The sequence below is a fragment of the Paramormyrops kingsleyae genome, chromosome 18 (assembly GCF_048594095.1).
Source record: "Paramormyrops kingsleyae isolate MSU_618 chromosome 18, PKINGS_0.4, whole genome shotgun sequence".
Lineage (NCBI taxonomy): Eukaryota > Metazoa > Chordata > Actinopteri > Osteoglossiformes > Mormyridae > Paramormyrops > Paramormyrops kingsleyae.
In genome coordinates this window covers 1,426,261-1,546,120 of record NC_132814.1, presented here as the reverse complement: position 1 = coordinate 1,546,120, position 119,860 = coordinate 1,426,261, and the positions used below count along the sequence as shown (strand labels likewise).

General features: G+C 43.4%; 1 protein-coding gene and 1 long non-coding RNA gene across 2 annotated transcripts; both read right to left on the bottom strand.

Moving 5' to 3' along the window:
• Positions 1-11,801: 11,801 nt before the first annotated feature.
• On the bottom strand, positions 11,802-100,289 carry LOC111845456 (uncharacterized). The gene is made up of 22 exons (XM_072702208.1): positions 100,030-100,289; positions 99,487-99,831; positions 80,810-81,160; positions 79,870-79,971; positions 79,524-79,619; positions 76,390-76,482; positions 67,805-67,876; positions 59,771-59,884; positions 58,786-58,905; positions 35,357-35,464; positions 34,583-34,675; positions 33,872-33,952; positions 24,287-24,391; positions 22,075-22,167; positions 21,583-21,672; positions 18,753-18,845; positions 18,474-18,569; positions 18,102-18,120; positions 16,487-16,541; positions 14,848-14,916; positions 14,435-14,503; positions 11,802-12,631 (listed from the first exon to the last, which is right to left on the bottom strand). Exons 1-22 carry the CDS (start codon positions 100,088-100,090, stop codon positions 12,539-12,541), a joined length of 2,418 nt encoding a protein of 805 aa, XP_072558309.1. The 5' UTR covers positions 100,091-100,289; the 3' UTR covers positions 11,802-12,538.
• Positions 40,038-41,281, bottom strand: LOC140579750 (uncharacterized). The gene is made up of 3 exons (XR_011983622.1): positions 40,570-41,281; positions 40,281-40,396; positions 40,038-40,127 (listed from the first exon to the last, which is right to left on the bottom strand). It is a non-coding gene; the product is annotated as an uncharacterized lncRNA (long non-coding RNA).
• Positions 100,290-119,860: the final 19,571 nt, after the last annotated feature.

Genomic DNA, 119,860 nt, shown 5'->3' with positions numbered 1-119,860 from the left:
TCATTTGCGAGTCTAAAAAGAAAGACTAGAGAAGCGAAACAAAATGAGCTAGAAGAAAAAATAAGGCAGCTAGAACACCAACATAAAAAATCACCTAACTCCAAGGCCGCCAAGGCTCTTGTACAAGCTCGTAGAGATCTAAATACCTTACTCAGTGAAAAGACAGAGGGCAATTTGCGGTTTGCCAAACAAAAATATTACAAAAATGGTCAAGGGGCTAGTAGATTGCTGGCATTAAGGCTAAAAAAACAGCAAGCGTCTAATATAATTCAGAAATTAAAGGTTGATAACTCAACAGTCACAAAACCTGATGAAATCTCAGAATTGTTTGCAAAATTTTATGAGTCCCTATACAGAAACATGGATGCCTGTACCGATGACAACGCATTGGCTCACTTCTTGAAAGATATCAAAGTAACAGAACTTACTGAAACTATGGCGAATGAGTTGGATGAGCCAAATAAAGTACAGGAAATACAAGATGCTATCTCCAATCTAAAAAATAATAAAAGTCCCAGACCGGATGGTTACATTAATGAATTTTATAAAACGCTTAAGGAAATTATCTCGCCCCTGCTTCTAGAAGCGTACCATCATGCGTTACAATATGGAGTTATGGCTCCCTCCTGGAATGATGCAACAATTGTAGTAATACCTAAAGATGGTAGGGACCCTACTAAATGCCAGTCATATAGACCCATATCATTGCTGAATACAGATCTTCGCATATTAACAGCCATTTTAGCGAAGCGTGTTAGTAAAATTGTGCCAAAAATTATTCATCCTGATCAGACAGGGTTTATAGTAGGAAGGTACTCTGGAGACAATATTAGGAGATTACTAAATCTAATGACACACCCAAAGGCTAGGGAGGAAACAGCAATGATTCTGTCCCTTGATGCTGAGAAAGCATTCGATTGTGTATCCTGGCAATACCTATTTCAAGCACTGAAACGATTCCGATTTGGCCCTAACTTTCTAAAGTGGATACAGACATTGTACTCTACACCGCAGGCTAGGGTCAAAGTAAATGGACACACCTCTACTCGATTTGCATTAGGTCGTGGATGTAGGCAAGGGTTGCCCCTTATCGCCACTGCTATTTGATATCAGCATTGAGCCTCTTGCACAATTAATCAGAGATGACAATAATGTGAAAGGCTTGTCAATAAATAAAAAACAACACAAGTTATCACTATATGCAGATGATGTGCTCTTACATACAGTATAGCGGACCCAGAGAACTCAATTCCGGTTTTAAAGAGCCTCATCTCTACCTATGGCTACTTCTCTGGCTATAAGGTAAATATTGACAAAACCATGGCTATGGACATAGCTGGCAACATTCCACAAAGGTTCAAACTCCAGAGTGGGTTTAAATGGCTAAAGGAAGGTATTAAATACCTGGGTATTTACATTCCCCCATCACTAAAAAGCTTGTATGATGTTAATTACAAACATACTATTAAAAAAATTAATAAAGACTTGGATCGATGGTCAGCCCTCCCCCTATCTTTATTAGGCCGAATCGAGAGTATACGTATGAATGTATTACCTACAGTAAGCTCCTATACCCATTCCAGATGCTACCCATTGAAATACCAAAATCTGTATTTGATAACTTAGATAGGGCAATCTCAAAATTTATATGGCAAGGAAAACGCCCAAGAGTCAGACTAAAGACACTACAGCTGTCTAAATTACGTGGTGGGCTCAAACTTCCAAATTTAAAATACTACTTTTGGGCTGCACAGTTAAAACCTTTGACAATATGGGTACAGGATCTCACAGACACACGTTGGCTAAATATTGAAAAAAGCTTATCCCCAACTCCTTTACAGACCATACCATTTCTCGAAACTCCCCTTCAAAAAACTCCAATGAGTGAATGGACTCGTGTTACGCTAAAAGTGTGGCGGAAAGTAAAATCATCATTTGGTCTGCCCAGGGCATTTTCTGCACTAAGCAATATAGGATATCTGAAAGGCTTCGTGCCGCCTCACACAGACGCAGGTTTTAGAAAGTGGTCAGCTAATGGGCTCACTAATTTATATCATCTCCATAAGGATGGATGTCTTAAATCGTTTGACCAACTAAAGGGGGAATTCAAAATTCAAAGCACAGACTTTTTTAGATATCTACAATTGAGGGACTTCCTAACTAAACATGATGAATGGTATAAAGTTCTGAATCCTACCCCGGTCGAGGAGTTCTTAATAAAACTGCAAACAAGGAATGTGACTAATAAAGTTATGTCGTATGTACAAAATATTTTCGGATATGAGTCAGACCAACACAAAGGTAAAAGAGAAATGGGAATCTGAAATGAATACATATATACCTCAGGACATGTGGGAAGAAATATGTACTGAGGCACATCTACTGTAGTTACTAACTCGAATATATGGAGAGAGTATAAGTGGAAGATAATCATGAGATTATTTTATACTCTGGAAATAATGACTAAGATGCGCCTAATAAATTCCAATAAATGTTGGAGACACTGTGGCACGTAAATGGCACACCATACCCATGTGTTTTGGACTTGCCCTAAAGTACAGAAGTTCTGGGATGAAGTGTTTGAGACCCTCAGAAAGATAATTTGTAGAAATATTATGAGAGACCCAAAGATGGCAATATTGGGAGTAATGCCGAGTTGCGTTGAGGGAAGATCTGATAAATACCTACTAGAAATACTACTAACGGCGGCAACTAAATGTATCACATTAAAGTGGTTACAATCTGACCCCCCAACACATAGTTTATGGGTTGAGAAGGTATGGGAAATCTATCAGATGGAATCAATAACATATTCCCTGAGGCTTCAAAAGGATGTTTTTGTTAAAAGGTGGAGTCCTGCTACTGCCATACTAAAACAACATGGTATCTAATTACTAATAAATTAATTTATTCATTAATTATTTTATCTATTTATTTATTTTATGTATATGTATGTGGATGTGTACACTCGCCTAAAGGATTATTAGGAATACCTGTTCAATTTCTCATTAATGCAATTATCTAATCAACCAATCACATGGCAGTTGCTTCAATGCATTTAGGGGTGTGGTCCTGGTCAAGACAATCTCCTGAACTCCAAACTGAATGTCAGAATGGGAAAGAAAGGTGATTTAAGCAATTTTGAGCGTGGCATGGTTGTTGGTGCCAGACGGGCCGGTCTGAGTATTTCACAATCTGCTCAGTTACTGGGATTTTCACGCACAACCATTTCTAGGTTTTACAAAGAATGGTGTGCAAAGGGAAAAACATCCAGTATGCGGCAGTCCTGTGGGCGAAAATGCCTTGTTGATGCTAGAGGTCAGAGGAGAATGGGCCGACTGATTCAAGCTGATAGAAGAGCAACTTTGACTGAAATAACCACTCGTTACAACCGAGGTATGCAGCAAAGCATTTGTGAAGCCACAACACGCACAACCTTGAGGCGGATGGGCTACAACAGCAGAAGACCCCACCGGGTACCACTCATCTCCACTACAAATAGGAAAAAGAGGCTACAATTTGCACGAGCTCACCAAAATTGGACAGTTGAAGACGGGAAAAATGTTGCCTGGTCTGATGAGTCTCGATTTCTGTTGAGACATTCAAATGGTAGAGTCAGAATTTGGCGTAAACAGAATGAGAACATGGATCCATCATGCCTTGTTACCACTGTGCAGGCTGGTGGTGGTGGTGTAATGGTGTGGGAGATGTTGTCTTGGCACACTTTAGGCCCCTTAGTGCCAATTGGGCATCGTTTAAATGCCACGGCCTACCTGAGCATTGTTTCTGACCATGTCCATCCCTTTATGACCACCATGTACCCATCCTCTGATGGCTACTTCCAGCAGGATAATGCACCATGTCACAAAGCTCGAATCATTTCAAATTGGTTTCTTGAACATGACAATGAGTTCACTGTACTAAAATGGCCCCCACAGTCACCAGATCTCAACCCAATAGAGCATCTTTGGGATGTGGTGGAATGGGAGCTTCGTGCCCTGGATGTGCATCCCACAAATCTCCATCAACTGCAAGATGCTATCCTATCAATATGGGCCAACATTTCTAAAGAATGCTTTCAGCAACTTGTTGAATCAATGCCACATAGAATTAAGGCAGTTCTGAAGGCGGAAGGGGGTCAAACACCGTATTAGTATGGTGTTCCTAATAATCCTTTAGGTGAGTGTATATACTGTATATATATATATATATATATTAGGGGTGGAGCCGAACCCGAATACGGTATTCGGAAAGGCACAAATAATGTGTTTTTTACGAATACTTATTTCGAACAAATACTTAAAAAAATATTTGTATTCGGGAACAAGAAAAACTTTATATCAAAAAGCTGCGTTTCCTCTTGAGACCGCAGTGCATGCCCGGATGAGTGAGTGAGTTCAGGAGTCGGGGGGGTGGTTGTAAAAGAGGTGACTGACACAGGCTGCTCCACACAGTAACAGAGAAGGCTCGGCTGAGCGAAAAAAGACTTAACTGTATCACTATTTTTGTTGAATAGATTTTTGTACCTTAACTGGGTTCCGGAGGCAGTTTATAACTTTCGGGAAGCAGAGTTTGATCGGGAGATTATTCCATTACGCTGCATTATTGACGTCTGCAATCAGGTGCTCTCATGTTCGCTCTGTTTACGTAGCTCTGTTAGCTCGGTAATTTAGACAATAGGCTGTTGACAGAGTAACGTTAACGTTTGGTTAAAAAGGTTAAAACAATGCTTGTGTAGTTGTGTCGAATTGTATGCACTTGTAGGAGTTATATGGTACGTTTAAGTTACTCTGTCTACTGCATATCCATAATTATTATAATGGATATAATTAAAGAATACTTAGACTATAGCGTAAATTAGAAGTGCAACGCAAAAAAACTGGATTTTTACGCCTATTTTGAATTTTACTCGAATACGAATACAAATACAAATACTTTTCCCCCCTCAACAAATACAAATACAGATACAAATACCGGCTGCTTTGCAGACCCCTAATATATATATATATATATATATATATACATACATACATATATATATATATATATATTTTTTTATTATTATTTTTTTCTCTCTAACATTTATGTCTGTTTACCATTGTCATTATTATTCCCTGTATGTGTAGATAATCTTCTCAGGTTATACTTTAGAATTGGAAATGGTGAAGAATTCATTTGAAAATGTTATTTGTATAACCTGTTAAAACTGCAATAAAAACTAAGTTCTAAAAAAAAAATAAAAAAAATGGGGCAGATGTTTGGAGGTGGAGACTCATTGACTTACCTTATGGGGTAAATTAAACACTATTAGAGTTAATAAAGATTAATACTTTAACTCAATTGTTCAAGTTGCTGACAAAGCAAAACATCTGTGTACAACCACTGTACACTATTGAATTAAGTAAATCCAACATGTTCTTTTTTTCAGTGTATATGGAGCCCATCAAGGGTCCATCATTAGCCCATGTGGGCTAACCCATGTGGGGCCACTATGGAAACTGTGGACAAAATTGACTAGGCCCCACTTGGGTTTCCCATGTCAGCCCAAGTGCATCCCATGCGGGCCCCACATGGATGTGTTGGCTGGGCAGTTGGATAAATGCATGTTTATGGGCCCTTGAGTCATGAAAAATAATGAATGTAGTGAATGACTATATTCTCTAATTACTTTTTGTAACATCATTTATTAAACAAACAAATCTGAATTGGCAGAATGAAAAATTAAAAATGAAAATAAACTATTATTTAAGAAATATCCCTTGGAACAACAACCTGTGGAAAACTGTGAATTTACAATATTTTCCTTGAGACTTGAAGGAAGAGTCCGTAAACGGAAAATGTGCCGGTAATTTTCTGCCAGTACATTTTCTGTTTTTTGACTGATTTTTTTTTTTACAGTGTATACCTTTGCCAGAAGTGGGCCGGAGCCACAAGCCATATAACAATTTTTTAATAAAGTATTTAACATGTGGTCCATCTCTGTTTTCTGACATTTGGGCCACATTTGTCTAATTACAAGTGGGCCACTTTTAAGATACATCCGTTTGCCGGTGCCGGAACCGGGCCAGCAGTGCCACACATTTGCCCGAAGTGGCCCACATCCGCAGGCTATCTGGGAAAGGTGGACATAATGCCTGAAGCCTGTGAAATGGCAAGTCTTGTTGGCTCTGGGTTTGTTTCTAAAATGTATTCAGAAGACATCCTACCTTAAGCATGCTGCACAAGTGGTGCTGAGGACAAGGACAAGGTTCCACTGCGTTTTTTTCCAGGTCTGTGGAGTCTGGCGAATCCTCTTCTCATTCTGTTTCATAATTGCTCTCCTCACTCTCTCAACACTGAAGTCTTCATCAGTGCTGTCAGTTTATTCCAAATCAATTCTGCTCAATCCCTCAGCCACCTGTTGTGCAGCTGCCATCTGGTTTGACACTAATTCCTGCATATGACCCTCCCATGTGTCTTTTGATCTTTGCTTTGCAATGTCAACAATGTCTGGGGTCTCTGGAGTTGCAGGAGTTGAAGGTAATTAACATGGGCTATGTTATAATAACAAAAGTCTGCTGATCTCAAGCCCACAGCCAGATCTAGAAGTGGGCGGGGGGGCAATGCACACACAAATTTCTACTCTGCCCACCCAATTCGTCAACTTCATCACCTGAATCTGCCAATTATGTTCATTTCATTCGTCCCATCAGATATTCTTCTGCGGAGTGTTTGTAGTCGCCTGTGAAAGTGGAGGAGGAATGTTACCTTATGCTTATTAAAACTCCTTTTTAAAATGAATCTTTTGTTGCTGTAGTTTGCTGTAATGTTGTGTTGAATAATGATCTTTGCTAGTAGGGGTTTAGTTAACTCTTAGATAGTTAGCTAGCTAACATTATTGTTGGCTAGGAAGCTCGCTAGAACAGTACAGTGGAACCCCCATATCTGCTGATTTGGTAACCGCGGTCTCAGTGTAATTTTTAAATGAAATCATTGGTACGCAAGACCTTAAAATTAATAGTGTTCACTGCTATCCAGGGTTTCGGATCCACGCGGATACGAGTGCACTACTGTATTTAACATGACGGTTTGCTAACATTGATATCTGCGCTGGGTTGCCAACGTTGGTCAGCTGCCTGGAGTGAGATTTTCAGTTCGAGACAAGTCTGCACGCACATGCACACGCATTTACATGTATTTAACAGTTTTATTACCTTAATAAATAATAATAATAATAATAATAATAATAAACTACCTTAAAGCTTTTGATGTGACAAATTTTAGGTTTATAATGGAATAATATGATTTGTTGTAAGACTTCTTGTATAAGAACCTGAAAGTGTGAGTGTCACGCCAGATGTGTGAGAGTTGGCAGCCCTGCCAGAGCTCAGTATAAACAAAGTTACCTGGTTAGATAGATTACGTGCTATAATTCACAACCATAAACAACATGCAACAATTTTGGGTCCCAAATCTAACCTTGCTACCAACAGTACAGTTACAGCTGCTCTTAGCTTGAATAACCAAGCTTGGGGACCAGTGCCATTGAACCAAGTGGGCTGCTACTGCAGACAGTTTAGGCAGTAATGTTACACCTTCCTTAGCCACTTGGCACCAGCGCAGTGCAGGTCGCTTCCAGCTTTGTTTGCAAAGTCAGTTTGTTCATGGTTTGGAAATGATCTTTTAATGCCTTTTCTCTTAAGGATCCTCCTTCCACTATATTACTATTCATGGTACATGTTCTGCTCTGTTCTTATACCAGTTCATGAGTTTGAGTTCCAACTTTGCCTGTAATATGCCAGTAGATAAGCTTATGTTTATGTTAAGTTTATGCTTGGTTAGCAGACACTTCAATGCAAAGCACCTTACAGAAATCAATAATAATAATAATAATAATTTGACTTTCCTGATTAGTGGGATGACCATGAGAGCATAATATACAGTGATACCTCAGAACTCTGTTCAGAACTCCGGATCGAATCCTAAAAAGTTCGAGTTCTGATTGAATTTTCCTCATAAGAAATAATGGAAGACCAATTAATTCCAGGCCCCAAAAAATGACACCTAAATATGTGTTTTTTTAGCATTTAAACACAAAATGAACCGGACAAAACAAAAGCATATACTGTACTAAACACATCTAAGCAGATTCATCAAAACAGTAATTTGTCCAATTTATCCAAACAATGTGTAAAGTTAAAAAAAACAAAGTGTCCTGCCCCGATCGTCCGCTCCTTCCGTGTGCCACACCCCCTTGTTAACCCGTGTGGAATCCTTGTGTGATCAGCTGTTTCTGGTTGTTGTCATTAGTCCTCTGTATTTCGTCTGCATTTCAGTTTGTTTCCCCAGTCCGGTCATTGTATTGTCCGTCTGCGTTTTGCCTGCTTTACCTGTAATTAAACCCCGTATTCCCCGATACCTTGACATCTGCACCTTTGTCTCCGTTCCGTCCCCGCTGGGCACGACAATATATCATTATAATTAAATGTATTAATGGTTTATTATTGATATTAAAATAATTAATAAGAAATCTTTATTTTTAAATGTATTTTGGCCTTTGATACAGCATGACATGTTGACATTTTTTATTTGTTTTTAATTAGTTTTTTATTTTATTTATTTTAATTTTAATGTATTTTAGATCTGATTTTTAGTTTATTTTTGGCTTTTATTCTTATTCTGATGCACTTGTAGCACTTTGGTCAACTTCGTTGTGTGAAAAGTGTGTTATAAATAAAGTTGCCATTGCCATTTTATTATATAATAATTATTACTGTTACTGTCTATCATTGTCTAATGTATTTTTTACTGTCTAAATACATGTATTCAGCTAGTGTAAACATGCAGGATGCTAGCACAGGGAATGCGAGGCTGAGATTGAAGCGATACCCTTTGTTTGTTCCGCGTGACTCAATTCCCCGAGCGTACTGTACAAGTCATCTTAGGTTGGCGTTCACGGTTTGACTCCTGAGATTCAGATCGAGTCCTAGGTAATTGTTTTTCGAACTGGTTCGTTCGACTTTTAAGAAATTCAAGTTCTAATGAGTTCGAGAACTGAGGTACCACTGTATTTAAATATATTTTATAAATGTAAAATATGAAAATGTCCATGTAACCCCCCCCCCCCCCAATTTCTTTGGTCACAAGCCCCTACTGCACTGTAGTATAGTCCATTGCTGCCCACCCAAATTTTCTAATTGCCCCCACAACCTGAGCAGTCCATATCCAGGTCTGCTGAAGACCATACACAGATCTATAGCAACAGATATTTTAGAGATGGGCAAAGATCCAAAGGGTAGAAATGGTAGTATTTTGTTTTAAGTTTTATGGAAATATGTCAGGTTTATTGATTTTTTTTAAATTCCTTGCTTTTTTATAAATTTGGGCCTCTATAGGATAGGCCATCACAGTTTAGTGATGGACAGATGATATTTGGTGTGTTTTTGTCAAAATTGGCCCAGAGGGTAAAACCGGAGAAGAATTCATCCATCCATCCATCCATCTCCTACCACTTCTCCAGGTTGGGTTGCGGGGGCAGCAGTCTAAGCAGGGAAACCCAGACTTCCCTCTCCCCGGCCACTTCGTACAGCTCCTCTGGGGGAATTCCGAGGCGTCCCAAGGCTAGCCGAGAGACATAGTCCCTCCAGCGTGTCCTGGGTCTTCCCCGGGGCCTCCTCCCAGTGGGACATTCCCGGAACACCTCACCAGGGAGGCATCCAGGAGGCATCCTGACCAGATGCCTGAGCCACCTCATCTGGCTCCTCTCAATGCGGAGGAGCAGCGGCTCTACTCTGAGTACCTCCCGAATGACTGAGCTCCTCACTCTAAGGGAGAGTCCAGTCACCCTGCACAGGAAACTCATTTCGGCCACTTGTATTCGCAACCTTGTTCTTTCGGTCACTACCCACAGCTCATGACCATAGATGACAGTAGGAACGTAGATCAACTGGTAAATTGAGAGCTTTGCCTTTTGGCTCAGCTCCTTCTTCATCATGACAGACCGATGCAGCGCCCACATCACTGCTGACGCTGCACTCATCCACCTGTCAATCTCCCGCTCCATCCTTCTCTCACTTGTTGGTAAGGGAGTCTCCCATTCCACCCCAGACATCTGAGCCCTGGCAAATAATCATGAGAAAAATTGGAGTTATAGTGAGGTGATGCAAAAATATAAATATCTCTAGTAATTAATAATGCTTTGTTTTTTCATTTTATAAAGTCACCCTTCATTTTATAGTTACTCACCAATGTAGATTAAAGATGCGGGGATGTGGATGTCTGCTGAGGATGTTCTGGTCACTTGTGCCTTATTTCCAGTCTTTAAGTAAGATTTGAATTTTTGTTCTTTCTGGCAGTAAATCAAACCCAGAGCCTGATGCCCAACCCCAGTAATAATCCTATCTGTGACAAAGCTGGCTTTTTTGTAATTTCCCCCTCATGACACTTTCCATGACATTTTCTTTCCTGCTCCTGTTAACTTTTCTTCCCTCCCTATTCCTTCTTGCCATCCCCTGTCATGTGGTTTTGCTCTGCATCCCAATCAGACTGTCTAAACCCAGGAACAGACCCACACCAGAGAGGCCATGGAGGCTCCCTGCTGCTCCGTCAGCTTGCCGCCCTGCAGGTCAGCCAGCAGCAGGCTCTTCGAACCAGGCAATCTCAGCAACAGGACACTCTGCACAGGCCTGCATGTCCCAGGCTGAAGATGGAGCCGCTGTCCAGAAACTACCTGCCTGCTCCCTACGCGGCTCTTCCCTCAAACCCACATTGCCCCACCGAGCACCACAGAGGCACCAGAGCAGGAGGGTGGGAATATGACATTCCAGAAGAAGTGTCAAATCAGGGATGGCGATGTCACCACTAGGACCTCTGCATCTCCACCACCTGCAGCTCTTCCCCTCTCCAGCCTGGACCTACTAGATACCGGTGAGTGATCAAGGACTGTAGTTCAGGCTGTCTTGGACTCGGGATGTGGACAGGGTCTGACTGGAGACAGGACAGGGGACACCATATATCTCTCAGGTACAGTGTGAGCAGGGGGATATGCTACCTGTCCATCTGCTCTCACAAACACAGCCTTGATAACACAGCTGTGAGTGTTGAGGAGCAACTGGGACGTGTTATTCCAGGTGAGTCACTCTAACCTGATGGCAGGACACCTTGGGGGAACCCGAGCACTGAGAAGGATAATAGTCTGATTCTAGTAGCCGGGCATTCATACAGATACATGTAAATGTTAATGGTGAAACAGACTGAAATCATGCATTCAGCATTTCGTGTTGCGGTGGAACCAACCCTCTGCCATGGCATTCAGCCATGTACAGTTCTCATAATGTAACTAATGTTACAAAACGCAGTTTTCTAAACACAGTTAACTCTATAACACATGTGAATCACAAAATTATTATACTATTGCAATTATGGACAATCTGTATATACTGTAAGTTTTACACATTAAACCTATTCTATTTTTGTCCAACTGGGTGTGTCACATGACTATTTTGGTCCAATCATGATTGAGTGATCACACCTGCAGTAAAAGCTAGGCTACGTTCATTAGTTTACGATGGATAATAACCCTGAGACTGCATTTAAGTCAGTGGTGTCGGAACATTTTGGGTATACAGTGGAGTACAGGGATGACAGTCATGTCATACACAAAAACATAAAAATATATATAAAAAAAAACTCACAAAATCACATAATCCGAACCCAATCTGACCCAAACTGTGGATTTGGAGAATCATTACACCCCTAGAGAATGACAGGCTGCCATTTCTATGGTTACACAAGGCAAAGTCAGGTGATAAACATCCAGTCACTTTGCTGGTACCTTAGTGTCAAGTTTTATTTTTCTTCAATTCAGGAAAAATGCCCAGTGGGCATTCCAAAGCTCACTGGGGTAATTACAGTGACAGGCAGTCAAGCTTAAACATAACATGTCAAAATTAACATGATGGAGCTGAAGACAGCTCGGATTTATTCAGAATGTTGGTAATGACACTGTACATTTCAACACTGCAAACAACACTGCAAAGGTAAGATAATCATATAATGTACAAATATTTACGCAGGAAGGTTTCTGTCCTGAAACCAGTTTGCTTATGACTTGTAACTTTCCAAATACATTGTTTCACTAAACAGTGTCTCTTCACGTGAAGTCATCAAGCTTTTTTGTTAAGCAGATATTCTGAGACACATAAAATGTTGAAAAGTTCCATGTAACAACAACATAATATACAAAGTTCAGTTTGGAAGAAATTGGTTGACATGAAGGAGGACCCTGTATTGATCTTCACAGGTGACTGACTATAGATACAGCACAATGGTCCTTCTCAGGGTGCTGCTCTTTAGATTAACATCTGCTTATATGCATGTGCAGTTTGTCTTAGAAATGTTTATCTGGTACCCAGCAAAGTCCCCCAAGTCTTCAGATGGTTAACAATAAAAGATCATCAATTATCTGATGACTGCTAACACGAGTAGCTTGTTGATCCAACAGGACCTGGTAAACTTGGGACTGCAGGCAAAACACATAAAATTAAACACTATAGATCCTTCAGACTTCTGTGTTCTTCTCCCCCAGTAATACCTCCTTTGTGTCTGGTTCATTGTGATCAGCAGGTGACGATGCCTGATTGCCATGTGATCCCTGCAAAAGTGTGTTAGTTGATACATTTTATATGTTTTTTTCATCAAACAAGTAATGTGGCCAACACGTAATTTTGTTTACTATAGTCAGGGAAAAAATTATTTGAACCCCTGCTGATTTTGTAAGTTTGCCCACTAACAAAGAAATGATCAGTCTATAATTTCAATGGTAGGTTTATTTGAACAGAGACAGAACAATAACAAAAAATCCAGAAAAATGCATTTAAAAAAAGTTATAAATTAATTTGCATTTTCATGAATGAAATAAGTATTTGAAAACGTGCTTTAGTACTTCATGGCAAAATCTTTGTTGGCAATCACAGAGGTCAGACGTGTCTTGTAGTTGGCCACAAGTTTTGCACACATCTCAGAGGGGATTTTGTCCCACTCCTCCTTGCAGATCCTCTCCAAGTCATTAAAGTTTCATGGCTGATGTTTGGCAACTCGAACCTTCAGCTCCCTCCACAGATTTTCTATGGGATTAAGGTCTGGAGACTGACTAGGCCACTCCAAGACCTTAATATGCTTCTTCTTGAGCCAATCCTTTGTTGCCTTGGCCATGTGTTTTGGATCATTGTCATGCTGGAATATCCACCCACCACCCATTTTCAATGTCCTGGCTGAGGGCAGGAGGTTCTCACCCAAGATTTTACGGTACATGGCCCCATCCATCCTCCCTTTGATGCAGTGCAGTTGTCCTGTCCCCTTGGCAGAAAACATCCCAAAAGCATAATGTTTCCACCTCCATGTTTGACGGTGATGACGGTCGTCTTGGAGTCATAGGCAGTATTCCTCCTCCTCCAAACACGGCGAGTTGAGTTGATGGCAAAGAGCTCGACTTTGGTCACATCTGACCAACACTTTCACTCAGTCCTCCTCTGAATCATTTAGATGTTTAGTGGCAAACTTCAAACAGGCCTGTTCATGTGCTTTCTCAAGCAGGGGGACCTGGTGGGCACTGCAGGATCTCAGTCCTTCACGGCATAGTGTGTTACCAACTGTTCTCTTGGTGACTTTGGTCCCAGCTGCCTTGAGATCATTGAAAAGTTCCTTCCAAGTAGTTCTGGGCTGGTTCCACACCGTTCTCATTATCACTGAAACTCCATGAGGTGAGATCTTGCGTGGAGCTCCAGACCAAGGGAGATTGGCAGTTATTTTATGGTTCTTCCATTTGCGAATAATCGCACCAACTGTTGTCACCTTCTGACCCACCTGCTTGGCAATGGTCTTGTAGCCCATTCCAGCCTTGTGTAGGTCTACAATCTTGTCTTTGACATCCTTGGAAAGCTCTTTGGTCTTGGCCATGGTGCAGAGTTTGGAATCTGGTTAGATTGATTGCTTCTATGGACAGGTGTCTTTTATACAGGTAATACACCTGGGAGCCAGAAATCTTGCTGATTGATAGGGGATCAAATACTTATTTCATTCATTCAAATGCGAATTAATTTATAACTTTTTTGAAATGCATTTTTAAATTATTGTTCTGTCTCTCATTATAGACTGGTCATTTCTTTGTTATTAGGCAAACTTACAAAATCAGCAGGGGTGTAAAAAATTTTTTCCCTGACTGTACCTACCAGGTTATGGGACTTATTTTATTGGGACCAAATATTTAATATCTCAAAAATTATAGTATGAATAAAATGCTCAAACTATGATGCATACAGACTTTCATTAAGAAGCTAACTTCCTTATTCTTTTGAAATACACTGTAAAAAACTGACAAGTAACTGTGTCCTTAGATCCAGAGTGGAGTAAATGACAGGAACTCTGAGAATCACAAAGTTCTTGTTCCTCTGTTTACCTCCTCTGTGTTTGGTCCATTGGGATCAGGGGGGGACAATGCTTCAGTCTCCTCATTGTCATGTGATCCCTACAGAAGTGACAATATTAACTTAAATGTTTCATATTACTGAGTTTCACCAAACACAGTACAATAACCATGAAGTGATATTTACCTTTCAGTTTACATTATTTTAGTTTTCATGTAACCAAACATTAATGAAATGTTGGAATTACCAGCAACCTACAACCCAACATCTACAGCAGCTATTTAGGAATTCAAACTTTTAAAATATTCACAATGCTTTTGCATGGAGACTGTTGGTAAGAAGCCAACTTCCTATTTCCGAATCACACCGCAGCTAAATCTGCAGCTAATGACCCAGGGAGCCTCCATTACGTTATCCCTGAGAACCACAAAGTCCTTTGCTTCACCTCCTCTGCCTTCAGTTCTTTGGGATCAGTGGATGATGACGCCTCAGTCTTGTGACTGTCATGTGATCTCTGCAAAAATAAAAGTGTCCGCTGATAAAAAATAATATTTTCAGGTTCCACTAAACAACAAGTAGTGACCATGAAATGGTTTTACTTTTCATATTACAGCAAAAACTGGAGGTCACCATGATAAGGTTTAGGTAACGTTTGCTTTTTATGATCTCATAAAACTGATGATGTCAGAGATATATGAAATGGTACAATAACACTCGGCACTCATAGTCGATATTTTCAATACAGAATAAATGGGCTGGGATAAAGGTGTAAAGTGACACTGATATGGGCCAATGCCTGACAGAGCATATACAGTACAGTAGCACAGTGGAGGGCAGAACAGGCATCTCATCAGCAGGGGTTACTGTATGTTTTTACAGTCACCAAAACAGCGTTCATGCTCTCTATGCTGTGCATTCTGGGCTTGGGCCTGTAAACCTCAGCTGTGTTTCTTCATCGTAATCAGACTGGTTTCTGTGTGGCTGGAAAAGCTCAATATCTGAAGCAAGACTCAAAGCCTTTTCCCTCAAGTCCCCATCTGAACATGGTCTGGTACAGAGAGACCTGCCAAGGACCAGCTCATCAGGGTTCTCTCCCATAAGCAGCTGGTCCATGTTCAGCTGGAGCAGCTGTGCCCCCTGCATGCGAGTTGCCCCCACCCCTAGAGGGGACACACCTGCTACACAGGCGGCATGTGGTGACAGCTCAGAGCTGGCAAGGCCTGCATGGGTGACCAAAGTGGCTGAGCTGTTTTGGCCTGCAGGGCTCCAGGCAATACACTCCCAGCCCCTGTTGGGGCTCCAAATTCTGCTGGGGGTGTGGGGCTGCTTTGCCTGTTTTGAAAGGCTGTTTATTTATTAAAATGTGTATGTATATATACAGTGCTTGAAGTGGGAATAAACAGTGCCAGTACTCTCCTTCACATTGGTGCGTTTATTGGCTGGTATCAACAAATAATTAAGTACAGTATTACATTCTGAATCATATATGTATCATTTCTATTACCACCTTGAACATGCAATATTAAAATAGGATCTCTGAAAGATGAAATTATTGTAAGACTTCATGACAGTGTGTGAAACTGGTTCTCTCATCGACTGGATAAAGGTCATATTCATCTTTTTCCAAAGCAAACTGCCAATCACGAAATTCAAAGTGACCAATTAATGAAGTGATGAAATCAGCCACTGTTCCCAGCTCCAGTTTCAAAACTCTGTCTGTCGAGCGAGTGAGTGTTGTGCAGACACAAGCGCTTAGAGAGGATGGGCTTTCTCCTCGGGGACGCATATGTGTGCATGGTTTTTATGTACTCAAGTTTTGAGACTAATTAAACGCCATAGCCTTCCCTACCATGTTTAACAGGGGACCATGAACTTGGAGAATGTACTGACATGTTCTGTGTGCTGGAGTCATAATAAGGGCTCTTCCTCTACCTCAACAGACTCCATACTTACAGGCAAGGAGGAAGAGCACAAGGGCCACAGATTTGCTACAAATAATAATCTGAGGGAAGATGGTCAGACTGACATAGAGAAACAGGTCCCAGGACACCAAGCAGAGAGGCTGATGTATCTCGGACACATACCTGGTCCATCTCGGTATCTTGGAGTCTCTGAATCAAGCCCATCTCTTCTTTTATTCTAAGGAAATTATAATACAGTAATTACAATGGAGCTTTGTAATATCACATTTTAAGTTCAATTTTATGATTATTTTGTGAATTCCCATTAACACCTTAAATTTAGATAATTCTGGGAGTTATTCGATTTTCAACTAAGCGTTTGGTTCCTATATAAGAGCTGGATTATGGAGCAGAATCTACATTTTAACAGTTTAACACATGGTGTCCCTCACTTGTAACATTGCTGCATGGTGACTCAGTGGGTGACACTGGCACCTCACACCTCCCGGCTTGGGCTCTGTGTAGTTTGCGTGGCGACTCAGCGGGTGACACTGGCACCTCACACCTCCCGGCTTGGGCTCTGTGTAGTTTGCGTGGCGACTCAGCGGGTGACACTGGCACCTCACACCTCCCGGCTTGGGCTCTGTGTAGTTTGCGTGGCGACTCAGCGGGTGACACTGGCACCTCACACCTCCCGGCTTGGGCTCTGTGTAGTTTGCGTGGCGACACAGCGGGTGACACTGGCACCTCACACCTCCCGGCTTGGGCTCTGTGTAGTTTGCGTGGCGACTCAGCGGGTGACACTGGCACCTCACACCTCCCGGCTTGGGCTCTGTGTAGTTTGCGTGGCGACTCAGCGGGTGACACTGGCACCTCACACCTCCCGGCTTGGGCTCTGTGTAGTTTGCGTGGCGACTCAGCGGGTGACACTGGCACCTCACACCTCCCGGCTTGGGCTCTGTGTAGTTTGCGTGGCGACTCAGCGGGTGACACTGGCACCTCACACCTCCCGGCTTGGGCTCTGTGTAGTTTGCGTGGCGACTCAGCGGGTGACACTGGCACCTCACACCTCCCGGCTTGGGCTCTGTGTAGTTGGCGTGGTGACTCAGCGGGTGACACTGGCACCTCACACCTCCCGGCTTGGGCTCTGTGTAGTTGGCGTGGTGACTCAGCGGGTGACACTGGCACCTCACACCTCCCGGCTTGGGCTCTGTGTAGTTGGCGTGGTGACTCAGCGGGTGACACTGGCACCTCACACCTCCCGGCTTGGGCTCTGTGTAGTTTGCGTGGTGACACAGCGGGTGACACTGGCACCTCACACCTCCCGGCTTGGGCTCTGTGTAGTTTGCGTGGTGACACAGCGGGTGACACTGGCACCTCACACCTCCCGGCTTGGGCTCTGTGTAGTTTGCGTGGTGACTCAGCGGGTGACACTGGCACCTCACACCTCCCGGCTTGGGCTCTGTGTAGTTTGCGTGGTGACTCAGCGGGTGACACTGGCACCTCACACCTCCCGGCTTGGGCTCTGTGTAGTTTACATTCTCTCTCCATGTTTACCCAGATACTCCCCAGTTTCCTCACAGTCCCAAAACATGAGGTTTAAATATCCCATCGCATGTGACTGTGTGTTTGTTCTGTGATGGACCAGCATCCTGCCCAGGGTGTCCCCTGCCTTGTGCCCTGTGCTTCCTATCACAGGTGCCAGACTCCCCACAAGGGATGGATGATTTTTTTTGCACGTTGATACCACTTTATGAAATAAATGGCTTGTACATGTACTGCGTAGATGTCTACTTACTTTTCTTTTTTATCCAACCCTGTAATTAAAAATAGATACAATATGTTGGAGCTCAAAATACTAAGACCTCAATAGGATTTTGTAGTTTATTGTAGCTGCCAGGTTATAAGTAATTAATAATGATAACGTGTAAGCATCATAGCATCAGCATCATAAAGGAAAACCAGGAAACCCAAATGAATTAAAGCAGCATTGTTATGAAATGTTACATCCTGAACCTTATCGCATAGTGAATAAATAACAATGTGGTTATAAATGTAATATTCATCCAGCTTTAGTGCTGAGCAGAAAGCTGCTAACATGCTGGAAAATTCCCAGTACACATATTCAACCTTTATGGTAAGTTATACATCATATACCTGTTATACTTACAGTATGCAGACATCTGTATAACAAACCAGCAGAAGAGGAAGACAGACCCAGAAATCAGGACAATCAGCTGCAGATCCAATGGCTGTTTTCCTGTGTCTGAAATGACATGAGCACAAAAATCACTGAGGACTGAGGTCAATAAATGAGCAGTAAGTGACATATTAAACCACAGGAATACATATATGTCCTAAACAGTTTGTACAATTTAGTTGTGTGGTTAAGTTTACATGCTAAAAGTAAAATTGCAGGAGAAACATCTCAAATCTATAGTATATTTACCTGCTTTGAGTTTTAATGCTACAGCCAGGGCAACAGAATTCAGGAGGGGGAGAAAAAAAGCCCCTGAGAAATATACATATTTACGGGGTTTGGCTGAAAGATACAGAGAAAAGCATTAGTCATACAGCTACATACAGGGCTGTAATGAAGTACATTTTTGCTCATCCATAGCAATTAAATGTGTTGCATAACCAAACAAATTTAGTATAATACAAAGAACATTCTAAGTGCACAACAAGGCTTTTAAATAATTATTTGATTCACTGAAGGAAAGGGAAAAACAATAAAAATTAAAAAAACAAACAAATATTCACCAACACCCATATCACCCATGTGACAAAGTAATTTCCCCCCTTTTGCATCGCTGTGCAGAATTTTTCACCCACTCTTCTCTGTAGAATTGTTTTAATTCAGCCTCATTGGAGGGTTTTTTAAATCTAAACTGCCCATTTAAGGTCATGAGGTTAAACTTGACCACTTTGACTAGGCCACTGTCACTACCGAAAATGTTACACCTACCGAAAATGCAACTTGCGCTACTACGCATGCGCATGCTTGCGACTTCTGGAAGGAGGCGTACTATTTTTACGGCATTGCGTCACATTTCATCATCTGTAGATTTTTGATGAGAATGTCGACAGCGAGAGGAAAGAGAAGATTTAACCGGATAATGATGGAGTCCTTCGACTTTAAAAGATTTTATGCCCAATGTGCTTCAGAAGGAGCAATGTAAAATACAGGGTATGGCCATCAATTTTACAAAGGTGACATTACTTTAATGTTACCATTATGTATTACTCCCAGTTCGATGTGCTGTGAAGTTACTTAAACTAAGCCTGCTTTTTTCTCCTTAGTCATTTCTTTTCTTATTTGTATCAGTGTAATTACCACACACTCGTGTCAGTTATGGCAGCTGTGTCTTGTGGTGCTAAATTAATCAAATTATATTTGTTTCTGACAGACGACCGATTGTTTTATCTTGGGTCAAAGTTCTTAACTATTATTATGCTGTGTTTTTTTTTTTTTTTTTTAGAAAATGCTGTACATATATCACAGCCCTTTGATAAGCAATATGGGTACACAAGATTGATATACACCCCAATTTTATTTTTTCTAAAGAAAAAGCATCTATTCAGCAATACCATTGGGAAAAACCTTATGCAAGATTACTGTCAGGCACTAAAAGCAACGCGCACACAGATGCAAATATTACAATCGGCAAAGCAATATGGTTTAAATACCACAATAAAGTGATGGCTGAACTACAAATATAAACATCAATGACCCATCTCACAATACGTGACCAATGAATGATGATACACGACGTCCATGCCCTGAATCACGCAATCACGGTCTGCCGCAAAATGTGAATACATGCGCAGTATTGGGCCTGTGGAAGTGTACATTATGCATGCGTAATAAAGAAGTGCCGGAAATTTCGTGGATGCTTGCGTGATGAATGTGCGCATGCGTAGTAGCGGAAGTTACATTTTCGGTAGGTGTAACATTTTCGGTATTTCAGCCACTCCAAAACCTTAATTTTGTTCTTTTTTCTTTTCCGCCATTCAGAGATGGACTTGCTCTTGTGGTTCAGATCATTGTCCTGCTGCATAACTTAATTGTGTTCGAGCTTCAGATCACAGACTGATGACTGAACCTTCTCCTTCAGTACTTTCTGGCAGACAGCTGAATTCACGCGTCCCTCAATTACAGCAGTGCAGCAGCAAAGCATCCCCACAGCATCACACTGCCTCCACCATGTCTGACTGTGGCCATGATGTTCTTTGTGTGGAAGCTGTGTTAGCTTTACGCGAGATGTAGCAGGACCCATGCCTTCCAAATAGCTCCACTTTTGACTCATCAGCCCACAGAACATCCTCTCAAAAGTGCTGGAGATAATCAAGGTGCTTTTTGATGAATGTTTGACGAGCCTTCATGTTCTTCTCATTTAGCTGTGGTTTCTGCCTTGTAACTCTCCCACTGTCCCATGTTTGCCCAGTGTCTTTCTAATCATGGAATCATGAATGCAGACATTAACTGATCTGACAGAGGGGTCTGCTGCAGCTTTCCTGATGAGGTTTCTATTCACTCCTTGAGTAATTCTGCTATCCCGGCCACTCCTGGGCAGATTTGCCATTTTTCCAAGTTTTTTCATCTGAAGATGATGGTTCTCACAGGAACTTCTGATTAAGGTATGGTGTCATGCTTCTTGAGACCCCTTATCCAGCTCCACATTGCTGCAATGGTTCTATTTAAGTGATGTCAAGTCAAGTCAAGTGGTTTTTATTGTCATTTCAATGATACACAGTGATACAGTACATAGTGAAATGAGAGAACGTTCCTTCAGGACCATGGTGCTACATACTGTATAACACTACATCAACACAGGACTACATAAAGTGCAAGTGTGCAAATAGTGCAAACATTGCAAATACAGTGCAACACAATAGAAGAGATAATGTGTAAGAGAAGCTAAGTGTAAAGTGCAACAGTGCAATGGGTTGTGCAAAAAGTTATGATATGTAAATTCATCAGGGCTGGCAACAATCAAGCCTGGGTGTGTCTAGTTTAATTTAACCAATTACCATTTAGATTTTGTTAATTAGTTGATTGAGCGACCAATTACTTTGTCAAAGCACTGTATATACAATAAAACAGCCATTGGGTATTTTCCTTAATTAAATAAAAAATAATGCTGTGTTTACAAATTAAAAAAAGAAATCATAATATTTTAGTTAAAATATAAAAAAATAATTATAAAACAATATTTAAACACCTCATCAATGAAAATGTTTTTTAAAAATGATTTTATAGTAAAACAAATACAAACCAATTAAATGTCCCCGCTCCCAGAATACAAAGAGTGTTGTGACACTCAGAATGTAGACAAACACAAACTCGCAGATCTTTACAGGTTGTCCTGTGGTCAGAAATAGTTGCAGTTAATTTCTGTTAAATACAACAAGGGATATTCATGAAATGAACAACTTCCTGTTCCTATAAAATCAGTAAATTCATCTCTGAAGACACACAGAACAAATTAAACTAAACTGCTCCACCGTTGGAAGTATCCTTTTTACAGTTTACACAGAATGTATTACTGACTGTTTTATATTGATTACATCACAGTCTATGCCTTTATTAGTAAGGTGTAATTCATTAATGACTTAATAAAAATAGTTACAGTGCATTACTGTTAACTGCATCCCAAAAATAATTTCAGGCTTATCAACATTTTACAAACATCATTTACCAAAAGTTGCTGACAATTAAAGCTCTATTACAATCAAATGGTTTCCTTACAGTTAAAGGTTTTCCTTACCTTTGTCATTTTCTAGAATCGCACTTAGATATAGGAAACTTATTATTAGATGAAGCATGAAGAAAATCCCCAAAAGGATTTTCTGAACAAAATCTGAAAAGTAATAAAACATGTAAAATAGACAAAACAAACATAAAACAGCCCCCCATTAAACATTATCTCTGTTTACTTTTGGCTGTTATATCTTTGAGGGGTGGACAAAATAGTGGAAACATCAGTATATTTATTTCAAGGACCTAATAAGTTCGGCCCCTTCTAGCTTCAATAATTCAGGAATCTGGTTCAGATCTTCCTACAGTGTGGTTATGGAATCCTGATGTGTGCATGGGACATTGGACTGATCTTCAGAATGAAAAGCCTCCAGTTCTTTGCAAGATGAATAAGGTGGAAATCGACTTCACACACTGTGCTCCAGAACCTCCCATAAAGCTTTAATGGTGTTTAGATCTGGTGGCTGGGAGGCCAAGGAAGGCATCTGACTTCATCCTGGTACTCAAGAAACCTCTCCTGAATTTGTTTAGCAGGGTGTATGGGGGCATTATCATCATGGAATAAGGGAACATCATGAGGGAACGTTGTATGAGCCACAGGGAACAGCTGGTCTTGTAAAAAGCCCTCATGTTCCTTGGCTGTTATAGGACAATGCAGAGAATCATCAGACCTAATGACTCCCACGAGATGGCTGCCCACACCAACAGGCACTGTGGGCCAATGGCGTCCTTTGGCTTTTTCCAAATGTAACCCCATCCAGACGCTCTGCAATACTGCACTACTGAGTGCACTGCAATACTGCCCTGCTGAGCAAACTCTGCATCTGTATCACTATACTTAGCACAAGTAATTTTACTGTTGCAAAGGCCCTGCTAGAGCTGGGCGATATGTCCTATTTTTTACAATAAATTTGATATTCAATTTTAATAGATTTTCATCTACTCAAAATCAAACTACAGATGGCAAATAAATGTTTCAAAACAAGTTTTAACTTCACTTCACTTTATTTTTTTACTTAGAGTTAAAGTGCAATCTGACAAGCCAAAAAAGATGCTTGTAAGTGAGATGGCAGACCACGCCATTGTAAACACTTTTAGAAACTTGTAAAAACTTTTAGCACGTTAATGAATCCAGGCTTTTCCACAGTATGTATGGGCACTATGTCTTTTGCAACATACATCACGACAGCGTTTGTTAGCGCCTTCTACCGTGCCCCATTCTTATCATATGGCACACAGTTCGAAAACCTGTCAGGGACGGTTGCTTGCTTAACTTTGGATGTTGTGCTGGTGCTGCGGCTATTTTCATTTCGCTGGGAGCTGCACTTCTTTCACTCCGCTGTGTGCCTCTGCTTTAGATGCTGGAATAAATTTGTTGTGCTGCTTCCTTTGGTTGCAACAGACTTTGCAACGAGGACTTGTTTGGTCTGTGTCCAATGGCGCGAAACCGAACCATTGCTGTGTTGTTTCTGAATCTGCTAGAATGTTTGGCTGTGCCGCGCTAATTTACCCGTGAAGAACAGTGCGTCGCATTAGTTCCGCTTTTGGCGCTCACGTGTAAAATGAGTAATAAAATCGATTTTCATAAAAACACATTGTCCTGAACTGTAAATTCAAGAGAGAGGCGACACTTAGGAGAGGTTGCAGTCTCAGTCGCATGAGGAACATCTTGCTGAATAAATAAAGGGCGTATTATGCTTCATCATGGAGTCTCCAAATAACCAGGACTTACCAGCAAAATACCAAGAAAACATTCTTGATGATAAACTGTAAAAATGTATCGGCCTCAGGTTCATTTTCAAGGGTGTGAAGTGTTTTATGCACCATGTAGGTCAATTTGTATACTTTTGAGAATGAGGAAAAGGGAATAGGGAAAGAACAAGGACGTACCAGTAAAATACCAGGAAAACATTAATGATGATAGACTTTTATAATATATCAACATGGTCATAGATAAGACTTCAGGTTCTTCAAGGGTGTGAAGTGTTTTAGAAAATAGGGAAACTAATTACATTTTGCTCAAAAATAATTGTCAATTGAGTATATAATAAGCATTATTATGCAAAGCATTATTTTAAACTACATATAAACAGGGGAGAGTTTAATTTTGAGAACTACATGGATTTTAATTGCACTCTGATGACTCAATTTAAAGACTGACTCATATAAATTACCAGTGACAAACAGACTGAATATGGTTCAGAACAAAATTTCATACTTACAGTAAAATCCCTCCAAGCGCTTTTCTTCATGATACAATAAATAATCCTTGATAATGATGCAGGCACATATTGCCAAAGCAGCCACTGTAATTGGAATTGTATATTCTGAAAACAGAGAGATTACATTAGTGTGTGGTTGTCACGGACTCGAGGGTTTCTCTCATGAGGGCGGGGCATTGTTAAGGCAGGGAAGAAGATGGAAAATCCACTGGCGGCTCACAGGAACATGGGGGTTTATTAATAGAACAGAAAACACAGGGAACACTACAAAACAAAACGGACCATGAGGGGTCAAAAGCAAAATGGGAAAAATCCAAGACTAACTACAAAAGGTCAAGGGAACAGGGCAATAAGGAGCTGGCAGGGACACAAACATGGCAAACAGAAGAATCAGGAAAACCATAATCAACAGAACCATCAGCAACAGCAACAACGACTCCAAAAAGAACAGAACAGGATCAGGAACTTAAATACAAAATGCTAGCAAATGTAATGCCGGACAGGTGAAAAAAATTAACAAGAGCTGGTAAAACGGGCAACAGCTGAAACTAAAACTAACATCATGAAACTCAAACTAGGAAACAGAATCTAACACCAGGGGAATAACAGACAGGTAAAACACAACCACGGGCACAAAGCCAAAAACCGAAACCAAATACAAATCACAAAACACAGGAACTAGAAAACTGATACAAATGAAACACTAGGGGACAAAATCTACAAAAATACAAAGACAAAGCAGACAAAGGTGGCCAACTAGAGAGCAGGGGAAACACACTAAAGACTGACAATGGCGACACCTGCTGGCCAAACGGGGAAGAAGACACGAAAGACTCAGACAGACAGGTGCTGACCCTGACAGTGGTGTATAATTATCCTCACTAGTGCCTTATCCTATCATTATTATGGATATAAAATGTAACAGTAGTCTGAGGTGTATACCTATCCACACTAGTGTCCTATCCTATCATTATTATGAATATAAAGTGTAACATCACTGTCTATGTTTAATAAATAAAAGGTTTTCCTCATCTAAACAATCACTGTCTTTACTTCAGCTCCCTTTACAAAGTTACAATTCTCATATTCCCAGTCACATGACACCAGGGTTGGGTTGTACTAGAATACAGGTACCTGCGTTACATATTCAAAATACAAAAATGCATACAGACGATCCTCTACTTACAAATGAGATATGTTCCAAATGCAGTGTTGTGCCTGAACGAGTTCATTGAACGGTCGTTCATGAACTCGTTCATATTCTGGGTGAACGTGAACTGAACGTGCTGTATATCTGCCTGATGAACGTGAACGTGAACGCGCTCATTCTGGCGTTTATGAACGTCGTTCTCTCGTAGTTCAATTTTGTTCTAGAGAGTGCCAGATTTCCATGGAGCCAGGCAAAATCCCGGCTATAACCACTGACTGTACAATATCTAGGCTACAACCGCTACAACACAATCTAAAACAGGCTTTATTATATAGGGGGAAAGACCAGATCTGGCAACACCAGCCACCACAGAGTCGCACCGCGCATGCGTCATTAAATTGCGAAGGATGAATGGAGGCAAAATCCGATGAAGGCAGCGGCACTACTTCTGTCTCAATGATGAATGAAACTTAATATGTCCACCTAAAAGAATTTTTTGAAAAGGTCAGTGATGATCCAGGTGGGAAAAATCTTACCTTTTTGTGTAAACTGTGCCTGCCGGGTCTCAAGAAGCAACTCCGCACATCAACAACGTCAACAGCAAACTTGAAACGGCATATTGAAATAAAGCACCCGTCTAACCTTTTAAGGTATGTGCAGGTCACAAAAAAATCAAAAGACACGGCAACGGTGTGCCAAAACAGATTCTGTTCTACCACCCAAAAGCCTTTGAGGAAAGTGGAAAACCCAGCTTTCATAAACTTAATAAAGGGGTTGCAGCCATCCAAAAAGGTGACATCAAGAAAAAAAGTACAAACACTGCTGAACAAGTAATTTGAAGAAAACATATGTGAACTTAAAACTAAACTCTCTGCGATTGATGCTGTGTGCACAACAGCAGATTGCTGGTCAGCTGTGAACAAAGCATTTATGGGCATCACTATCCACTGGCTGAACAAAAATGATGTTTCTAAGAGACATTCTGCAGTCCTGGCATGTCGGCGTATTAAAGGAGCACATACACATGATGTGTTGGCAAAATTATTGTCAGATGTCAACAAAGAATTCAAAATCCACAACAAGGTTGTGCGTACAGTTACAGACAACGCTTCAAATTTTGTCAAGGCGTTCAATTGTTTTGGGATGGATGTTGCTATTGATACTGAAGAGCCAGAGACAGTGGTCCACTTTGATGAAACTAAAAGTGAAGATGACAATGAACCAGAGTCAGCCTTTGCTGCTGCCAGTGAGAACTCAGATGAAGATGACCAGATGGAGCCTCATTCTCTCTCAGGTCTGGATCATCCCTCTCTCCCCCCTCATAGAAGGTGCATACTGTAGCTCACACCTTGAATCTAGTGGCCAAAGATACAGAAAAAGTAACTGAACCACGTTACAAAACAATGTCGAGAGCTGTTTTTGCAAAAGCTTCTGCTTTGTGGAACCGAGTTAAGCGAAGTCCAAAGGCTTCTGATACTGTGGAGGAAAAGCTTGGGATTAGCTTTATTGTGCCAAATGACACAAGATGGAACTCTGTATTTCTTGCCATGGAGAGACTGTCTCACATAGCAACATTAACTACCAGGGCAGAAATAAATGTGGCTGAGGTCCCCCCTGCAAATGATGCCACTCCCCTACATGACGAGCTGATTCTGCACACTGTGAGTGATGAGTTTGGCTTTCGCCGATTCTCTCCACATGAAGTCAACTTCATTCACAAATTTGTGGACGTGATGAGGCCTTTAGCACTTGCATTAAACATCCTCCAAGCAGAGAAAAACATCTTTCTTGGCTACCTGGCTCCAACCATCGTGCAACTGCAATGTCTTATGAATGACCTGTTGGATGAGAGCATGAAGCCCACTGCTGCAGAGGGTCTCATTACATGCCGTCCCCTTATAGAGAGCATCTTGCAGTCACTGAGTACAAGGTTGGCAGATCTTCTGGAGAAGAGGGAGCACATACTCTCCGCTATGCTGATGCCAAGATTCAAGCTAGACTGGGTCCAAGATGAGGAAAAATGTGTGCTGTACAGATTGATGCTGAAAAGAGAATTTCAAACCCTCAGCTCTGATGACTCAGCTGCAAGAGACTTAGGTCAACCCCAGTCCAGTGGTAAAATGGAGAAGAAAGATTCTGCAGCTTCATTCTTCAGATTTAACAGAAAAACTCCGGTTTCTCAAAAAACTGAAGTGGACACCTATTTGGATGCTCCAACCACATATGGGTTTTATGAATACATGCAGTTTTCAAAGCTCAAAAGGCTTTGAAAACACAACACTGCACTGCACTGCCCTCAAGCTCTCCAGTAGAGAGGCTCTTCAGCATCGGTGGTCTAATATTCAGGTATGGACAAACTGTGATTATATTCCATAATTAATATGCTTTGGTCATAAGTACAGTAAATATCTACCCTCTATCATGTCTTGGTGATAATATTTTAATGCTGCTCATGTAGCTAATAGTAATTGTGGTTTTCAATATAAAATTTGGTCAAATTATTTCAGTGATTGCCTCAGTACACAATTCCTTTTAATACAGATTACTGTTACCATTTTTTGCACAATAATCATGATGTTAAAATTTCTTGTTTCGTCTCATTCAGGCCCAGGAGAAACCGACTGGGAGATGCCAACTTTGAGAAGCAGCTGATCTTGAATGCCAACAAAAAGATCTGAAGGTATCTTAAATATTGTTCTGACCTATTTATTGGGCTATAGAAGCACAATGGAGATGAGTGTGTGGGTGTGCAGAGGTGAGCTGCATAAAAATAACAGAGCATATCTTGTTTTTACAGGAAGCAAGACACAGCAGATCTAGCAGGGAGAGACCACTGGGACCAGTGACAGAGGATCTTCATTCATATAAGGGGTTTTCAAGCTGGATAGAAAGTAACACTGTCCTTGGTCCAGCACGTGTTGGACTTTTTTTTTCCCCATTGATGATTATTATTATTATTTGAATTATTTATGTCCATGGCCTTGGACTCTGATTGACTCTTTTTAAGTTATTGAGGGTTTTTTTTGTTTAGTTTTTTCTCATTCATTTGGACTAAATATTTCACTTTTATTACCCAAGTTCTAGATCTGTTCTTTTTGTTTGGGCAAACAACTCAGAAAAAAATACATTCACAAAAAATTGAAAAGTGACTTACTGAGAAGAAAATCAATGTTTAAATGTTTTGCGCTTTGAGGTACATCCTTGTTTCCTACCTCAGCCTGGTTCCTACCTCAGATTGTTTCTTAATTCCTCATTAAAAAAACCATTCAAGCAGCACGTTCTTCCTCATGTTTCTGAGAATATACTGTAGGGTGAAAGCTGCAGCTGGATACGAGTGTGGACTGAATGGGGGGCAACAACTGGAAAATGCCAGTATTCTTAGGGTAACTGTCACGCCCACAGGGGCAGGGCGACACAATGGTAGACAATCGCCGCTTAATCAGCAGGACGATCCGTTACCTACTTAAGCCAATCGCAACTTCCCGGAAGTTGCGAGGTATTGTTGCCATTTTTTGAATGTGCCTTACTACTGTAAGCGTTTTGACCGTCTCTTGTTTCCCCTGTTCATCCTGCCTGCTGTGTTCTGCCCTGCTGTTTCATCTAACCTGCCTGCTTCTCGTCCCTCTTCGACCTGCCCGATCCCGTCCGACCTGCCCTTCTGCCCTGACGATTCAACCCCGCTTCCTTCATCATTTCCCCGTCCCATCTCTCCGTGTAGGACTGACTCTCCCGGTTATCGACATCTGCCCGTTTTACGACTACCCGTTTGGATTCTCCCTTTGGCTCTGATTGTACCCGGCTTTCCAAATAAACCTGTCTCCTGCATTACGGGGTTCGCCTGTTCCTTGGCTGCACAGCGTAACAGTAACAGCTTGCAGCAACATACTGGAAAAAATAAAAGAACTATGAACTAGTTCATTTTGGAACCTGCGAACTTAGTTAAAAAAATTTGAATTATGAACTATGAACTGAACTAGTTCATTTTAAAATGTGTGAACTGAACTTTGAACTAGTTCATGTAGAAAATGAACTTTCCCAACACTGTCCAAATGGCCATTCGTAACTTGAAATGTTCATAAGTCATTGTTCAACATCATTTTAAGGGTATACACAAGTACAAAGAACTAGGATGCTGGGAGTACACATGCTACGCTGCTGTGCGGCAGGAGTAATGGCCAGGAGTTTGTACTACCCAGAATTGGCGCACAGAAAAAAATTTGATGTTGTGGACAGGAAACAGTAACCCAGTAAACACCATTTGGACTTACAGTCCTCTTCGTACGTGTGTCTGAAAGTTCGTGAGTAGAGCAACGTCTGTATTCTGTATTCAGCTCACTTTCTATTTATGAAATAGTATTTGAGAATACAGACACTTTATGAAATTTCTATCAATCCATCCATTAGCTTCCACTTGTCCGGGGTTCGGGTCGCAGGGGTAGCAGCTTCAGGAGAGATACCCAGACCTCCCTCTCCCCAGCTACCTCTACCAGCTCTTCGGGGGGGATGCCGAGGAGTTCCCAGGCGAACCGAGAGATATAATCCCACCAGCACATCCTGGGTCTGCCGTAGGGCCTCATCCCTGTAGAACATGCACGGAAAACCTCTCTGGGTAGTCACCCAGGAGGCATCCGCACCAGATGTCCAAACCACCTCAACTGGCTCCTCTCGACGTAGAGAAGCAGCAGTTCTACTCTGAGACTGCTCCAACTACTCACCCTATCTCTAAGGGAGAGCCCAGACAAACCTCATTTCATGATCTCATTCTTTCGGTCATTACCCATAGCTCATGATCATAGGTGAGGGTAGGGACAAAGATGGACCAATAGATCGAGAGCTTTGCTTTCCAGCTCAGTTCTTTCTTAGCCACGACAAACCAGTTAAGCGCCTGCAAAACTGCAGATGCCGTTCCGATCTGTCTGTCCAGCTCTCGATCTCGCCTACTATCACTCGTGAACGAGTCCCCGAGATACTTGAGTCCTCCAGTTGAGGCAGTATCTTCTCACTGACCCGAAGAGGGCGATCCACACGTTTCCGGCTGAAAACCATTGTCTCGAACTTGGAGGTGCTAATCCTCATCCCCACCACTTCACACTCGGTTGTGAACCGCCCCAGAGCAGGCTGGAGATCCCCAGCAGATGAAGCCAACAGGACGACATCATCCGCAAAAAGCAGCGACGCAATCCTGAGGCCACCAAACTAGACACCCTCAACACCCTGGCTGCGCCTAGAAATCCTGTCCATAAGTATTATAAACAGGACCGATGACAAAGGGCAGCCCTGGTGGACCCCAACCCACACTGGGAATACGTCTGACTTATTACCGGCAATGTGGACCAAGCTTCTGCTCCGTTCATACAAGGACCGAATTGCCCACAGTAGTTGGCCATGAACCCCATCTCCCAAAGCACCCCCCACAGAGCACCTCGGGGAACCCGGTCGTAAGCCTTTTCCAAATCCACAAAACACATGTAGACTGGATAGGCAAACTCCCAGGCCCCCTCCAGTACCCTCACAAGGGTATAAAGCTGGTCCAGTGTTCCACACCCAGGACGAAAACTTCATTGTTCCTCCTGATTCCGAGATTCTACTATCAATCTCACCCTCCTCTCCAGTACCCCAAAATAGACTTTCACAGGAAAGCTGAGAAGTGTGATCCGGTCCCCTTTCTTAAATAAGGGGACCACTACCCCGGTCTGCCAATCCAGCAGCACTGTCTCTGACCTCCACACGCTGTTGAGAAGGCATGTCAGCCATGACAGGCCCACAACATCCAGAGCCTTTAGGTACTCCGGGCAAATCTCGTCCACACCCATGGGCCGGTCACCATGTAGCCCTTTAACCAACCAGGCCACCTCAGCCCCAGTGATGGGCAAGTCCACTCCAGCCCCCTTGAGGTCTCTGTGCCCTCAGATGTCTTAAAGGCAGTGCGCGTAGATGTATCTGAGACAGGGTTGAGGAGGTCTTCAAAGTATTCCTTCCACCTCCGAGTGATGTCTCCAGGTGAGGTTAACAGCCCCCCCCCCCCCCCCCCCCCACTATAAATAGTAGGAACCAGGAGCTGCTTCCCCCTCATGATATTCCAGATGGTTTTCCAGAACCTGTTTGAGGCTGACGGAAAGTCACTTTCCATGGCCTCATCAAACTCCTCCCACACCCGGGTTTTTGCTTCTGCAACTGCCCGAGCTGCATTCCGCCTGGCCTGCCGGTGCCTGTCAGCTGCCTTCGGAGACCCCCAGGCTAATAATTCCCAGTAGGCCTCCTTCTTCAGCTTCACAGCCCCCCTCAACTCCGGTGTCCACCATCAAGTACAAGGGATTCTGCCACGACTGGCACCTACCACCCTGGAGCCACAGCTCTGTACGGCCACTTCCACAATGGAGGTCTGGAACAATGTCCATTCAGACTCAATGTCCCCAATCTCCCCCCAGTATGCAGTTGGAGTTCTGTCGGAGGTGCGAGTTAAAGGTCTGGCGAACAGGAGCCTCTGGCAGACGTTCCCAGCAGACTCTCACCATGCGCTTGGGCCTATCAGGTCCAACCAGCTTCCTCCCCTGCCACCTGAGCCAACTCACCACCAGGTCAGGTGACAACTCTGCTCCTCTCTTCACCCAAGTGTCCAAGACAGAAGGCCGCAGATGATACGATTATGATACCAATCATCGACCTGTAGCCCAGGGCATATTCATACTATGTCCACTTATGGACACCCTTATGTTCGAACATGGTGTTCTTTATTGACAAACCATGCATTGCAAAGAAGTCCAATAACAGAACACCACTTGAGTCTCTTCCTCCCAATCACCCCCCTCCAGGCCACACTGTCGTTACCCACGTGGAATGGAAGGAGCTGCCACCAGTGAGGAGAGGTGGCAGGTGGTGTCCCCAGGGCCCTGCAAGTGGTTCTGCTCAGAATGGGCAGGTCACTCACCCAGTTCCAGCAGCTCCCAGTGGGGTCATAATGGATAGAGCAGCGGTGGGTGTTTTATTTTCTGACAGGGGTAACAGGCATATGTTCACAGGGATGGATTACTTCACCCGGTGGCCAGAAACCTACACCACCCCTCACCAGGAGGGGGAGACAGTTGCATATGCCCTAGTGGAGGGCGTTTTTAGCCGGTTCGGGGATCAAGAGACCCTGCACGGAGACCTGGGGAGGAACTCTGAGTCTACTGTATTCGACTCCCTGTGCAGCTGGCTGTGCACAAGATCCACACCACCCCCCTGTGGGCTTAGAGTGACGGCCTGGTGGAGAGGTTTCACCGCACCCTGGAACAGCTGACCTGGATGTAAAGCGTTCTGGTAGTGGTTTGGGGATGTCAATGCTCACATTCTCCAAAAGTTTGTGCGCAGATTATTTTGGCTGTTCATTACCACACACACAATTACCACACAATTACTAGTTTAATGGACCTTGCTGGCATTACAATATATTATACAGTGTCTAAGGGTATTCTAAATAAGGTACATTTTGAGTTTCCTACCAGCATACAATAGAGAATACATTCAGGACTGTGTATTCAGCATTCAGACTCTACGTGCTTACTCATAGTATTCTGCCCAAACCTGTGTGACCCTCAACCCTCACACTTAAACAGACGAGTAACAATAAAAGAGACAGTGTCATAAACTCACTTTTCACTGTGAGCACAGACATGTTTTTATCCTGCTGTTCATACCCACACATAACTCAGAATTAATGGGTTTAGACCAGGGCTAGTCAAATCACGGTCTAAGGCTGAGCACTGCTGTTTTTCCAGATTTCCTTTACCTGAGAACCAGTTGTGAAGTCTCTGGCCAATTAGAGCCAGAAATTATTAACCTAACTACCTGGGAGACTTGAAAACAAGGCCTGGATTTGGAATTGAGGGCCAGATTTGAATAGGGGGGGTTTATACCAATCAGGGCTCAGACCCACACACACAGACCCAGGGATCGAACCCTCAGTGTGAAGCTACAGTACTGCCCACTGTGTCACAACACCTCTGAGAACCAGCAGAGGGCGCTCACAGTCTCTCCTCCCTGCACCAATTAGAGCTCGCCAGACCAGTTCCACCGGTTCCTATCAGGGCACCAGCCTCTAGTTCCCTCCTTTCCCCTCTGCCTGTTTAAGCCTCAGCTCCCCAACAGTCCTCATCTGGACCTTGAACCCCTGGCCTGTGTTTCCCTACCTGTGCTAGTCCTTACTCTCTCTGTTTGCACCTGGTTCTGCTGTGTCCCAGTTGCCCTATCCCTGCTGTTTTTGTCCCATACCCTGATTTCACCCTTATTAAACCCTGTTCTCATCTTTCCTTACCTCAGGATTTCTGCCTCCTTTTCTGCCACCCCTTACACCCGGTCGTGACACACTGAGCCTCCACACAGAAGTTATTAAATGTATTAGAAACACCCACTTCCATTTACACACATAATAAGTATGAAAATGCAGGGAGACTCACCTAATTTAAATGTGTTGTTAATCCAGGCAAAGAGTTGGGAATGAATAACAAGGAACAGCATGTTAAACAGCACGGGATCATCTGTAAGGGCAAACAGATCAAATCAGACATCCTCATTCTCTTATTAGTCTATACAGATATAACGTGATATTAAATAAAGCGTCCTTGGGCTTTTCTTCCCCTGAGATTAATCCTGCCGTTTCCAGGGCCCGACTGCACTGTGAGGTCATGCACAGTAAGGCCCATGATCCGAGGGCAGTGGGGGTCAAAATACAGGCCAAGGAGTTTAATCCCCCGACAAGTCAGAGGGTCCCTTGGAACCCAGTGGCGTGATGTTGGTGGGGACCAGCAAGTGTCACCAGGGGTGGATTCCGGATCATCCCACGTGGCAGCCAGGTGCCCCCCCCCCAGCCCGTACACCCTACATGTCACCTTACATCAGGTCCACACAGTAACATTCTACTAGGTAAAATGTCAGGTGCCCAGGGTACAAGTGTAATCTGTCAAAAACCATAACCTGCAAACTCCAGAGCAGAGGTGGGACTTGAACCCCCAGCCCTGGAGTTACAGTAAGCAGCAGCAGTGCTGCCCATTGGGCCTGTGTGCAACAGAATATGAAATAGCTCTAAATCTCACTCTGGTCAGAATTCTTATTATGCTAATGGACACAAATGTTAATATGAACAAATAAACCCACATAAATATACTTACACAGGAAATAACCCATGATTACAAAAATGTCTCTAAATCGTACTGTTCTTCCCATCCTTTGGGAGCGTATTATTCGAAACAGACCGAGGCCAACTGAAAAAAGGGAAGATAAGTTTCAGTCACCAGACACAAAGCAATAAAATAGATGTGTTCAGTGGTCCTGTGTTTAAAACCCGGCAGAGCACTTGTCACCTAGGGGTTCTGAGTTTGTATCCAATATTGGACGCTAAAACTGCACAGCAGATTTAAATGGATTATGAAAAGGTGTTTCAGTTGGTTATTGTATCATAACACCCTAATTGTGTAGATTTTAATTACGGAAAGCACACTTTTAAATATCAACATCATTTCAATGCTGCAGTTTAACGTTTGTGTATCTAATTCACTACAATGTATCAAATAAATGTCATGCCCTGCTCGTCCGATCCTCCTGTGTGCCACCCCCCTTGTTAACCTTGTGTGGAATCCCTGTGTGTGGATCAGCTGTTTCAAGTTGATTAATCCTGTGTATTTCAGTCCATGTTCGAATATGTTTCCCTTGTTCTGTCATTGATGTTACAGCCTGCTTTTCCCTCGTGCTCAGTGTTATTTTCCTAATAAATCCCTCATTCCCTGATCCTGCAACTCCTGCTCCTGTTTCCCCGTTCCGTGCCTCCCCAAAGCGTGACAATAAATACCTCTATACCAAGTTCTGCCTCAATGTTCCTGATGTTCCAAGGTCTAAAACAAATTTTAATTAAATACATACTTTACAAAACCTGAAAACATACTTACCTGGGAATAAAACCATGATGACTGGCAACATTAATAAAGTGGAAAATGTTGCAAGTTGTTCTTTCCAAGCTAGAGCTGAGTATTTTGCCAGATAAACACTGACAGCAACTAAAATAAAGTAATAATAGAGTCAGTCACCATGAAATGTATGTCAGACAGAGTACAAACACAGATGTGTCCACTGGTCCTGCACAGGCCACCTAGGGGTTCTGGGTTTGAATCCCTTATTGAACATTGTGATTTGAAAAACACATCCCAGAGTGTTTGAATTGGTCATTTGATCACACATCCCTAAATGTACATAATAATAGTGAAAAAATAATTTAACAATCCATGTTGTACATTTCTGAAATCCCAGCAGCCATAAGAATCTAAATTAACATACATTATCCATCCATTCATCCATAAGCATTTCTCAAGTACAGTTCCAAGGTGAGACTATCCCTAAAAAGCCCAGAGCAGGGTACACCCTGGTGGGGTGCCAGTCCATCACAGGGCACATCCACTCACACACAATGGGCCATTTTAGACCCCATTTTACGTAAATGCCTGTTTTGTGTGTGTTTGTAGTGGGGGGGGGACCAGAGCACCTGCAGGCAGAGGCGTCATGCTGATAGAGACTGACGGGCCTCGAGGCCCCTCGGAGTTTTAGGTTTAGGTTCTAGAACAGGAGTCTCAAACTCCAGTCCTGAAGGGCCGGAGCCCTGTGTAGCTTAGCTCTTTCCCTGTTCCACCACAAATGATTGAGTTGAAGAGCTGTGTGGTAATTAGCACAAGGAGTTGAATCAGGTGTGTTAAATGAGGGTGAACCAAAAACTGTGTAGGGCTCCGGCCCCCCAGGACTGGAGTTTGAGACCCCCGTTCTAGAATGTATAGCCTGTTTCACACTATTTCTCGAGTGACACTGCATACTGTATAACTATCATTTAATTATCATTGCTAGTCATAGATTTTTTTCTGTATTTACGGTGTTTAAGTTTATCAACAAAGAGGTTGATCTAGTGATTCCGAGAGAGAGACTGGAGACAGTTACATTAGGAGAGGCCCTATTCAAGTGGAAGTAGGATGCTCTGCCAAAACACTCTTTGGAGGCAAACAAAAAAGCTGCATGTGGTAGGACGATGCTTGCCTAAGCCTGAGAGCTAATAGTTTACTAGGTCTGACACCAGATACATAATAACGAGACCTGGTGTGATGAACCACAAATTTGGCGAAGCGTGACAGAAGAGCATTCAGCTCAGCCCTTGTGTTAGAAATACAGATCTCATGGTTCTGATCCGCCAGAGGAAAGCACACACTTTCTAATTGAAGATCAGAAATCTTCTGATGACATTCATGAGCCAGGCTGCTAGTGAAAGCAGTCTTGGCATCACAAAACAAGCCCTTATCAGCCATCCCGCAGTAGGCTGAGTCATCAGTTGAGCCTGCGTTAATAGAGATAAATTGTTCAAGTCTATGGATTATATAAATTTGAAGTTTTGAAGCAGAAAAGTATTAAATCTCCATTGTTAGGCACAAGGAGGTACAGAGGGCACAGCCAACTGGAGGAAAGCACACTTCTGATCAGATAAAGAAGAAGAAAGAAGAGGAAAGTAGAGAAGCATTAGAAATGGCAGGTACGAGAGAGCGAGAAACAAAGATGTAATCTATGTGAGACTGGGACTTGAAGCGAGGAGAGAATAAACAGCATTCTCTGGTGGTTTATTAGACGGAATGAGACGACCAAATTGAGGTCCTCCACAAATTTACACAGGAAACAAATGAAGGGGGGGCACCCAGCTACCCAACAGAGAGGGACATTTATCCGGGACAGGGTTGTGGATGGCAGTTCTAATAACAAGCTCATATTCCTGGAATTTGAGGATAAGGTTAGACAGATCCAGAAAGAATAAGCCACGAGGGGGGGTGGGAGCACAAGCAGCAAAAAACAGATCTTCCTGCCCCCCAGGTCAGAAAGAATACAACAGAACCTGCCATGAGCATCTCCTCCTGAATCGATAACCCAACCCTGTAGAACCTGGAGGCTCAGAATGCATCCCGCCGCAGTAAATGGGTCTTTAGTAAGAAGGCAAGATCAACACGCTGCCTTTTCAAATATTCAGGCATACTGGACCTTTTTCTGGGGTATTCGGGGCTCTGACATTCCAAGAGGCTATATTTACATTAGTCATGATCTAAACATAATGTACAGCAAGGTACAAAGGAAAAAAAAAAACATGTAAACAAAATCTCAAAATGGCACGCACACACTAGAAGCGGAATGTGCCACTTGATTGACCGTGACTTTAAGCCAGGGGTGTCCAAACTTTTTGCAAGGAGTGTCAAATTTGATAAAGTGAAGATGTCCGGGGGCCACTAGTTCCTTCTGACATTTTTTTAACCACAAAAGTTACATGAAAATACACACTGTTATAAAACAATTCTCATTGTCACGATTACCTTTATTTTTTAAATGGCAATGTAACCAAACATAACATCAACAGTTATAACCAAATCTTATTAGAGTTTAATAAAATAAGTGACATAAGTCTAAGTTTATTATTGTGCTTTAGGCTTTTCATTGTTAATAGTGACAGATGTTACCGTTCAAAAAACACTCAATTTCAGATTGAACAAGGAACAGATAACTTGCTGATACTAATGAGAAGGGTGATACTGAGATCTAGATTTCAGTAAAGAGACCAGGTCTGGCTTGAGGGCAGTGGTTGAGATGCGTAAAATGTCACGTAAGTGGGAGTCAGTCATCCTTGACCTCAATCGGTTCTTGTGCAGATTCATGACTGAGAATGTTTGCTCACACAAATATGTGGAGCCGAATATGCTGAGCATTTTCTTAGCGAGTGACCGCATTTTTCAGTCCCGCTCCCACAAGATTCTGTCCCGCTGTCAGGGTCAGCCCCTGCTGTGGTCCTTCCGTGTCCCTTCCCTGTTTGACCAGCAGGTGCTGCTGGTCATCCCGTTATTTGTGTTAGTCTTTGTTCTCCCCTGTTAACTGTCTAGCCACATGGCTCAACGTGTTGAGCATGTGATTGTCTGAGTACCCTTTTGTCCTGTGTTCGAATCTCGGCACCTCCTGTTTTTGTATTTTGGTTTTGTTCCTTGTGCCCTTGCCTGTGTTTTTACCTGTTTAATTCCCTAGTGTTTTTTGGTATAAGTTTTTCTAGTTCCTGTGATTTGTATTTGGTTCAGTTCTATGTGCCCCTGCTTGTGTTTCTACCTGTCTGTTATTCCCCTAGTGTAGATGCTGTTTCCTTCTTTGTCAGTCTTAGTTTTCCCATCCCAGTTCCCTGAGTTAATTAGTTCCACCTGTTTCCTGTTCTTGTGCCTGCCCTTGTGTGTTTTCCTGATTGCTCGTTGTCCTGCACCTTCCCCAATTGGTTAATTGCTTGTCTCACTCCTGCTGCCTCGTTACTCTGTTCAGCGTTCCTATTTAAGTTCCTGCCTGTGTTTAGTTCACTAGTGGTTCATTGTCTATGTCTATGATTGTCGTTGGTTTTGATATTTTCAGTGTTCTGCGTGTATTCGGTTTTTGTTATTTAGTCTTGTTTAATCCCCTTTCTGTTTTTGACCCCTTGTGGTCTTTTTGGTTTAGTTGTGTTTATAGTGTTTTCAGTTTTGTTTAATAAACCCCGTTTTTGTGTTCCTGGAGCTGCCAGTGGGTTGTCCACCCTTTTTTGTGCCTGTACCATGCCACGCTCCCGTTCCCGAGATGCCCACATTCATGACACCCGCTCCCGCAAAAAATATATATTATTGGTTTCCCCCTCCCAGTCCACAAATATGCTGAGGTTAATTGGAGTTGCCAAATTGAATGGTCTGTGAATGGTGTTTGAGTGTGCCCTGCAATGGGTTGGCGTCCCATCCTGGGTTGTTCCCCGCCTTGCACCCATATCCTCCAGAATCGGCTTTGGACCCCCTGCAACCCTGAATAAGATAAAGTTACAAAAATGGATGGATGGAAAATAATAGACTGGCCTTTTTCTAACACTACAAAATAAATACAAACTTAAATGAGGAAAAATGGTTGAATGGCAAACACACTGAATAATCTCAATAAAGTTGCCGATTCATCAGTAAACCAGTGGTTATATCTCATTAGGAGGAGTCTCTCACATCGTTTGTCAGACAGTCTATTTCTCCTTGGAGTTAACACTGGAGTTAACAAACTGAGAAGCCTCTCCATTGGTGCACTAGATGGTGTTGCTGTGAATGGTACAGGACCTCCATCTCTGACCCCTACTTCAAATATTCAATAACTTCAGCATCATAATTAAAACAGTCTGTTTCATCATCAAAAGCAAAGAATTCATTTTCAATGGAACTGATACTGGATGCAGGTTAAGTTTTGCACCGAGCTCATCGTAAGGAAAAGCAGGACATTCGGCAGTCAGCATTGTCCTCAGGGCTGCTCTCCTGTCCTCTTCATGTACCGCTTCAGGCGGTACCCGCAGTATTCAAGTTTTGTCCCGCTCCCGCCCACAAAATCCCGCAGGTAAACATATAAGTAGTTTTATTTTTACTGCTTCTTCCTGCTACTCTGTTATTTGTTTCACTTGCTTCCCTTTTGAGTATATATAAAAAAGAAACAGAAAATAAACAAATGTGTTTCATTTTAAGTTTAATTAAATGGAATGATGAACATGGACATGAACGAGTAGCTTTTCAGAACATGCCATCCCGTCTAAGAACCAGGCTGATACCTTCTTGGGGTGTCCGGTTACGTCCCCCGGCACTCAGAGCGCGGCAATTGTAGTTTCTGTAGACGATTCGCCTGTAAATTGTTATTATTTTAATTTAGTCATTCTTGTTGCTTTTGTGCAGTAGATAAATAATAGACTATTTCTTTTTAATAAATTAATTTTAAGATAATTCCATTTTGTGGGAGACCCGCGATTAATTCTATTCTCCTGCAACCCGCACGTACATGAGGACCTTACCGCCCGCACCCGCATCCACCCATCAATTCTTGTCCCGCGCTGCACTCGGTGCGTTGGGTCCCACGGTACTCCCGCGGGAGTGCAGGTCTCTACTCTGGAGCACCTGTCGTACATGAAACACATGTTGAGGAAGGGTAGGTGAGTAAATTAGGATGTCGTCAATGTAAACTACAACAAACCGATTAATCATTCCATGGAAGACGGTATACATAAAGGCCTGGTAAATGGAGGGGCTATTAGCCAAACCATAAGGCATCACGCAATACTCGAACTTGCCAGTAGAAGTAGCGAAAGAGGTCTTCCATTCGTCCCCTTGGTGAATTTGGATAAGGTTGTAGGCGCTTCTCAGGTCCAGCTTGGTGAAGAAGGCAGCTCTCCGGAGCTGTTCTAGTGCAGATGGGATTAAGGGTAAAGGCTCTCTCCGTTTAACGGTAATAGTGTTGAGGGCCCAATAATCAAGGCATGGATGGAGGCTGCCGTCTTTTTTCTTGACAAAGAAAAACCCAGTGGATATTGGGGATGTGGATGGACGAATAATACCTTGTTGAAGTCCTTCCTGGACGTACATCTCCATGGCTTCCTCTTCCGCAATGGAGAAGGGGGTAAAGGTGACCCTTGGGGAGAGGTGCCCCCTCGACAAGATCAATGGCGCAGTCACAATCCCTGTGAGGTGGCAACTTAAAGGAAAGCGTCTTACTAAAGACATCCATGTAATCAGAATAGTCCTTGGGGATATGGGACAGGTCCTCTGGCTCAGGGCTCTCTATGGATGATGCACAGCAAGGGGCGGTTAAGCATTCTCCCAGACAGCGTTTTGACCAGGTGGTGAGCTCACCCGTCTCCTAATCTATGTTGGGGTTATGCCTCCTCAACAATGGGTGACCGAGGATGATGGGGTCCTTGGCCTCAGGAAGTCCAGGGTCTCCTGGTGCAATAAACTATGTTGATGGTAACTGGCCCAGTGCAGCGATTTACTTGTCCTCCTGGAAGGGGCGCTCCACTAACCCCTAGTACAGTGACGGGGTTGGAAAGGACCTGCAGGGGAATTCCAATCTCGAGCGCCAATGAAAGGCACATAAAGTTCCCCGCAGCCCCAGATCACCAGTTCTCTAACATGGTGCCCTCCCATGGGGCTTTTAATCATAACTGGGACAGCAACTGAAACTAAGGAAACCCCGAGAAATGTGGTTATGCCTACCTTGGTGTGGGGAGTAGGACATGAAGGTCGAATGGGGCAGACTCTCCACAATACAGGCACAACCCTTGGGAGGTGCGTTTGTGTCTTTCATTAGAGGAGAGAGGGTCGCGTCCAAGTTGCATGGGTTCCGTTGGCTCCTCGGAGGTGGTGGACAAGGTTGCTGACAGGTGTGGGCATCGGCGATGTCTCTCACAGATGCTGTTATCTATAGTCACCACGAGTCCAATGAAGTCCTCAAAGGAGAGAGTAGATCCCCGTGACGTCACCTAATCTTGCACTTCTGATTAAGTGCACAACAAAATAAAATCCTCAACACCTCCTCCGGCCAGCGAAGTTCAGCCGCGGCCGTACGGAATTCTAGGGCAAATTCAGCCACTGTGCAAGTTCCCTGTCGCAGGGGCAAATAACCTCTCCCACAGACTGCGACCGACGGTGAGGTGATCGAATATCTCTTTAAATGCACGTTGGAAATTGCGTGCAGAATCCAGTAGAGGGCTGACGTCCCGCCACAGCACGCTGGCCCACTCACGCACCTGTCCAGTGAGAAGGAATATGACAAATCGCACTCGTACTGTATCCTCATGAAAGCATTCCGGGTGCTCCTCCACATACAATCCGCACTGTATTAGAAATGCCTGGCACTGATCTGGGTTGCCGTCATACTTTTCTGTTAATGCAATGGGCACAGACGTGGAAGATCTGGGCAGTGAGTCGAGTAAGGCAATCGGAACGGCGTGAGCCTCCAGGAGCTGCGTTACCAGGCTTGTCAGGTGATCGACCTGCTGTTGTAGCCTCTGATTCTCCGCGGGGTCCAGGGTAAGGCAAAGTATTCTGTAACAGAATGCAATCAGAGAAGAGGCAGACCCCGGAATGCAGGAGAATGGATTATTTAATATAAAGCTGGGTGCGTCAAAAGCCAAAGGGATGGGACAAGTGGATAGTTGGAGCGATCGCAGGAGGTCAGAAGCTGGGTTAGTCAATCCTACAAATACAGACGAGATGGAGAGATTATGGGGCAGACAGGAGAACAAAGGCAGACCAGGGCGATGAAGCAGGGCAGGCAGGATCGGGCAGGCAGGCCGGGACGACCAGGGAAGCAGGGCAGGCAGGACGGCAGGATATGAGAAGGCAGGAGGGCAAGAGACAAGACAGAGAAATGCTCAGTAAGTAGCACTAGCATGGCAACAACAACTTGCAAGTTCTGGGTGCTTGCGTTTGGGTTTAGTAGCTCGTCTTGATTGCAGTTGCTGTGCATCCCCCACTGGAGGCGTGACACTGGGGTATATGAAGAGGGCCTTTCTCCCCTCCTTGCACTTTTTCTTGAGGAGATTAAATACTTTGTGTGCAAATAAGTGAACTCACTAAAGAGCAACAGAAATCGGCACTTTGAGCCGACCTGAACATGCTGAAGATGGATTTTAAGTCAGTCCAAAAAAAAGTCACCTCAGTGAAGTTGGTGACCGATCGGCACTCCAGGAAGCTGGCTGATATCGAAATGGGTCTGCTTTCTCTAGTCAGTAAAATTACTGAGATTGAGGACCAAAGCCGTCGCCTTAACCTCAATCAATCGGGGTTAAATTTGGTTGTGAAGGGAGTGATTTGAGGTCGTTTTTTAGCCAACTCTGTTCAGCTGTTTTCCCTCATATCCCTAACTTTTACCCAGTCATTGACTGTGCTCACAGGCTCATGATTGGCAGACAGTCACACGTGAAGCCCTCAAAATCCAAGAAGTCAGCTTCGAAGGGGGAAGAATTTTTTTTTATCAAAAGGAAAGCGTGGAGCATCCCGATCAGGAGGGCAAAAAGGGAGTTGGGGCTCTCTCCTTTTCTGATCTTTCCTGCACACCTCATGAAGCTTTGGAAGTCAGCATGTTTTGTGTTCAACTCCAGAGGATGCGAATGCTGTCATGGACCATTTCCAGTCTATTGATTCCTTCTCCACCGAGTTTGCCGTACATTTCTTGCAGGTCACTGTACTTGTCTTGGGTTCTCTGTATAGCACCCCTCTTCCACACCGTGTGGGCTAGGCTACACACAAACCTCAAAAGGGGTGCCCCCTGAGTTCTTTTACCTAAATATACTACCCAAATTTACTAACTATAGTCGTCGGGGATTATATGTATACCCATACATATATTACAAACGAAGGCACTCAGAACAAACCGACACGTCACAAGAGCGTATAATAAATTCAACCACTCTTTACTTAAACAAATGTTACTAACTGGAAATAAAAAGAAAGTTAAAGAAAATACCCTGGACTTCTTCGCATTTGCCCGTTAACTTAAAATTAAGTACCTAGCTTTTACACATATTTAAACCAAATTACCAAAATGGATTTTACAGCATTGCACATTCACCATAAATGTGATATTGAGTTCGAACCAGTAACCAGAGTTCTACGTTGCAGGCCTGTTCGTTGCTTGTGATTGTAGAGGCCACAAATTAACACAGCCGCTTCGCTCGATTGAGCCCACAAAAGAATAAAGACTCCAATACCTCGTCGCGTTAGGAGGAAAGCGAGGGGCGGGCGGTGTCCGGCAGCGTGTTGCGCCAACGCAGATTCTTTCCCCTCAGTTTCAGGAGTCGTCGATCCCAACAGAGCTTTCCACGTCCCCCTTCGTCAGGTGAATGATGGTTCTCCTACGTCGAGTAAAGTAGCACAGCAATGTCCTCACCGTAGCCCGTAGCTAACTGCAGGACGTTAGTGGTGGCTTGATGGTTAGGGAAGCGCACTTATAATCGAAAGATTGCAGGTTCGAATCCCCCACCAGCCAGTCACCACTAAGGTACCCTGAGCAAGGTACCGTCCCCAAGCACTGCTCCCCGGGCGCTGAATTAGCTGCCCCCTGCTATGTCACGAAAGTCACATATGGGTCAAATGCAGAGGACACATTTCGTTGTTGCGCACTGTGTGCTGTGCTGTGGTGTGTTAACAATGACCACTGATCACCTAATAAAATAATTAAGCTCGGCCGACTACTTTCTGTCTAGCACGACCTCACCACTATTGACTGCCCCTTTACTTTTGCTCGAGTCTAATACTCTAACTATCTATTGCCTTAGGCTGGGGATAGATGCACAATAAATTCTTTTACGGGTGTTCCGAAAAAGCACGACTCTCCGTCACTCTTCTTTTTTTTTCCCCCCCAAAAGAGCGCGCACCTCTCCTGGAAGTTTCATCCAATCATAATAAATCAAAGGTTACCAGCCCAATCAAGCCAGCCAATTACCTAACAGTCTCCAGGTAAACCACTTTCCACTGAGTCCCCTTCAACCCAATATACATTATAGTGAATGGCATTATAGAAACCCGGTATAACCCTTATATATTAGAAATAAACTAAATATTTTAACCTTGCTACACCTGCATTATACTGCCCTGATGTCTGATGCTTCTGACTGTTTAATTCACCCTTCACATCTGTTTTTGTTAATTTAGTACTTGGGTGTTTGCTGGATTATCACTACTGTCTGGTTAGCTGATGGTACTCTTCCTTGATAGAATGCGGTGGCTATCCAGAGCATGGGGTTGGGGGTTTTTTGGTTTCGTTCCGGGGGTGGGGGGGGTTTCCCTGAGATATATTGCTTAAAGCAGGGGTGTCCAAAGTCCGGCCCGCGGGCCAATCACGGCTCTCGGCCAGATTTCATACGGCCCGCGGCTTCGGTCTCATAATGTGTTATTTATGGCCCGCTAGCTCTGTCAGAATAAATAAATACTTTAAAAATTTTATTCCTCCTTTCACCACACGGTTCCGATGCTATCTGGCTCTGCATTAGAGACCTGCACTCCCGCGGGATCCAACACACCGAGTGCGGCGCGAGACAAGATTTGATGGGTGAATGCGGGTGCGGGCGGTAAGGTCCTCCTGTATGTGCGGGTTGCGGGAGAATAGAATTAATCGCGGGACTCCCGCAAAATGGAATTATCTTAAAATTAATTTATTAAAAACAAATACTCTATTATTTATCTACTGCACAAAAGCAAAAAGAACGACTAAATTAAAATAATAATTTACAGGCACAAGGTCGGAAGCTAATTCATGGTTTGTGGTTCATGCGTGGAACTATAGGCTATATCTATATCCTCATTCGTGTCCATGTTCATCATTCCATTTAATTAAACTCAAATAAAACGAAACATATTTGTTTGTTTTCTGTTTCTTTTTTATATATACTCAAAAGGGAAGCAAGTGAAACAAATAACAGAGTAGCGGGAAGAAGCGGTAAAAATAAAACTACTTATATGTTTACCTGCGGGATTTTGCGGGCGGGAGCGGGACAAAACTTGAATACTGCGGGTACCGCCTGAAGCGGTACATGAAGAGGACAGGAGAGCAGCCCTGAGGACAATGCTGACTGCCGAATGTCCTGCTTTTCCTTACGATGAGCTCGGTGCAAAACTTAACCTGCATCCAGTATCAGTTCCATTGAAAATGAATTCTTTGCTTTTGATGATGAAACAGACTGTTTTAATTATGATGCTGAAGTTATTGAATATTTGAAGTAGGGGTCAGAGATGGAGGTCCTGTACCATTCACAGCAACACCATCTAGTGCACCAATGGAGAGGCTTCTCAGTTTGTTAACTCCAGTGTTAACTCCAAGGAGAAATAGACTGTCTGACAAACGATGTGAGAGACTCCTCCTAATGAGATATAACCACTGGTTTACTGATGAATCGGCAACTTTATTGAGATTATTCAGTGTGTTTGCCATTCAAACATTTTTCCTCATTTAAGTTTGTATTTATTTTGTAGTGTTAGAAAAAGGCCAGTCTATTATTTTCCATCCATCCATTTTTGTAACTTTATCTTATTCAGGGTTGCAGGGGGTCCAAAGCCGATTCTGGAGGATATGGGTGCAAGGCGGGGAACAACCCAGGATGGGACGCCAACCCATTGCAGGGCACACTCAAACACCATTCACAGACCATTCAATTTGGCAACTCCAATTAACCTCAGCATATTTGTGGACTGGGAGGGGGAAACCCCACAATGACACGGGAGAACATGCAAACTCCACACACATGGAGCCATGGCGGAGACTCAAACCCTGGTGTCACGCCCACCTTGTGGAGGTGGCAACCACAGCTAGGGATAATCAGTAGAACTCCCTACTTACAGTATGTCTCGCACCGGCAGCAGTACGGTGTGAGGTATTGTTGGCATACCACTATTGAGTGATCTAACCATTTGTTCTTCCCATAGTTGCGTTCTGTCTGTCTGGCCCTTCCTGAACTACCCGTGCCTCCTACCTGCCCTCCGTCCTTTCCGCCCTCCCTGTGATGCCCCTTGTGGATTCTCCATCTCTGTGAAACATACACATGAAACATACAGTTGAACCTTGTTCTGTGCTCTTTTGACTGGTGTTCATCCCCTCTGAAACCGTTCTGTTGCCTTTCTTTACGTTATTAAAGAACATAAAATAAAGAATTTCTAAATGTCATCCTTATTAAAACTGGGAAGCTGATAAGTGGGTATATATAAGGTTTAATGATATAGGTAATTAGTAACTGGCAAAATAAAACAGTGTATCACTGCAAAGTAATGCAAAAGTAATGTAACCAGTAGTGTACCTAATTACTTAATTACTCCCCATGGAAAGTAAAGTAATCCATTATTTTTTCAAAAAGTAATGAGTAATACGTAATACATTACTTTTTTGAGTGCTGACCCCAACACTGGTGATAAATGAGGTCAAGATTCAGATTTTTATTTGTCACATGCATGATTGTCCTGCTACACCAGCAATGAGATGAAATTACTGCTACTCAGACTGTGTATCAAACAAGGTAGAAGGATATTAGTGAGGAAGTGAACAAAGCCAAGTATCTGTCTGTGTGCCCTGAGGCCTAGTTCATACTCCACTTATCCTTGTGCCATTATGGTCCACGTATGGGTATGTACATGCTACATTTGTCTGTGGATGCAGACTGTCAGGGTCGGCACATACATACAACAATGATACTCCTCCAGGCCAGTAAAGGGCAGATGTATTGCAAGTAACAGAAATACAAACAGTGTAGTGAAATGGGTAAACTTCTATGCACAGTTTTAAAGTTACCAGGCGTAGCTGGAATTATGGCAATACAGTATACCAGGGAATTTTGAAATTAGCCGGGACCCCCTCCCCCGCAATGAATTTTATCGCCAAGATCTCGAAATTCCAGAACAGCAATACTTTTAAAAATATTGTATACTACAGTATATTGTCTGGAGGTTTGAAAAATTAAATATACTCCAAGCTTACTTTTTAGTTAAACTTTAATTTGACTAAATGAATAATAAACTTCATAACAAACACACAAATGCACAAAAATACTAAAGTGCACTATACACTCACCTAAAGGATTATTAGGAACACCATACTAATACGGTGTTTGACCCCCTTTCGCCTTCAGAACTGCCTTAATTCTACATGGTGTAGGATCACACATGCACATATCACAGGGCCTAAATTCCAGGTGGCCTGAGACAAGGCCGAGCCTGGTACGAGAGGCACCAAAGGGGGGTTACACACATAAACACACACACACAGATAACAAGGGAGGCCAGCACTCCAACTTTTATTGCCCAAAGATTTAGGGACCTACAGACAAGCAGAGTGGACTTCACGGACAGGGGTCCCTCGACTTGGCACACAACCCCCTCCCCATACATTCTGCCTTACATATCACTCACCCAACAGATGAACACCCTAAAGGAAATTTCATTTAAGTTTGGCTTTTGTATACCCTGTATATTGATCTACTCACGACTACTAGTCTCAATATACAGATAGGTTATGTTTGTATGTGTCCTTAGACAATCTTAGTGTTTTGTGTGCCACCCTTATAACCATGTTCACGGAGTATCACCTATTTTACCCCTTTGCACTTGAACACATATAAATTTAATTAAATAGATAGGTATAGCTACCGTTGTATATATGTTCTCATGGTATACCAGAAGAATCTGGAAAGTGAGTGTAACCAATGTGTCCTATCTTTTAGAGAGTCTTCTTTGTTAACAACCCCCCTTCTCTTCCAACATTCCTTTGTGGTCCTTATCTGATCTTGGTGGACCGTTACCAAGTTTCTGTGTTCTAACATACTGTCACAATCGTCGGGCAGGCGAGCCGGAAAGCAGGCAAACGGAGCCGTTAAGACGGACAGACGGGGTTTATTCAAGTAATAGGACTTGCAGACGAGGAACAACACATGACAATACAATGACAAGTCTGGGGAAGACTGACTCAGACGAGGACTAAATACAAAAGACAAGCTAGACATAACAGGACTCAGGTGATCACAATCAGGGCTGAACACGAGGTAATGAGGTGGGCGTGGCACACATCGGGATCGAACGGAGCGGATTGTGACATATACTATATTAAAAAGAACTGAATTAAGGTGTACATTATCCATTTTGGAGAAGATCAATTAGAATAAGCCACACCAACCAAGATATGTTGTGTCCAGATGTGCAACTTATATTGATATTACCACAAACTAATGGCCACGTCTATCTATGGATAAGATGTGTTGTTTGTAATATGAATATTTGATGTAATGTCTGCACAAAGTGTAACATCTGTTGAGGTGCAACCCAAAACACCTGTATCCTATACTGATGTGAATCAGTCACATAGATAAAATAATTAATTGTTTAATCAATTAATACAGATGGTATGAGGTATGTACCTGTGAAGCTGGTATGGCATGTTTGGTGTCAAACTGATTGTTAATCACCCCTGATTCCAAATCTGGTCAGTGATTACCATAAAAGTGGATGTATCAAAAGTTATAACAGCTTAATGAAAATCGTCAGTAAAGGGTGAATCAGTCGGGCCCAAAAGGACTGATACAGACCCCCTTCCGAAAGCCCGCCAAATGGATGGCCAGCCATTGGGCCAGGAATCGAATTCCTGGTCATCCCTATTCATGAACTTTAGACCATAAAAATCTAGCACCTCAGAACAAAGGTGCGCAGAGAATAACCGCCAGCCCGAAGGAAAACAACATCAGCTGGGGCAAACAGATCATCAAGGGCAGAGAACAACCATCAGCCCGAGGAAAGACCATCAGCCCGGGAGAAGAGAAGCCCACAAGAAGCCCTCCGGTGAAGGCCCAGCTGAACAGAGAACAGCACCCAAGACAAAGCTTCACCAGGAGAGAGAATCTAAAGGGACTCCACTCCACTGCTCCAAACGCCACGCCTTCTTGAGTGCCATCAGCTCAGCAGCTCTGTCATCAACTGCCAAGACCCCCCCCCCCACTCTTCAACCAAGTAAACCAACTTCCTTTCATTCTAACAACTTAAGCTGTTCTGTTTAACCTGCTATAAGACTTTAGGGTCGTGTTTCCACAAACTGTGCTTGCTTTGCAGAACAGTATTTCCCATTTAAGGTTACTCATTTAAAATCCGGTCATTGCATTTTCATAAATACATCGTTTGTTTTATTCCGTTATTTCATGTTTGTTGTTTGTGTTAGGTGTAATGTCTGTCTTATGTTAGTTGTAGTGTTAGCTAGGAATAAATGCATGTCTTTTACACAACTTCAGCCTCCGTCATTGAGTACTGACACTAATTCCTGCCTCTGTGCAATCTTGCTACACGCTCTGAACCTCAAACTCGCCTGAAACATCGCGAGACTCTCTCTCTCATCGGCCGTGAGGGGAGCTTCGCTACCAATCGTTTACATTATCTGGTGATGCAGCTTGCTGGACGAGCCTTCTAACCCAGGTTACTAAGCGATACTGGTAATTAGTGAATCCCATTTAAGTCTCACATTAACAGACTCACAGGGATACCGCAATTGAGTTTGGAGGAGCCGACCATTCGGCATAACGATTGGTTAATAATCAGCATTAAATAATAATTAATTAAACTTTAATTAATTTCAAACATATTGGTGGAGAGGTGCTGAAAGCATTCTTTAGAAATGTTGGCCCATATTGATAGGATTTGTGGGATGCACATCCAGGGCACGAAGCTCCCGTTCCACCACATCCAAAAGATGCTCTATTGGGTTGAGAGCTGCTGACTGTGGGGGCCATTTTAGTACAGTGAACTCATTGTCATGTTCAAGAAACCAATTTGAAATGATTTGAGCTTTGTGACATGGTGCATTATCCTGCTGGAAGTAGCCATCAGAGGATGGGTACATGGTGGTCATAAAGGGATGGACATGGTCAGAAACAATGCTCAGGTAGGCCGTGGCATTTAAACGATGCCCAATTGGCACTAAGGGGCCTAAAGTGTGCCAAGAAAACATCCCCCACACCATTACACCACCACCACCAGCCTGCACAGTGGTAACAAGGCATGATGGATCCATGTTCTCATTCTGTTTACGCCAAATTCTGACTCTACCATTTGAATGTCTCAACAGAAATCGAGACTCATCAGACCAGGCAACATTTTTCCAGTCTTCAACTGTCCAATTTTGGTGAGCTCGTGCAAATTGTAGCCTCTTTTTCCTATTTGTAGTGGAGATAAGTGGTACCCGGTGGGGTCTTCTGCTGTTGTAGCCCATCCGCCTCAAGGTTGTGCGTGTTGTGGCTTCACAAATGCTTTGCTGCATACCTCGGTTGTAACGAGTGGTTATTTCAGTCAAAGTTGCTCTTCTATCAGCTTGAATCAGTCGGCCCATTCTCCTCTGACCTCTAGCATCAACAAGGCATTTTCGCCCACAGGACTGCCGCATACTGGATGTTTTTCCATTTGTACACCATTCTTTGTAAACCCTAGAAATGGTTGTGCGTGAAAATCCCAGTAACTGAGCAGATTGTGAGATACTCAGACCGGCCCGTCTGGCACCAACAACCATGCCACGCTCAAAATTGCTTAAATCACCTTTCTTTCCCATTCTGACATTCAGTTTGGAGTTCAGGAGATTGTCTTGACCAGGACCACACCCCTAAATGCATTGAAGCAACTGCCATGTGATTGGTTGATTAGATAATTGCATGAATGAGAAATTGAACAGGTGTTCCTAATAATCCTTTAGGTGAGTGTATATACAATGTTCTTGTAGTGCAGAACATATCAAACAATATATTTCCATCTCAGCCAGCAGTGTTTGCATGATCTGTTTATACAAATTCTTGCACCTGAATACTGTACATCTCTGTATATACCATGAGTATGAACTGGCCCTGACACACAAGGGATCAGCTGTCTGTAATTTTATGATATTATGACAACAGCAAAGACTGAAGAGTGTTTTCTCGATTTATTCCATATAAAGGACACAACTGGAGCTGGTCTTGTCAAATGTGTTAGCCAGACATAAACTTTGGCCTGTATACCAACAATATAACAGGCAGGGCTACACTGTCTGTGCTGCTCAGACATTTACAGAGGTGTGGAAGCTGTCATAAAGGAGAACAATGAGAGGTAAGGAGCATGCACTGATTACAGAGCGTTTCCGCACCCACCACACAACAAACCACCTCAAGGATGAGAACTTGAGTGCAGCCATGTGACACGAGACACCTCAGCACCACACTAGTTTGAATGGACCAGTGCGAGGTATTTTCCAGTGGCTGGAGCGCCAATCCTGCCATCAACCCCCAAATTATTCCCTGTAAGTTGGAGGACCTACTTATACTGCTGCATGTAGATTAACGTCATACCCAGGACACGACCAATGAGAAACTCTGCATGTTCTTAGCGTGACAAGATGGTCTTCCAAGATTAGTAACTGCAATGTTCTTCTGTCCATCATTCCTGTAGTGGTGACCGTGTATCAAATACAGACAAAGAATAGTTTCATTGTGACTCCTTAGGTACAGCATTAGCCCTAAGCAAGGCCACTGAATGAGTTTTGGGTGCAGCTGGTGGCTTTGAACAGAATCTACACACTGACTGGTTCCCTATCAAAATATCTTCAAAGAGAAAATATGGACATCAGCACAGCTGTAGGACTGGTGTGTAACTGCAGCAGTGGTGGACAGTAACGAAGTACAAGTAATTCGTTACCGTACTTAAGTAACTTTTTAGCGTATCTGTACTTTACTTGAGTATCATTGTTTTGTGAGACTTTATACTTTGACTCAACTACATTTCGAAGTGGAAAACCTTACTTTTTACTCCACTACTTTCCTAAAATGTTTCTTTTTACGTTCCACAACATACATGCGTAACCAGTGACAGGTCAAAAAAAAGAAGCAGGCAGGCAGCAGCCATAGACAGTAAAGCACGTGTACCAATCAGAACACGTCGTGTTTCGTGCAGTTTGCGCGCTTTACTGTCTATGGCTGCTGCCTGCCTGCTTCTTTTCGCTGTCACGTTTATAGCCAACGCAATAATGGAAGAAGCGCCAGACATTGAAATTGAGCACCCATGGCCATATTTAAGCGAATTTTTTGAAGTATTGGAAAGGAAGAACGAGTCATTCATTTTTAAGTGCCTTCTCTGTCTGCCTCAGAAGCATACGATTTCTTCTTTCAAGAATTCGCCGTCCAATCTAAAGAAACACATAGAGGTAAGTAATTTTCAGATTGACTGTGAAATTAATTAAAGGCTAATATACCTGTCGTTTTACCCAAACTGGATATAATACGCTCATACGTTGTGTTAATAATAAACGTGGACATTGTAGTGGAAAATTACCACCAAGCATGATGTCCGATGGTTACTAAGGAAATTTCCATAACAACATCAGTTCCATTGTGCAAGGTTAAGCTAGGAAACTGCAGACCGTTAGCAAAGCTCATTAACACCAACACTGCAAAAAATGCTTTTCTTACTTAGTATTTTTGTCTTGATTCCAGTCCAAATCTCTAAAAATTCTTAAATCAAGATGCATTTACTAAAGTAGTAAAAGGCCATAAGATATTATGTCTTGTTTTCTGGGGAAATAAATCAAAATTAAGTGAGTTGTTGCTTAAAAAAAGCAAAATTATCTGCCAATGGGGTAAGAAAAATTATCTTGTTTCTGTTTGAATTAAGGTTATTTTTCTTAGTGGATGCATCTTGATTTAATAATTTTTAGAGATTTGGACTGGAATCAAGACAAAAATACTAAGTAAGAAAAGCATTTTTTGCAGTGAAGACACTTGGCTAGAAATAGCCTAACATTACCCCCTAAAAATGCCATTTACTTGTCAAGCTCGTTCATAGAATGTGTAGTGTGTCTAAAGAAATTCAATGTAAAATAATGAAAATGCATTTAGGCCGATGCATTTTTCTGACATTTAGGCTTCTATTTGACTAGGTTTACATGCAAGGTATGATTGATTGGTAGCTACTTGAACAGTAGCCTGCGATTGATGTAGGCTAGCTAGTTACTTAGCCTTCTCAGCAGCCTACTTGGTACATGCAAAAAAACATGAAATGTGCACTTCATTTATGAAATTGAGATATATTGCTGTGAAGATATTATGTTCATGATATGTTTTTCCCCCTTTCTTTCCAGAGAAAGCATTCAAGTCACTTGGAAAGATAGAATGCCCTGACAGCCCCTCGAAAAAGAAAAGCTGAAAACCCAGTTCCCTCCACTTCCAGACAACTGAAATTAGGAGAAACGAAAATTGTGAATCAAACAAAGGTAGACAACGTAGTCATACATTTTGTAATTCAGAGTCTTCAACCATTTACTGTGCTAGAACAGCCTGCGTTTAATGCTTTAGTGCAAGAGCTACAGCCTAATTCACGTGTGATGTCCAGAACTACATTGCGGCAGAAAGTAGAAGAGGGTGCCCAAGAAATGAAGAGAAATATTAAACAAGCAATGTCCTCCATTGAATTCATTGCCACTGACTGTTGGAGTGCAAGAAGGAGAGGATTTCTCGGAGTCACTGCCCACTGGGTGGATTCAGATTCATTGAAGAGGTGCTCTGTGGCACTTTCTTCACATCAGTCACCAGCCAATGGATCGAGTGCTTCAGATGACGATGACTTCTTTTCAAGCATGAAAAAAACTCATGGGCAGGAAAGTTTTAAACGGCTAGGGATTAAAGGGCCACACACTTTTGATGTGTTGGGCAGTGCATTGAATGACATCCATTGCGAATTTGGCATAGAGAAAAAAATAGTTAGAACCACCACAGACAATGGGTCCAATTTCATAAAGGCATTTAGAGAATATGGAGAACAACAACAAGATGAGAACAATAACTGTGCCTCCAGTGAGACTGAAGAGGATGCTTGCAGTGATGATGATGAACAGGAAGAGGAAGTTGTTGATGTTGACTTCATTGAGGTAACACCGATCTTAATGGAAGATGATGGCTTACAATTTCAGCTTCCAAAGCATCATCGCTGTGCATGTCATCTATTAAACCTTGTTGCCACAGTTGATGCAGCCAAGGCCAATTCCAATGACTCCTATAAAAGACTGTCACGATCAGCTTTTGCGAAATGCAGTGGCTTATGGAACAAGACATCTCGATCCTCCACTGCTTCAGACATCATAGAGGAAACATGCAAAATACAACTGATCCGGCCAAACGACACACGATGGAACTCATTATTTCTCTCTGTTGAAAGAATCGTGAGAATAATCAAAGATGAAGGAGAAGGGGCCCTGAGAACTGTATGCACTGCACTGAAGTTGCCAATGTAAGTGTTTTTTAAATATACCTTTCATTCCAATATGAAATTTTGGAAAATATTGCTTAACTATTCAGTTGCTTTAAGTAAGGGGAAATGGAGGACAATTATAGTCCGAGCAGCGTCACCACTCATCACACACACACACACACACACTCACAGACAGACACACAAAAACACACACACTCTCTCACAGACAGACAGACACACACACAAACACACACTCTCTCACAGACAGACACACACACACACAAACACACACTCTCTCACAGACAGACACACACACAATCACTCACTCTCTCACAGACAGACACACAAACACACACTCTCTCACAGACAGACACACACACAATCACTCACTCTCTCACAGACAGACACACACACACAATCACTCACTCTCTCACAGACAGACACACAATCACTCACTCTCTCACAGACAGACACACAAACACACACTCTCTCTCACACACACACACACAAGACTTAAGTGTTCTTTATGTTTGTTAGGTTGAGTTCAGTTGAAATTTCCTTTCTGGAGGAATTTGCCAGAACCATGGGTCCTGTTATTAAGGTGTATTCCTTATCATACACAATTCAACTCCCTTAAAACTTCATATAGCATACGTGCAGGAAGTTAATGTGTGCCATTAGTAAAATGATTAAAAAGAGGCCTTTATGTACACATTGACCAAGAACACAATAGATGTAAGACCGTCAAATCATATTTAACAATTAAGTATTGGGATGCTTGTTGTTATTGTCATTGTCTCAGTATAAATGCACGCTGTAAATGTTGTGATATTGTACTGTATCAGTTTCTCTCCCCCACCTCTAATTCCAGGTACTGCAAACCTTTGGTGGATGCAGTCCTAGAGGGACTACAAAAGCGCTTTAAAGACATGATGGCAGAACCAGAGTTTATTGCTGCTGCCATCCTGCTCCCAAAATTTAAAACAGCGTGGACATCTGATGAGAACCTATTAAACCTAGGTATGTATCTATGTATGTACATATGTTTTGTGGCATTTTTATTTCAGATGTCATGCGCTTAGTTCACAAAACAAAAGTAAACAAAAAAACTAAACAAGCACATTTATATAAGTTTATTTACTTAAAAGGGTGGGGGGTGGGAGGTTGTGACCTGGATTCATATAAATGCCTAAAAGGCAAGTTTGATGTAGATGGACCCCATAGCCTTATTGTTCAAGGTACTACATGCTGTTCATGTTGTTCAGGAAATTTGACACATCCTAGACTGAGTTGTGGCCAGGGAAGTAAAGCTGATCTAATGGGGCATAGAAACTGATCTTTGCCCTCATATGTCAGCTTTAGCTGCCTATCCATAACTGTGCATGTTGCTCCAAATTAGTTAGTTCATTCTTTTTCCTCTGTACTGTACACCGGAATTGCCCTATCATTTATATAACATGATTTCTGGCATCTGTCCCAATATATGTTGTATATTAGGACTTGCCTACATCAAGGACCATCTGGAGGAAGAACGTTCACATCAGTCACCAGCCAATGGATCGAGTGCTTCAGATGACGATGACTTCTTTTCAAGCATGAAAAAAACTCATGGGCAGGAAAGTGTTAAACGGCTAGAAGGGTACCTTGCCTCTAAAGTAGACAATAAAGAGATACTGCAATCTTATCCTGCGGTTTGCAAATTGTCTCTTAAAATCAACACTGCCTTACCAGCTTCTGCTGCATGCGAACGTCTCTTTAGCACTGCTGGATTGATTTTCAGCCCAAGAAGGGCAAGATTGGATGCCAGAAATTTTGAAAATCAGCTCCTTCTCAAACTAAACAAAAAATATTTTAGCTTTAGGTAGGTCATACAGTTAACAGTGCTATTTCTGTTATTCTTCTGTTATAGCACATCACTACTAGTTAGTAGTTCTACATACTACGTAAGTCTTCAGGGAAATCTGGTGGTGTGTTAGTTTCTGTTTTTGTGTGATTTATGCAAACACTAACATTTGTTTATAGAGTGGACATACAGCTGTGTTGTAAGGAGTCATGTTTAGTAAATTGGAAAAAAGACATCCTTTGTAAACTTTGTAAACCTTTGTAAACTTGAGTAAATCCATTTTTGCAAGTTATTGCACAGCTCAGCTGTGATGTAGTAAAGGAGCAAGGTGCCATGTGATAAAGGAATAAGATTTCTACATTACTTCAAACAATAAATTGTTAAAGAAATACGTGTCTAATGTGGTTTCCCCCCACCCTATTTATTCCTAATCATGTGGTTTCCATTTAGTAGGATGTGCTTATGATAATTTCAAAAGATATCAGTACCAGATATCACAAATAGAAAACATTGTATTTTCAGAGTGGTGTTAGTGGGCTTTTTTTTTTTTTTTTACCTTGTATGACTTGATTGAGTGTATAAAGGACATGACAAGACATTGGAACTACATTACACCAAATTACTTTTACTTTTGATACTTAAGTACATTTGAAGTCAAGTACTTTTATACTTTTACTCAAGTCGACGTTTAAAGGGAGCACTTCCACTTTTACTGGAGTAATATTTTACACTAGGTATCTCAACTTTTACTCAAGTACATGGTCTGTGCACTTCATCCATCACTGAACTGCAGACTGGAGCTCTCAGCTACGGACTGGGAAAGTGTTTGAGGAAATATGGAATGAAACAGACACTATAGCAGGGTTCCTCAAATCTTGACCTTGATTCCAAATCCAGGCCTTGTTTTCAGTTCTCCCAGGTAGATAGTTTAATAATTACTTATTCTGATTGGTCAGAGGCTTCACACCTGACTGACAGGTAAAGGAAGGCTGGAAAACCGGCAGTGCTCGGACCTCGAGGACTGTGATTTGAATAACCCTGCACTATAACCTCAATGATCAATGTTCAGTGGGAGGTGAAGAGGAGTAGGAAGTTATTAAGGAAGCAAGACAAAACCTGGCAGAATCAGACTAAGGTTACTTACAAAGATGAACTTAGAATAATTCATTTTTTAGTAATTAACTTCAGCATACAGGGCATTACAGACATATTCAGTCATGACACTTTGCAGCTTCTGAGATGGACAGACTGCCTCACAAACTGCAGAAGGGAGAAAATACCCCAACCCCTTCAGATGTGTGGATATTACAGGGGGGTGTGTCCACCACCCAAGCAAGGACAGAGTACAAGCTGTTCACACATAAATAGCAATGGGAACAAAGTCCTCCAACCTTATTGGGCCTTTTTACATGTCTTGTGTAAACAACTTTCTGCAAGCCCACCCTGACTTAGGCTCACAATACCAGCCTATTACAGTATCACTCTGCCAGTCACCTCTTGTAGCAATAAAAGGTCCTTTTCAGCACTAAAGTTTGTCAAAAACTGACATGGGATCATCACTCACTGGATGTTTTTTCTTTTTTGCCCAATTTTCTGTAAACCCTAGAATGGTTGTACGTGAAAATCCAGAATGAAACATTCAAAGTCACATAAATCACCTTTCTTCCCCATTCTGGTGTTTGATGTGAACATTACCAGAAGCTCCAGACCTGTATCGACATGATTTTATACAATGTGCTGATGACATATGATTGGCTGATTAGATATTTTCATCAATAAGCAGGTGTACCTACAGTAATAAAGTGCCAGTGAGTGTATGTTGCCTATGAAGCAGCACCCCCACAAAACAATAAGGTGCATGACACCCCTGCATGGAGGGAACCAGGGCAAACACGGGGAGAACATGCCAACAGCACACATGGGAACTTATACACAGACTTACTGATGGATGAAACCATGATGACCAGGAATGTAACTCCAGTTATTCCTGCTATGTAGGCAAGTATTTTATCTCTTTTTTCTCTGTCTGTGGAATATTTTGTCCAAACCACCATGTCGATGACTGAAACGAGAATAAAACATTTAGCAAACATAAAATTTATTTCAGACAGAGAATACAAAACAAATTGTGTTGAGTGTCCTGTGTTTTAGGCGCTGCTCTGCACAGCCCTGTCACCTGGGGGATAAGGGGTTAAATGTCAGACACTGTGGTAAAAAAAAAAACTTAATTTGAACATATAAATAGGATAAGAAAAGGTAACCCAGGGTGCTGGGGGGCAGGGGGGCTTTAATGCACAGGCTTAATCAGGGACCCCTTGCTGAAAAAGGATCAGCTCCCCCCCACTAACCCAGAGAAATACAGCTTTAATGACAACAGTAGTGGGCAGGATCACAGGGGGCCTGGAGCCTCTCCCAAGCAGCACAGGGCAGAGGTACAGCTTGGATGGGAGGCCATACACACACAGTCACATGCTATGGGCAATTTACAGACACCAATTACCCTGAGAGGGAGACTCTGGGCTGCTGGAGGAAACTGGAGTAGCTGGTGGAGACTCACATGACATGGGGAGCACATGCAGACTGTACACAGGCACAGAGGAGGGGGACTCAAACACACATAACATGGGGAGCACATGCAGATAGCATACAGACACAGTGGAGGGGGACTCAAACCCACATGACATGGGGAGCACATGCAGACTGCACAGACAGAGAGAAGTGGGACTCAAACCAGCAGCCTGGAGGTGTCAGGCAGCAGAGCTGACCACTGAGCCTCCGCGCTGCCCCTTGGATACAGATTAACAGTGAACAAAACATACTGCATTATAAAAATTTTGTCTGTCTGTGTTTAAATACAAAGTAGAAAATAAATCTTTATGCATAATTATAGTCCCATATTCCTGAAATCCATTTATAAACATACTCACTTCGGAATATAACAAAAAAGATGAAAATAAATATGATTCCACCAGACATTCCTCTGAATGTTGCTTTCTCAGCTGCAGTTGGGGAGTATTTCGCTGAGAACTCAATGAAAGAACCTGAAATTAGGTAATAGTCAACAAGTAATTGTTAGACACAAGAAAAAACAAATGCATTCAGTGGTTCATTTGTTTAGCAGATGCTTTTGTCTAAAATAACATGTAAGTAAGGATCAGAGAGCAGGATCAGCCTGCAGTTAAGTTCTAACCCATAGAGCCACACAGGTTAGGAAGCAGACTAATAAGGGTCATGAAAAGTCAATCTAAACAGAAAATAGAGTGGAATTAACATAGAATATACATAAAAATATATTAACAGCACTATAGCAGCAAAAAGCAGTGTAGATCACTGTTTCAGACATATTCACTCTGATGTACACTAACCAGTGTGTGTTCTGAATGACAATAAAGTAGCTATTCTATTCTATTGGTTTGAATGACGTTTCTGTCTCTGGTATTTCTGATCATAAGCTTACTGAATGCAGTTTTCACACTAATACTCCTCCTCCTAAGAAAATGTCTGTCAGTTCTAATCTCTTAGCTGTTTCTCTTCTATCTTCTTCCCTGTGTCACTTACATAAACACTCTTCTCCTGATACTATGGTTTCCTTCTATAATGATACTATCTCTGGACTGCTTCATGATCTAGCTCCTCTAAAGACTAGGCTGATCCCAGCCACTCACTCTTGTACTTGTTTCACCCCTGAGCTCACCGTGCACGTGTTTCTATACGCCGAGCACATCCACAAGTACAGGGACGCCCTAAATACTGCTCACTCAAACTGCTACTCCTCCATCATAAGTGGTGCTAAGTCTGGGCCACAGACACTTCTTAGGACTGTTAAACTCCTCAGTCCTCCTGTACTAGCATGGCCCAATGCAGCTGAGCAGTGCCAGGCATTTATACATTTATTTGGAGTCAAAATTAACCAAATCTATCATAATTTTCCTCCTACTGCTCAGTCATTCTCCTCCTCTAACCTTGATTGTACTACTCCAGTTATAAAACTCCTTTGCTTTACGCCTGTTGACTGACTCTTTTCCTCCTGTCAGGTCGACCAGCCGCTACACCTCTACTTAAAGCATGTTTTAAAGTAAGGAGGAAAAGGGCTTTGTTCCAGAGATGGAAAATAACTGATGATGACATAATAAAGCAAGAGTATCTAAATCTACAGGCTGAATTAAAAAATGACATTAGACGAGCTAAAAGGAATGTCGAAAGGAAGATCGCATTGGAGGCTAAGGATGACGTTAAAAGTTTCTTCCAGTATTTTAACTCTAAAAGAGCTCTAAAAGCTGAAATTACTAATCTGCAGGATAGTAAGGGTCTTATAATTGAAAACGACATTGACATAGTAAATGAGTTCAATGATAGTTTTGCACGGGTATTCACTGTTGAGGACACTAGTAACTTACCAGTTCTTATTACTAATCCAACATCGTCTATAACTAATATATATATAACTGAAGCTGATGTTTTGCAAAGCCTAGCTAAGCTCAAAATAAATAAATCACAGGGCCCTGATGGCATCTTACCTATAGTGTTAAAAGAGATGAGGGATATTATTTGCCGACCCTTAACATTACTGTTTCAAAAATCCTTATCTGAAGGTGTGGTACCTTCTGATTGGAAGCATGCCAACATAACGCCCATTTTCAAAAAAGGGGATAGAAGTAATTTGTCAAACTATAGGCCAATCAGTCTAACTTGTATAACTGGTAAAGTTATGGAGGCTATAATCAAAGAGAAAATGGTAGATTACCTGGACTCAAATAACATTTTGAGGGATAGCCAGCATGGATTTAGGAGAGGTAGATCCTGTTTAACAAATCTGTTGGAGTTTTTTGAGGAAGCTACTCAGGAAGTTGATGATAAGAAGGCCTATGATGTCATCTACTTAGATTTCCAAAAGGCTTCTGATGTTGTTCCCCACAAGAGGCTCTCACTTAAACTCAAAGCGACAGGTATTTTAGGAACTGTAGCGACCTGGATTGATAACTGGTTAACGGATAGGAAGCAGCGAGTAGTTATAAGAGGCTCAATGTCACAGTGGGCCTGCGTTCATAGTGGGGTACCGCAGGGTTAAATTTTAGGACCACTTTTGTTCCTAATTTACATAAATGATATAGACACCAATATATACAGTAAACTGGTGAAATTTGCAGATGACACCAAGGTGGGTGGTGTAGCAGATACTGAACTAGCGGCTCAGCAGCTACAGCGGGATCTTAATTTAATTAGTGACTGGGCTGACACCTGGCAGATGAAATTTAACATAGACAAATGTAAGGTACTCCATGTAGGGAGCAGAAATATAAAGTACAGGTATTTTATGGGACCTACTGAAATAAAGGTAGCTGATTATGAGAAAGACCTTGGTGTTGATGCTTCCATGTCTCATTCTCGCCAGTGCGGGGAAGCAATAAAAAAGGCCAATAGGATGTTGGGGTATATCTCCAGGTGTGTGGAGTTTAAGTCAAGGGAGGTAATGCTAAGATTATACAATTCCTTGGTGAGACCTCACCTAGAATATTGTGTACAGGTTTGGTCACCATATCTTAAAAAGGACATAGCGGCCTTAGAAAAGGTGCAGCGTAGGGCCACAAGAATGATTCCTGGTCTTAGAGGAATGTCATACGAGGAAAGGTTATTTGAGCTAATTCTGTTCAGCCTCAAGCAAAGGAGACTGAGGGGGGACATGATCCAGGTCTATAAGATTCTAACAGGTTTGGATGCTGTTCAACCGAATAGTTACTTCAGCATTAGTTCAAATACAAGAACTCGTGGCCATAGGTGGAAATTAGCGGGAGAACATTTCAAACTGGATTTAAGGAAGCACTTCTTTACACAGCGTGTAGTCAGAGTATGGAATAGTCTTCCTGATAACGTAGTGCAAGCTGAATCCTTGGATTTCTTTAAATCAGAGCTAGATAAGATTTTAACAACTCTGAGCTATTAGTTAAGTTCTCCCCAAGCGAGCTCGATGGGCCGAATGGCCTCCTCTCGTTTGTATATTTCTTATGTTCTTATGTTCTTATGTTCTCGCCAGTGCGGGGAAGCAATAAAAAAGGCCAATAGGATGTTGGGGTATATCTCCAGGTGTGTGGAATTTAAGTCAAGGGAGGTAATGCTAAGATTATACAATTCCTTGGTGAGACCTCACCTAGAATATTGTGTACAGGTTTGGTCACCATATCTTAAAAAGGACATAGCGGCCTTAGAAAAGGTGCAGCGTAGGGCCACAAGAATGATTCCTGGTCTTAGAGGAATGTCATACGAGGAAAGGTTATTTGAGCTAAATCTGTTCAGCCTCAAGCAAAGGAGACTGAGGGGGGACATGATCCAGGTCTATAAGATTCTAACAGGTTTGGATGCTGTTCAACCGAATAGTTACTTCAGCATTAGTTCAAATACAAGAACTCGTGGCCATAGGTGGAAATTAGCGGGAGAACATTTCAAACTGGATTTAAGGAAGCACTTCTTTACACAGCATGTAGTCAGAGTATGGAATAGTCTTCCTGATAACGTAGTGCAAGCTGAATCCTTGGGTTCCTTTAAATCAGAGCTAGATAAGATTTTAACAACTCTGAGCTATTAGTTAAGTTCTCCCCAAGCGAGCTCGATGGGCCGAATGGCCTCCTCTCGTTTGTATAGTTCTTATGTTCTTATGTTCTTATAATCAGTTCTCCAGTTGCATCACTGATAAACATGTCTCCCTTCCAGCTCTCTCTCTTCTTCTCTCAAAGCTGCTGCAGTTACTCCTTTCCTCAAGAAACCTGAGTTTTATCAATCATCTCTCTCAAGCTATATACCTCAAATCTTCCTTTTCTGGCTAAAGTGATGGAAACAGTTGTAGCCACACAGATACATGGGTTTCTTAATGGTAACGCACCATACCAGCCATTCCAGTCCCTCCTATTCCTAATCTACATCCTCCCCTTTGGAATTCCCCCGCAATACATTTATTGATTACATCGAATATTTAAAGCATTGGATGCAGGATAACTTTCTCAAACTTAACACAGACAAAACTGAAGTCTTACTGGTCGGTCTTAAATCATTAGTATCTAAATCCCCCACTTTCTCTGTTTGTTTCGATGCTCCAGACCCTATAAAACCTGCTGCAGTTACCAGAAATCTTACTGTACTATTTGACTCCTCACTTAACTTTGATCTTCATATAAAATTCCTCTCCAAAATTGCATTCTTTCACCTCCGTAACATTGCTTGTCTGCGCCCATTTCTGTCCAGTACTGATGCCCAAACTCTGGTTCATGCTTTTATTAAGTCCCATATTGATTACTGCAGCCCCCTTTTCATTGGGCTCCCTGCAGAATCTATACAAAAGCTTCAGTATATTCAGAACTCAGCAGCTTGAGTTGTCACTCACAGCAAACGCGCTGCTCACATCACAGCCATCCTCTCTCAGCTACACTGGTTACCGCTTCAGTCTCACATCAAATTCAAAATATTGCTTCTCACTTATAAAGCTCTGCATAACCTCACTCCTCACTACCTCAGTGAACTACTGGCTCCCTGCTCACCCTCTCAGATCCTCTAATAATCACCTCACTGTTTCACACACCAGACTTTCCACCATTCAAATCTGAATTAGACATTTCTTTTCCTTGAACATTTCTCTTCTGTCTCTTCCTCCTTTACCGATTACTGATCTCTTTCTTTTTTTGTGTAAAGTGACCTTGGGATTTTGAAAGGTGCTATATAAATGTAACTATATTTATAAATGTAACTATAAATGTGTTATTTGTCATTATAATTTGTGGCAACACAACTGACATATGACATTAGGCATTAGCTTATTTCCAGCTTCATTTTTGTTTTATAAATATTGCAACATTTATTACAAAAATATCAAACATTGTGATGTGATTTATTTCCAATAGTCATGAAGCCCTAATTTTAAATATTCCCCATTTCTTAGTTATATAAATCCGCCCCCTTTCAGACAGCTACACTGTAAAAAAGGATACACCACATCAATGAATAAAATTAAGGCAACAGATTAGAAACGATATAATTAATTAAATATAACTATGTATGGTTTTAAGACATAAATAAAATAAGACATTGTATAACTATGAAGTAAATATCAGTAATTTCAAATAGAAAACAAGTGAATTAATAAAAATTTAAACAAAATTCTTTAGTTAATATGAATGAACAGAAACATCAAAATGCGCAAAACAGCACTAATAAAAATTAATCAAATTGTCCATATCACTGATAAATAGTTGAGTAATAATCATCTGCATTTATCAGTGCATTGATTAGAATTTATTCATTGTGGTCATTAAAATCTAAATATTCTTTACTCAAGTATAACAAACTTAAGCATTTATGAAGAACTCCTCATTATTTTAAACGTTGCCAAGACAATCTAAAAATGTACAAAGTACACAGCAAATGTGACAGTGTTAAATTAACACTGCATGGTTTCTATACGTGTCCACACCATTCAGTGTTACCTTTAACACTTTACAGTGTTCAGTGAGTGTTGTTTTTACAATGTTAATGTTTATTAACTTTTATAGTGTTCAATTTACAACCTAGAGTCTTGTCAGAGACGCTCCACCTCCACATATCTGCCCCATTTTAATATGCGCACAAGTCATGAGGATCAGAAGAGCCATCCCAGATTTACCCACCATCATGAGAAAGACTCTGACCAAACAGGACCTTACAGCTTTTTAGTGTTTTATATTAAAGCTTTGCTGGCTCGCTTCTGACTGATCTTGAAGCTTAAAGAGTTGTGGTTTTATAGCACGATGCTGCAGAGTCAGATGAGAAACTCTTGGAGATGTACAGTACATGTTTCTAGAGTGATATATATTTTAATGGTGTGGGGTATGTCTGATTGCCAGTCCTGCCCTTGGATGATTAACATTTGTGGAAAGGTGTTAAGACAGATGGGATACCCTTTTCTCTGCAGCTCCTGGTACCACCCACTCCCCTGTAGACCAATGGTGCTGTATGTATATTTGCATAGCATGACAGTACTGTTCTTGACTTTTCATTAATCCACCATGATTGTGATGAATAAAGCAAGAGAAGAAAAACCACAGAAACAGCTCTTGTGTGCTGACCAGGGAAAAGGCAGGATGGTTTAGCCTCTATGGCTTAACTGGAGTAGGCTTTGGCTGGGAGGAAAAAATGCGATGGTAAACCAACCATTTTGTTTCATTTCTAAGCCTAGAATGATCATTCACACCTTACCTGTATGTAGTTTGACAATTGAGATTTCTTCGATGATGCCCATATATAAAAACTACACTGCTCAGACCAATTAGCATACACCAACCCAGAAAGACAAACACTGAAATGTGGTAAAGACTAATATCAGTGCCATACCATCCTCGGTTATGGTGGGTTTCTAAAAATTAAGCTTAATGAAAATCTGAATATTAAATGGACAAAGTGATTTGATTTGTTCTTCTATCGCAAGTTGTGGTCTAAAAGCAATGAAGTCACCACCCATTATATCTGCTTTAGCAGAAACACACTCCTTCAGTCATTAAGATAGTTCTCACCTTTTTCAGCCCTGCTAAATAATTATGTTATGCAGTCTAACACAGTCCAACTTCATAATCTGTGTTTGATGACTGGTGTCATACATTTCACGCACTTTTATACCACAGGTGGTTCTCAGCTGAACTGGTTCTTTCTAATGACAATAGAAGAAACTTTTCTTACTTATGCTTAAATAAATACATTAATAATGAGTGTCTTTCAATAGTCTTCAATTCACAATTCAATTCAGTACAGTTCTTTGGTTATTAAGAGCTGAACTACAATAAAGCTTATATAAAAGGAGAAAAGGCTATGTTGGTCTGAGTCTTTCTTATTATGGTGGGTTAGTAAAACACAGCAGCTGAATGCCCAAATGAGTTCAAATGAGAGTACATTAAAATGGGGCACATATGGGCCACCCATTTTGTACTTGTGTGCCACCCATATGGGCTTGCAATTTGGGAGGTGGAGACACATTGTCTTAACACTCTAGGTTGTAAATTGAACACTATAAAAGTTAATGAACATTAACATTGTAAAAACAACACTTACTGCACACTGTAAAGTGTTAAAGGTAACACTGAATGGTGTGGACACATATAGACACCATGCAGTGTTAATTTAACACTGGCACATTTGCTGTGTACTTTGTACATTTTTAGATTGTCTTGGCAACGTTTAAAATAATGAGTAGTTCTTCATAAATGCTTAAGTTTGTTATTCCTAAGAGTAAAGAATATTTAGATGTTAATGCAATAAATTCTAATCAATGCACTGATAAATGCAGATGATTATTACCCAACTATTTATCAGCGATATGGACAATTTGATACATTTTTATTAGTGCTGTTTACGCATTTTGATGTTTCTGTTCATTCATATTAACTAAAGAATTTTGTTTAAATTTTAATTCATTCACTTGTTTTCTATTTGAATCTACTCATATTTATTTCATAGTTATAAAATGTCTTATTTTATTTATTTTTACTTAAAACGTTTGTAATCTGTTGCCTCAATTTTATTAATTAGATGTGGTGTATCCTTTTTTACAGTGTAGGCATTGGAGCAGTTCAGGTTAAGCACCTGTCTAAAGGTAAACAGGCCGAGCTTCTCCCAGGACTTGGGCTGGAAAACTTCAGGTTACAGGTCCTTGTCTTACCCACCCTGCTAAGGACCGTCCCTCTTAGCTGGATTACTGCATAGGGGAGTAAGTTGGGGATTCAGGTGGGAATCAAGCTCAGATTTAAAGGTATTTTCAAACCTGAGGTGCTGAGAGAAACAAAATCTCTGTACAGTAATGAGGTGAAAAATGAGCAGTTTGTGCTAAAACACTGAAGTATGTTTGGCATCTTCAAAGATGCACCACAGTGTGTTTTATATTTTACCAGGAGCTGCTGCTTTATCCTGCTTTACTTTAATGTTTCATATCTATTAATTACACTTAAACTTACCTGTTAGGACACAAACCATAATGATGGGAAATGCAGCTGTCAGAGTGTTAAGTAGAACATTCTGCCATGTAGCTGCAAAATGAAAACAAGTTATTTTCTAAATTAAAAAAAAAAGGATTTATAATCATATTTATAATTATATGACAGATTGTATTAAAATGTAGAAAACAGTTTTAATGCATATTTCGTAAACTACAGAAATTTGGACAAAGACAAATATTCATTCCGAAATTCTTCTGTTGCTTTGCAAATACAGTCGAACCTCGTTACAACGTACAGCCTCATCTTCCGAGCGCGCGCACAATTCAGAATCGGCTGTTGCCGGCCATCTACAGTACATCGCTTAGCAACGCCTAACTGTATGAACCTATCCTCACGAAGCATTCCACGCCGGCCGGACTCCTTGCATGCAGCCCCCGTTTTTTCATGGTTTTGCATGGTGTCATGCTGTCGCATATCAAGCAAGATGCCTGCTAATAGGAAACGGATTTCGCTGACCGACAAGGTGGAAATAATTCAGAATTATACATGGCAGCCTTATACTGCCGACGCGAACTAAGTTCTGAAACTGTGTGGTTATTGGGGTAATTGTGTGACATATAGTGAAAGAAATTAACTAAAGACAGATGTCTAACACATGTATCGAAATTTATTTCAGCCAATTGAATCATATACAGGTGCATAATTTCGGTTTGACATTAAGTTACAGTAAGGCGATTTGAACGATAAGCCGGCAGTGGATTTTGCGTTATGTCGGCTGTCTATGAGTAACTGATATTAACCTAGTTTGAAGAATATAGTTCCTATTATATTCTTCAAACTACACAAGCTGTATGTCATAGTGTCTACTTGAGGGGTGTTTTCTAAAAGTTTTTTATATACATTTTGTGTTCTATCATTCATTTTGAGGGACTTGGTTACAACGTACTATGGTTATAACGTACAAATTCTTAATTCCCCCGAGGTACGTTGTAACGAAGTTCGACTGTACATCTAGTGATGCTCCTGGAATCACAGGGTCATACAACATCATACACCCTCCTCCAGGTGATCAGGCTGAGGCTGATCAGACCCCAGCTTGTGTCCCAGTGGCTAAATGGCTACTCTTCCCCCAGGACTCCTCTCTCTTGAACCACAGCCATCTTGAGGCTTTCTCTGCCGCATCGGTGGTGTTGTGACTTCTCTTCCTCTCACCTTCAATGCACGACCAACTGAAGACTTTAGTTAAAGATCGGGCTATAAAGCACCTGCAGCCGACCTTGACTTTGCTCTCCATCCACCTTGGTCCCGAATACCAGCTGAGGTTCTTGCTGCAGATCTTCGTTGCTCCCCTGCTCTAGTGAAGGTGATGGCCTGCCTGTACGGCCGGGAATGTTTAGGCCATTCCGCTCCTGAGCTGATACCTTCACAATGGCCTTCAGGAGCTGGTCACGCCTCCAACAGCACCGGCCCTCACTCAGTGCCTTTGGGCAGCATCTCAGGATATGCTGCAGGGTTCCTAGCTTGGAGCACAGAGGACAGGCTGCCTTGCCTCCCCCCCTTACTGGATAGGCTGGGGTGAGGAATTTGATGCCGTGTGGCTCAGCTTTACACAGCTCAGCCCAGGTCACTTTCCTCTTTGCTACATTTTTCCATCTTGACTAAGCCCCCTCATTCCCACTATGCAGCATTATCTCACCTCTTTCACTGCAGCTCTCATTTCCTGCTGGAGCAGGAAGTTTTCCTGCTTCCCTTGGGTGATTAAGGTGGGATTTTGAGAAGGATCCTAGTCCAGCTCAGCCTTGCATCACCACTCCTACCATTATCTTGTGACGCAGCCTTGACAGCTTCCTCTGGCCTCCACTTCCTGCCAGTCCTCACCATTATGCCAGCCCTGGCGACAGTCTCTACTGTTGAGATTCGCACTTTGTAAACCAGGAGTGGGCACAGGACACTTAGAAGAATACCAAGCTGGTACAGCCCTGCTTTAAATTACCCCAGTAGGCCCGACTGTTCCACCCTGTGATGATCCTGATCTCAGCCTAACGCCAGCCTGATATAACAGCTCCTGAGGAGGCTCTCACCCTGACACTGCTGCTGTAATCCACAATGAGATCTCTGACTCTACTGGGGACATGATGTTCCATCAAAGGCAGCAGCACCAGCTTGTGTGGAATTGAACCTTATGTATTTTCCAGGTCGGGCCACAGGACTGACAGATTGCCTTTGTTCTCCCAGCCAGTATTTTTCAGTGGGATACATAAAAGTTCTTCTTTTTTGGTAAAATAAAAATGGCGACAGGTAGTTACACACCTGCCTGAACACAGGCTGACATTTTTAATGCCTTCAAACTATAATTCTGCATGTCTGTGCATCTTCCCAAATACAGACCATTAAGAATACTAATACTATGTTGCATATGACATTCCCAGCACTTCCCAGACTTGTCATGGTAACTATTTCACTAAATCACTCCCACACATAACTTCCTTTTTATTTGTTTTTAATTCTCCTAAATCTATTTGATTTTCACTCGGATCATTTTTGCCTCCATTGCTGCTTAAGACAAACGGACCCGCAACAAGAGTCTAGTCTGCTGATCCGTACCTGACGTAAAATGAAGCTTAAAATATGTTCACATTTTTAAAAATGTAATAATATTTTCCTCATTTATGATATATATCACCCTCATGCAACCCTTCTGCTATTAATCAGAATAGTAATTTTTATGAATCTGCCTACCGCGGTGCCCCCCCCCCCCACCGGATATAACTGCAATCTGCGCATCACTGGACACCACACCCATGTGTTCCAGGTATCCAGACATTCCTGAAATGCCCCCTTTCTGGACTGATGTATCGATGTAACTGAACTTCACAAGAAAGGTGCACAGCCGGCTACAAACAGCACTGAAGATGATCTTTGCTTCAACATTCAACAGAAAGGTGAGACAGAACTGGTCTATTCTCAGTTCTCCTCCTTTGGGATCCAAACCCCATCAGCAACCCACCACTGGGAATACAGACCCTTCTCCAGACTTCCATGGGTGCAGGAAGAGTTTAGGCCAATTCTTGTTCACTTTGCATGGGTGCCACTCAGGCCTGGAACTGAGCTTGCTCATCCTCTCCTGACTACCTCAGGAACCTCTTTCAGCTGCAGGTCTGACGTGTCGAGCTGCCTCGGTCGGCTGTATCTGTGTGCTGCACTCTCCCAAGTCCTGATCTCTTGCTGGGTCGCTATACAACTGCTTCAGATAATGATCTATCTCCTCTTGTGAACATTCCAGCTTGCTGTTATGCTTCTGCCCTAACAGTTCCTTCATGAACTTGAAGGGTTTGGTGATGAATGCAGTGCTTTCAGGCTCTTTCACGTAGAGCTGGGCGATATCATATCGATATTATATCGCGCATGCGCAATACTCACTAGGGCTTCAGATGACAGGTGCAACATTTGGCAGTGCGCCAGCTTTTCTGTGATATATGGACATTTATTTACGCCCACAATTTAAGCAGCTTAGTATGGCTAAATTATTAATGAGGCTTTGTATCAGAGCATGTGAGCGGAGTGGAGCAGTGAGAATTTCCGCTCCTCGCCACGAGGCTGTTGGCTCCGCCCGCTTCTCCGCTCTAATTCGCACTAAGCCGCTCCGCTCAACACCGCTCCTCACTCCACTAAAATTTCCTCCCGCTCCAGTCAAATCGCTCCACGCTCGCTCCAATTTAAAAGAGGAACAAATAATCTGCATGCCTAACAAATGTCACCTTAAACCGAAGCCTTATATCATAAAGAAATATGAGCAACGGCAACATTGCCACTCAGAAAATATTTATTTTTAAGCAACATACACTCACCTAAAGGATTATTAGGAACAGCATACTAATACGGTGTTTGACCCCCTTTCGCCTTCAGAACTGCCTTAATTCTGCGTGGTATTGATTCAACAAGGTGCTGAAAGCATTCTTTAGAAATGTTGGCCCAAATTGATAAGATAGCATCTTGCAGTTGATGGAGATTTGTGGGATGCACATCCAGGGCACGAAGCTCCCGTTCCACCACATCCCAAAGATGCTCTATTGGGTTGAGATCTGGTGACTGTGGGGGCCATTTTAGTACAGTGAACTCATTGTCATGTTTAAGAAACCAATTTGAAATGATTCGAGCTTTGTGACATGGTGCATTATCCTGCTGGAAGTAGCCATCAGAGGATGGGTACATGGTGGTCATAAAGGGATGGACATGGTCAGAAACAATGCTCAGGTAGGCCGTGGCATTTAAACGATGCCCAATTGGCACTAAGGGGCCTAAAGTGTGCCAAGAAAACATCCCCCACACCATTACACCACCACCACCAGCCTGCACAGTGGTAACAAGGCATGATGGATTCTCATTCTGTTTACGCCAAATTCTGACTCTACCATTTGAATGTCTCAACAGAAATCGAGACTCATCAGACCAGGCAACATTTTTCCAGTCTTCAACTGTCCAATTTTGGTGAGCTCGTGCAAATTGTAGCCTCTTTTTCCTATTTGTAGTGGAGATGAGTGGTACCCGGTGGGGTCTTCTGCTGTTGTAGCCCATCCGCCTCAAGGTTGTGCGTGTTGTGGCTTCACAAATGCTTTGCTGCATACCTTGGTTGTAACGAGTGGTTATTTCAGCCAAAGTTGCTCTTCTATCAGCTTGAATCAGTCGGACCATTCTCCTCTGACCTCTAGCATCAACAAGGCATTTTCGCCCACAGGACTGCCGCATACTGGATGTTTTTCCCTTTGCACACCATTCTTTGTAAACCCTAGAAATGGTTGTGCGTGAAAATCCCAGTAACTGAGCAGATTGTGAAATACTCAGACCGGCCCGTCTGGCACCAACAACCATGCCACGCTCAAAATTGCTTAAATCACCTTTCTTTCCCATTCTGACATTCAGTTTGGAGTTCAGGAGATTGTCTTGACCAGGACCACACCCCTAAATGCATTGAAGCAACTGCCATGTGATTGGTTGATTAGATAATTGCATTAATGAGAAATTGAACAGGTGTTCCTAATAATCCTTTAGGTGAGTGTATAGGCAACAACGGACAGGTTTGGCAATGGCATTCCACACAAAAATAGGCTTAAAAATAAAGGAATCAGTGGGCTTAATAGCCTAAAGAATATACAGGCTAAGCATCCACGTTTTAAATTCCTCAATTTTTTTCTGTTGATGCTGCTGACAGCGTTACGTGAAATTCGTCGTATTAGACCTACTTTGAATGACAAAACGAATTTATTTGATTACCAATATTTACTTTATAGGCTTTTATACTTTAATTTACTTTATAGACTTGCTATGCTACAACCATATAAAACTTGCTCACGTTTTGCTTGCTTCCGCCTGTTGGCGTACACTGTAAAAAAATCTATTGTAAAATGTCAGTCAAAAGTCTGGCAGGTCCTGAAGACCAATACTGCTGATGTATATTTGCATAGCATGACAGGGTACTGCCTTTGTTTAAACTTTTAACCATGATGGTGTTGAATAGGGCCACAGTATAAATTCCACAGCCACGCTGAAAAACCTTTCCTGCTACAGCAATGTATTCTCATAGGATCTTGTTCTTTGGCAGTCGTAAAGATTGCAATTAATGTGAAAAATTTCTCAATGCTTGTTTTGATGCAGATTATGAAGTTTGTTACTCTCTGCAGCTCCTGGACCTGTCTATTCTCCTGAAGACCAATAGTGCTGATGTACATTTGGTGAAAATGTTTTTCACCATTCACAGGTTTTGTCTAGCACTCCTGGGGGGTATTCCAGAAAGCTTGGTTAACTTACCATTTGGTAAATCTTAACCTCTGGGTTGATATACGCCAAACCCGCATACCATGAGTATGTCGGTTCCAAAACACCTGAGAAGAGTAAGTTCAATCAACCTCCTATTGGTTACCCAGAGTTAAGGCGCGTGCACCGTGCATAAATAAAGACGTTTTCAATTGATCGCCGATTTCACGAGTCAGAATGGAAAATCAAAGTGAAAAAAAGAGAGCGGCATACTTCACAGAGGCGGAGTTGGAAGTTTTAATGCACGCATATGACGAATTCAAGCCAATAATAATGAAAAAAAGCAATACGGCTGCATCGGCTAAAGAAAGAGTTGGCTTGGCAAAAAATAACGGACAGAGTAAATGCGTGTGTATTAAATTGCAAATTTGACATCGCCTCCCCTTTTATTATAATGAAAAATAATTAAACACGTAACCCTTCCGTATCCTTTTGACTGTTAAATCACTATGAAAGCATTTACTTTTCCTGCCATTCATTTCTTTAGGTTAAAATAACAATGTGTATCGACTAGGAATATATGGTTTCTTATTTAATAAGGTGTATTCCTTCTGGAGCCAGAAGAACTTTGAGCCAAGTCAAAATGAAACACAAAAACATTCTGCAAAAAGGTAATTGATTACACGATCACTTAACTATTTATTAAACACGATTTAGTATATTCCTTCTGTCATATAGCTAATAGAAAAAAGGCTGAAGCCCGTCTAACTGGCGGGGGCCCACCACCACCTCCCCTCACCCCATCTGAGGACAACCAGTGGTAACCAGCATTGTACTGTCCTGTAATGATTACCTATAGTTAGTGGAAAAAAGTAATGAGTTTGATGATTTTAACAAGGCAAAAAATTAAGGATACAAAATCAAGTTACCTGCACATTGATACTATGAATAGATTTCCTACGCTATCTCGCTGTACTTGTATCGTGACAATAAAGACATCTATCTATCTATCAACATAGTCTCCCTCATTTATTGAAGGACCTTTAATAGGAATGTAGGTGCCATCAATGCACCCAATTATGAATGAATGAATGAATGAATGCCTTTTATTGTCACTATACATGAATTACAAATTACATTTGGAAACCCTGAAATAGAAAGTCATATATGGAAGTATCAAGTGTGTGTGTGTGCAGGATGAATACATGTAGGCTATAGATATAAATAGTATGACTACATATTAAATATGCATCATAGATTTTACTACAAAGGACAAACCTACCACTCTGTGGAATTCCTCTTCAATAACACGCAGAGCTTTATGGACAGGGAACTGTACAAACGTGTGTAAGAAGCGTTAAGTACCAGACATACTGTGCGAACGGCTCTACACACAGTTGCCTTTCCTACATGCTCTGCGTCGCCCATATTGCACAAAAAATGCCCTGACGCAAAAAACCGAAGCGCTGTGTACAGAATGTTTTCTGTGCTAAGCGCAGACCCGCGGTTTGGGTTTGTGACATTTGCAATGTGCGGTTTCAAGAGATGTTAAGTAAATGAACGATTCTTTTGAAAACTGATAACGCTTTTTCAAATAATCATTAGGAAATGAAAAGATATCAATACGTGGTCTTATAACTCTCTCCCGGCGAAAAAAACCTCGTATAATTTATGCCTCCACGTCCACAGGATCGTCATCAAAAGGGCACGCCATGCTCAGTAACCTTCTGCAACAAACTGACCCTGGAACATAACCTGCTCAGTAGCAGGTTATCTTCAGAGAGTAAGCTGCTATGGTTACGTACATACCCAGAAAGTTAACCTCCGTTTTTGGAACCGAAAGTTGAGGTTATCCACTAACTTACCCTTAAACTTACCCGGGTATGTCACATAACCTGCTTTCTGGAATACCCCCCTGCTGCCTGACTTTTGACTGTTATTTTACAGTAGATTTTTTACAGTGTGTGGCAGCCTCATTGCTTTTAGATCACAAGTTGGGACAGAAGAACAAATCAAATCAATTTGCTCATTTAATATTTAAATTTTTTATTAGGCTTGATTTTTGGAAACCCATATTTATAAACCCACCGCAACTGGAAATGGAATGCCACAGATATTACTCTCTCCCATGTATTATTAGGTATGTGGCAGCCCAGGGTGATAGCTCTTAAGTTAGGGGTCAGTGTCAGCAATCAGACTATTATCGGTGAATACCAGGAGTAATCCTACTCTGTTTTTGGTGTGATGTTAATCTTCTTCCAGCCTGTTTTGGAAATTTAAACATAAGTGGGAGCAGGGGTAAGTCCAACACTAGACATAAACTGACTAGTCTTTTGGGGTATAGTTCACGTGCCTGAAATAGTTAGCTACTTAATCTATTTTTACGGCTGCCATCACACAAGATCCAACACTGCTCCGGCAAGAATGATATTGCAGCGTGGCCCCAGTGATTATTGCGCATGCGCGATTTAATCGCGATTTGATATCGCCCAGCCCTACTTTCACGGCATCGTCTCCAATGTCACTCTGCCCAGTGGAGGACCCTGATCCCCTTGTTTAGGATGTACATCAACTGAGTCAAGCCACTGCGCTCCTCTTCATTTGCCTGTTTGTATTGGGACCTTAGGGTTTTCATCTCCTCCCTGATACTATGACTCTTCACTGCTCTTTGGTTCTTTACATACGATCCTTTGGAAGCTCTCACTTGCTCTTCTCCAAATTGCTCTGACACAATGCCGACATGGTTAAACTAATTATAAACACCTGTATTTATTTTACAGTTTTCCTTTCCAAACAGTGACAGCCTCCTTTAATATGAAGTGTAGGAAACGAGAGAAAACATGGAAACATACCTGTGAATGATTTCTCATATGGAGCCATAAGAAACAGCACCAGGATATATAGCAGACTAACGGCAGGACAAGTAACAGCCTCTTCTGTGGATCCTGGGAAACAGTTAACATTAAGTTTTATTTATTTAGCAGAGTCAAGCTGGGTCAGAACATACTGGGAGCAATTAGGGGTTAGGGTCCTTGCTCAGGGGCCCATATGTAAAATCACTCTGTCGAGTCTGAGATTTGAACCAGCGACCCTTCAAATGCAGGCAAAACATCCTAACCCACTGAGCCACACCCCCCACGAAGCGTCACTGATAAAACTGAAGGAATCCTTTCCTCTTACAGTATTTATGTGGGCAGCCATAGAATTGTTCCTCAGTTCTGAATGCAGCACTAGGATCTCCATTTTTCCTGTTTAAAGTTCTTAGCTTCTCATAACTTCCTTCCTTCTACTCTGCTGAACTTTACATTGGATTTCTTGTTACCTGTTGGCTAACATCTAAAATTCTAGTCACCAGGGGGCGCTGCCTCTGCTGCTGAAAAAATATATCTTTTTTACAGGGTGTTTCATCTCCTTGTACTTGCAGGTAATCCAGAAAAGCATATGCTCATTTTGAATGAACAAAATGATCCTACACAGTCTTACAGTGCCAATAAAACAATCTTTTAGGAAATACATATCAAATTATAAATAACTATGAGTTAATTTATAAAGGTGTATTAGGACAGATTTCTGGACAACTACGTTGCCTAGAATTAATCATTGTCCTGTTACTGTCATACATATGAGGTGGTTGAGGTGTGGATTGATTCTGATCGTGTACGGACTAATCATCCTGAGATTCAGATACGTCGTCCATGATTCACCTGTAATATTATTGTATTAAGTATTAAACAGCATAAGCATGGTTTTTTCCTCTCTTTCTGATCACTTATATAACTTGTTTTTTACAAATGACTGGTTTCAGAGTATCCTTATCTTATGTGAAAGAATCCTTGTTTTGGGATGCTTACCCTATTCAAGGATGCTTACTAGGTGTTCCTGGAGGGGCTCGCTCAATATGTTTTGCACACCACTGGTCGGTATATGAGACACTTGCCTTGTCTTCTCTTTTGAAGAGTCTTCAGAAGAGAAGAGAAAGCACTGTTCATTCCTATTTTGACTGAAGCCGTGCCTAACGGCAGGAAGAGGGGAAAGCATTGCCCAAGGATACTTGTCTAATTATCTTTGATTGAAACCGCACCTAGCGGTCAGTGTGTGTAGGACGCTCACCCCATCCTCAGGAGGAGGGGGGGCATATTGTTTACAGGAACTCGTCTTATCACTTCTGATTGAAACTGAGTTGCTTACTCGGACAAAATTGGAAATTAGACAGCACATTGCCTAAGGGGAGGGGTGAGCCTGGCCAGCTCGTCCCCTGCCCGCATGCAGCGCCCAAAATTGGTTTTAAGGGAAGGGGAGCTCAGCCATGGGATAGAGCGCGCATCGCCCGGCACTTTCTCGGGACTCACGTTGGTCTCCTGCCAGGACTGAAAAGGGCTCCCCGGTCTAAGAGTGAGGGTAGGTGATGACGGCACGTCCGAGTGTGAATGGCTTTGCAGTGTCAATTTTTTTAATCAATCAATTATCACAATAACCATAATATCAAGTTGCACTCTCTATATATACATGTACCGGTCTACCGGTCAAGTTTAGGATTGACTAAAAATTATTGCTATTGACCTACAAAACTCTGAATGGCCTTGCACCACAATATGTCAATGATCTTCTGGTCCCTTACAACCCTTCTCGCCTGCTTCGTTCACAAGGAGCAGGATATATATTAGTTCCTAAAGTAGACAGGGCTACGGCAGGCTGCAGAGCATTCTCTTACAGAGCTCCGCAGATGTGGAATTGTCTCCCGGCGGATGTGCGGGATTCAGGCACACTCTCGCTTTTCAAGTCTAGATTAAAAACGCACTTGTATAGCTTAGCGTATAGGAAACCTAGCTCTGGTTCCAGCTAGTCGCTCACTCCCAGTCAGACTAACAGTATGAGGTGATGAGCTGGGTGGGGATCGGTGTCATTGGCTTTGGATAAACTGATGCGTCAGTGCTGTCACTCTAGCTTTACACTAGAGTGCTGATGTTCAGGGAGTCCCCATGCCTGTGTTCCCGCCTGTCTCTCCATCTTTCTCATGCTGCTATACCCAGATCTGCCGGAGCCTAGACGAATATTGCACTCGATCATTTTTCTTGCACTGCCTCTGGTTTCCTCAACTCTGGCTAATACACAATTTTTCTTACTTCCTCCCTCACCCCTTCTGGGGTGTGCTCCCTGGAGCACAATGTCATTGAAGAATTTATGCCTCTGCTGCCTGCAAGACTACTACCTCCACCTCCGGCAACTACCCTCCAACCTGCCTGCCCTTGGCTCAACACGATGCCTCGCCATCCTTCCCTGCGGCTGTGCCTCTATTAATCCTGCCATCGTGCATCAAGCACCCCGTGCCTGCACCGGTCGGCCGCTGCATTGAGACATATATTTCAACCCCTGTATTAGCTTAGTCATATCATCTTGTTTGTTTGACTCATCTGCCGGCCCCTGGAGGATGGGCTCCCCCTTTGGGTCTGGTTCCTCCCAAGGTTTCTTCCTCTTAGGGAGTTTTTCCTTGCCACCGTTGCCTTTGGCTTACTCAATGGGGGGTCCTTGTAAACCCTTGTAAATGTAAAGCGCATTGAGACAATGTAATGTTGTGATAATGCACTATATAAATAAAATTGAATTGAATTGAATGTTTCAATTGTCACTTTTTATACATGCCTATAATCTCTTGTATTGGCAGTTTTATTATTGTTAATGATATATAATATTACTGGATATCACTTGTGATACGGGATTATTTTGCATTGCCTTTGATCCAATATTTTGGTATTGATTTTAATGCAAGGTTATTTTGTATTACTCGTAATATATCCCCCTCACATCATCTTAAAACAGGATACTTATTCACCTTGAAAGTGAATCACCACAGTATATGTTACAAATTACAGTCTCTAATTTCTATAATTAATTCCCTGCAGGTTGCTGTTTATTTCTTACTGCCTGCACAACAAAAACAATAAAATCTCTTTGTAAAGCTTCTTTAAACTATATTCAATGGGCTCACCTTCAGTTACACCCCACAGGATGAATGCTGCGGAAACCATGACTGGTGGAACTATGACATGTGAACAGTGACTCAACAGAGCCTGTCTGCTTTCATCTATGGACAGGAAGTAGAACCAAATTTAACCACATGCTCTTTAACGTTAGATGATGGTTCATGCAAAGTTTAATGATCTACAGCCATCCTCAGATGGTCATTCTGTAATGGACAGGCACCCTGTGTAGATACAGTCCTGCCTGATGCCCCATGTCTGCTGAGATGCCCTCTACAGGGTAAGTCAGTTTTAACATGGATCCACTGATGTCATCAAAATTACTAGAAGTGACAGAGCAGATGCTACACTTACCTCCCCTTATTAAATGCCTGACAGATAAAGCACCAGTAAGTAGGACTACAGGTGTGACAGCGATGCACAGCCCCAGAATCAGCCAATGCAGGGATGAATAACCTAAAATATTCAGAATTACATTCCATTAGTCATTTTCTAAAATAGGCTGTTTGTCATGCTGCAGCATAATCAACACGTCCACACCATTTAGTCTCACAAAGTGGAGCAGAAATTTATGAACAAATCTTTGTCTATACAGTAAGTGTCCTAACTGTCTCTAGCCTGAAAACATCTAGATTTAATATATAAGATTTTTCATATTTCCATATATGATTTGGATATATCTACACATGTTGCAAAGGGTTTTTGAACTGTATTACCCAGTCACACAATGTAACGTACAGTTAAAAATTGCTGCATTTTTTTTTCTCAGTTACACTCATGGTCTCTGTAGCTCCTCAGTGAATATTAATAAAACTATAATTACACATTTACACTGCATCACTCTAATAAAATACCTGTTATGATAGAGCTGAAAACTGCACTAAAGCTGAAGCCTGAAACAAATATTCATTCATTCATTTAATGTATTTTCTGTCTTTAAAACTGAACTAAATTTCATTATTTCTACTGTTACACTGAGCAGATTAACCCCTATGGCAGGGTTCTTCAAATCTGGACCTTGATTCCAAATCCAGGCCTTGTTTTCAGTTCTCCAAGGTAGTTAGTTTAATAATTACTGACTCTGATTGGTCAGAAGCTTCACAACTGACTGACAGGTAAAGGAAGGCTAGAAACCAGCAGGGCTTGGACCTCGAGGACCATGATTTGAATAACCCTGCCCTATGGTATGTGCATAAAGGTCAGTCTGCAGCAGAACCAGAGACTTGAAAATGTGATAAAATCACCCAAAACCATGTTGAGATGCATGTTAAAACCAGTCCTTCTAGTGACTCACCCATTGCTGCTATCCTGGCAGTAGTACTGGCAGAATCGGTATCCGTGTGGACTTCACACCTGAACTCTCCTTTGTCTTCAGTCCTGACTTTCCTCAGTTTCATTGAGAAGTTTCCATTGGGAATTTCCTCAGTGAAGAATTCAGCTCTTCCAGAGTATCTCCCATCCTGTGACTCTGGTCTGTTCTCTCCATCATCATACAGAAGCACCAAGATGTCACCATCGTCTGTCTTTTTCCATTCCACCTGAAGCTCTGTCACATTAACATGGGTGTCCACAGAGCAGCTGAGAGTCACATCCTCTCCAGCATGTGCATAGACAGGCTCATCTGCACCCGTCACCACCAGCCGCTCTGGAACAAGAACAGGAAGATCATACAATCTGGCACCAAATGGGTGCGTTCGACTTGGGCTTAGGTCTGTCTGCAGCTGATGTGACTTAGAGCGCGATCTGCCGGTGGCTGCAGGGGTGGAGCATAAACTGACCTCAGCCAAGTCGGACCTGACTGCAATGGCAGCACTGCCAGAAGGGTGTAGATAAATCTATACAAATATCACCTGCAGGCACATTAATTCTTTTAGAATAACCAGCTCCTGATCCAAACTATTAGCAGTGGGAAAAAAAACTTGTGTATAGTGGCCCTATTTAAAAAGATAGCTGCCAGGAAAAAGATCAAATACATTTACTTCAAGGACTCAAAGTTTTTATTGTCATGTACTGTACAGCGAACAATGCAATTCTTAGTTGAATGCCTTCTTCACAGACTAGACGATTAAACAAATAAAGCAGCGCAACATTACAGTAACTAATAAACAACTAATTTACATTTAATATTAGAGCATTTATTTAAACTTATTTTATTTTATTTATTTAAACTTTATTTTACCAGGTAAATTAACTGAAAACCAGTTAATTGGTCGTGGGCTATTGGGTCAGGACCAGAATGCATTGCTTTAAGCCAGCACTGTAAGCGGCTGCTTGAAGGTGAATGCACCCAATGAGTGACAATCGCTGCATAACAAGACATAACAGCATCGTGGGTTGTTTGGTAATTCAAAGTTGGTCCAAATTTTTTCCCTCAGAAAAGCAGATAGTTTTGGGCTTCATTTAATTCGGTTCCACAGAGCAGACGCCTTTGCAAAAACAGTCCTTCACAGTGTTTTGCATTGTCCTTCAATTACCCTTTATCACGGCTACTGTTAGATTATATGCCTAATTAAATTGAATAAAAGTGATTAATTTGGATTAATTAGGCATGAAAAAAATTGTGAGATTAATTCAACAATATTCTGTTCTCAGAACACAAAGTCAATGCTTCAAGTTATAAAAAGACTTTCATTTTCAAGATATTCATTCTGTTTGGATGGAATCACTGTACATGATTCAACTGAGCTCATTCAAAGTGACTTTTTTCAGTGTGGTTGGCTGAAACAAAACCTTGGTCTGGATTTGTACTTTCTGGACCTGAACTCCCCACCTCTATCTGTAATGGATTACTTTTATGTGCAACTTCCCCTATACTACGTAGACAGTTAGGCAAATGTGAATTACCTGGGATTTTCTCTATGTTAAATTGCAGTATTTAGAGGTTGCTTTCACTGTAAGAAATTATTAATGCATCGAAACATTACATTATAAACAACCTTTGAAGATAATTTACAGAAAAATTAAGTTAAATGACAGTCACATAATGAGGATTTTGCTACCAAATATTAGCAGTGGTGGTCTAACAGTTAAGGCTGGGTGCTTGTGATTGAAAGGTTGCTGGTTTCAATCTCCAGCCAGCATGGTACCATTCCCATGCACTGCTCCCTGGGTGCTAAATAATAGTAGTTCATGCTGTTTTAAATGCTGAGGACACATTTAATTGTGGTGAGCCAACAATGACAATTTTTCACTTCACTAATATTGTTTGGTATTTTTCAGTGAAACAATGGTATTCGATGGACATTAAGTGATAATTGGATGTAAATCTTACTGAAAGAACTGGTTTATAACATAATTATGCTAATTCAGCAGAAATAGTGTTGAATTTACTGGTTTAACCTAATTTTGTACATTTTTATACTGTTAAATTTACACATTGTTCCGTAATGATTATTTTTTACAGAATTATTCTGGCAAACCCAGCTGCCAGTTTTTTTCCCCCATAAGAACAAGATTTTTTTTTTTTTTTACACTGCAACATGTACAATATATATAATTTTTATCGTTATGTCATGATCCAGGCTGTGTAGTTATCCTAAAGTTAGGAGAGTTTAAGATTTCGTTAGTTAGAAAGCTTAATACACATTTCCTGTCTTAAGTTAGGATAGGAGCAATAACTTAAGAACTGTTCATCTGTAATGGCTTTTTCCTAAGTCAGCTTCTAACCCTAGTTACTATTATTACCAAACAGCTATGTGCTGGGGAGCATCATAGCAAAGGAAGGCAGCAGACTGAACAAACTCACTAGGGAGGGGAGAGGGGGGCAAGGGCAGAATACTGTCGAAGCTGCAGGTAATTATGGGCAATGCCTCTCACCCCCTCCATAAAATACTAGAGAAACTCAAGAGGAGCTTCAGCAACTGACTCATTCAACCTGCTGCATTAAGGAACGATACTGGAAATCATTCATGCCCAGTGCTATTAGACTCTATAATTCAACTCTATAATTTAATGACACACCTGTGGTGCCCAAACTGGACTAGTTACGTCTATTGGCTGTACCTTGTAACTCAGATTCCTGCATATCCTAATTGCATCTTTGCACCTTGTCTATTGTAGTATCTTATTTCAGTATTTTATTGTATTCTATTTTATTTTAATCTCATCTTATTCATTTATCATATTGTATTGTATTCCAATTTTATTGTTTAATTTAAATGTACCTGGTTTGACAACTTTATTAATCCCCAGAGGGAAATTAAGTTATCCATCCATCCATCCATCCAAGACAGGATCTGCAAGTTTCAGTAATGTGGCCATTGGACAGAACAGACAAAACGCAGTTCTGAATAACAATTCAATCGAATACGCAAGATCAATCTTTTGTTACTTTGTTTGCAATGTAACCAACCACTTTCAAACCTGCGAGCAAAGTCTAAGCTGAAGTTGGTTCTTTATTTGCATCTCCTTATTTGAATTTTCTGGTCCACCAGAAATTTGTTTGCAATTGCACCTGTAGGGGGACTCATTTAGCGAGGCATACCTTCAGAGCTTCATTTGGCTTTCGATTCGTAGTAACTGAAAACGATTCGACTGACTTTTTACCACACTGAGGAAAGTACATATCTGGGCCGTTTCAGTAACAGCACAGCGCCCTCCACAATTGTTGACACCCCTTCTAAAGATTTGTGAAAAGGGTTAGTAAAAATCCACCTTTTGGCAGTTTCATATCACACTGAAAAAATGAGAAAAATCCAACCTTTCCTTAAAATTAATTTATTGAAAGAAAAACAAATCCATCAAGAAATAAACAAAAACACATGTGCCACGATTAATGGCACCCCTGCTTTTAATATTTTAGTACAACCTCCCTTTGCCAGTATAACAGCACTGAGTCTTCTACTATAACATTTTATAAGGTTAGAGAATACCAGAGCATCAGAGTCCATTTCTCTTTACAGAATCTCTCCAAATCATCCAGGATCCTAGGCCCTCTCTTGTGCACTCTCCTCTTTAGTTCAGCCCACAGGTTTTCAGTGGGGTTCAGGTCAGGGGCCATAGCAGAAGCTTGATTCTATGGTCAGTTAACCATTTTTGTGTTGATTTGGACATGTGCTTAGGATCACTGTCCAGCTGGAAGATCCAATGACGGCCCAGTTTTTGTTTCTTGGCAGAGGCAGGAAATTTTGATTTGTCCTGGTATTCATGGAGTCCATAATGCCATGTACCCTAACAAGGTTTCCAGGGCCTTTGGAGGAAAAACAGCCCCACATCATCACAGAATCTCCACAATATTTTACATTTGGGATCAGGTTCATTTTATTATAGCCATCCTTTTTACACCAAACCCACCTTATGTTTGTCAAAAAGCTCTGTAAGGAATCCACTTGCAGAGTCTCCGCAGTTTCAGCAAAATGGTGGTTTATTGAACAGTAAAAATAATATAATGTAATACAGTGTAGACATACACCGGGTACTGAAAGGCAGCTCAAATACAAATTAAGGGCAGCTCTTCACCCCCCTTTATACCCCAAAAGACCCTCCCCACCAAGGTGCTGTGTGTAGGTGTTGTGAGTGAATTTACATATAAAGAGTGACCCCCTGGAGTGTGAGGATCCTGAGACAGGGACGGGACAGGACAGGACGGGGATTTCCCGTGAGAGCAAATGGTAGCTCAGCCACTTCTCTGGCCTCTGTCAATTGAATTATCTTCCTTATCACCTTAGTGGTGCCAAATGGAACCCCTATTCTCTCCAAGACTTCCCCTTTGATCATTCCCCCTTGATCATTAATAGCTAACACTGTCTCCATTCAAATGATCAACCAAGAACATTGGGGCATCTTTACTGCTTTTCCTTACAGCTCCATTTTTGTTTCATCAGACCATTGAATTTGGTTACAGTCAAAGTTGTAGTAATGTTTCGCAAACTCCAGGTGGTTACGTTTGTGGATAACTGACCAAAAAATAAACAAACAAATACAAATAATCTGTTAGCATGAAGGGGACATCTGAGTATTTTCAGAGACGTGGTAACCCCAAGATTTCACTTGGTCTTGTAATTCACTAACAGTCACCTTTGGGGATTTTTTTTGCCTGTCTTACGACTGGGCCAGTCGCGTGGGTCCTCAGCAATAAGGATCTTGTGAACCGGATCACCCTCAGCGAAATGCGCCACATGGCCGTAGTGCTGTAACTGATGCTCCCTTACAATGCAGGTAATGTGCCTCATTCGGGACTCCTCTAGCAACCGCTCATTCGAGTCAAAGCAGCAGTACCCAAGGATTCTCCAGAGACACAGTACCGAAGGAGTCCAGTCTTTGTCTCAGATCACTGGATAGCGTCTGTGTCTCACAGCCATATAGCAAGACAGGGAGCACCAGGACTCTAAATACTTGGACCTTTGTCCTCTTGCAAAGATATTGGGAGCGTCACACACCCCTTTCCAGTGACCTCATGACCCCCCATGCTCTTCCAATCCTTCATAGGAAGAGTCACCAGAGACATGAATGTCGCTGCCGAGGTAGGTAAATCTCCAGAAGGTTCAACAGAAGGTTCGCAGACAGACACAGTACTTGTTGTACCCAAGAAGTCATTAAATGCCTGGATCTTGGTCTTTAACCAGGACACCCACAATCCCAGACACTCAGACTCCTCGCTCAGTCTCTCAAGAGCCCCGATCAGAACCTCCATTGACTCCACTAAGATCACAGCATCGTTGGCAAAGTCAAGATCTGTACATTTTTCTTCAACAACGGATGCCCCACAGCTGCTAGACCCCACAACCCTGCCCAACACCCAGTCCATACAAGCAATGAACAGAGTAGGAGCAAGAACACACCACTGGTGTACCCCAGAATCAACTGGGAAGAACTCAGAGGTTCTCCCTCCACTCTGCTCAGCACTCACAGTACCAGTACAGTGTATGGGCTGGCCATGATGTCCAACAACTTCAGGGGGATCCCGCAAAATCTCAGGATGTCCCACAGGGCAACTGGATCAACTGAGGGGAACGCTTTACGAAAATTGACAAAGGCTGCAAAGAACCTCTGGCAATACTCGCGCTAGCGCTTGATGAAAACCCTCAGTGCAAAGGTACGGTCAGTGCTTGAAGTGGGCCGGAACGCAGCGGAACGCTGCTGTATTTTCGTCTTTTGGGTTCCGCCACTTTTTTCTGCGTTCCGGTACTTACTGAAACCGATAAAAGACTACATTACCCACGAGCCACGACAGAGCCCTATCATATGCATCCACTGAGTCCCAACCAATCGCATCAGCTTTCGCCCTAGTCTATTGTTAGGCCTACAAGTATCACACTGGTCTGGTTCAAGTTGTTTTAATGGTTTTTCAGTATTCCATTTGTGAATTAGAAAAAAGTAGCCTATGCCTATAGGTTATTGCTTGGAAGAATGATTAGATTAAAATAGTTTTTGAACCAACACATCCTAAAGACTTGATTTTTTTTTCACCGCGCAAATGTGAAATGTCGGAAAATTAGAGTTCCTGCACTTATTTTTTCCCACTTCAAGCACTGGGTACGGTCGATGGTAGACTTCTTAGGCGTAAAACCAGACTGCTCCAGTCGCTGACAGACAAGCAAGTATTCACGGATCCTGTTAAGGATGACCCTAGCAAGGAGCTTACCCAGCACTGAAAACAATGTTATCCCCCTGTAGTTTCCACAATCCAAGCGATCACCCTTCCTTTTCCAGATAGGAACCACAAGTCCCGTTTTCCAGTCAGTTGGGATGATGCCTGACTCCCAAATGGAAGCAAAGATTGCCTGCAATGCCAGGAGAACAGCCTTACTACCAGCTAGAAGTTGTTCCAATAACCATGGCAAATGTGTTTTTGTTAAAAATAATTTCTTAATGAAGGTTTTTTTTTTTCTTGGAATAAGTTTTTCAATGAAAGGCTGGATTTTTTTTATTACAAATTATTGGGATGCCAATAATTGTGGCGGGCACTGTATGTGTGTACTTTATTAGGAAATGAGACAAACATTTTTCCACTCCCAATCAGGCCCGAATCGAGACTGCTCAGGTTGGGGGGGGGGGGGGGGGGGCAATTAGAAATTCTGGGTGGGCAGCATTTCACAAAATGCCTAATAGTAGTGGCTTGTGATAGGTGGGGTACATGGACATTTTTATATTTTATGTTTGAACTATTTATGAACTCTACATTATGTTCTCATGGTCATCTCTGCAATCAGGAAAGTCAAATTATTATTATTATTATTATTATTACGTGATTTCTGTAAGGTGCACTTGCAGACACTTCTTTGCATAGAAGTGTCTGCTAACCAAGCATAAACTTAACATGAACATAAGCTTATCTACTGGCATGTTAGAGGCAAAGTTGGAACTCAAACTCATGAACTGGTATAAGAACATAAGAGCAGAACATGTATCATGAATAGTAATATAGCGGAAGGAGGCTCCTTAAGAGAAAAGGCATTAAAAGATCATTTCCAAACCATGAACAAACTGACTTTGCAAACAAAGCTGGAAGCGACCTGCACTGCGCTGGTGCCAAGTGGCTAAGGAAGGTGTAACATTACTGCCTGAACTGCCTGCAGTAGCAGCCCACTTGGTTCAATGGCACCGGTCCCCAAGCTTGGTTATTCAAGCTAAGAGCAGCTGAAACTGTACTGCTGGTAGCAAGGTTAGATTTGGGAACCAAAATTGTTGCATGTTGTTTATGATTGTGTATGACTAATTTAAGTGAATTATAGCACACAATCTATCTAAACAGGTAACTATATTTATACTGAGCACTGACAGGGTTGCCAACTTTCATGCATCTGTACACTCACACTTTCAGGTTCTTATGCAGGACGTCTTAAGAAAAATCTATATTATTCTGTTACAAACTTAAAATTAGCCATGTCAAAGCTTTAGAGTAGTTCTGAAACCATGAATAGTAGCGAACACTAGAAATGACTTGTTTCTCATGTACTTACCAATGTGTACTTGTGTAATACCCATGATAAAGTGTAATTTATAAATTGGGGTCACGGTTACCAAATCAGCAGATATGGGGGCTCCACTGTACTGTTCTATAGTGAGCTTCCTAGCCAACAGTAATGTTAGCTAGCTAACTAATTTAACTAAACCCCTACTAGCAAAGACCCTTATTCAACACAACATTACAGCAAACTACAGCAACAAAAGATGCATCTTAACAAGGAGCTTTAATAAGCATAAAGTCATGGTGTGGCATCTTTGAAGCCTCACACCCCACCTCTTCATATTCATGAAGAGGACGTTAACAAGGTCTTCAAGAAGCTGAACCCCCGCAAAGCTGCAGGTCCAGACTCAATCTCCCCGTTCACCTTAAAACACTGTGCTGACCAGCTGACTCCTGTGCTCACAGATATCTTCAACACCTCACTGGAGTCATGCCATGTGCCAGCATGCTTCAAGACATCTACCATCATCCCAGTACCAAAAAAACCTAAGATAACAGGACTAAATGACTACAGACCCATTGCTTTGACGCCTGTAGTTATGAAGTCCTTTGAGCGCCTCGTACTCCGCCACCTCAAAGCCACCACTGACCACCTGCTGGACCCCATGCAGTTTGCCTACAGAGCCAACAGATCTGTAGACGATGCTGTCAACATGGCCCTACACTTCATGCTCCAGCACCTTGACTCCCCAGGAACATACGTTAGAATCCTTTTTGTGGATTTTAGCTCCGCCTTCAACACCATCATCCCAAACCTCCTGCACGACAAGCTCTCCGACCTTCATGTACCCGACTCCACCTGCAGATGGATCACAGACTTCCTGACCAACAGGAAGCAACACGTGAAGATGGGAAAGAATATTTCTATCTCCCAGACCATCAGCACCGGATCGCCGCAAGGCTGCGTCCTTTCTCCCCTCCTATTCTCCCTCTACACCAACAGCTGCACCTCCACCCACCCGTCTGTCAAGCTCCTGAAATTTGCAGATGACACCACCCTCATCGGACTCATCTCTGATGGGGACGAGTCTGCCTATAGGCAGGAGATTGATCACCTGGTGTCCTGGTGCAACGGGAATAACCTTGAGCTCAACTCCCTGAAGACAGTTGAGATGACTGTGGACTTCAGGAGAAGCTCTGCCCCACCTCTACCCATCTCCCTGCTCGGCTCACCAGTCACCGCTGTGGAGTACTTCCGCTTTCTGGGCACCACGATCAGCAAGGACCTTAAGTGGGAGATGAACACCTGTTCTCTCACTAAAAAAGCCCAACAGAGAATGTTCTTCCTAAGGCAGCTGAAGAAGTTCAGTCTGCCTAAGTCTATGATGGTGCACTTCTACACTGCCATCATTGAGTCCATTCTCACCACCTCCATCACTGTCTGGTACCCTGCTGCCACTGCTAAGGACAAGAGCAGACTACAGCGCATCATTCACTCGGCTGAGAAGACAATCGGCTGCAACCTTTCACCTCTACAGGACCTGTACGAGTCCAGGGCTCTGAAAAGAGCAGGAAGGATTATGGCCGATTCCTCTCACCCTGGTCACAAACTCCTTCGGACTCTTCCCTCTGGCAGAAGGTTGCGGTCCATTGGGACCAAAACATCACGGCATAAGAACAGTTTCTTTCCCACCGCGGCCCACCTCATCAATAAGGCCAGGAACACTCACTCAAATCCCATTTCCCCATCCTAACACAAGTATGTTACATATGTATATATTCCACCCTGAACATACCCCATGTACATTTTATTTATATTATATATTTATATGCTGATATATCTACCTCCACATCTCTGGCACCAACCACCAAAGCAAATTCCTTGTATGTGTGAACGTACTTGGCAATAAACCCGATTCTGATTCTGAAGTAACATCCATCCATCACTTTCACAGGCGACTACAAACGCTCTGCAGAATACCACCTGATGGGACGAAAGAAATAAACATGATTGGCAGATTCAGACAATGCAGGCTAAAGGTGACCAATTGGGTGGGCACAGCAGAAGTTTGGGTGGGCATCGCCCATAATTGCCAGCCCTGTGGAGGTGTCGCAGGCCCATCAACGAAACACGGATGAAGCAGGGTGCACACCTGATGACCCAAATGAAGTGACAATCCCATCCCCATTGAAGACATCAAGAAAGTGCCAGGATTTGTAATTGTAACATCAAGTCAAGGCTCAACTGACTCATTTTCTAATGAAGTACACACACACACTATTACTGAAACTGCCCAGATACGTACTTAATACGTTCAGTTAATACGAATCGAAAGCCAAATTAAGTGCTGAAGGTATGCCTCGCTAACTGAGTCTCCCTACAGGCACAATCGCGTCATTGCATTCGGCTGCGCAGTATTTAAGGTGGACCGGAAAAGCGCCGAATAAGGATATGCGAATAAGAAGCCAACATCATCATCGTCGAGCAAAGAGACATTCTGAGCAGCGAGTGGAAACGCATTGAACGGGTTCGTCTGTAAACTTAACTCACTGAAGACTTCGTTTATCATAACCAACGGGTAATTACAAAAAGACTCTCAAATGGTGTAATGTAAGTTTCTTGTCGATCAGTTTTCATAAAGATTATCTTATTTGATTGTACAAATAGCCTGCAAATAGCCTGGTTAGTTACTGTAATAGCATTCAAAATTTCACGGTTGCCAAGTCACACATGTGGCGTGATACACTTTCAGACTAATGCAGGACGTACTCACTTAAATCTTTACGGAAAATCTATTATTCCATTGTAAACCTAAAATTAGCTACATTAAGTGCGTTGGGCCAGTTTGCAAACTCTACAGACCATTTACAGAGTAATAGAACTGCTACATACAAGTAAATTCATGTGCATGTGTGTGCAAACTTGTCTCAACCTGAAAATCTCACTCCAGCCAGCTGACCAAAGTTGGCAACCCTGCAATTCTCATCATACTGTGTTTGCTGTAAGGATATAAAGTTTAAGAAGCCCGTAAAAAGGGGGGCAGACCTGGCATTTATTTGTAAAATACCATAAAGCAAGTTACTCAGTTACCAGAAACTCAGAATCATTCCGTTCATAAACAGGGCTGCCAGAAAGTTCCTTTTATTGCAAAGATCAAAAAAAACTTTATATTTACTTATATGGGTCTCTAGGAGAAGATCTATTCGCTATTTTATGTGATTTAATTGTGGTTGTGCCAGTGATTCTTTCAGTTACCATGGGTTTCTGAGAGAAGAGAGAGAAGGTGCAGGAGAGTAACAGGGGTATCATAGTGGACCCTGAGGTGAGGTAATTTCTCCATAATACACGGCCTGACATTCGTGGCGGAATCTCGCGATTTGTTCGTGATTTTAATAATTTCTGCAAATTCAGTGTATGTAATACGGGACATCAGAATTCACAGCGGTCAAGCTATCCGCGCTTTGCCGAAACACGGTCAAATCATCCGCGCTTAAAATGTGAGGTGCGCACATAGACATGTCATTACGGTATCAGCCGTACATTACAGTTTATGAAAACAACAGACTGCAAGCGATCGCGCATAGGAAAGGGGTGAGTAATATCACGTACGAAGTACAGGATATACTTAAATGCAATTAATGTCTTACTTTCAAATAATGAATGAACAAGTCATGTAGCATCTGAAAGGCAACGTTCAAGGCTGTTTCCTAAACAAATCTGGTCAGATCTAATATACCACTTAAAATAATTCACTTTGAAATCCATATAATTTTATGTTATCAGCCAGGTTGGACAGCTCATTTCTCAGGATTATTCCATAAGGTACAAACATATCTGGTACCCCCTGAAAGGCAAGGGCCTACACTATACCTCCACCAAATTTGGGCAACTTTTACTGTAGCATCAATGGTTAGTGAACTTAGCAATATTCTTCATGCAGATTACTGGCTCACCAGTGATGAAATTGATTTGGCCTGCTATTACTTAGCCTGTGACTATCAGCAAATAGATGGACTACAGTCTGTTTTGCTCTATGGTGGTCTTCGAAATGGTGGAATTGTGGGAACTGCACAAAAAGCATTTGTGCAAATATTAAATACTGGAGACAATCACTATGGGTTACCGTCAGCAATGTTTTCTCACAAAATGAATTGTGTGTCTATGATAGCCAAATGCGCAGTCTGGACAACAATGCTAAACAGGCATTCTCGTGGATGCTGAGGCCTCAAAATCCATTTTTTGTTGTGCTTCATCCAGATGTGCAGCAACAAGACAAATACATGTGGGTATTTTGCCCTTGCATTTGCTGATGCTATCTGCAGGGGTTTCAAGCCAGAGGAATGTTATATCCCGGAAAAACGGATCAGAGCTCAGCTGTATGCATCTTTGGCTAAAAAAGAAACAAAATTTCACATCAAGCCCAGGCTAAAACCTACGAAGGAAAAAAAACAATGAAGACAAAAGTGAATGTTCACTGTTTGTGCCGAACTGCATATAATGGGGAAGTAATGGTGCAGTGCTCACAGTGTAAGGGCTAGTTTCATCCCACATGTGCCTGCATTTCAAAGATTGCTTTGCATACAGCAGAAGAGTGGCTGTGCCCATGTTGCAATACAGAAGAGTAGCACAAAGACAGAAAAAAACCCAGAAAAACAGAAATAGTAAAACTGTTGAATTGTTAGTTTTAACGATTCTTTGTCCATTTTATTTTCATTTATTAGTTTATTACAGATATATTTAATTTCTTTGAAACATTTTGTCATGACCTGCTCGTTCGATCCTCGTGTGTGCCTCGCCCACCTCATTACCTCGTGTTGATTCCCGATCGTCATCACCTGTTGCCTATTGTTTCCTGCCTATCCTGTGTATTTAGTCCGCGTCTTAGTCAGTATTCCCCAGTCCAGTCATTGACATTGTGTTGCTGTTCTGCTTGTGCTGTCCAATCCGTCCAGAATAAACCCTGTTTGCTTGGCTCGCTTGCTTCCCCGCTCGCCCGCAACCCGTTACGACAGAATGACCGGACTCCCCAACGCACCTCAGGAGATTGAAGACCAGCGTCTCAATCTCCTTCACGAGGTGATTTACTGGCTGAACCTGCCAGAGGTCCGTGAGGACCCTGGCTTACGGGACCTAGCCAGCAAGAGCGGGACCCTCCTTCAGGAGATGACCTCGCTCACGGGCGCGCACGTTATAGCCGACGTGCGCAAAAATCTCCGGCAGCTGGTGGAAGGGGTGACAGTGAAGTGGCTCCAACCGCTCGCTCTCTCCGGGGCTTCTCTGTCGCAGCCAACCCTAAGTCGGAGAAAAAAGAAGAGGCGGAAGGAGAAGGCACCAGAGGAAGCCCCAATCATCCGGCTGGGAGCCACCTCTCTCTCCTGCGCTTCTCTCCCTTTCAGTGATCAGGGAGAGTCCCTGATTGCTCCGGAGATCACATCCACTGTGAAGTTACCTTCGCAGGCAGCTTCCCCCTTCCGGGGAACGCGGCTAGCCCTTAAAGGGGCCAGGGCCGTGTGAGATGCGATTCCCCGGATCCCCAAGGCCCTTAAAGGGGCAGCCCCTGCATGCCCGGCGCCAATCCTGGCGCCTATTTCTGACCTGCCCGTCGTTCCTGACCTGCCTGTGCCTGCTGCTGCGCCTCTTGCTACCGCACACGAGGCTCCTGCTGGAGCGGTTGCTGCTGTGGCGCCCCCTGCTGGCCGCACAGCCAAGGTGCCTGCTGAGGCGCCCCCTGCTGGCCGCACAGCCGAGGTGCCTGCTGAGGCGCCCCCTGTTGGCCGCACGGCTGAGGTGCCTTCTGAGGCGCCCCCTGCTGGCCGCACGGCCCTGCCTGACGCCGCCGCTCTGCCCACGGCCCTGCCTGACGCCGCCGCTCTGCCCACGGCACCGCTCGGCTTGCCTGTCCAGACCGGCGCGCCCGTCCAACCCGTCCTGCCCGTCCAGCCCGGCTCGCCTGTCCAGCCCGTTCAGCCCGGCTCGCCCGTCCAGCCCGTCCAGCCCGGCTCGCCTGTCCAGCCCGGCTCGCCCATCCTGCCTGTCTCTCCGGCTGCACCGCCTGCCGCCACGCCCGCGGCTCCGGCTTTGGCTCTGCCCCCTGCTCAGCTCGAGCCTCCGCTTGATGCCCCGGCCTAGTATCTGCCTGTCCCGGTCCCTGTTCCAGTCCCCCCAGCCCTGGTCCCAGTTCCCGAGGAGGTCCTTCCTCCTTGGCAGAGGAGGAGCTCGAGTGGGATCCCTCGGGGACCTCCCTTAGGGCTCCTCCATCTACGCCCCAACGAGGTGGAACTCAAAGAGGTCCCCGCCTTTCTGTGTCCCATAAGGGGAGGGGCCACAAACGACGGGCCCAGGTCCCACCCGCCCTGCCCCCTGGCTCGCCCGTGCGTCCCCTGGCTGTGGCTCGGTGGCTGCCTGCGGGTCCTGCGGTGCCGGTTCAGCTGTCGCCTCCGGTGCCTCGTCGCCCGCCTGCGGTCCCTCCGTCGGCCGCTTCCGGGCCCCCCTCCTCTGGCTGGGCGTCTGGCTTCCCTGGATCCGGCAGCACCTTCTCCTGCCGCGGCTTCCCCCTCCAGCCTGCCAGCACTGATGTTCCCTCCTGCTCCCTCCTTGTCTCCTCTGTCGATCCCTCTGTCCGTCTCCTTGCCCCCTGCTTGGTCCCCTCCTGCTCCTGCCTCCCTGTCGCCTGCGGCCCCTCCGGCCGCCGCCTGTCGCCCGCCTTGGCTCCTTCGGGCTCCCCTGGTTCCTCCTCCATCGGTGTCTCCTCTGTTTCCTTCTGGTCCCTTTGTCCCTCCTGTCTTTGCTCCTCGTCCCTCGGTGTCTCCCACGTTCGCTTCTGGCCTTTTTGTTCCGCCTGTCGGTGTTCCTCCTGTGTCTACCTTTCTGGTCTGTCTGTCCGTGTTCCCCGTCCTTTGTCAGGTTTTGTCTTGGTTTCTGCCCCTCTGCTTGTTCTGTGTTTCTGTTCTGTTCCCCGTCTCTCGTTGATCTGTTTTGCTCTTGTTTTTCAGGTCCCTTTGTCGCCTCCCCTGTGGTGTGCCCAGAGTGCGCGCCTTTGGGGGCGGGTTCTGTCATGACCTGCTCGTTCAATCCTCGTGTGTGTCACGCCCACCTCGTTACCTCGTTACCCGATCGTCATCACCTGTTGCCTATTGTTTTCTGCCTATTCAGTGTATTTAGTCAGTATTCCCCAGTCCGGTCATTGACGTTGTGTTGCTGTTCTGCTTGTGCTGTCCAGTCCGTCCAGAATAAACCCCGTTTGCTTGACTCCCCGGCTTGGCTCGCTTGCTTCCCTGCTCGCCCGCAAGCCGTTACAACACATTTATTTTTTGTCTTGTATTTTTATTGTTCTAATTCAAGTTTAAATCTATTTCTATTGTATTTTATTGACTGGGCTATTCAGAAATATATATTTTGATTTTCTAAGCCTGAAGATTAGCACAAAGAAAGAAAAAGTGCACTTTATAAACCAATTAAAACAAATTCTCTGTTGGATTGTTAGTTTTAACATTTTTTTGGCCCTTTCGTTTTAATATATTTTAAATCTAACCAATGTTCGTATCTCAATTTATGAAATTTAGAAAGTATATTTATGATGTTGCCTTTAAGACTAATATTTTTATGATAAACAAAGGGTGGTAAATGTAATCCATTTACATATATAAAGGTAAAACATCTTTAAAATGAAGGTAGATTTTAAGTATTTTTTTGTTTGCCTATTAAATAATATGAGATTAAATGTCATGTTTTGTGAAATTTAAAAACAAATACATGTAATTAAGGAAGGCACACTTTTTAAAACTGTGGTATCAAAATTTTTTAGTCATTATGAGAAGTCATTATATTTTTAGTCATTATAAGTCTGGCATGACCTTTCAGGCTTTACTAGGAAAATGAACAATTTTGGAGAAACAAATATACAGTGGTACCTCAGTTCTCAAACTCATTATAACTCGAATTTCTTAAAAGTCGAACCAACCAGTTCGAAAAAAAATTACCCAGAACTCGATCTGAATCTCAGAAGTCAAACCGTGAACGCCGACCTAAGATAACTTGTATGCGTGGGGAAATGAGTCACACGGCACGTCTCTCAGCAGAAACAAAGGGTAACGCTTCAGTCTCAGCCTCGCATTCGCTGTGATAACATCGTGCATGTTTACACTAGCCGAATACATATATTTAGACAGTAATGTTACGCGCCGCTGTTGTTCGGCTCCACCCACGGCCAGGACCACTCGGCTCCACCCTTGCTCCACCTCCCCGTCCGCACCCCGCCCACGATTCCCCGAAAGACCGGCCATCACTTCCGTCCGGCAGAAGTGAAAAGCTGGACAGAAAGAACCTTCGGGAGCTCTGCTTGATTTTTGGTTTATTGTTGGCTTGTTTTCTTTGATTTGGATTATTGTGCATGACGGTTTCGGTTTATTGGTTTATGATTATTTGCTTTGCCCTTTTCTGTACCTCTGCCCTGGTTTGTTTGCTTTTTGGTTCTCGATCTCTTGCCTGGTTTTTGGTTTATGTCTTCGCACGCCCCTCGGATTCTGACGCTTTGCTCTGTGTATGTTCTGTGTGTGTGTTAGGTGCGTAGGGAGTGATTGCCATTTTTGTTTGCAAGTTTTTGTGTATGCTGTTTGGTTAGGGAGTGAGGGGTAGTACTTGTTGTTTCTGTTCGTTGATTTCTCGTGCACGTAGTTAAGTTAGATTTGGGTTGCGTTCGGTAGTGGGTTTTCTGTTTGTTATTTTGGCTATAATCACTCCTGAGTCCTTTTGCACCGGGTTTATTTGTTCTGTGTCTGTCGCGTGTAAATAAAATCAGAAAAAATATATAAGAATATATACAGTGGGTACGGAAAGTATTCAGACCCCCTTCAATTTTTCACTCTTTGTTATATTGCAGCCATTTGCTAAAATCATTTAAAATATTTTTTTTCCTCATTAATGTACACACAGCACCCCATATTGACAGACAAAAAAAAGAACTTTTGAAATTGTTGCAGATTTATTAAAAAAGAAAAACACACGAATATCACATGGTCCTAAGTATTCAGACCCTTTGCTGTGACACTCATATATTTAACTCAGGTGCTTTCCATTTCTTCTGATCATCCTTCATTCATTCATTTGAGTCCAGCTGTGTTTGATTATACTTGATTGGACTTGATTAGGAAAGCCACACACCAGTCTATATAAGACCTTACAGCTCACAATGCATGTCAGAGCAAATGAGAATCATGAGGTCAAAGGAACTGCCTGAAGAGCTCAGAGACAGAATTGTGGCAAGGCACAGATCTGGCCAAGGTTCCAAAAAAAATTCTGCTGTACTTAAGGTTCCCAAGAGCACAGTGGCCTCCATAATCCTTAAATGGAAGATGTTTGGGATGACCAGAACCCTTCCTAGAGCTGGCCGTCTGGCCAAGCTGAGCTACCTAAAGGGGTCTGAATACTTTCCGTACCCACTGTACCTCTTTGTCCACATGTGTTCCCTTGTGCACCACACCCTGTTTCCCTTATTCCCATTCCCCTTTCCCTTCCATTCTGTTACGCCCAAACCCTAGACTGGGGCTCATAACAGTAAAAATACATTTAGACAATGATAGACAGTAATTATTATATAATAGCACATTTAAAAATAAAGATTTCTTATTATTTTAATATTAATAAACCATTAATACATTGAATTATAATAATATTGTTGTGCCCATTGGGGACGGAACGGAGACAAAGGCGCAGACGTCTGGGTATCGAGGAATACGGGGTTTAATTACAGGTAAGGCAGGCAAAACACAGACTGACAATACAATGATCGGACTGCGGGAACAAACTGAAACTCGGACTAATGCAGAGGACTAATGACAACAACCAGAAAGCTGATCACACGGGGTTAACGAGGAAGTGTGGCACATGCGAGTGGATTATCGGGGCAGGACACGTTTTTTTTTTTACTTTACACATGGTTTGGATACATTTTCCTTACTTTACAAATGACCGTTTTGATAAATGTACTTAGATGTGTTTAGTACAGTATATGCTCTTCCTGTTTTATTCGGTTCATTTTGTGTTTAACTGCTAAAAAAAAAAAAAAATAGGTGTAATTTTTTGGGGCTGGGAATTATTTCTTATGGGAAAAATTCGATCAGATCTCGAACTTTTTAGGATTCGATCCGGAGTTCTGAACGGATTAAGTTCAAGTTCCGAGGTACCACTGTATAGCAAATAATATATATATTTTTAAACAATGGTATTCATCACTAAATCATTTGACAACAGAACATTAACAATCCCTCAAAGTCAGTGTGTTTATTAGTCAGACATCTTTTTCATATGTGGTTTAGGGATTATTAAAAATGTATTTAAAATTGCAGAGAAATATGACCTCAAACATACCATATTTGTCAATACAGCCATTGTAATGCCATAGAGATTGAGTGCAAAATTACATTAAAATGCTACAGCCAAAGTTGCCCAAATTTGGTGGAGGTATAGTGTAGGCCCTTGCCTTTCAGGCGGTACCAGATATGTTTGTACGTTATGGGATAATCCTGAGAAATGAGCTGTCCAACCTGGCTCATAACATAAAATTATATGGATGTCATAGTGCATTCTTTTAAGTGGTATGTTAAATATGACCTGATTTGTTTAGGAAATAGCCTTGAACGCTGCCTTTCAGATGCTACATGACTTGTTCATATTTTATGGGAAAGTAAGACATTAATTGCATTTAAGTATATCCTGTACTTTGTACATACGAGTACTCACCCTTTTCCTATGCGCGATCGCTTGCAGTCTGTTATTTTCCTAAACTGTAATGTACGGCTGATACCGTAATGACGTGTCTATGCGCGCACCTCATATTTTAAGCGCGGATGATTTGACAGTGTTCGGCGAAGCGCGGATAGCTTGACCGCAGTTAAAAACTTAGATAGGTGAAGATGAATATAAAAAATTAAAAGATGAATATCACTTTATATATTGTGATTAAAGCAGCGATGCTTTACCAATAAAAAATGAACTGTACACAGTGCCACTACCGAGGTGACGTCACACCTTGGACACCGATATACTCGCCTCCCCCAATGTTAATAAGAAACCTACGTCCCTGGCTCCATGTGTCTTAAGCCATAAAACAGAAAGCCTCACTTGCCTGCTTCCTGAATTTCCACCCGTGTTTCATGGTGCTCCTGCTCTGTGTAAACCACACACTTGTACACTCCTGCATCTGCAGTCCTCACATCCTCAAGCAGCAGAGAGAAGTTGCCTTTGGGGATTTCCTGAGAGAAGAAGTGGGCTCTGCCCCTGTAGGCATCCCCCTGTGATTCAGGTCTGCTCTGACCCCCCTGGAATAGGTGCACGATGGTGTCTGAATCAGTCCTTCTCCAGTCCACCTCCAGCTCCTCCAAGGGCAGGGGTCTGTCCACGAAGCAGGGCAACAGTACAGCTCCTGTCAGCCGGGCTGTTAGAGGACCAGCAGAGCCGTGTAGCAATAAACCTACCACAGGAATAAGAGATATAAAATCACTTTATGCCTCAAAGCATTAAATAAGCGCGAAATATGAATTAGGCTACAATGCAGTTACTTGAATATTTGGTAAAAAGAAAATTATATATTTGTATAATTAGTACACCCAAAGCAAGAACTCACATGTTTTCTATATTATACACAGAACTGTCTTCGAAATGTACATACCATCAGACTTCAGGACGACCTTGAACATGATCAAAATAGCGCTGAAAATTTTGATCTGCATCGCCACTTTTATTCTTCTACAAAGAACTGTTTCTATAATGCAAATTTTGCTGTATATTTTCGTTTTTGTAAACAGCCAATATGCTCTTTTATTAACACAGTTACATCCCTACACGAAATGCCGTCTTCCTGACCATACTTTAACTTTCAGTTTGCACCTGGAGCTAAAACACGCCCAAAACCTGAATTACAGCAAAGGGTGGATCGCATGGCTGTTTCTCCATGATCAAATGCAAATCGCTTAAGTGAAGGTTAAGTGGCTGATTGTCAACTTAAATGAAAACTTCGTTATAACATGTATAAAAATATACAAAAACAAGGGAATATGGAAAACGGGTTTAGCGAGGAATTTCTAATCAATAGCTGAAACATGGAAAATATCCATTCTAGAAGCTGACAAACATGATTTCCATATTATTGTAATAAATTTTTTTTTAACGAAGCAGAAAACTACTATAAATACCAGAGCCTGTAAATGATCACAACCCAAAATATGTATAGAAAGATCGAGTCTTTAATTCATAAACGTATTTTCTGCATTAAAAGAGTGAAAGGGGTTGCGAGGGAAGAGGCAACAAGCCATATCAGACATGGGGCTTCATTACATCACACATTGAGATAAGCTCGCAACCAACCACGGCACTCCCGCGACCCTCCAAGGAGCCACTACACACCATTTAATCACCGCACACTATACAAGCACTGCAAACACAAACCAAACCAGAAACGCCATTACTGAATGTAGTTACTGTCGTATCTGTCATATACTGAATTGTATGCTGTTACTTTAAGTGGAACCACATATTGAACAGATAAGGTGTTGGGGAATATGTTTAAGGTAACTCGGAAGTAAAAGTAAAGAGGGGTGTTGTGAAAAAAAGAATTTGGTGTCTGCGTCTGTGATTAGATTCAGTAAGACCGAAGACGTGAATGTAAATTCACAAAATATAACATTGGCGACGAGACGTGTGCGAGCACATGCACACATATATATTAACTATTTAAAAATGGATAAAGTGGGAATCACTGTGTTCGAGTGCTTCAAAGACCCGGCTACGATCGGGCAAAGATGGACTCGGTGGCTGACGTCTTTTGAACTTTTCGCAGATGGGAAGGGACTAATAATAGGTGAGGATACTCCTGTTTCCACTTGACAACGCAGGAGAGGGTTACTTTTACACTACGCGGGACCAGATGTCCAAGATATTTTTTCTACTTTAGCGGACACTGGCGGACCAGCCTACTATGAGGCTGCAGTGCGGGCACTAGATAATTATTTTGTATCGCGTGTTAATACGGCTTTTGCCCGGCAAGCGTTCCACTCGCTTTCTCAAAAACAAGGAGAGACAGTGCAACAGTTTGCGACTAAGTTAAGACAAGCGGTCAGGGATTGTGCTTTCGGTGCAGACACGGACAATCAAATTCGTGATGCAGTTGTTGCACGGTGTTTATCAAGTTATGTGCGCCGAAAACTGCTAGAACTCTTGTTCGCGCGCTGGATGTTGAGTCTCTCTGTGAGCGGATTGAGGAAGAGATGTCACCGACGCTACAAGAGGAACCTGCAAGTCCCAAGGCGGAAAGCGTGAATGGCATAGGTCAGAAGCATGGCAAAGCAAAATTCAAAAGAAAGCAAAGCACACAAACAAGTAAATGTAGGCACTTAAGAGGATTCTGCCAGAAGGCACTATATGCCTGACAAATAAGTTCATTGCAAAAAGCATGAGAACAGAAGCATTTTGATACCTCATTTGTCAAGATCGGTCTAGTAGTTCCTGATCTAGAGCTTTTTAAAGGTGCCACTTAGCCGCCTTCTGTTGTAATGCAATTTCCATTAATGAACAAAGAAAAATTGTGATAAGAATTAGAGGTTTGTCTTCAAGACACTGCAACAATATGATACAATATATAGTACACTAAACATCAGTCAATTGCAATGAAATTTGGAGGGGGCCATGTCAGAAGGTTGGAGCATCTTATTCCACTTCGATAACCTTTGTGGGATGTCAAGGTCATTAGGGGTCAACTTCTCATGGATTCTGAAGGGAGGAGATGATGAAAAAGCAATGAATGTGCATTTTCTGTGACTGAATTCACTGTGGTATGGCGCATTTGGGTTACCAGTTATATTTGAACACTCACACCGTGTTTCATAATGGCGGCCATATTGGAAAATGGTGGCCATATTGGAAAAAGTTAAAACATCACCAAACCTATCGTGTAATACAGGGGTCATCAACTATATTTGTCAGAGGGCCAGAGTTTTACCAGACAGTCTCCTTGGGGGCCGGACCCCCAAGAAGAAAATCACAATAAATGCTTAACGCCGCATAATCTGTCTGAGTCTGTCCTCATTTCGGAGTGTAGCCTAAATATAGTCATAAATGGTGGTTATTCTGACAAGAGACTCAGTTGTTGTTATTTTTAGTTGCTTTAATAGTGTGGACCACTATTTTCTTTTTGATCCTCACAATTTTGGAATCCAGTCGCCAGTTGATAATCAGTGGTGTAATATATCAAATCGAAGGGCACAATGAATAGAATGCAAAAATAGGGTGAAAAAATGCAAACATTTATGTATATTCATAAAGCCTCCCTTTATAGACATATAGTCATGACCAGGGAGTGTTTCATGCATGTCACAAATGAGAGACATACCAAATGACCATATGCCAATATGCAAGGGTACTGGGATACAACAATGGCAAGGTGTCTGTAAAGAGCATACTGTAGGACCTACCCAACTATAAAAATGATAGATCTTCCAGAAGAAAGTCACTAAGGACCCCTGCAACCTTCACTTTTGTGTCATTCCCATCATCATTTTCTAATTGGCCCTCTTTCCAATATGTTACAAGCACAGACATATCTTTGTTTTTATCCTGCTTGAGTTCAACGATGCGTCCATGGTAGAGAACATCTTCTTGTTGTTCGCTGTCATACCAGAAATGTTCAATTTTTCTATGCACAAGCCAGTTATAGTCACTAATCACCTGATTGACAATATTCACTTTATCATCACTGAGCAAAACATCCAAGTCTTCTAAGAACTTACTATCAATTTCCCCTGATATAGCAATAAGACATTGAACTTTTTTTTCTACTTTTCTCCTGAACTTTTCATCTCTCATTTGTTGTTTCATTTTTTGTCTCTGTTGGTAAACCCTTTCCATTTCTTCCTTACGTTTTTTTCGAATATCTCTCACATCCCTGGCTCGCTTAACAGCAAAAGAAACCAGTCTGTCCTGTTCTTCTGAGTCCTTGGCATTCAACCACTGAATTGTGTTGTTTGTAGCAGCTTTAACTTTACCTTCTATAAATCCCATAGTGGCATTGGCTGCCCTACAAGTCTGGTGATCTGTCATTCCCAATATCCGCTCACTCATAATGCTGTGAAGGGGAGCAGACTTTGCCTGCACCAATATCTTCTTTGTTGGTGCAGAGAGATCACCAGAGAGGTAATCAGCCATCTGCCGCTCCATTACAGAAATGACACCCCTAAGTAACTGCTGAAGAACATCTCTGAATTCGTTTTCATCCCGACTGCAAACTGCTGTCTGCAGGGACCTGAGAAGTTCATCATCCTTGTTCAAAGTCTCTCCAAAAATATCCTTCTTTGCATGAAGCACAGAGACCAGGACATCAGCACTTGCCAGGTCATGCAATGCATCAAAAGCCTCCTGCAGCTGGGGAACTATTTCCAAATTTGATTTCTTTTCCGGATTACCATAAACAACCCTCATCCATGGCCCTGAAACTAATTTGCCTATCAATCCTAGGGCTTTGAGATGCAACTGGATGGATTTGTGTGAAAGGGCAGAAATGAGGCCAGTCCTATTATTACAGACTTTATCCAAATAGACTAGAAGCTTCTCCCTGTAAGTAAAGATCACTCCAGCCAAGTGAAACAGAACGTGTAATCGGTTTCCTACGTACCTAATGAAGTGCTTCAAAGGAATTTTTTCCTGCAGCAAGAAAACTTTAAATCCTTTGGGGTCCCCCTTTCCTTGCCTGTATCTAATTTTTGACAAATTATAAGCAATGTTAGCTGCTCCACAGTCCTTGCCATGAAGATGCCAAGTTTTAATTTTCAAATCTTTTTCAACCTCCCTGAGAATACTCCTAAATTCATTAGAAATACCATCCAGTGGATGGATATTGCACTTTAATTCTAGAAGTTCTAGATTCAAATCTTCCTCAAGTTTTCTTACGACACAGTGATTCACGGAAACCCGATCACTTATTGTATTTTTGATACGCTGAAAAACGGTGTTTTCTAACTTTTGGGCATCTTCATTTTGGTATTCTGAGTAAGTTGTTACAACATCACGAATAGTTGTATTAATGTGCTGAACATAATCTGCAGCTGTTCCACCTGGCAGGGTACCTATCTGCAAGGATAAACCTCTGGGTGGTTCACCCTTGAACATTAAGTGGACCTCATTAATGTGGTCATCACGGAGAGATGTCATATCTTCTTCAAGGGTAAGTGACTCACCAACTTGCAAATCACTTAGCACCCCTAACTCGTAAGCCATCTGACTCACAGTTGGTGCACTGGGGATGGCACTGACTTCAATGCCTGCCACTTCCTTTACAACATTTTTGATTACACCACCAACTGTTTCCACAGGAACTTGGTTCATCAAACAATTATAGGCAGCTTTACGGTACTTTGTTGTGAACTTGCCCCCTTCCTTAACCATAACCTTAGGGCTCTCCTCACACAAGATTACATCTCTTAGCCCCTGATTTTCACGCTCAAGTTTTTCTTGTTCCCTTTTCATTCTCCTCAATTCCTGGTCTTTTTTCTTACACAATTCAGCCCATGTTCTTTTACGACGACGCTTCTTTTTTTTCTGACGCACACACTTTTCACAACTGGAAGGCAAACTTTTTTCCTTCTGAATTTTTTTATGAGCCTTTGCAAGAGCATCTTTCAGTTTATTCTTATCAGTTCTCAGTGTCTTTTCTACATCTCTCTTTCTGAGTAATGCCTGGCGAAGAGTACGTCCCTCATTTGAAGATACATAAACATCATCCAATTTTCTCCGCGTTTCTTGGTTAATCCTGACAAGACTTAAAATTGTTTTCCTTCTATGACGGCATTTGCCACAATCTGTTTTGAACTTTTTAGGAGAAGGGTCATATTTGTCTGATGTTGGCCAGAATCTTTTCTGAACATTTGCAGCAGTACTATCACCGGAGTCAATCACTGAAGTAGCTGAAGGTTTCGACAACTCAAAAGCGTTTCCCTCACCAGATTGAATCACCACAGAAGGTGAAAGTTTAGGCAACTCTACAGCACTACTCTCACAAGATGGAATCACTGTATGATTGTTCACAGATGGTGGAGTGGTACTGACATTAATAGATGAAGAAGTCTGAACAGGGATGCACAGGTCCTCCTGCAACTTTGTAACCAGATTTTCACCCTGTCTGGATAAGTTTATCTTTTTGTTGGCATCAGAAACAGTTTGCTGAACACTACGTTTCAGGGCTTCAAAGTTAATATCCTTCCTATTTGCAATGTTATTGGATTCTGCTATTTGAACAAGTTTTTTTGTAGTGGATAGAAAATCCTTTTGATCATGATTTGTCGAATGAAGCCAAACAACGTATCCTTTTCTAATGCTTCTCGTATTTGAATCATTTGCGAAAGATTCTATGTATCGGACCTTGTCAGCAGCAGTTTTCAAGGGAGGTGAAGTAGCAGATGTTGTTGCTCAAAATAAGAGAGAACATATTTATTACAATGTAAAAAGACTGCATGCAAGGGGTTCTACAGCAGTAGTCTGTAGGCATAAGGCATATTTCACTGACAGGCCATGGAAACTGAAAAAGAAACTTTAGTAAATAAATATTGTAATTTGTATATGTATTAACGCATATGTTATTTGGCTTAATAAAGCAAATTGTAATTGTAAAATCTATTATACATATTCATCTATTTTTACAACCCCCACCCCCGCCCCGCCACAGGCCATGGGAACTGAAAAAAAAATTAAGTAAGAGTTTTTTCTTACCATCAGCCATGGTGAAAATCATTGAATTGATGCATTATCTCTGTTCAATAGAGAAGAACGAAAGCACAAATCCAAAATCATCCTGTCTTATTATACATCAAAATATCTTCTAAAGGTATTTTTCTTACATGTAATTATGATATTTGGTCATACCCTTCATCGAGATAGTGAAATTTTTTTTGACCGTATTTTCGTCTGGCAGCTCACGCATAATGCATTGTGTCCTTAAAAGACCCGGGCTGGGGATGCAAGATCCCGCTTGAATTTTGTTGTGAAACTTTGCAGATAAGTAGTTTAGAAACCAAAGAATGCTCCTGGAGGTGAATCTGGGTTGCCTGGGGGGTTACTGACTATTTTTGGGAGGGGTAAACCTTACCTTTAGTTTGTGATAAACAGAACTTTGTGAAAACACCACGGAAATTGATCGGATAAAAATTGTTTTGAAATCGAGGCTCTCCTGTCCAAGATGGTGCCCATCTAACGTAAATTCGTGCAGTGCTAGCCCCAAAAAGAGGAAATTTTAGAATCCTACCGATACGCTCTTTTTAAAATGATGACGTCATCAGGGGCGACGCGATCGGCGATCGGCTCGAGCGAGTGTTTTAAGTGCCTAGTAAATGTGAACAGCAACGTTGTTATAGATGTGGAAACACTGATCACTTTGGCAGAGACCCAAACTGTCCAGCTAGGGGTCAAAAATGCCGTAAATGCAATGGAAAAGATCATTTTTATAAAATGTGCAAAACCAAAATCACAAGACGACAAACAGTCCGCAAGGTGGAAGAACAAGCTGATTATGCTTTTGTGATAAAAGACTGCTTAGTGCAAAACAGACTAACTGTATGCCTGTGTAGGAATTGAACAGCTCAAATGGGGATGGTTTCCCACCAATGTTCAGGGGAATTGATTATGAATTAATTAATGATTAATTCATACACAATTAAATAGGGAATATTAGGTTTGAGTTGTTGTTCCGATATCACAGTCTTTATATTGGTCCCACTTGGTAAAGATCTGGATGATTTAAGTCCAGAATGTGAATGGAATTCATTCGTTGGTATCACTACTCAGTCTAAGATAGCTGCCCGTCCACCGGGTCAGCTTCTCTCTGTAACCTAGCGACTCAGCTCTTGGCCAAAGAGAGAGTCTCGCGATACTTGAGGACGCGAGTGGGACTACAAAGCTCAGTAACGGGATTCAGACCAATAAAGTGACTTATTGTAAGCACAGAGAGGGAGATTTAAAATGTGAACAGCATGCGTTTATTCTAATACTACACTAAAACAGGACAAACATTAAACATAACATAATACATACAAACACAATAACGAAATTACGGAAAATGGATTTACAGTAGGAAACAGTGATCAGCTTTGATTAAATACTGTTCTGCAACGGCAAGCCTAGGATCTAAACAGGCAACCCAGATTTCAGTGTAAATCAGCCGGTACTAGTTGCCTATGAGAGAGTTGACGGTGAGTTTACGTGATTGCAGCGGGGATCAGCTTTATCTTTTGTTGAAACTCGCGGCGAAGAGGCTTCGTAGTTTCGATGGTAGATTTAATCTTCTCCGCGCGTAGTTTCTCCCGCAGTCTTGGATTGGAGGCTTTACGTTTTCTTCTCCTTTTTCGATGACTTTTTTTTCGATGACTTTTTTTCCTCCTCCTCCGGGTGTGAGGTTTTTATGCCCCGTGGGCTCCATGAATATTCATGACCCAGGGTCCAACTCATACCCAATGAGAATTGGTACCTGGATCCGAGGGGCCGGTTGCAGGCTCCCCGAATGTCCCCATAGATTTATGGTGGTCTTTGGCCAACTTTTGTGCTGATTTTAATTAAGTAATTTAGCTTTGGATAGGTTCAATGGTGTAATAATCCGTCCCCGGATTCATATTCGGACATAATTTAGGATGACATTGATACCAAACATGATATTCCACCTTTGATCCAAACCTTTGCTAATTTTCATTGATTAATTTATAATTCCTCTTATGAGGTGCATGCTTATTATTGCCATCAATGTACAGAATACATGGCTAGGTGGCATACCTCACAGCTGTGACAAGTTCAGGTATATTTTACTGAAGCTGTACCCCATTGCATACAGTGTGTCCTAATTAAGGATGGCCTGGGGTAACTTTCTTTACTTCAGTAAAAGAACAGTGTTGATTATACATTGCCAAATTATAAAATGTAGCAAATTGGGCTATTAAAAGGGGTTCAGTACACAAGTTTTAACATACATTGCATAGTCTCTTTCAGACAAAGGGAGGCAGGAAAAGAGCGCGAATCTCTGATTTACGACTGTAAGGCATAGATAAGCAACCGCATTTCTACCCCTTCCCCCCCCCTTTTGGTGAGGGGTGGGGGCCTTCCTTAGTTCTATTAACTAAATAACTATGTGCTCAAACATTTCTACCTACTTGGTTACACCACTTAAACTCATTTCCCCTATTCTCTGAGAGAGGTGTGAGCACGTGGTTGGATAACCCCAGTGTTTACCTATCTGTGCATATTAATATATATATATATGTATATATATATGTATATAATTGTCCAAGTGGTGAAGATACAATGGGACATTCATAAGAGGAATAGAAGACAATGGTGACTGACACATACACATCCACCAATTTTACAGTAATGATGCCAAATAATAGTGAGGATAACACACAATCAAATATACAATAGATGGCATATGATTTTAGCTTTGTCCCACTCCAGAGAGATGCAGGATCTCCCCCCCTTTCCACTATCTGGGTCCTCCGTTTGAGGGCCATAAACATTGGAATGCGGGCTTCGGCTTCCTGGAGAGGGGCCCTGGGTCAAAGAGGTACGGAGGGAGATCTTGGCATGGCCGACTCACTCCCTCAGCGGCCATAAAATACTGGCTGTGGGGCCTGCGTGATCCTACATATCCCCCCCTTTCGGCTGATTATGGCACTGCCATCATTCAGGCGACAAAGAGCTAAAAGGGATCACCATCACAAGACACGACACAGAAACTTCCCATCCTTTTGACAGCCTGGGTAGTATGGTAGAAGGGAGTCGACCGTTGGCATCAGGCTTTGGAGACATGAGTGAGTGGGGACAACACCGGTTTATGGCGGTCAGGGATTGCGGCTCTCGAGCGTTGCCTAAGGGTCCCCGCTATTGGTAGTATCCCTGCGGGGGGGCAGAGGAGTCACCTCGATGAGATCTCCAACCTGTTCAGTTGGAGGTTCGGTTTGCCGTTTCCTGTTCCTGAACAATCTGGGATAAGCGGTGGCGCATTTGTCAAACTGACTTTTTACCTCGCGGTAACGGCGGAACAGGATGACTGCCAGGAGGAGGGTCAGCCCTTGGCCGAGGACCAGAGCAATGCATAATACAGTGTCTGCAGGAGTCCAAGTTTGGCCAAGGGTCGGGGCTGATCCGACCGGTTGTCGAGTCAGAGCCTGCAGGGCATCGTTGAGGGGCTTCAGGTCTATGGTTTGGGTCCCCTCGTACTGGATGCGTTGCTCTAAGGCAGGGTCCAGCTCAAAGGAGTATTCTTTGAAGAATGGGGACACTTCTAACGTTGTTTCATAGGTGTCGGTGGGCAGGTGGTATAGGGCTAAGTCGTCCACATGGAGGATTGCCCCTTTAGGTACATTAGCCCAGAGCGTTTGATTTGGGAGTGTAATGCGGGTGGCAGTGTCATGTTGGTCATATGTAAGCATGGCTGTCTTGGAGGGAGTGTTAATGAGCCACTGACTTCCCACGATTTCCGCCTGGGTTCCAAACACTTGAGATCGTGGTGTAACCTCGGCCGCGCAACTGGAGTCAGTCCTCATCGGCTCGAGTCCACAAATACCTTCCGTGTTATCTCGGACAAAAGGTTTGCTGGGGCACAAGTAGTGGATATCCTTGGTTTGGGTACACATGCGGAGATTTGGGGCCAGATAGAGTTCAGGGTTGCTGTCATGATAAGCTACCACGTCTGGGGTATGGAGCCGGACATAAGTGTCTCCTCGCCAGAAACCCACATTGATGACGTCCTTTAGACGGTAGATGCTGTTTGGGTCTATAATGGGCAGGTTCACGAGGAATGCTACTTCCCGGAGAATGGGATCAACGTATAATGGTATAGCGCTTCCCAGTGAATAAGCTAAATGGGCTTGTATGGACTGTACAGCTCCCCGTGTGGCCCCGGCCAGGATATCTTGCACTAGGCTCAAGGGCACCAGGTACGGTGGTATTCTACCCATGGCCAAGCTATCCAGAGAGGAACTTATCTCGCGAAGCATGTCCCCCATCAACAACGAAACGACTTGCGTGTGCGCATAGTCGTTCTGAAGAACGTGAAAAAGTTGGTTTACGGCCTTCACTGTCTGGTTGAGGATGACACTATGAGTGTTTACCACAACGATGGTGCCCTGCACGGTTTTACCGATAGCTTGGGACGCCTCCTTCTGGGCGCGAATCTGTTCTTGAAGTTTGGGAATTTCGTCCTGCAATTCGCTGACGTGACGCCGTACGGTGGCTAAATTTATGGCATTGACTGTGGTAAACCCAATATTAAAAAGGGTGCCTACAGCTGTGGCAGCCCCTAGCAGCGCCCCCAGGAACCTCTTTGGCCGGGGATTGGAGCCGCTTAATTCGGCTTGGGTCACAGTCATCTTTTGTAACTGCTGCAACATATAGGTAGTGTCCGCAGCAGCGTGGTGAAGGGCGTCCTGAGTCCATTTGATACCCGCCCAACTAGCCTGGGGCTTTTCATTGGGGTAATGGGTTCGGTAGACCTCGTAGGGGTCGAGACGGACGAATACCCTCTGCGTGTGGGTACGGCAGTTGGTAATCAATAGGCCCGGTTGTTCCCTCAAAACGATGCCTGATGGAGGCCCAGGAACAACCGTCTCAGACTGGGTCCTTGCTCTTCCCATCCAGAGTAACGTCAGGAGCAGGGTCAGCATCCTCCTAGTGGCAGGGGGTAGACAATGAAAGGTCGTGTTATGAGGGGCACTGAGCTAAGTCAGAGCCTCGGGTGGTTGAGCTTGTGGAGTAGGGTTAAGGAGTAGTGAAAGAGGGTAGGATAGTGAGAGGATTGTGCACACCGGTGCAGAGGGGACAGAGAGAGTTTGAAAACCCTAACACTCAGCCAGGGAACGACCGAAATCAAATAAACGGGACAAATAAAAATGCATAACCGTATCCTCTTCAGTAATTTCCTGGGCACGCGTGAGCCACCCCAGGTCCTTACCAAAAACAACAACCAAATGAAATAAACAGTTAAAAAGAAAACTTAATGTCACTCAGATACCAGTAGTCAGGCTCACCACCTTAGTCTACCCATCTGAGTTTCCTTGTCCTTTTTTTTTTTGTTTTGAGCTTGGGGACATATTTAAGGTTGAAGGTTGGCTGTGGTTTATTTGGAACGGCTGGCTTGATCCTGACCACGGTCCACTGGGGAATGATCAGTGGGTCTTCCCAGCCTTCCTTGGGTTCGGTGTTGCCTGATTTGGTTGCGGTGAACCCACTTGAGGCATGTTTCTGGAGTGCCCCGGCTCATTTTAATACGGTAAGCTACAGGGGACAGTTTGTCCACGATTTCATGCGGTCCTGACCAGCGTGGCAGGAGTTTCCTGGAGAGTCGTTGTGTGGAATTCCGACTGCTCGGCTGCACGAAGTTGTAGTACCAGACTTTGTCCCCCACTTGGAGTTCTTCCTGTGAGGTTTTCTGGTCATAGTAGGCTTTCCTGCCTTCTGCTGCCTTCTGCAACTCCTGCTGGGCGAATGCGAAGGAAGCTCTTAGGTGCTTGTGCAGACTGTCCAGATACTGCTGCGTGGTGTAGGCTGTGGTCACCTGTTTGGTAGAGGAGGTGGAGAGGGAGTGTCATTTGTCGTCCTGTCATTAGTTCGAAGGGTGACACTCCCGTGGACTTGTGGGGTGTGGCCCTGATGGCCATGAGTACCAGCGGTAGCTTTACATCCCAGTCCTTCTGATTTGATGCCACGTATTTCTTGAGCATACCGACTACGGTTCTGTTGGTCCGTTCTACTTGGCCGGATGCCATAGGGTGGTGGCTGATATGGAACTGTGCTTTGATGCCCAGAAGTTTCCAGATGTCCTTCATCACTTCGGCAGTGAAATGGGTGCCTCGGTCTGAGTTGATCTTCAGCGGGAGGCCAAATCTGGAGAACACATGGTTCATGAGCAGGTATGCCGTTGTCTGGGCTGTGTCATTGGGTGCTGGTAGGCATTCTACCCACTTGGTGAACTGGCAGGTGACAGTCAGGAAATACTTGTTTCCCCGGGTCGATCTCGTCAGGGGTCCTACCCAGTCGATCTGCAGATCTGACCACGGGAAGTTGATTCCTCGGCGCTGTAGAGGGGCCTTGTGGTTTGGGTTTGCTGGCTGAAATTGGCAGCAAACCAGACACCCTTTCACGTATTCTGTCACGTCCTGCCGCATGTTAGGCCAGTAAGCTACCTGATTGAGGGCTTGATAGGTTGCTTTGGCATTGCGGTGTCCCGCGCAGGGTGCGTCATGGGCGTAGAGTAGCATCACCCCCCTTTGGTCCCGAGGGACCACGAGCCTTGGCGAAGTGTGATCCTTGGGGACGTAGAGAAGTACGCCCTTGACCAGACGCAGAAAGGCGAGGAGTTGGATGAGGACGCGGAGATCTGCGGAGGCGTCGAGATCCGTGGCCGAAATCGGGTTGGTGGCGGGGTCGCGGAGGTGATCGGAGATCTTGCTGAGCACAGCATCAGCAGATTGGAGGGAGACAACGTCTGAGTCAGTAAGCTGAGGGCCGAGGTCCAGGAAGGAAGATGCTGGAGCCAAGGCCAGCTCACGAGCTTGGCGGCGAGTGATGGCATGCACAGCAGGGTTGGGTGGGGGGGCTTGAAACTCCCACGGGTCTCCGTTCAACGCTCCAGCTTTGGCGAGCGCATCTGTTTGGTCATTGTAGGTCTTGTCCAGGCCTGGGAGTCTGGAGTGACCACGGACCTTTTTCCAATAAATGTGCATGTCGTGCGACGTTATCAGTGCGTCACACGTCTGCAGCAGTTCCTGGTGTTTGACTGGCTTGTTACCTGATGTCTTGAAGCCATTCTGCTGCCAGTGAGGGAGATGGCATAGGAAGCTGAGTCGTGCATAGTTGGAGTCCGTGCAGATCAGCAAATCCTTTATGCCCTGTTTGGCAGCCAATTCCAAGGCAATCAAAATCGCTGCTAGTTCCGCATACTGTGACGTGCGGGGGCCCAGCTTGAACTGCTGTGGTGGGAGTGGATCGTCTCGGAGCCATGTGAGACCTGCCCCGGCTTTCAGGTTTCCTTGATGGTTGAAAGCACACCCGTCCACATAAACGGTGGCCATGTCCTTACAGACGTTCTCATCAAAGTAGTGATGGTGAGATGGCTCCATCACCGTCTGTGGGTCAGGGACACTGATTGCTAATGGTTCATCCTGAGAGCAGTTTTGGCAGCTAGCTAGTCCTGTCCCAAGGGGTAGCTTTTGGGTTTGGGCATACCGGATGTCGATGTCACGGCCCTGGAGTGTCATCAGCCAGGTGGCTATGCGTGAATTAGTGACCACCCCATCTCTGATGCGCTGGCTGTTGAGGAACGTGACAGGTTGATGGTTAGTTTCAATGATGGTCTTCTGTCCCCCAATGTAGTTGGAGAAATGCGTCATTGCCCAAACGGTGCAGAGTAGTGCCTTTTCACAATCAGAATACTTGCGTTCTGGTGCCAGAAGGGTTTTGCTGGCATAGGCAACTACACGACTATCTTGGTCATAGACTTGATACAACCCTGCGCTCAGACAGTCCTTCGAGAAGCCTGCTTCCAAGTGGAACTCCTTGTCCGGGTTTGGGTAAGCCAGGCAGGGTGCTGAGCACAAAAGCCGTTTCAGTTCTGTCATGGCCTCTTCTTGTTCTGTGGTCCACTGAAATGGGATATCCTTCTTCAGAAGGGTGGTCAGTGGTCTGGCAACGTCCGCGTAGTTTTCGATAAACTGTCTGGAGTAGTTGCACACCCCTAGGAAACTGCGCAATTCTGACAGGTTAGAGGGCGCCTTGATGTTCTGGATGGCCTGGGTGCGGCTGGACTGGGGCTCAACACCGTTTGGGCCCACCAACAGGCCAACATAATTGACCTTGGTTTTGCACCACTGGCCTTTGTGGAGGGCAATTTTAGCACCTGCTGTAGCCAATTGTCCTAAAACATGGTCAAGTTCAAGCAGATGAGCGTTCATTGTGGTGCTTCGGACCAGAATGTCATCCACATAGACAAGGTTTCCTCGAGCTCTTGCGTCAGGCAGTGCCTTGTTCAGGAAAATGTTGAACTCAGCCGGCGAGTTGGCATAACCAAAGGGGCACCTGGTGAAGGTGTATTGTCTGTTGGCAAAGGTGAATGCCAGCTTATGTTGGTCTTCAGGGTGCACTGGGATGGTCCAGAATCCTGAGGCCACATCCATAGTGGAGAAGATTCTGGCACCCCCGACTCTGGGGAGGTCTTGTTCCAGCTGTGTCATGGGCCAACGGGACAGAGGCACTTGCTGGTTCAGTTTCCTGTAGTCGATGGTGGGGCGCCATTTCCCATTCGGTTTGAGAACTGGCCAGATGGGGGCTGAGTATGTGCTGTTGCATGGTCGGATGACCCCCTTTTTCAACATGGCATCGACGATGTCCTGCACAGGCTCGTATGAAGCGATGGGTATCTTGTACTGCTTCACGAATGTTGGCGGGGCCCCTGGTCGAGTGGGGATGCGGACCATGTGAATGTCCGTGAGTCCACAGTCCAGAGAGTCTTTGGCGAAGAAATCCTTATACTTATAGATGACTTGACGAAGCTTTTGACGATCTTCATCACAGTCAATAGCGTCGGCGTCTTTGAGGATTTGCCGTACTTCCGCCTCAAATCCAGTGTAGGGTTCACTGATTTCCTCTGTGGACTTCGGCATCGACTGATTTGGGGGTTTGACCGCTTCTGAGTCTGTGGTTATGGCACAAATTGTGAGATGTTGCTCATCTGTGAGTTCAACTCTACATACCGCCTCCTTCGTCACCGGTACGGTGGAAGTAATGGCGATGGCGCCGGTCGGTGCTGTGAACAGCCGATCTCTGTCCAGCTGGGCTGTCAGCAAGTTAGTGGGGATCTGACCAATCACCGGAAGTGCTAGGTCAAAATCATGGAACTGTTGGCTGATGAGCCATCCTACCCTGGTTACCCTGGGTACAGTGATGTCGGCTGCCGTGCAGTTATTGACGAGCACATACACTGTCCGACCTGTTACCTCCAGGAGCGGCATGGCCTCCAGGGTGAGTCCCAATTCCGTTGCTTGGGCGGACGGCTGGAAAAAGGCCATGGAGTGGTCTAGCGTTTGGCCTTTCTGCATGTTCAGGCGCATCGAGATGCCTTTCCTGTATGCGGGGAGTGTCACAGTTCGTTCGGTGACCATTGCGCATGCTTCCGGAATGGTCTGTCCTGAACAGAGGTTGTCAAGGTTCACCTCGGATTGGTGCATTTGTCCCCGTAGGGAGGTCCAAAGGACGTTGTTGATTGTGTCCACTTGGATGGCCATTCTGACCAGTAGATCCGCACCAATGTGGACCGAGTGTGGAAGACTTGGGATGACCGTGAAGTAATGCCTCAGAGATCGCTGGTTCCAGACGAGGTCCAGGGCACAGATGCCTGTGGCTGAGACAGTGGACTCCGGGTCCGTGCTCAGCGGGAACCTCGAGGCTTTACTGGCATGTGGCACGGGAACGTCTCTTTGCCTTAGTTCCTCGTACAGTTTCTGGCTAATAGCGGATTTTTCCACCCCCAAAGTCATCACCACGTCCATGACTTCCATGCCTTGGAGCCGAATGCCGTCCCTGACCTTGGGACGATAGGGTCCCGGCGTAGGATCCAGGCTGCACAGGAAGGAGTCATGTCGCTGGTATGGGTCTCCTGCATTGAGATGCTGATCTGGAGGGGAGTCTTCTCCTTGGTGCGGAGTGAAGTCTGGGGAGACAGCCAAGGTTTGGCATTCCCCTATGACGGTGTTGGATGCCGGTAAGGGCAGTGGTTCTCGGACCTGAGCCCAGATTTTTAAGCGCTGCAGGTCCAGCAGTGGCTCAAACCGGTTCAGGAGGTCTTTTCCAATGAGGAGAGGGATGGATTCGAGTTGGGAAATGTATATGGGGTGCATCACGTTCATTGGGCCAATGGACAAGTTGAGTGGCATCACGTGTTCGATCCTGGTGCCTATTGGTGAATAAGCCTGCACGTCCAGGGAGCACTTCTTGGGCTGGAGGGTTTGGTTCTCCCAAGCCGCTAGGTGTTGCACCTGTAGGAAGAGGCTGGTAGACATGAGCGTGATGTCTGCTGCCGTGTCGATGAGGGCCTCCAAGGTGATCACATCCTCTAGGGTGAGGGATAGATACACCTTCTTGGCAACCCCCCTTTCCACCAAGTCCCCCAGGAATCGCGGTGCAGGGGCCTGGACGGAGATTGGCGAGGTGTTGCCATCGTCGGGTTGGTGTTCCGAATCACGACACACCACAAGAACAACGCTGTCAGGCACAGGCGAGGGCTCATCTCCCTGGTCGGGTTCTGTGGTGGGGGCAGCAACATCAATTGTGACAACGAGGTGTGAGTCCGCAGGTTTTTCTATTGGAGCCAGGGCTTCTTCCCTGGTTATGATAGGAATGACCGGTGGGGTTCGAACATTGCCTGGGGTTGAAGGCCAGGGCAATTCACGGGTATGGTCAGGTGCGGGTTCAGGTGACAGCTGGTCCTCTCGTCCTAGTCACTTGGGATCTTTCTTTCGAAAATTCCTGGGACTCTTGGGAGGATTCTGTTCGAAGAAGTCGCGCAGCATTTGAAGCAGGGCGGACTCCTCCTCTTTCTTGGACGGTTCCGGCTTTGCATCCCGTTCCAAATCCCTTGTTCCATCGGACTGGTTCCGTGGTAGGGTTCTTCGCGGTCTCGGGGGAGAGCCGGAGTTAGGACGCCGGTCTTCCGTCTTGTTCCACGAATCCCGTGCTTGTGGCTTGCCCTTGTTAAGGTGGCGTCGTTTCTCCCACTGACCTGGCTGGGACTTTGCCTGCTGAGGGCGTGAGCTGGGGTATCGCTCTCTGGGGCCCGTGGCCTTCCAACCGTGGTTACGGGTTGGACCAGGGGGTTGAGAGTGGCCACCTTCTAAGGGTAGGCTGGGGTCTTGCGTCACCAGGTTCAGCACTGTGGTAGCCTTGGGTGGTTTCTCTGTTGTTGCTGCTCGTTGCTTGTTATAGGCCTTGATTGCCAAGTCTCGCAGCCGCTGGCTGGTCATGGTGTGGGGGCACGCCATGAGCCCGATGTGATGATTCACGGTGGGATGGAGATTCCGGAGGAAGAGAATCTTGAAGTTTACATCTTCTTCCATGCCTGGCTCATTTTTGGACCCGAAGTAGGCTCGCCGTAAGCGGTTGTAGTAGACTTGGGACGTTTCCTGTCTACTCTGTCTGACGTCGAGTGCCGTAGTAAGACCTTGTTCTGACTCTGGATCAGAGAATTCTCGAGTCAGTGCTTCATGTAGCAGCTTGGGGTCCATCTTGACTTGATCTGGCTGTCGATCCAAGAAGCTGCGGACCTCTAGGCTGGAGGTGATCCTGATGAGGTAGAGTCTATCTTCATGGGTCACATTGTCCAGCCTTTGGAGGTGGAAATCAACATCTTGTAAGTAGGCATGTATGTCGTGGCCGCCCGTAGGGTCAGGGGTGAACTTGTTCACGTTCCGGGCTACCTTATCCAGCTCTTTGGTGGTGAGTCTGTAGCGGTGAGGGACTGGTCTTGGTAGGCTCGTGCCGTCTGGGGAGTCTCCCTTGAAATGGGCCCTCCAGGCGCTTGGTTCCTTGAAGTTGCTGGATAGGTGGGGTGGAGATTCCCCCCTGTGAGTAGTTACGGGAGCCGGATACAACTGCCTTGGGGGCGGTAGTGTGGCAGGAGGGGACCCTGGTGCTCTTGCTGGGTTGTACGGCGTTTCATATTCTGCCTTCGTTGCGCGCGCCCATTCGAGTTCTTGGCTCAACTGGTCAAGTTCCGTAGCATCAGCCTGGTGCTTCCTCTTAGCGTCACTGAGCTGTTCTCGGAGGTCCGTCACCTGGTGCCTGAGCTCGCGGACTTGCCTTTGGGCTTCTCCCCGATGGTCCTCCAGGGATTGGATTCGGTTGTTCCTTTCCTGGAGCTCTTTGTGGGCTCTATCCAACAGGGTTTCAACCTGGTTGAGTTTGGCCGTGAGGTCCTCTCGGGTGGCTTTGGCTTTCTGTTCTCGTTGATCAGCCTGAACTCGGAGCTCTTCCAGGGCCTGTTGAAGCTCTTCAGTGAGTTTATGTGTGTCATCTTCTATGGTCTCCTCCCCCTCTGGGGATGGGGTCCTCTTTTGCTGGAGTTCTTGCTCCAACTTCTCGATGCGATCTTGTGCTTGGATAGCATCTTGATGACTCTCGGCCAGTAGTCTTCGGGTGTCTCCATCCCGTTGCTCGAGGATTTGCACCTGTTCCTGGAGGCGGGATGTTTCTTCTTCACCCATCATCAGCCTGGCTAGAAGCTTGTGTGCTAGGGAGCCGAGTACTTTGGTTAGCTCTTTGCTCCCGGGCTTCTGAGTAGGGGGCGTGGCCATGAGTTCAGCAATGTCCTCATCAATTTGGTCCATGCCTTTTCCCTGTATGAGCTCCGTGTGACCGGGCAGGAAATCGCCAGTCATGACGTCCAGCCAGGTGCCTAAGGCTTTCCATTGGTCCAGGGGGCTTTCTCTGTGGGCCATAGTGACTTGATTAACTGAAGGGTGACACTAGAGGTCTGTTGCTCTCAGACGGGTATGGGCTAGGCGGGTGGCCTGCTACCTGAAACTGAGGTGACAAATCAAAGAAAGGAAAAGAAAACAAATAGGACTAGGGCCCGTCAATGGGTAACAGGGCGGGTGTATTGAACCACGAACTGGTTACCCAGACAAAATAAATGAAGAAAAGTTGTTCCCTGTGAGCGTCTGTGGTAGGAAGAAGAAACGACAGCTAAGTCTGGAGGGAGTCACACCACCGGCCGTGTGTGTGACTACTGATGGGCTGTCAAGAGAAAGAAGGGAAGTTGGGGGAACAAGGAGAATTTCCAGCAGCAATAGCAGTGGGACCGCGTTCAAAACCTGGCTTGCTGTTGCAGATCAGATTTAACCAGAAGAGGGAAAATTGGCAGGTTCTGTTCTGCTTGCCTTTATGCGGTGTGTCGCGGTGTTAAGCTATTTACTGGAGTGGAGGGGTTTGAATGCTGTCAGGTGTCTCTCCCGGACCAGGCACGTCCCACAGCTCAATCTTAGCCAAGCAGGCCCGAGCCCGGCTCCCACTCCCCCGATCCCCAGCAATGTCAACTTGGAAAGGGCGTGTTCTGTACGCACAACTGAGACAACCCAGGTGGGGCTCAGCTTATTGGGCGCACTGCCTGGCCCTGACTCGAACAAGAGACGGCACTCGGGTGTCACCCAACCGATTGAGAGTCCAAGCTAGGGCTGTTCTCCTGAACTTTGCCCTAGACGAGGTCCTGCTCAAACTTGTAATGACCTCCCGAGATACCTGCCAACCTTGCCCTTAATGAGTCAGTGGGTGCAGCCCAGCTGGCGCGCTTTTGGGCGTCCAATTGCTGAGAACTTCCCTTTCAGTTCTGACAAACTGTAAGATCGCAAGCAGTGACAGCAGCAACTCGGACAAGCTCCACCAATTAGAGCGGATGGTAAACACCCAGTACCGGAAAAGCCTGACTGATCACA

Excerpts from the sequence above, each read along its gene's own strand:
- LOC111845456 (XM_072702208.1), bottom strand. The coding sequence starts at position 100,090 with ATGCAGATCAAAATTTTCAGCGCTATTTTGATCATGTTCAAGGTCGTC. Across the intron at positions 99,832-100,029 it reads GGTCGTCCTGAAGTCTGATG|GTTTATTGCTACACGGCTCT; the intron begins GTATGTACATTT and ends TTCCTGTGGTAG. Across the intron at positions 22,168-24,286 it reads GCGCTTGGAGGGATTTTACT|ATTTTGTTCAGAAAATCCTT; the intron begins GTAAGTATGAAA and ends ATTACTTTTCAG.